Raw genomic sequence first — 144,179 nt, 5'->3', positions numbered from 1 at the left:
AGCCACTCGGGTACCAGGGGAATCCAGTTGCCCCCAGCCCGTAAGGAATGTTGCAGATACAAGTTTTGTCCTTATCCCTTTACTGACATGTGACAGCTGCAGGTGTATGGAGAGGGTTCATGGTCTGAGCCCTCTCTGTACAAGATGTTTGCCGCATATTGCAATTGGTGCTAGCCTGGGATCGGTAAGGCCCACAATTGGCACTCCCGAAGATGTTATTGTGGAGGGATAATCTGTTGCTATGACAGCTTTAGGTCTTTGTAAGACTGTATAGCTTATGATCATGTGTTACAATGTGCGAGTGGCACATTGTAATACATGATCAGTAAAATCCCCATATACAGGCGGTCCCCTACTTAAGGACACCCGACTTACAGACAACCCATAGTTACAGACGGACCCCTCTGCCCACTGTGACCTCTGGTGAAGCTCTCTGGATGCTTTACTATAGTCCCAGACTGCAATGATCAGCTGTAAGATGCCTGTAATGAAGCTTTATTGATAATTCTTGGTCCAATTACACCAAAAATTTTGAAACTCCAATTGTCACTGGGACAAAAGAAAAAAAATGGCCTAGAACTTCCACTATAAAATATACAGTTTCGACTTACATACAAATTCAACTTAAGAACAAACCTCCAGACCCTATCTTGTATGTAACCCGGGGACTGCCTGTACTGCCATACAAGCAGATCAATCAGACCACCTAGGGTTAAAGTACCCACGAGAAAGCCCACAAGAAAATGGCACAAATGTGTTTTTTCACCAACTTCACTGCATTTGGAATTTTTTTCCTGCTTCTCTGTACACGGCATGGAATATTAAATACTGTAACTATGAAGTGCAATTTGTTGTGAAGAAAACAAGCCCTCACACAGTGAAAAATGCACATGCAAAAACGAAAAAGGGCCTGGTCGTTAAGGGGTTAAAGGAAATGTAGCTCTTATTTAGGACAATTTTAACCCCTTAGCGCTCAGGGTCCCATATATCGGACGCAGCTTTAAAGCCGCGTCTGATATAACAGCCCACACCCAAGTCTGAGGGCGCGTTCACACGTTGCGTTTTGACCTGCGTTTTCATTGCGTTTGAAACACATATACAACAGCTGAGGAGAGGTGATTCGCCTAATTGCATCACTGTTAACGTTTCCGTTTACAAAACGCATTGTAAACGCGATGTTAACACATGCGTTAACATTGCATTTACAAACGTACACGGTAATGTAATTAGGCAATTTACCTCACATCAGCTGTTGTATATGCGTTTCAAACGCAATGAAAACGCAACCAAAACGCAACGTGTGAACGCGCCCTAACACTCGCAGTCGGAGTGCACACTGATAGAGGGTGTTCAGTCCGTTAAATGCCGCGGTCAGCACAACTGCAGCATTTAAACTGCTTGAGGGGGTTTCTGACCCACATTCGCCTCACCCTTGCTGTCTTAGGGTGGCGCTGATTGTTCCCAGGGCTGTCCGCAGGCAGTGCCTGTAAGATGGCATCTGTGATGGCATCTTAAAGGCACAGTATCAGCCTATGCATGTGCATAGGCTGACACACCTTATACCCTGAAATACTTCAGTATACAATCATATGATTGCTTGTTCATGTCCTATGATGAAACTAGTAAAAAAAAAATGTTATTCAATAAAATATAAATTTATAAAAATGTCCATAAGCCCTATAACATATAAAGAGACATATAATGCACAAAAAGGTCTAAATCATAACACAAACCCCTCATATATAGTATAACCGCGTTCGTAACAACCCGTAGAATAAAAGTAAATAATTATTGTACCCACCACAATAAACGACATAAAAAAACCTGTTAAAGGGGACCTACCACCACAAATCTACCTATAAAGGTAGATCGGGTGGTAGGTGGATCAATAGGACGTGAGGATAGCCCTTTTAAGGGCTAATTCTCACGTCTCTGCACTGTTTTGTGAACTTATATTAAAGGTTTATGCAAATTTTGTTATGCGGCTACTGGGGAGTGGAGTAGCCGCAGCTGTGGCTACATGGCGCGGCTACTCCACGCCCCAGTAGCCACTTTACCCCTCCTACCCACAATCTTCGGCGTGCAGCTCGTCCGGCGATCCGGCGCGCCTGTTTCGGAGCAGTAACCGCACAGGCGCGGGCCTGCTGTTCTGCGCCTGCGCAGACGGCAGGATTGCCGGAAGAGGGCGAGCAGCTGCAAGGAGCTGCACGCCGAAGATTGTGGGTAGGAGGGGTAAAGTGGCTACTGGGGCGAGGAGTAGCCGCATAACAAAATTAGCATAAACCTTTAATATAAGTTCACAAAACAGTGCGGGGACGTGAGGATTAGCCCTTAAAAGGGCCCTTAAAAGGGCTATCCTCATGTCCTATTGATCCACCTACCACCCGACCACCTTTATAGGTAGATTCGTGGTGGTAGGTCCCCTTTAAAAACAGGCCAAAAATTATGATTTTTACCTATTTAATCCCAATTAAAAGCGATCAAAAAACAAACTCCAGAATGTTACTGGTGCAAAGTACTACATGTCCCGCAAAAAAAACCCCAAACCATCAACTAGCTCCGTAGCCAAAAAAAGAACAGTGTTATGCCACTTGGAAGACCGCAATGCAAAAAAGACAGATTTCTTTTTCCCCATATAAGGTTTTATTTTGATAAATTTTGTAAAATGTAAGAACACATATACAGTATAAGTATGGTCAGGGCCGGCGCTATGGGTAGGCAAAGGGGGCAATTGCCCTGAAAGGGGAGAATCTCTTCTTTCAAATGAATCTTGAATTGTGTTTCTAGGTGCCATGGATCCAGAGATATTCAGGTTTAAAGTGAGAATATCAGGTGCCATTTTTATATATAAAAATCACTCCCAACGGCAGTTTAACAGTTAATATCTCCGTTTTCCTACATTTTAGAAACACAAGGTTCTATGTGTCACAGAGCCAGAGATACAGCCCCCTGAAATTAACCCCCCCCCAATCCAGATTCTTAGCCATCAGTCTACAGGGAGAATTTGCTGCACACAGGAGCTGCTGCACCTCACAGATAATGGAAATATTCACTTTATATGTTACTACATTTTGAGAAGGGATAATATCAACTAATATTCATGTTTTTAACCCTTCTCTATGCAGAACTATCTAAGAACACACTTTGGGCCACATGTATCAATCGTTTTTTTCTGTTGTTTTTGCGCCTTTCCATTCATTCATTCATTTTTGCGACTAAACGCCAAACTAGCTGCGCAGCAAAAATAACCAGCTTTCCCTCATTTATCCTAGCAATCCAGATGTTTTGCTGCGCCTAATGATATTCATCGCTTGCGACTTTTCATTTAGGCGCAAAAACGGGCGCAAAAACACTCCAGCCCGAAGGTGGCGTTAACTGAGAAGAAAGCACTGAGCCCATTTCTAGCAGCAAAGCTCATCCAGACACTGCAGACACTAGAACAGATCTTACAGACATGAGATACTCTGCAGACAGGAGCTGCAGACTCTATTTACAGTTCATCACCTTCTATTTACAAAACATTCTGCAGAATCCTGAGCTCAAAGCAAGAGAGAAGAGAAAGTTACAGAATGTTGCAGATAGTACTGTCAAGTGTCCCCCATTTAATTCTGCACAGTATCTGAGGGGAATACTGTGCAGAATTACAGAGGTGCAGCAGGAGACCAGCACTGGGGGATCCCCTCCAGGAGAAGCCCCTGCTGAGGAGATCACTGGGTGCTGGGTGCTGGGTGAAGTGTTATCTTCATTCTGGGATGTGGGAGAAGCAGAGAGGAGCTTGTAGCAGGATCACATGTAAGTGCCCGAATCTAACATTGCGCCTAAACTGCGCCAAAATTGCGCCTAAACTGTGTTAAAGTAAAGTGATTAATAAGAGGCAGGAAATTAACTTATCACAGATGGTTGTAGCTTGTGATAATTCTGGAAAACAGTGCACCAGAATTTAGGCACAACTACTACACTTAGGCGCACAAAAGTGATAAATGTGGCCCTTTCTCTCTTATTCCCTTTTATTTTGTGATAGTTATTTTTTGTTGGGAAAATTGACTGATACGATGAACATTCAATCCTCTTCGCCTAATGTGACTACACCGTGACCAGAACATGTCCATAAAGTTATATGTAACACCAAAAACACACACATGTCCTGGAATAAAGTTTTTATTTCCCATCATCCGCCATTATTTACACCTATGTTATGACGTTCTCACTCTCATTCTTATAAAGCGCAGAGGGTTCTGTTATTGTGCAGCTAATACAATGGCGCACATCTAAACGTGACTTTTATTATCTCATTAGAGAGGTTTATGGATATATAGTTATTTATTTGGGTTACCATTGTCTAAGGAACAGACAATGATACATTTGTGTGAATTTTCTGCAGTTCCCTTTGCTGCATATTTTGGTGAATATATTGGTGTGGGGTATGTATGCTCTCCTCACATCTTACTGTATTCTGGATTTGTACATATTTTAGAGGAAATTTTGAATGTTAATTGCCAAATGCATCGCCTGGTTGTCTGCTTTCAAAATTATATAGGTTTTATGGCACATTTACTGTTTTATTCTGTTTTATTGATATATTTTGCAGGTTGTGACTGTCTAAAAATGTCTAGCTGAAAAGCAGATATCTAGTTATTACAGTTTTAGTGATATTATGTGGATTTATTTATGTGAACATATCAATAGGGCACATTTGTGAACTCTACAAATGTCCATGTATTACATTTAGGAGATGTGAAGGTAAACATTTTCTGTTTGGATCTAATTTTTTGCCATCAAAGTCAAATTTTAAGTATTTTAATAAAATGTTTCAATTAGAATCAAAATTGCATGAAGGTGCCTATGTCTATAAAATCTTTGATGCAATTTTGAAAATGGGGCAAGTGTCTGCTTTCAGAAAATATCGGTTCCTCTCCCCAATGGGCCTCACAGTCTAATCAACCTACTAGTAATTTTTTGGAGTGTGGGAGGAAACCGGAGGACCCGGAGGAAACCCACGCAGACACAGAGAGAACATACAAAATCTTTGCAGATGTTGACCAGCGCTGCAAGGCTGTAGTGCTACACGGAGCCACCATGCTGCCCATAAATCTCCCTATCATTTATTTATCTCCTATAAAATTCTCCAATATTACAGTTTGTTTTACCATACTAAAGGAGCTTCTTGCTGACTGTGACTGGTCATAAAATAGTTTTATTTTGGGGCCCCACTTTTAGTTTTGCCCAGGGCCCCACTTTGTCTAGAACCGGCCCCGAGTATGGTATCCCCATAATTGTATTGTATTAAGATGTTTATTAGACTTTAAAAAGTAGTGTCAAAAAATCAATTACATAATTCATGATTTTCTACTCCTCCATGCCCCCAAAAATTATTGTTTTCAACAATAGGGGATACCAACCCCAAAATGGTATCATTGGAAAATACATTTCATCCTGTAAAAAAATTGGCCCCACATGGCCCCATTAAAGGAAAAACTAAAATTTTATAGCCTACAAAAGGGCTCAATGTCTATAGTACAAAACTGGCTGTTGCATGGCGCTCCTGCCGACACACCCCAGCACGCCCCTGCCAGCGGTCACATTGTAGGAGAAGCCGGCAGCATCGCCGGCTGCAACCTGGCTTATTCACATTCAGCTGCGGTGGGCTTATTTAGAGCGGCACAGATAGCCGGCAGCGATGCAATGCTGCCGGCTTCTCGTACAATGTGTCCGCTGGCAGGGGCGTGCTGGGGGTGTGTCGCCACTCCCCCTAATGAATAACGCCGACTGCCAGCTCATCAGATACACGATCCGACCTCTTATTTGGTAAGAGGTCGAATCGTTTTAAATCAATTTACTGCACATAAATTAAAAAAAAAAAAAACGGCTAGGGAGAAAGGGGCTGGGGGGGAGAATTATGGGGGGCACATTTGGTCTTTGGGTTTTCCGCGGTGACAGGTCCTCTTTAAAAAAACAATCTTTAATTTTATTTCAATTAAGATCAAGAGTTACAGGGGGCGTCAACTAAGCTTGGAGCTCTGGTGCTCAGGCTGTTACACGCCTCCTTGCTCCCCCCTCCCACTGTCTGAGGCAGCAGTGCTTCTGCAAAGCATGCGGCATATAGCCAGACAGCGGAGATTGAGAACAAGGCAGGGGAGAAGGATCCTTGTGCTTAATTTACATTACATTGAGGGCGCGTTCACACGTTGCGTTTTGGTCGCGTTTTCATTGCGTTTGAAACGCATATACAACAGCTGATGAGAGGTGATTTGCCTAATTACATTACTGTTTACGTTTGTAAATGCAATGTTAACGCATGCGTTGTGCGTTTTGTAAACGGAAATGTTAACAGTGATGTAATTAGGCAAATCACCCCTCCTCAGCTGTTGTATATGCGTTTCAAACGCAATGAAAACGCAGGTCAAAACGCAACGTGTGAACGCGCCCTGAGGATTATTGTTTTTTTTTTAAGTAAAATACAAGTGCAGTGTTCCTAATAAACACAGTGTTATAATCACACTGCTGGGATCTTCCCTGCAGCCTAAAGGGTTAATTTACCACAAAATAAGTGCTAGATTTCCTTTATAGAAGTCAATTGCAAAGTTTACTATTATCACCTGCACAATGTATTTCTTTAATATAAAAAGTAGCTTGCTAGGTTTAGTTTTTGGTGGTGTATGCGTTCTTAATGCTAGTTCATGTTAGCCATGGCAGGGCCATGATCACAGACTTTGCAGTGTCCTGTGTCACGGACGGATCACACCGCAGGGAAAACATGAATTGTGAACAGAAGTGTGACAAATGCCATCAGAGACCAGGTGACATTGTAATGACATGTCTCTAGTATACACCCAGTCCGTGTACGTGCAGGACTATCCTTCCCTACACTGAGCAGGAATGTCTGGTACACTGCAGGTTGTGCGTGCTCACCCCACACAGTGTCATGTCAGCCTCCTAGAGCTGTTCCTGTGCCCTTGGTTGTTGCTGCTGGTGGGCGAGTCTTGGCAGACGTCACTGTGCTTGTTAACCGTGTGTTTGCCTCTCTTCTTCTTGAATGAAAGATGCATATCTATACTGTGAAGGAGAACAGTTGTGAGATTGTGCCAAAATAACTTCAGTGTTATAAGATAGGATTGTAATTCCATAATAACCCTAAGAAACATTTAAAAAATCAGTAGGTAAAAATGCATAACTAGTTTGATGCCAATATTGATTGCTGTTTTTAGGACCAGCTGTGCCTTTTTGCACCTGAGGCCGCGTTCACACAACGCGTTTTGGTTGCGTTTTCATTGCGTTTTGAAACGGCAACTAAAGAGAGGTGATTTGCCTAATTACATTACATTTACAAAAGCATTGTAAATGTGATGTCAGCATGAGTTTTGTTAACACATGTGTTAACATATTGTTAACAAATGTAACAATAGTTTCTTCCATTTTAATGCAAGACATTGGGTTCTGGTTACCGATCACGTTTTCAAAGAAACGCATACGTGATAGGGCTGAGGTTCACCCCGGAACCCTAGAGCTATACTTGTAAATGCAGTGCTAAAAGTACGTGTGACCACACCCTGAGGGCGCGTTCACACGTTGCGTTTTGACCTGCGTTTTCATTGCGTTTGAAACGCATATACAACAGCTGAGGAGAGGTGATTTGCCTAATTTCATCACTGTTAACGCATGTGTTAACAAAACGCATCGTAAACGCGATGTTAACGCATGCGCTAACAAAGCGTTAACGCATGCGTTTTGTTAACGCATGCGTTAACATTGCGTTTACAAACGTAAACGGTAATGTAATTAGGCAAATTACCTCACATCAGCTGTTGTATATGCGTTCCAAACGCAATGAAAACGCAACCAAAACGCAACGTGTGAACGCGCCCTGAGGGCGCGTTCACACGTTGCGTTTTGACCTGCGTTTTTGTTGCGTTTGAAACGCATATACAACAGCTGAGGAGAGGTTATTTGCCTAATTACACCACTGTTAACATTTCCGTTTACAAAACGCATCGTAAACGCGATGTTAACGCATGCGTTAACAACGCATTAACGCATGTGTTTTGTTAACGCATGCGTTAACATTGCGTTTACAAACGTAAACGGTAATGTAATTAGGCAAATCACCTCTCATCAGCTGTTGTATATGCGTTTCAAACGCAATGAAAACGCAACCAAAACGCAACATGTGAACGCGCCCTAAGGGCGCGTTCACACGTTGCGTTTTGGTCGCGTTTTCATTGCGTTTGAAACGCATATACAACAGCTGATGAGAGGTAATTTGCCTAATTACATTACCGTTTACGTTTGTAAACGCAATGTTAACGCATGCGTTAACAAAACGCATGCGTTAACGCTTTGTTAACGCATGCGTTAACATCGCGTTTACGATGCGTTTTGTAAACGGAAGCGTTAACAGTGATGTAATTAGGCAAATCACCTCTCCTCAGCTGTTGTATATGCGTTTCAAACGCAATGAAAACGCGACCAAAACGCAACGTGTGAACGCGCCCTCAGGCTGCGGTCACACGTACCGCTAGGCGTCCATCATAACGCGACGCTAGAGCACAAGGGGAGGTCCTCGGCCCGAACACACATGCATTTCCAGGGAAACGCATGTGATCGATAAGCCGATTGCATGCGTTTCACTGGAAACGCATGTGTGTTCGGGCCGAGGACCGCCCCCCTGTGCTATGGGTCGTGTTATGAACGGACGCCTAGCGGTACGTGTGACCACGGCCTAAGGGCGCATTCATACGATGCATTGCGTTTTTGACGCATTCCACTGGCTTCAGCCTTGATCACATGCTAAGGTTTCCACTGCATCTGCTAAAACGCAATGTAACCTTATTATGTAATCAAGGCTGAAGCCAGTGGAATGCATCAAAAACGCAATGCATCGTGTGAATGCGCCCTAAGGGTGGATTCCCACGTGCCGTTTTTGTTGTGTTTTTAAACCAAACCCCTCGCACTTGCATTTTGTGGGGTTTAAAAAAGCAACAAAAACACCACGTGGGAATTCGCCCTATGACTGTGTTCACACGTGGCGTTTGCATTGCGTTTAAATAAGGCCTGTACCTGCTGGTGGAATGCATTGCGCATGTGCAGTTAAAGGTTTATCGTCTACCACATCCGGCTCTAGCGAACAGCCAATAGAATCTCACAGAAGCTTCACCTGAGGAGGGGGGTAATGACGTAAAGCACCGCCCCGTGACGTCACCCGTCCTTGCCAGTTGTAAGGCTCCTCCCAGTTTGCCAGCTTTTCTCCCCTCAGTTGTCCTCTTCGGGCAGTGCTCCCCGGTATCCGTCACCATGCATCTGTGGAGGACCGCCTGGCAGAAACTGGCCCCCCTGACCCAGCGGGGAACAGCCGCCCTGCTCCGCAATGGTGAGCGCCTCCTGCACGTCCTCTGTGTGTCCCCGGGTTATGCTAGTCGCCATTGTGTGTAATCTCATGTGCTGCGAGGGGATCCGTGTAATCCCGTCACTCTGTGCCTTGTACGAGTCAGCGTGTTTGTGATGCGCTTGCAGTGAGCAGTCCTGTTACCGGCCCGGTGCTGGGTGTGTGGTCACTTAGAGGTCACGCGGTGTGGAGGAGCCCCCCCCCCCCCCCCCCCCCCCCCCCGTACATGGGTGCACATAGCCAGAGCCAGCTGTGTATACTATGTATACTGAGGAGTGCAGGGGAAGAGACCATTACTGGAGGGGGGAGGCTCTGTATACAGTAGTGTAGCCATACACATTGCCGCATACACAATGAGGCAGTTTATGACTCAAGGGGAGAAGTGAAGGTCACATGTAACATGGAGGCTGCAGTGCAGATGATTGTAAAGCTGCACTGTACTGTCCATAAGGAAATGTCTCCTGTGCTGTCTGTGGGCATGCGGGGCTGCGCTCCTGTGCTGTCTGTCTAGTCTGGGTTTTGTCTCCTGGATGATTAGATTTACACCTTGTAGCCCTGTTCTGGCATGGTTGTGGCAGATGTCTGTGTGAGGAGCCTGCTGGGTTGCGTATGCCGTGTTACTACTGGATGTGACCTTTATTCATTTTTACATTATGTGGCTTATTACAGAATCAAGGCACCCAGCTTTCCTGTTATTCGGATTAGACAGTGCTAATGTCATAGATTTACCTTGTGTGCTTATTGCATGTTATAAATGGCTATATCAGAGACTTTGTGACATTTGTCATTTTATATGTGTAATTTGTGTGCTGTTACAACCATCTGTCAGGAAGGAGCGGTCTTTCGTACTCTGTTTACTCTATCACTAAACAGATCGTGACTTCTTCTGGTGTAAATGTTGTGTGAGTGGTTTCATAGATGATATTATTACACAGAGAAAAGACATCTTTTTCTGTATAAATAGTAATTCCAGGATGTGCAGCCTCTGCTTTGTAATATGGTATGGCACTTTCTGCTGAGTTTATTCTTTACACTGGTCAGAAGAGAAATGGTCACTGGTCCAGTTGTTCCCCTACCATACAGGTAGTTCACTGTTGGAATAAAGTCTACTGACAGCAAGCACTTTCTTGTTGTATTAATAGTCAGGTTTAGCCACTAAAGACCACTTATTTATCCTTTCTCCCCTGATCACAAGCCGGTATCAATGGGCCTTTAGGTATATAACCGCTTTTTACAATTGGCTTATTAAGAAATTTTGTAAAAGTAAACTCAATAAATCAGTTGTGAACAGCTCTGCATTTCTTTTGCAGGGTACAATGTATGCTGACATAGGCAATACGTTGCTATGCACTAGTTGCTCGCTATTTTATGTTTTGAGTTGAAAGAAGAATTTGTCTGTTGTAATAATTGTAACATCATCTTTTTTTAGCTCCTGTCCGTCAGATGTCCAGCAGTGTGCCTGGCTCTTCTGGAGAAACTCTTCCCTATTACGTGCTTGTGGTCGTTGCTTTTACTGGTGGTGGATTTTATGTAAGTATTAATGTATATTGATGTTTTGTATGATATTAATGGCTCTTGTTACCCTTGCTGTTCAGTGAGTAATATACACCTTCTTCCAAAGTGTGTTTGCATCAGGATGAAGACCTCTACAGATGGATTTCTCACAAATACATTGTGAAGGAGGGAAATGTAGTAATTTCTTTTCATTTCACATTTTTTAAGAGGGTTTCCAACTCCTAAGTTTGTAACTATATTCATAATAGGTCATCAATATCAGATTGGTTGTCTAACACAGTTCAGCCACTACACAGAGAGAAAATAATTTCGCTATGACCGGAGCTCCCAATATTATTCTTCTCCCTTGTTATTCCATCTTTAACCACCGGTGAACGTCACTAATCCTCAGCTTCTCCTGCTGAAAGTATGTCACCAATCAGACTAGCACCGTCGCACTCTCATTATCCTCCTTTAATTATATTGTAACTGGAAGAAAATATGCAGCAAATGGTGTGGTACGTTCCAACAAAGTTAAAATTTATTTAGGTTCATCATACTCACAAGAGTCAATTAAATCACAATCACAAGTCAAAATATCAGGACGCTAGGTTTTATGTCTGGACATAAAAGCTAGCATCCCCATATTTCGATTAGTACCGTTCATCGGTGGTTAAAGATGGAATAACGAGGGAGAAGAATAATATTGGGAGCTCCGGTCATAGAAAAAGTCCACAGAAATAGAGAAAATAATTTCACGAAGACTGTGTGGACTGGTCTTATTCGTGGTGCACAGTTTGCCCCTTAAGGAGCTACTCACGGTATAACAGTGTTTCCAGTGCTGGATGCAACTACCTGGTGGGAGAATTGATTGGTTGATCAGTAATATCCCAAATCTCTGGGGACCAGCTGAGGAAGGTTTATTTCCATGCATATAATTTTTTAGGGGAGGTGTACCTAGACTTCAACCTCTAAGCAAAGCTTTGCCTAAGGCCTCATACGGATTACTTCTGCCAAAACAGGACGCAAACTGAAGAAAGTTTGCGCCCTATTTCAATGGAGCTGGGCTGCTTTGCCACAATACTGGAAGGAATAGTACCTGTTCACCAAACTCTGCTCATACACTTAAAACCTGTATGGGGGGCCATGAGCTGGTTGTACAGAAGTCATGAACTAGCTGTGCACAATGCAAAGTCAGGTGCGTGAAGCCTAAATAAGCCACCATGCTCAGAAACTTTGAGATGAGATGACCCTTTGGGCTAAAAAATTAGAAGAATATTACCGGTAGATCACATCACTATGAATTATTTTCACTTGTGATGGGAAGCTCTCTGACTTTCCATTTAATCCTTTGACTATTTGTGTCATTACCAGAGGAATAAATAGAGCAGTGACCACCATTAGGGCCTTATGATCAGTGGCCATTCTAGTGATTAAAGGGAACCTGTCACCAGGAACCTCATTTTCACTAAAGACAGGTTACAGAAGCCCATCACACTAATATTGCACATATGTCTTTTTTTTTTTTTTGCATATGCAATTGTGTTATAACTTGCCTTGCATCCTGGCAAAATTCTCTGTGTAGTCCCAGGGGTTGGGCTTTGGTTTGGATGCATTTCAAATAACATGTGACTTGTCTGTGCTGCAGGCTGCTCAGTTAACACACAATTATATTTTAATGCAAATGCTTTGAAAAGGCAGAAAGACATATTTGCCATGCATCTGTAATAGGCTTCCCTTTAAACCCACCATCTTTGCTCACACAGCCACAAAAATTGCAGATTTATAATTCTTTTTAATGTGAGCTTTGTTGCTCAGCCATAGTTCGATAGTGTGAAATGTGGTGAAAATCTGCAACATAAATGTAAATGCTGTGCTTGTCCTATATTTCTATCTTCAATGGATTTGCTCTATTTTGTTACACTACAATATTTATAATATGCAGATTTTCTAAAGAGGTTACTGGCCGTGGAGTAGCTGGAGCTGAGGCTACATGGCGCTGCTACTCCACGCCCCAGTAGCCTCTTTAGAAAATCTGCATATTAGGGAAATAAAAGATATTAAAAGATTGCTGGGACGTGAGGATTAGCCCTTAAATGGGTTATCCTCACGTCCTATAGATGCACCTACCACCCAATCTAACTTTGTAGGTAGATCTGTGGTGGTAGGTTTCCTTTAAATGCTGTTACTAATCTCGGCATTGGGTCAATTTATGGTCAGATTTCGCTGCAGCTCTTTCCACACGCTGTGGATGAGACCACTGTGTCCAAGGAGCATGACCAGGAGCAATATGTGTTTGTGGACATACAGTGTAAATATCCTGCGGTCGGTCGTCCTCATTTCCTGAGAAGACGGGGTCACAAGAGTGTGGTCTCCGGTCTCTAATGCTGCATTATCATCTTCGCTTGCTTATGTGAATTCGGGATAGTATCTGCTTTTCATTCTATTTGTATACTTTCTCGTTATGTTTTTGCAGGCTTACCGAACATTGATTAGAGACAAGGCACGCTTCCACGACCGCCATGATTTCATCAATACACAGCTGAGACCTGCACTAGATGATTATGGTGAGGCCATTCACTATAAAGAGGCACATTCCTCTTGTATAGATTTAAGTGTTCAAGTGCAAAGGGGAGGAGCCCCTCCAGAATGCAGATGCGTTTACACCTATGCACTGTAACAATGCAAAGCACATGTTACTGGTTTCCACACATTAGCATTTGGGTGGGTCTAAGCAAAGTTCCTGATTTTACTTTTTTTTTTTTTTCCCTGATATTTTGGAATGTCCTCTCAATGTTTACTAATGGGATTGTTTTAGTCGCACCTAACTCTTAATATGCACAAATAGGAAGTATGGACATCACATCATGCAAAAGGGGTCCTCTGCTGATCTGACTTCTTACATTTAAAGTATATATTTATCACTTTTAAGCTTTTTAATTGTATTTTTCTTTTCTTTTTCCCATCCAGAGACCAAAAGTAAGTGGATTTTGCCTTCTAAATCCTGACTTTCCTATACATGTGCTTTTCCGGTTTGTTAAATTTGCATTATTTATTGCTTGGCCTGGTTATGTATCCTAATGGATTTGTGACAATACTTTCAAATTTGGTAAAATCTGTAGAGTCTTTATTCAAATGTTATTTACAGTGGGAAACGAGGCCAAGCAGTATATATGGCAAAGAAACATGTCTCTCTTCTGATCAAGGCTGAGCTATATGCTCTTTTTTTCAAGCATCAATGTCTAAAAATTCTTAAACCAGTAGTTTATTTAAAAAAATAAATAAATAAATTCCAAATCCTTCTACATATACCATTGGTCCTCGTTCACAACAGAGCATGTTTTGTGTGTTCCTTTTTCTGTGATGTATGAAAGTTTCTGTGGCGTCTGCTAATTCTGGTTAGCTTGTGAACATAAATTTTTTATTTAAAAAAAAAAAAAAAAGCAAACTAAAGCATAAATGGCATGAGCTGTTTTTTTTCTCTTTTTTTTGGCTCATGTGATTTTATTTTCTAATTGTCACTTTTGCTTCTTACAATTTCCAGAATAAAGTCCATGGGAGATTTCTACCCAAACTTCAAGCTATAGGAGCAAAATAAAGGGACAGTCCATCTTGCCGTGCAGCCTAACTAGTGATGATTATAGTGTCACTCCAGCCCTAATACATCACCTACACTTTAATTTTTAACAAATTTGATGTTGAATACTGTATGTGCAGATCTGCTTTGGTCAATAAGGGTTGGCACCAGTTCTGATTCTCTACAAAACCAGTTTGTCCATTCAATAGGTTCTGGCTGATTGCTCTGATTATTTGTGTGTAAATGACTGTCCAATAAAAAGACCACACTGAATGTTGCGTTTGACTGACTGTCCTTTTATTTTCTATGTCTGGAATTTCTGGGTAATTTTTATTACTTTTTGGGGTGATTATAACATTTCCTAAAATTAAACTAACTTGGATTGTGTGTGTTTTACCTAACTAATGTGTCTGCTTTGCTTGTCTTTCTTAATACACAAGGCTTGGTCTGTCTAGATTTTAGTATAGTTAAAAGCAAAATCATAAGTTGCAATTTTAACAAAGCGTATAAGTAGAACTGCCAGATTCCTACATTATTTAGTCTATATATTCATGGTAATATCTTCTGTCCTACTGTCTACCTACAATAATTATTTCATGCACTGCATAGCCCAAAAGTATAGGTGACATTGCTTCTAAAGAACAGTATTGGCCATTTAAGCCATATTTTCCAAGGAAGTGTGTAACCTTAAAGGAGTTTCCCATGTCAGCAAATTAATGTTATTGTTTGTATTATAAAAAGCTATACAATTTTCAAATATAGTGTCTGTATCAATTCCTCATGTTTTTCAAGATCTCTGCTTGCTGTCTTTTTGTAGAAAACTTCTAGGTTTACTTTCAGTGAACAGAAATCTGACCATGGTCACACAGGTGCACGACTCGTTGTGTCAGAGTAATCGGGGCCGGGATGATCTAATGAGCCGTGCACCTGTGTGACCATGGTCAGATTTCTATCCACTAGAAATAAACCTAGAAGCCTTCTATAGAATGACGGCAAGCAGAGAACTAGAAAAGTATATTGGAAAATTGTATAGCTTTTTAAAATACAAACAATAACATTAATTTGCTGTAATAGGAACACCCCTTTTAATTTATTACATCGGTTGTGCCAAAGCGGTTGCCGAGCTGTAAAGTGATATTGTTGGATCTAACCCCAAGCTAGGGATATATTCATACTCTAGACATGTATACATGTCACATATATACGAGTTGGCACATCTGTATATAACACATTGATGCTATCAGTCTTCCAGGCGTAAAAACAGTTTTTGGGACTGCTTCCCACTTTGGTTAATAAAGATGGGTCCTTTTAGAAGGGGTGTGTGTGTATGTGTGTGTATATATATATATATATATATATATATATATATATATATATATATATATATATATATATAGTTCTAGGGATATGTTGACACTTCTGCATGCCTAATATATTGTCTGAATCACCACTGACCGCATGATATTGATTACCAGGCTGCTAGTCACCTGTGTAGACTGCCCGGGTTTGCTTACCTATATAGTGTGAAAGAGAAACTGTTTACATTATACACTAAATAGATCAAGGGTTAAAACCAGAATGCTGCTTCTTCCTGCTGTTCTTTACCTTGTTTCTCACCTGTCTGCTGTTCACCCTTTACAATTTGTTGCAATGCACTTATGCAAAATGATGTATATAGGCATATTGGTGTTAAATGTGATGATGTAACTAACATGTGTTTCTGCTAGTATAATTTAGTACTGGAAGAAAAACTGCAACATTGTTTCTTGGTGCTCTGTCGTGACCTGCCTTATTCTCATTGTATAGTAATTCTATGATACACTGGTATATGGGATAAAAATTCAGACAAGTAAATTAAAATCCTATTGGGTTTGATGCTCTTTAAAGGAAACCTACCACTTGAAATGGTAGGTGTAAGCTGCAAATACCAAGCTTATTTTCGTTATTGTCATAAACCGCTGTATCGCGGTTTAAACACTTTTTAATGTTTATATCTGAAGGAGCTTCGGCACACCAAGCGCGCGACCGTCGTGCGCTTGGTGTGCCGAAGCTCCTTCAGATATAAATATTAAAAAGTGTTTAAACCGCGATTACAGCGGTTTATGACAATAACGAAAATAAGCTCTGGCACCAGCTTACCCTGAGCTGGTGCTCTGTATTTGCGATCGCCTCAAACTCCGCCCCCTGTTCGCTAGCGTCGCATTATGAACGCGGCGCTAGCAGAACGTGTGAACGCGCCCTGAGGGGAAAAAAAGTCAATACTCTCCTTTCCAGCGCCCCTAGCATGTTCTCTTCTTGGGTCCAGGAGCGGCAGGTCTATGCACACAACATGATGGCAGCAGTGGCTGACGTCAGAGCATGTGCGCTGCAATGCCGCACGGACCTGCCGCTGCCGAACGTAAGAAGGGGACCTGCAGGTGGCGTCTGAAAGGTGAGTATTGGATTTTTTTATTTTTTCAAAATCTGCTAGGCATACCGGTGCATGAGTCAATAGGTTTTCTCAGTATTTTTTGTGTGGTTAAAACTGGGAGCCTCAGCTTATATTTGGGTCGGCTTATACTCGAGTATATACGGTAGTATAACACCTGAAGGAGTCCTGCCTCCCAAATGTTATCATGTTGCCAGATACGTGTATGGGACAGTGAGGGCTACTTTAATGACTTCTACAATTGATATGGACATTATGTGGTAACTATACCCTATCTTTTAGATTATGATGCTAATGTGAAGAGATGTGAATAACAGAAATATAAAGGAACTTTATTAAAGGACATCTACCATGAGTTTTGCGATGGAAGACATGTCCCACTAAGAAGTTCCTGAAGAATTCTGTTCCTTAGGACCTATTTTATTATAACTCTCTACATGCAATGATTGTGGCAATATAGGGTTATAAAAATCATTCTAATTGGCATGTGGCCCTCCGGCTAAGCCACCGGAGCGTCCCCCTTCCACAGTTCATAGAGCAGGTGACAGGCGGCACTGGTAGCGCAATGGAGGGAGTGTATAAATTTAAATACGAGGCACTCCAGCAACATTGCCGGAAAGCCCCAGGATATTTAGAATAGTTTTCAATCTGCAATCGCGTCACATAGAGTCAAAATAAAGTCCTGAGGCTCAGAATGATGTTACAGGGGTTATTCACTTTAAGCACATTCCACACAGGATATTGTTGTATAATGAAAAGTTATAACATTTTTCTAATATTTTTAATTTCTGTATCCATTCTTCACGGTTTTATAGATCTCTGCTTGCTGCCATGCAATAAGTTTTACTGTTGATTTTCTGTGGATAAACACTGGTCCATGGTCATGTGATGTCACACAGGTGCATGGCTCGTTATAACACTGTAATCAGAGCTGTGTGATAAAGCCAGCTGTGCTCCTGTGTGACGTCACCTGATCATGGACGTTTATCCACGGGAAGTAAACAATGAAGCTTCATGTTGCATGACGGCAAGAAGAGATCTAGAAAACCGTAAAGACCTTGTACAGAAAGTATATTGGAAAATTGAATATCTATTCGTTAGACAAACAATATTAGTTATTTGCAGGACTATACTTATACCCCTTTTAATGTCTGTTTTTATCTGTCGAGGGCTGTTTGCATTTGTACAGTGGATCCAGGAGAGTATTTTACTCAGGTAATAAACCAAAGCCAAATGCAGATGTCAACGGGGCTAGACATCTTCTCTCCATACAGTGAATGCGTTTAACAAAGATATTTGTGGTTCTATATATCATTTAGATATATTCACCCTTTATAGTGTAAAACAAAACCTGTAGCTACATTTTACAGATTAGACATCATAATCCCTTTACTTGTCAACTAGTGTCAGTAAGAAACAGGTAAATAATAAGAGTATGATGAGAGTAAACAGTTCAGGGTAATCCTTTTGATAATGAAGAAATAGGGGTTGGGATTAATAAGATGATCCTTCTGTAAACCTGGGGAAGCCTGCAAACTGACCATTAATGAAATAAGTCGCTACGCAGTCCTGATCGAGATAAGTAGACTGTGCGTTACCCATCTTGGGTTAAAAGCATAACTAGTCTGTTGAAGCTCTTTTTTTTATTTTAGAAATAAATAGTGCTGGTGATACTAAACTTTGTAATATACTTCATTAACCCCTTAAGGACCAGGCCCTTTTTCGTTTTTGCGTTTTTATTTTTCACTCCCCACCTTCAAAAATCTATAACTTTTTTATTTTTCCATGTACAGAGCTGTGTGATGGCTTATTTTCTGCGTAACAAATTGCACTTCGTAGTGATGGTATTAAATATTCCATGCCGTGCACTGGGAAGCGGGAAAAAAATTCTAAATGCAGTGAAAATGATGAAAAAACACATTTGCGCCATTTCTTGTGGGCTTGGTTTTTACAGCTTTCACTGTGCACCCCAAATGACATGTTTATTTCATTCATTGGGTCAATACGATCACGGGGATACCAAATTTGTATAGGTTTTATAATGTTTTCATACATTTACAAAAATTAAAACCTCCTGTACAGAAAAAAAATTCTTCATTTTGCCGTGTTCTTGGGCTAATAACTTTTTCATACTTTGGTGTATGGAGCTGTGGGTGGTGTCATTTTTTGCGACTTCTGATGACGTTTTCAATGCTTCTATTTTTAGGACTGTTCGACATTTTGATCACTTTTTATAGAATTTTTTCTATTTTTCAAAATGGCAAAAAAATGCCATTTGCGACTTCGGGCGCTATTTTCCGCTACGGGGTTTAACACAGTGAAGAACGGTTATTATATTTTGATAGATCGGGCATTTTCGGACACGGCGATACCTATTGTGTTTATGATTTTTACTGTTTATTTATATTTATATCAGTTCTAGGGAAAGGGGGGTGATTTGAATTTTTATGTTTTTTTAATATAATTTTTTTTTTTTACTGTTTTTTATTTATTTTTTTTACTATTTTACAGACTCCCTAGGGTACTTTAACCCTAGGTTGTCTGATTGATCCTACCATATACTGCCATACTACAGTATGGCAGTATATGGGGATTTTGCATACTATCTATTATAATGTGCAGATCGCACATTATAATAGATAGCCTCGATCATGACAGCCTGGGATCTTTGTGTGATCCCAGGCTGTCATGGCAACGGATCGCCGCTCCCCGGTGACGTCACGGGGAGTGACGATCGGAGCCAAGATGGCGGCGCCCACGCGCCGCCGGCTCTTTAATGCCGCCGGCAGCTTTGCCGGCGGCAATCAAAGGGTTAACACCCGCGATCGGTGCAAGCACCGATCGCGGGTGTTAGCGACGGGCGTTTGCTTCATTATGAAGCAAATGCCCGGTGAGTATGAAGAGGGCTCAGCCTGTGAGCCCTCTTCATACTCCCCCATGCGCAGTAAGACGTAAGGGTACGTCTTATTGCGCTATGGGGTTAAAAGAAATCTACCTTCAAAATCAATCATGGTAAACCAGGGATAGGCACTGTGATTGTGGTAACCATTTTATATTTATAAAATATAAAAGCAACCTGGTTTATGATGCTTCATTTTGATGGTAGATTTTCTTAAAGGAAAGCTGCATATTTTTTTTTTTTCCGGCATTAAGCAGAGTCTCTGAAAACATCAAGTTCTATGTCCACTTTAGGCAGATAAGAAGGCAAATGATTAACTCTTTCCAGATCTACTGAATATTTTCATATACGGTTCATCTCTTAGGTGATTAGATTATCCATGGTTTGTCTTTAAAGAATTAAGTCATTGGAATTATTATCAGGTTCCTTTATTCCTGAGCTGTCAGTAGATGCAAGTACATAAGTATTTAATAAAGAATATCAAAGTATACTATTTTCATCGGCACTATTTATTTTTAAAATTACGCTAATTTTAGTGACTCTCTGGACTGCTCACCAGGGTCACACATTAAAAAAAATTACAGTTCACATTTGTTTATCAATCAGTGCCACATGGATAATTTGTCTAAGAGAGGATTCACATTGACATTATCTTTTCACATCAGTGGTTTTTTCACTGAAGTCATTTTAGTTTCTGGAAAAATATGCAAAGTTTTTCAGGATGGGATAAGGGAAACCACACTTCTTTTAGCGATCTTGTAAGACAGCTCCCTTGATATCAGGCATGACTTACAAGAAGCCTTCTGACATGATGCGGGATTACAACCAAATCATAATATCTATTCCAGAAGGAAAAGACTCCCTAACTGTTGACAGCACTGTTTCGACCTGATTGGGTCTCCTCAGTACAGTCTAGGAAACTGGTTTGGCTGGATGAGAGGCTTGTGACTAAGGTTGGGAAGTAAGAGTTCTCCTTATGGAGACTGCCGTTTAAGGCCACCATGTAGAAGTGTGGCATCTTATGGCCATGGATGCCTACACTGGGGGGATTGTGGGAAAATATGCAAAGTTTTCCAGGATGGAATAAGGAAAACCACTCCTCTTGTAGGTCATGCTTGAAGTCAAGGGAGCTGCCTTACAAGGTAGCTTAAAGAGAAAACAAATCTGTTTGTGTCCATAAGCCTAATGAAAAATCACTAGAATGTACAAGAATAGTGAGAAAAAAAAATACCAGTGTGAATCTGCGCTAAAAGACTCTCCTGTAACTTCAATCTTTTAGTATTTATTAGTGTAATTTAGGTAAAAGCAACCAAGCCACATGCCTACATACATAAGCAAGTGCCGGTTTATCACCTTTTCATTTTGCATAAGTGCCTGCCACAATGTCAATTGTCTGATCTCGGAGCTGTGTCATCTTTCCTCACCTCCTTTAAAAGGTAATAAAGAGGAAGCAGTGCCTGAGACCATTGAAGAGGCTGTAGAAGCAGCCATTGAGGAAGCTGCTGCAGAAGAGGTCACAGAGCAGGGAGCAGCCCCCATCGCATCTGTGGAGCAGGAGCCAACTGTAACTGAAGAGGAGACTGCATCCGCACCAACACAGCAGGAGCCAGCAGTTGTAGAAGATGAGACTGCAGCCGCACCTACTCAGCAGGAGCCAGCACCAAGCACAGATGCTGCTTCAGAGCAAGGTTAAAGCAAAACATACATGCACTTATTTTACATTCCGATTTAGAAAATTAACTTACAAGTTCATCTACATTTATGTAAATATAATTTTTACCTAAGTGTAGACTGTAAGGACCAAATCTCATTTTCCATTGAGTTACATTTTAAAGAAATTGTACAGGATATAAAGAAAATAAAGGTTTCTGTCAGAGAGCTCCATATTTACTGGAGAAATCTTGTCAAATTCTTATATAAAGCCTGTACATGCAACAGCTAGATGTGAGCACACATTCTAACAGATGTATACCTTTAATAGGTCTCTCTCACACAACTTAAAACATATGTATAAGTAGGTAATCTAATATAGCAAAAAAGGCAGGGTAAGTTGGGATTGATAAATGTATAGTCTACTAAAGTGGTGGCGAACCTTTTAGAGCCTGAGTGCCCAAACTTCAACCAAAAGCCACTTATTTATTGCAAAGTGCCAGCGCAGCAATTTAAGCAGTAATTTATTTCTCTTTGTTCATTGACAACTTTCAATCCTTCAGCCTCCTAAAGACACCAACACAGTTGAAAAGAGGAGGGCAAATTCATCTATCATTGTAGGAAGATTCTTTGAGTCCTGTCTGGTGAACTTCATTCTGGGGTGATGGCCTGAGTGCCCACAGAAAGGGCTTTGAGTGCCACCTCTGGCACCCGTGCCATAGGTTCGCCACCACTGGTCTACTACATCCATAAGACATTACAAAAATTAGCCTTCCTACGAATATTCTCATGCGCGAAAGGGGGCGAGTATAGAACTTATAAAAGAAATTAGGGTAGAGTGTTTACAATTCTCAAACATGGATTATTACACATTGACATATCATAACCAAAATCTCCACAGGCGGTAAGCCTTATTTAGGACATATAACTATCCTATGTTATCTTGACTTATGACTTCCCTCTCAAACTAACTGCTTTAATATTTACTTAGTTGACCCCAGGTTTGTCATACTATATTCTGCTGGAAAAATCATAGTTACCAAACTAAAGATAATAAGGGGGTTTCCAGGAACATGAAAAACCCCTAGAGGGTTGGGGCCAAACGCATACTTACCCCGCTCTGACTTCCAGCACCCGCTTTGTCCTGGTCCTTCAGTTTTGTTTTGGGTCTGTTTGGGATCATGGAACACGATTCATACAAAGAGTGGCATCCTTGAAGACACAATAGAAAGTCCTCTAGAAACCGAAGTGATGTCCCATAGTATGAAAACTGTAAGTGCTGGAGGAATGTGGGGTAAGTATAAGTTCTTTTTTTTCCTCATCTCAACTTCCTGGGGGTTACTGTATTCCTGGAAAAATCTCTTTAAGAGTTCCAAAACCCTCCTTTCACCCAAAAAATAATATTGATATTTAGCCTTCAGTGGAAGGCTGACTATCCCTAAGCGTCACCTAGTCAGCTTTACATAGTGGGGAGAATACAATAATGTTTTAGAAATGCAGAACAATTCAGGTAACTCAGATTGTTTTCTGATTGAAAAACAAAAAGTCTATCAAAGTCCTCCATTCTACGAGATCTAAGGGGAAACCAACTTTCTAAGGATCATTAAAGGGTCTGTCCCAAGTTTTTTTGTTATCCCCCCATCCACAGGACACTGAGTATCAATTATGATACTAGCTCTGCTCTGCTATTTTGCATGAACTAAGGGACTGTTTGATTAATATATCAGTATGATTCTAGTAGTCTCCTCCTAGGCACTGTGCTTGGTCTATGATTCACAGGTCAGCCATGGCCGTGTGTTTTACCTCTTTGGTCTTGAATCTTTGACAAATCCAAAACATACGGGTGAACATGTATCATAAGTTTTTCCCCTTTGTGACACGTGATGAGTTGCCAGTTTAGTCTCACTTTTGCGACTTTTTAGTCCCAAATAGTAGCTCCCAAAAGTAGACATGTATCACTCCTGTTGCTTTTTCTTTCTTTTTTTGTGCAACTTTTTGTGAGACTTTTTGCAGTTTGAGACTTTTTAGGTGCAGAATCAAGCAGCGTAGAAAAGTTAGCTTAGAGAAAAAGGATCCAGATCCAGCTCCTGGAGATCTCTCAAAATTCATCTTTGTGAATACAAACGTCAAGGTGTTTCAAGCAGTTTGGCTGCTCTTAATCATGACAGTGCCTGAGGGGATGTTTCTTGGGAGGCTGGTGAGCTGGAACATTTATTTCTATGCTACCAAAGTTAGCTGCCTTAAGGATGTAATTCAGTGGCCATATTTATCTTTGTAGCCCAGATCTTTGTTCAACTTGTGCGACTTTTGGGCTCTGAAATTGTCCCATTCTTGCACCTAATAAGTCCCACAACAGAGCATGCTAGATCCAGACTTACTTTTGGGAGATACTATTTGGGACTAAAAAGTCGCACACCACAAAATGTAGCAAAAGTGAGACTAAGCAAGCAACTCATCACATGTATCCCAAAAGGGAAAAAACTTAAGATACATCGCAATGATTAAGTAAGTAAACTTCTGGAAACTTGAAAAAGTGGCAGCCCAAAAACTATAATACATGTGTCCCTGGGTCTAGCATACTCTGTTTTGGGACTTTAGGTGCAAGAAAGGGACAATTTCAAAGCCCAAAAGCATAACCCGTTGAATAAACATCCTGGGCTACAAAGATAAATTTGGCTCACTGCATTAAATCCAGGAGGCAGCCAACTCTGGTACGATGTTTGATTCTGCACCTTAAAAGTCTCAAACTGCAAAAAGTCTCACAAAAAGTTGCACAAGAAAAAGAAAGCAATAGGAGGGATACATGTCCCTCATGGAGAAGTTTATCACTGTCCAATGGCATATATTACATATTGAAAAGGAAAGTAGTATTTTGCATTTGTATGAGAAATAATACCTCTCTGATCAGCGCCAACCATTGAAGATGTAAAAGGTGTACAGGGGAGATCAGTGATGGAACAGGGAAGTATTTCAGCTGAAGAACTTTCAATTTTTAAAATTAAGTTGAACGTTTAGTTAAAGTTTGAGATCAGAGTTTAGAGTGTAGTTGGACTTCTGACAAATGCAGTGCAGGAAAATTCCACTGGACTTACTGAACATATTACATTATGTCAGCCTGATTTAGCTTTCCTGTGTCAGCTTTTGGACATGACAACATGCATTAGTCAAAGTTCTCTCACTGGCGGCATGGCAGGTACTAACCCATTGTCTGCAACCATCGGTGTGTGCTAGGATTTGTGGCAGGAATCCTATTTGTGGTGGTTTAGATTGACAACATATTTTTTACTTCTAAAATGTTTTTTTTTTGTAATTACATCATATAGTGCTCTTGTAAAGACTTTTTAATGTTACAAAAGTGTAGATAAAAGTATGTATTTATATAAAAAAGATTTCTATAGATAAAATAGGTAGAGTTTAGAGAGATCCACATTCCAGCCTTTTATACTGGTATAAATTATAAACATTGAAAACCTTTGCAGATAAACATTTCACTATGAAATTAGACTCATTTATGACTTGATGTCCTTTACACAACAAAAAAAAAGTGTGCTTCCTATTTGTCAAAATGTGCTGTTTTCGGCAAACCGCAAGTGGGAGGGGGTTTGGCCAAAATGCATATGTGTTTTGGCCAAACCCCCTCCCACTTGCGCTTTGGAAACATGACAAAAACGGCACGTGTGAAACTGCCTGAGGGAGCAGGAGATAGGGAATATAATACCCTACTACATAAACTAAACATTGATAACACGTAAGGAATCAATTTTCCATTCCAAAACAATATGATACAGTCATTTGTGCATTGCAAAGGTTACACACCTTGAGACAGCATTCACATGTTATAATAGGATTTAGAAATGTGATTTAAACTGGGGGAGCTACTCCCGAACTCCCGAAATCCTTCTTATCCAGCAAAACAAGTTGCTAGTTTCTGAACGCAAGCATTTAGGTCTAAACACATCTAAATCTGGGAACTACCGTATATATTTGAGTATAAGCCGACCCGAGTATAAGCCGAGACCCATAATTTTACCACCAAAAACTGGGAAAACTTATTGATTCGAGTATAAGCCGAGGGTGGGAAATGTATTGGTCACAGTCTTCCAGTAGTATACAGCCAGCCAGTCCCCAGTAGTATACAGACAGCCAGCCCCATGTATTATACAGCCAGCCAGCCCCCAGTAGTATACAGCCAGTCAGCCCCCTGTAGTATACAGCCAGTCATCCCCCTGTAGTATACAGCCAGCCAGCCCCCAGTAGTATACATCCAGCCCCTAGTAGTATACAGCCAGCCCCCAGTAGTATACAGCCAGCCAGCCCCTAGTAGTATACAACCAGCCAGCCCCTAGTAGTATACAACCAGCCAGCCCCTAGTAGTATACAGCCAGCCCCATGTAGTATACATCCAGCCCCCAGTAGTATACAACCAGCCCCCATACAGTATACAGCCTGCCAGTCCCCAGTAGTATACAGCCAGCCAGCCCCAAGTAGTATACAGCCAGCCCCATGCCAAGCACATACAAATAAAACAAACTTACTTACTCACCCTCTGGTGCTCCGACGTGGCTCCTCTTCGGTCTGCAATGATTCACATGCTTTGATTTCTGAACTTTATATTTTTTGGCAGATCATGCATATATCCCTATAAATCCCATATACTATGCTGTGACTAAATTGCTGCAAGCAACCACAGATGCTTATTCTGTGGCTAACATAGACATTACAGAAGTCAAATGAGTCCCATATAGCCTGCAATATTTTACCTGCTACTTATCAGGCACAGAGGGCCAGTAAATAACTAGTAAATCTGGACACGCTATGTTTTCTAGTTGGCTTTGCATTTCTGTACTTCACTTGACTGCCCTATTGGCTTATTTCTACATTTTCACATGTTGTTATCTTTTGCTCCTTCTTTATGATGAGAAGCAACTTTATTACAATAGAATAGTGTCTAGTGCCCCCATGAACAGTGCCAGAGAGAGTCTGCCAAATTCACATATTCTTCAAGAAAAGACTGGTAGAGTACTAAGCCACCACCTCACCCTCATGCTGGCCTTCAGCCACAGTATTCGACAGATACCAAGGGCGTGCACACACCTGTGCTTATAGAGTTCTCTTTCATAATCTGTAAGCGCCATCAGGTAGTTTTTTTCAGTTCTACATTATCTATGTGGTTTTAACAGAACCAAATCATCTTCATGCACCCAAAGGCACTTTTTATGTACATTTTATAGAACAATTTAGGTTGTATAATAAATGAAAGTTGATTAAGCATCCTCTCCTTGCTTTTGGAAAATTAAAGTGTATGACCACAGTTTAATTCAAACTACTCCTTATTCAGCTCTATTGCTGTGCAGTAAGGAGGATCTGATAGGTACATCTCATCTAGTAACATGGAGGTTCCAGGAGTGGGGCTCAATGCAATTTAATGGCGACTGGACCTCAGCATTACCTTCTCCAGTGGGAATGTATAATTCATGTCTCCTCCCTCTTCCCCTGGCCTTAGGGTGCAGTTTTTCAGATGCAGATCCAGGACTGGAGTGAAACAGAGGAGTTGCAGCTTTTCTCAATGATAATCCCCTGATCCACATATGCTTTGGGCTTCAAAAACTGCTCTGAAAAACTGAATATATGTGGATGCACCATTACTTCTTACGATTTTAAGGCCGATTAAATATGTCCCTTATCAGTACACATTACTGGTGAGATAATGTACCTTACCAAATGGGAGGTGTATGACCCTGAGGTTTGATGTGTCCTTTTAAAGACGTGAAATACTGCTGTTATCTGGATTTCCTTGTTGTTCTGAGACTACAGTTCCTACTGTGTCCTATTCTTTTGACTACTCTGGCAGGACCTGACTCTGCTTGTGACTACATAAGGCTTGCATTATGAAGTCTGTCTGACTGCCAATCAGAGGTTGTCCGAGAGTTATGAAAAAAACAAAAGGTGCCCGGATGGGGGCTGCTTAACAAAATAAAGATGTATTTACCTTCCGACGCCCTCCTCGTGTCCTGTTCTGCTGTCGCTCTGGTCCGCGCCATGTTAACAAACTTGGCCGCCAGAGCAGTGCTGGATTCAGCTTTAAAAATTTTTTTAAAAAAAATCCCCACTGATTCCCTATTTATCTATTCCTGGTTCTATATAGCTCTGCACTCTATGGTCCAGCAATTACTTTCTAACAAACTGGAGATTTTAACTAGGCTAAAACGTCTACTATTTATGATACACTGGAAAATAAAAAACAACATTAGGAAAGAAAGTTTTAAACTACCAAAGAAGCATCAGTTTCAAATGTTTGGCGAAAAAACCTTCATAGAAGCCTTCTGAAAGTCTCAGGATGTACTACGTATGTAGCTCACACTCCTAAGATGAACTCCTATGAAACTAACCAAAATCCCTCTGGACACTCATAAATAAATTCATGTATTGCCCATGTGCCTTGGCTACCTTTTAAATAATCCCTAAATGTTCATCCAGTGATTAAGGAATTCTGCTGCTTAGTTTTGTACTGTTTGTACACCCATTCTTCTTTATTTACAACTGTGAGCTCTGCTGAATAGGAGGGGCAGTAGCAGCAGAGTTATGAGTATTCTTGCTCCCTCCCCTTTCCTCGTCTCTGTCAGTGTCTCTGCCATCTGTCTGTATATTGTGGGGAATTGCTCTGGCAGATACTAGGTAGTTGTGCAGGAAGCAGGGACACACAATGCAGGTTAAAGTCCAAAGCAAGTGTTTTATTTGCACACTTTTGCCAAACAACATAAAGTCAGCCTTAACAGAGGCATAAACAAATCAAAACCTTCTTAGCTGAGCACTGATAAATACAATGCAAATCCCTATCTATATGTGCACCTGGCTGCCAGGGAACAGCACTTGACTCACTAGCTGGCACTTAACTTGTTGCTGTATGTTACACACTGCAGCCTTCAGATCCCCAGGTGATGCCTCACCTACTACTTCTGATAAACACAGTTTATGTCATGATCTAATGAGTCATGTGTCCCTGACCTGTGGGCTGCACCAAACCCAGGACCGAAGCCCTGATGGAGTAGGTGCCCCGCTACCAGCCTACCTCTACTCCATGGTAAGGCCCAGTACAGACTACAGACAGGCCTTTTACAGGTCTTTGCTGGCTAAGCCAACATGAACAATCAGACTACTGCTCACCACATGTCTGGGTTAACCCTTAGGCTACTGTAGACAAATACAGCGCTTTTATCAAATACCCTTCCACTGCCTGTACGGCAGATACCTTTCCTCCCGAACTACAATGCAGAGGACAGCAGGGCAGAACAGTGAAAGGCTACAGAAGGCAAAGACACAGGTACATCTACATGCAGAGACATGTCTAATATAAGAGATGTATAGAGAGAAGAGATGTACGCTGTGCTATCAGGCTGCTTCTCTGTCTCTGTGCCATTTAACACCTATTAGGGAATTTATCTTTAGCCCATAATAGAAAAGCGTATAATATTAAAAAAAACTCCTCTACAGTTGCACATATCCTTAAAACGTATTTTTTTTCTTCCCAGTGGAACCACTGAATACCGAACCCGCTGAAGAAACTTTGGAAGAGACATCTCCTGTGCTTGAAGCCAGTTCAGACAATATCATCGAAGAGCTGGCATCAGCAGCAGAAGACTGGTCGGAGCTTACAGCCAGGAAACCAGAAGAGACTGAAGTAGAGAGTGCACCCGAAGCTGAAGGTGTGTACCAGGATTCTAAGGGCGCGGTCCCACGGTGCGTTTGCAAACGCAGACGCAGACCAAACCACGCCCACCGGGGCGGTCCGCGGTCCGTTTCTCATAGAAACATAGAGAAACGCCGATGCGATCGGACCGCGGACCGCCCCGGTGGGCGTGGTTTGGTCTGCGTCTGCGTTTGCAAACGCACCGTGGGACCGCGCCCTTACTCATGTGCAGTACTCGACTTTATCCGCACAAACCACGTACATCAGCACTTTTGTACAAGTTTCTTGCTCTTATCTCAGTTTGTAATTCAGTAAGAATCAGTAAATGGTTATGTGATGCAGATACAGGTGCACAGCGACCTGTCTAGTAACGAGACATGCACCCGTGTGACATCACATGACCACAAAGTAAACAACAAATGACAGCAAGCAGAGATCTAAAAACTGATACACAGAACTGATTGCAGAACAATATTGGAAAATGTCCAAACATTTAATTAGATAAACAGATATTTTTGGAAATTGAGCAGGTTTGGGATATTATGTCATGCTGATGATATTGTGGCCCAAAACCATGTAAAATATTCCTTTTAAAGTTTGCACAGTTTATTTCTATTAGCACAGTTGTGCAATTAAAATTACCTGTCAACAAGCACCTACTTTTTAATGACAGGGCACCATAAATTAACATTGAGTCCTCTAAATACATAGTGGGCGTCTGCTGTATTATAGTGGCCTCTAACGCCCACTATCGGGAACAGCACTGATCATGAGTGTTAACCATTGAAAGTTCTACGGTCCAAACTGATCACAGCACTTAAGTAGCGGCCGAGGGGTTAACTGACTGCACGACCCCCTCCATCATCCAGAATCCAGGAAGTCCGGAGTCCTGCTGCCTAGGGGTCACGGGATCCTGCCGGTGAAAAAGTTTGACCATTGCCCTGAGCAATTTAACAGACAGAAGGATTGCATAAGATATATATTTAAATTTTAGATATTTATATTTATTGATGTTTTTATTTGTTGGCCGGGAGGGGGGGGGGGGCTAAAAACAAAAAAGAGGCACAGCATCAACAGGAGATGGCTCAGGACAACGGGAACATCGGCGAGGATAAGTATAAGTTCTTATTTTTCTTGGCCCCCCTGCCCGGTTATATATTTTTGCTTAAATTAGACAACCTGTTTAAGAAATATTTTATTTTCACATTTATATTTTCTGATTTAAGGCCTCATGCACATCATATATTTTTTCCTGTTCTGTATATACAGCTGTATTTTAGCCGTAAATACAGGACGTTTTTCACCCGTATAAGCACGTATGTCAGTGTATCCATACTGTATCCGTATAAAATACAGTGGGCTGGCAAGTAATGGATGGCTGACTATTGGCTTGTTTACAGAATGCACTTTACACTGGTTCTGGTCTCCCTGGATACTGTAAGGGTGGGTACATTCACACAGCGGTATGCCCGCCGGGAGAGGAGGAGGAGGCGACACAGCCACACACACAGAGAAAGATAGAGCATGCATGCGGAATGGTACCGCTGCTATTGCTGTCTATGGGGACGTATATGCGGGTGCAAATTTGAACAGTATGGAGGACAATACAGCCATGTAAATGGATAGCATATTGCTCATTGTAATGAATGGGGCCGGTATATGGCGATTTCATACATTTGTGTGGATCAGGCCTAAACAGTGTAAATTAATACATATTGTTAGGATAGCCCCTCATATTTATACACTGAAATAATAATGTAAGTTTTTGTATTTTAGAGAGTGCAGAGGCTGTGGAATCTGAATAAGCATCTGCCAGCTCCTAAAGGTATCAGTGAAAAAAAGTAACTATACACACAGCAAAATGGCTGTTTTATTGTTGTATGTCGTGTTTTTGCTGTTGTATTAAAAGGTAAAATAATAAATTGACATTTTATACAGTTTGTGGCTGGTGTAACAACAAAATGCATGAAGTGGATGTAGATTTTTATAAATCTGGTTTTGCTTTAATTGTATTTTTAATATATACTCGAGTATAAGCCTAGTTTTTCTGCACAAAAAAATGTGCTCAAAATCCAAACTCGGCTTACACTCGAGTAAAAAATATATACCGTAGATATACAGTATATACTCGAGTATAAGCCGACCCGAGTATAAGCCGAGGCCCCTAATTTTACCACCAAAAACTGGGAAAACCTATTGACTTGAGTATAAGCCGAGGGTGGGAAATGCATTGGTCACAGACCCCCCAGTATATAGCCAGCCAGCCCCCAGTAGTATACAGCCTGCCCCCAGTAGTATACAGCCTGCCCCAGTAGTATACAGCTTGCCCCCAGTAGTATGCAGCCTGCCCCCAGTAGTATACAGCACTGCCCCCAGTAGTATACAGCACTGCCCTCAGTAGTATACAGCCTGCCCCCAATAGTATACAGCCTGCCCCCAGTAGTATACAGCTTACCCCCAGTAGTATACAGCTTACCCCCAGTAGTATACAGCACTGCCCCCAGTAGTATACAGCACTGCCCACAGTAGTATACAGCCTGCCCACAGTAGTATACAGCGAGCCCAGCATTAAAAAAAAAAAACTTATATACTCTGCTCCCCCGATGTCCGCGCGGCTCGTCTTAAGGCATCCACGCCCGTCTTCTTTCTTCTGCAGGGCGCCCGCCATTGTTCTTTCCCCGGGCGGCGCCTAGCATGACGCGCCGCTGCTGATGTCATGCTAGGCGCCGCCCGGGAGAAAAACAATGGCGGCGCCCTGCAGAAGACAGAAGACGGACGCGGATGCCTGAAGACGAGCCGCGCGGAAATCAGGGGAGCAGCGCTACGCATCGGGGCCACCGGAGGGTGAATATATAAGTTTTTTTTTTTTAAGTATACATTGACTCGTGTATAAGCCGTATAAGCACATTTTTTGTGCTGAAAAACTCGGCTTATACACGAGTATATACGGTAGGTTTTACCAGGTTTTTATGGTAAAATTAGGGGCCTCGGCTTATACTTGGGTCGGCTTATACTCGAGTATATACGGTATATTATTTATAATTTAGATTTTTTAAGGCGCAAGGTAAGTAGTAGTTTGAATTTCTGTTTTTTATATTACTTAAAATCACTAATCACTATGACTTGTACCTCAAAAAACAAGCCCACATTCATTGATATTGAAGGAAAAAGTAGGAACTGTCATTCTGGTTTATGTTTGATATTGTGTGCGGGGAGTGTTTACATTTTTCTAATGTATCATATTTTACGGCGTATAAGAAGACCCCAAATTTTTCCAGTTAAGCTATAGAGTTTAGGATATATGTGCTGTATAAGACTACCCCTCTTCCAACACACATATAAGTAAAAATAAAATAAAAACATCAGATTTGATTTCAATATAGTAATTTTAATTAATTAAAACCTTCTGCACAAGAAAAAGAATCTTCATTTCGCCATCTACTGGCACTAATAACTTTTTCATACTTTGGTCTGTGACGTAATTTTTTATGAGATGTCGTTTTCATTGCTATCATTTTTAGGACTACATACTTTTGATCACTTTTTAATTAAAATTGTTGCAAAGTGATGTTTCCGATATTTTTGTGCTATTTTCTGTTCTGCTGTTTTGATAGATTGATATTTTTTTGTATTCTTTTTTTACTATTTTTCAGACCCCCCCTAGGGTACTTTAACCCTAGGTTGACTGATTGATTCTACCATATACTGCCATAATACAGTATGGCAGTATATAGGAATTTTACTGAATATTTATTACATTGTGCCACTGGCACATTGTAACAAATGAGCAGAAAGCATACAACCTCAGGTCTTATTCATACCTGAAGCGGTCATGGTGACACATCGTCGATACCCGATGACGTCACCGTGAGCGAAGATCTAAGTGGACTTTTTATCGCCACCAGAAAGCTGGGTGATCAAAGAGTTAGAACCCGTGATCTGTGTTACGGGTGGGTGTTTGCAGCAGGGGATGCATTATTGAATCTTGCATCAATAAGGTGTCCCCCTCACCCGGTATATAAGACAACCCCGACATTTGAAGAGATTTCCAGGGGCTAAAAATTCTTGTTTTCTATTCAAATAAAGTATTTTTGTCCCTCATACACATCCTCTTTTTGATGTATAAGGTTGAATTTTTATGTGTGGACATACTGTATTACACTATCTAGTCATCTTATATGGTGGAAATACAGTACTTTATTAATAAATTCTGCTTAGTTTGTAAAGAAACAGACTGCAAAGTGTCCCTTAGTTATAGTGTTAATTCTTTGTTGTCAAGATATGTCTCTCTCCTCTGTGAGCAGTGAATGTTAACCCTTTCTGCTCTCTCCCTGGCTGTAGAATTTTAAACTGAATGTAAAGGGGTTAAACCTCACTGCTCACAGCTGTGTAAACATTTATCATAGTTTTTTTTTTCGTTTGGTGCTTATTTGCATCTGTTTATGTGTTTTTTTTTCCCCCAGCTATTTTTATCAGTTGTTTGGGTTTTTTGGCATTAGATACCATTCCCTTTTATTTTTTTGTGACTTTTTGTCAAATGTCACATAAATGTTGCAAGCTACTGCAGAAATGTCACACAGCAGTCTCCAGAATGCAAGGGCAACAAAAATTAAAATGTGAGAAACAAATCGACACGTCAGCTGCCGGTGTTCAGAAAGGGCTCACGGGCTGAGCCATCTCCATACACGGTGAGTGTTTGCTGCATATTGCAGCGAACACCCACTGGTAACACTCGCAATCGGTGCTGGCAGCTTTGCCAGCGGCTGTAAATCTTGGGACCATCTTGACTTGACCATCATCGCTCTTCGTGACATCATCGAGGAGCGACGGTCTGTTGCTATGAAAGCCCCCAGTCTTTGTAAGACCTGAGGGTGTATAGCATGTGATCATTTGTTACAATGTGCCTGTGCCACATTGTAATGCATGATCATTAAAACCCCCATATACTGCCATACTGTACTGTGGTATGGCAGTGTGTGGTAGGGTCAATCAGACAACCTAGGGTTAAATTACCCTTGGGGGATGAAAAAATACTAAATAAATTAAAAACCCCAAAAAATTAAATCACCCCCTTTCCCTAGAACTGATAGAAATATAAATAACCAGCCGAATCTGGAGAGCGCGGGATACCGGAGGGCGCCGGAGGGTAAGTAGATCTTTGTTTTTTTTCACAACTCTCGGACAACTCCTTTAATTTCTGTAAGTGTATGAAAACATTATAAAATCTGTATAAAAATGGTATCTCCACGATCGTACCGACCCAAGGATTAAAAGACATATGTCATTTGAGGCGCACAGTGAAAGCTGTAAAATCCAAGCCCACAAAAAAATGGTCCAAAGCATTTTTTCACCAATTTCACTGCATTTTTCCTGCTTCCCATTCCCAGTACAGGGAATGGAATATTAAATACCGTCATTATGAAGCGCAATTTGTTATGCAGAAAACAATCCCTCACACAGAAATTAAAACTCAAAAAACGAAAAAGGGCCTGGTCGTTAAAGGGTTAAAAAAACCTTTTAGTTACAACCTAGAAACAGCACCGGAAGTTATGCTTGATGAAAGACCCGAGTAGTGAGATGGATAGTTTTTGCGACCTTTTAACGGATTTTCTACATTTTAATCCGTCAAACATCTGGAAACTAATGACAAATCAGGCACAACACTGAGAAAAAATGAAGAAAAGACAGAAATACTGCAACATTTTTTGATAAATGTCCCCCAGGAAATTTAGATGTAAATTCATAGGCTGGGATACAGCTGTCTATGGGAGGGAGTATTGCAGCCTGTTTTTTTTTTTTACAAACTAAGCAGAATTTCTTAAAATATTATATTAGAAAAACATTCACAACACTCTGTCCCCCAATATTATTATTGTTTATTTATTATTTATTTTAAAATCTTTTTCTTCTTCCTAGATATGTCTCACATCTCCCTACCCAAGAATTAGAAATCCTTCATTCAACAATCCCCGGTTCCTGGATAGTTCTGCTCCTGTCTAAAGAAAGCACCATACAGTGTTCACCTGGTTTTCTGCAGTGTCTCTTATGCTGTGTACTGTGTGAATGATCGCTCCTTATACCTGGAAGGGGCAAAGATGTACATTCTCATCTACATGTGTTCATTGGAAAGGCAATAATATCAGACTGGGACATAATGGAACATGACATAGATATTTATATTGATGATTTATAAATCCCACCTACCATCATTCATATACATTACTGAGACCTCCACACTAAAACCTTATTCCCATGTCAGTGTCTTATGTTTTGGATCTGCTCCTGGTTTTGGGTACAAGTACTAATGCCATTAACAGAGCTAAATACTGATAATTGAATAAGGTCTGTAAACTAAATGTGGAATATATTATTATATATTATAGGGAGTTCTGCTAGACTTTATTACAAATCACTCTTCTCAGTGCAATGTGTAACCAGTACGGGGATTCTGCTAAAGAATCAATTTTATGAGTGCTAAACTCATATGGGGAAATGTGCATAATAGTTCTACAATCTGCTGCTATTGCTTGACAATCTGTAGAAGTGAAAAGCCTCATTCATACCTCACTTTGTTCAGTGTTATTCTATGCATTTATAGAAAGTAGTACACAAGACAACCATGTCAGTACCCATCATAACAAAATATGATGATCATAGTAAACACAACTAAAGGTTCTTTATAATAATGTAATCATTTCCACTTGCAGGGATCTGTTTAGACTTTTCCTAGTTCTCTTCTGGCACATTCTATGCTATTTAATTACATGGAGGGTTCTCAGAAAGCCTCAGTTTTGAAAGCCATACATAAAAATAATATTGCTAGACCTCCTTAATCACCATCACTATGTGCTCATGGACCTAAGCCATCAGAATAAGCTTAAATGTGAACTTGCAACACTTGAGGTTTTATACATATATATAAATATACAGATATGTGTACTTACAAAGTAATATATTAAGACATTCTTTAAAAAGCAAGAAGTTTACAAGTATTGCTGAAATTGTATCCAGAGAAAGCACAGATATAGATGCATGGTTGTGTGGGAATTTTGGCATATCTAGCCAGTACTTATAAGTGCTGATTGATTCTGACCCCAGTGTTCTTGAATGGGAAAGGAAAGAACTAGGTTTGATAATAAATAATGGAAGGTAGAAAGCACCACTCCTTAATATGCTTGTTAGATGCTCCTGTACGCTGCCACTTATCAGATCTATTCTTTCAAGCACAATTCTTATTGTAGGAAGAATCCATCTATACCCAACATTGCTATGTTGCAGCATGTAGAATTTTTCTTATTGTATTTGACTTTCCTACCCAAAGTACTGGTGATATATACCTAGCCAGCATTTTACTTGTATGCCTGTTCATTGACATATAAGGATGTATGTGGATGAGTCTGTTTACTGGAATTGGTGCTTTATTATTCTGGTGTTTAGCTGCAAACCTCTTATTCTGCCAGATTGTGTCACCATGTGAACCAAGCAATGGCGTTACTGACCTTACCCACTGTGAATGGCGTTGTACAATCACTTTCCTACCTCACCAGGCTACACTATTATTCCCTATGAAGCTTACATCTAAGCACTACAAAGGTGCAAGCGCTGCTGTCTCATTGGATACAAGCTGTAGGAAGGGTCCAGTGTCTATGCTGTATGTTACACTAGTTGTCTTTATATTTGAAAGTATTTCTTCTAAAAAACCACTATGGAACTCAACTGGAAATAAATACCTCTTTATCCATGCATCCCTGTGGCCTGTTTTTTTGTGTTTTCTATTAGTTTTTTTTCTTCCTATTTCTCTATTGCAGTGTATTCTAGAACATTGAGCAAGTTATACATCACCATACGTGGTAGCTTCTATTTCTGTCATTCATTACAAACAAAGGTAGGTCCAGGATTTACTTAATACCTAAAATTTCAGATATGAATAGTGCAGCTGATAATAGGGAAAGAACATCTTAGCATTCACATTTAATTCCTCTGCAATATATAAATACATTTCTTCCACCAGATTATTAAAAAATGTACCTTTGTGAAAATAATTTCTCATAGATGTAGACATATAGGGGCTTATTTACTAAGGCTCTGCGGATCGCATTTCTGTCAGACTGTTCGTTGTATTCGGGATTTGCACAGCTGGGACAGTTACGCGATCGGAGTGTGGCGCCACGGCGCCGGCTTTAATGCGACAGAAATCGGGCGATCCAAATGATTCGTACTAAGCGCGGAATGTAAGATTGAAATTGTGTTGCAACCAATGCACTTTCATATACCGGGAAGAAGTTGGTGACCTCCGGTGGACCTGAGCAGGGAAGCGAAGCATGCAGGATATTGGGCGCACGATCTTAGTGAATCACGACACATTGCATTGTCATCGGACAATGCACTTTCGGTAAATAATTGTGCCCCATAGTCCTTTGTAGTCCCTTACAAATATAGGACAGCTTTCATTAGATACGACCACCACTGCTGGAGGGATTGTACAAAGAAACAAATTGTTTTTGCATATGAAATGTCCAATAGTTGTTGCATGTCTCACAGCCGCCCTGTGGTGAATGTTGAATCCAGATGGTTGGACAGGATTCATGCCTGGCCACTGCTGGAAAAGAGGAGCGGTGGTCGTAACCAAGGACAATTATCTAGTTTCTAAGGGACAACATATGTCAGATCCACTGGAAGGGACACCGCGTCTGCTGGTCCTTCTACCCTTCATGCTGACAATGCTAGCGGTCCTTCCCGAGTTTCTGCGCGTCTCCGCGCTGGCTCCGCCCCCGGTCCGCAGCGGGTTAATCCTGCTGCACGCGCGGGGCAGCGGGCATCCAGGACGCGTGTGCTTTAGGGAAATTAAAGCTGTCTGTCTTCTGAGTCAGCCTGGATTCCTGCACCTATGGGATTCTGGGCGCGGATATCAGGCTGCATAAATTGGATCTGGACCTTCCATCTGTGTCAGAGTTTGTCCTTCTGGAATTCACAGCCTAGCTGGATTCCTGGTCTCCTGTAGCATTGTTTGCTTCACCCTGGTATTGTGTTCACCAGTTAGGTTACGCTCCCTTGTCTGGTGGTTTGACCTTGACGTACCCTCTGGTGTGACTTGGCGGTTTTGCTTACCCTTTTATGTTCAGTGTCTGTACATCTTTTCTCTTTCCTTGTGTCTGCTTTGGTTTCTTATGCTGTCTTGAACCCCGCTTGTTACATCCTTGTTCGTCCTGTTTTTTCCCTCTGTCTGAATACTGACCTAATGCCCACACTGCAGCTTTTCTGTCCATATCACCTCACTGCGGCTGACAGACCTATTTGGGTTTCTTGCATGGGTAGTTAGGAGGTTCCTGTGGCAGAGGCTCCCTACCTTCAAGGGTGTTTCTGCCTTGGTAGGGTCTAGTTGGTAGATCAGCGCAGGATTAGTTTGCCCTCTTGCTCTGTTCTGTCAGCCTGCACTCTGACTGTGTGGTAGCTTGGTGTACAGTATTCCAGACGTAAGTTTTCCTAACAACATAGCTATATTTATGGGAAATTATATTGACACGGGTAAATTTTTTAACAACATGCAACTGAAGAAATGTATATACAACCTGTATAGAAGATAAATGAAGTTAATGGGCAATGCCCAGATGACAATAGAAAAATGAAAAGACAGCAAAACAGTAAAAAATCTTGATGCTTTATTAATCAGAACATGTTAAAAACAAAAAGAAGTGATCACTCTACAGTCATGGCTAAGAGTTTTGAGAATGACACAAATATTATATTTTCACATGATCTGTTGCCCTCCGGTTTTTATGTGTGTTTGTCAGATGTTTTTATCACATACCGAAATACAAGTGCAATCATATTATGTGTAACAAAAGCTTTTGTTGACAGAATGAGTTAATGCAGCAAGTCAATATTTGCAGTGTTGACCCTTCTTCTTCAGGACCTCTGCAATTCTCCCTGGCAGCTCTCAATCAACTTCTGGACCAAATCCTGACTGATAGCCGTCCATTCTTGCACAATCAATGCTTGCATTTTGTCAAAATTTGTTGGGTTTTGTTTGTCCCCCCGTTTCTTGATGATTAACCACAAGTTCTCAATGGGATTAAGAGCCATTTAGTTATCACCTTTGCTTTATGGCAAGGTGCTCCATCATGCTGGAAAAGGCATTGTTGATCACCAAACTCCTCTTGGACGGTTGGAAGAAGTTGCTCTTGGAGGACATTCTGGTACCATTCTTTATTCATGGATGTGTTTTTAGGCAAGACTGTGAGAGAGGTGATTTCCTTGGCTGAGAAGCAACCCCACACATGAATGGTTGCAGGATGCTTTACAGGTGGCATGAGACAAGACTGGTGGTATCACTCACCTTGTCTTCTCCGAACAAGCTGTGTTCCAGATGTTCCAAACAATTGGAAAGGGGATTCATCAGAGAAAATGACTTTACCCCAGTCCTCAGCAGTCCACTCCCTGTACATTTTGCAGAATATCAGTCTCTGCACTGCTGGTAGCCCAATCCTGAAGTTGAAACACTTTTAAGAGACAGTCCTGGCGCTTGCTGGTCCTTCTTGGGCGCCTTGGGGCCTTTTTTGGCAACAATGGAATCTCTCTTCTTGAATTCCTTCATGATGTGATAGATCGTTGACTGAGGTGCAATCTTTCTAGCTGCAATACTCTTCCCTGTTAGTCCAGTTTTGTTCAGTGCAATGATGACTGCACGTGTTTCTTTAGAGATAACCATGGTTAACAGAAGAGAAACAATGATGCCAAGCACCAGCCTCCTTTTAAAGTGTCCAGTGCTGTGATTCTTACTTAATCATGAAAGATTGATCTCCAGCTCTGTCCTCATCAACACCCACACCTGTGTTACTGGAGCAATCACTGAAACAATGTTAGCTGCTCCTTTTAAGGCAGGCCTGCAATGAAGTTGAAATATGTTTTGGGGGAAAAGTTGATTTTCTAGGCAAATATTAACTTTGCAATTAATTGCTGTTAAGCTGGTCACTCTTTATAACATTCTGGAGTATATGCAAATTGCCATTATAAAACCTGATGCAGTAGACTTTGTAAAAATTAACATTTGTATAATTCTCAAAACTTTTGGCCAAGACTGTAGCATAAAGGTGACACATTTTGGACCTATTCAAAACAGTCCTTACTCATACCTTCAATGGAAATGGCAACTACACTGAAATAAATATAAGGAAAAGTCCCAGATAAGAATGCCCCTCTTAGTAAAGCAGCTTTTTTGTGTCTTGTTTCTGCTCTTTCTCCGGCACCAAGCATTTTGTAAGCATACACTTAGAGCTCAGTTCACCTCAAGCTGATAAGAAGACAAATAATTAACTCTCTCTATACCTCTTTCACCCTTGATGATTCAGCTCTCTGGGGTGATTAGACTATCCAGAAACTGTCTGTAAAAAGTTTAGTCATTAGGAACATTAATAGGTTTTTACCTAGAGAGTGTTGGTTAACCTTTCTCTTTACTCATAATTTAAAACATCTACAATTACATGTAAGGAACATGTGAACCTCAACCCCATTCAGGCACAACAATATATTCGGCAACAATTTAAAGTATCATAAGTATTCCCCCCACCCTTTTTTTCTTGTTCAATAAATTAGCAAAAATATCTACATTTCTGTTTTCTATTTATATTACCAGTTGGCTGCAATGAAACAAGAGCGATACTTTCTATACTCACTGTATACACTTTAAATTATATGCTTTCTAAAACACAGAAGCTGAATGATTTAGGGCACCTCCAATACATGTGTCAGGATCCATGGTAGTGGATCCTCGCGTACCATCGCGGACGAGGATATAAACCGACACCTGGGACTGGAGTATAAGTTTTACTCGGTGTTCACAAGAGCCCGCCAAAGCATATAGGACTTGTGGCGTGGTACCAACAGGCGCGACTTTGTCCATGGTGGTGGCCAAGACGAAGTACAGAATTGTAAAGCAAGGTTGTGGACAGGCAGGAGGTTGAGATAGGCAACACAGGATCAGAGTCAGGATTGTAGAGAAAGGTCAGGACAGGCAGCACAGCAGCAGTCAGGAACGGAATCGAGGTCACAACGGGCAATCAGGATAATTGCACAGGGCATCAGACAAGCTTTCTCTACCGCTATGATGCACAAAGATCCAGCAGTGGACACAAGAAGGGGCTGGAATTTATCAGGGCAGGCGGCTGGCCATCACCAATTATCAGCCCTTCAAATTTTATGGAGACAGCAGCTGGAGCTGGGAAGGGTAAGTTGACGTGCAGGCTGGCTCTGGGGGCACACAGGGGTACACGGGGGCGCCTGCGACCCGGGACATGGGTCTCAGGGGCACCCGTGACAGTCCCCCCCCCCCTCGTTCGGCCTCTCCCTCTTCTTAGACTGGAGGAATCTGTGTAGAAGAGCATGATCCAGGATCCTCAGGTTCCCAAGACCTTTTACCTCGTAGAAATCGTTGGAATCCGCCTCAGGAGCTAGAGGTGTTACTTGCCAGGCAAAGTGGTTCAGGATGACAGGTTTCAGAAGGTAAACGTGGAAGGAATTCAGGATGCGTATGGTGGGAGGAAGGTGAAGCTTATAGGCCATGGGATTGAGGCGCTTCAGGACCCAGATAGGGAGGGCCAAGCTTGTAGCTTGGAACCTTCAGCCAGACATATCTAGAAGACAGCCACACCTTTGCACCTGGAGAGAAGACTGGAGGAGGAGGGTTTTGCAACTGCTATCCTGAAGTGCTGAAGGCTCTCAAGAACTCCCTACTAATGATGCCCAGTGATTCTTGGAAGGTAATTCAAGAGACCATGCACGTCCTGGGGGCGGAACAGAAGTTTGCTGGCCCCAACAGAGAAATTTGCAGAGTCCGGATCAAAGATATTCAACCTGTCCGCCCCTCAACCTGGGACTGAGACGTTAGTATGGTGGAACCTCTACCAGCTGATGAAGACCTGACAATTCTTGCAGCCAGGAACCTAATGACAGTATCTCGAGGACAAGTATTCATCCCCAGTGGATCTAAGACACCAAGCAGTAGCCACTCTTTTCAGCGTCCACCATGAAGATCTAGTGGAAACCTCCCTGTCTGCCTCCCAACAGTTGGAGGTGAATCAAAGTGCTGAAAGTGAGCCTGCCAAGCAATCCTGGTGGCTTGAGCTGAATATTGTAGATGACTATATCACTCCTGCAGACCAAGTACAAGGTGTCCTGGAAGTCGTCATGAAGCACCACCAGGCCTTCAGTAAACACCCGCTGGACTTCGCACAGACTGCCCTGTTCCAGCACCTACTGGCTCTCATCCTCCTATCAAGGAGAGGTATCGGCCAATTCCTCCATCCCGTTACCAAGAGGTGAAAAAGCTGGTGCGAGAGATGAAGACTGCCAATGTTATCTGGGAGAGTCACAGCCCATGGGCTGCCCTGCTAGTCCTTGTGAAGAAGAAGGATGGAACCCTTCGCTTCTGTGTTGACTATAGGAAAATCAACAATATCACCCACAAGGACACCTATCCGCTGCCTCGAATCGAGGAATCCCTCGCAGCCTTAGGGTCGGCTGCCTACTTCTCCACCTTGGATGGAGACCAGGGGCTACTGGCAAACGGCCATGGCATCTGAAGATAGGTAGAAGACGGATTTCACCACCCCAACATGCCTGTTCAAGTTCAAAAACATGGCTTTCGTATTATGCAATGCCCCAGCGGCTAATGTTTGGGTCATCAAAACTTTGTGACCGTCCTACTATACTTGGACGACATCATCATCTACTCCAAAACCTATGAAGATCACCTCCAACATCTGGCTGAAGTCTTCCAAATCCTGACACAGCATGGGTTGAAGGTTAAGCTGTCCAAGTGCCATCTGTTACAGCCTAGCGTAAAGTACCAAGAACATGTGGTGACGGAATTAAGCCAGACCCCGGGAAGGTCGCAGCTGTCCATGACTGGCCTACCCCGTCTACCATCCAGGACATCAAAAGCTTCCTTGGCTTTGCCAATTAATACAGGCAGTTTATCCCGAAGTTTGCAAGAACTCCATGCCTAGTTAGGGACAGTCTCTCCCCTGAAGTCTACGAGATTTCAAGAGGAGAGCGTCCACCACTCCCCTGTGTCGAGTCCTCTGACCCCAACTCCCAGTCCAAAAAACCCTCTGCGTTTGTCCACCCCCAGTTTTTATGAACTTGTGACTGTACCTCAGTTTTTTGTCATTGTCTACACCCCAGTGAGTGCTACTCCGGAGCAGTCACCATCCCCGTCGCAGTCCCCGATACTGCTGCCCTTGGAGGATGACCCAGTTCTAGAATCTATTGCCCCATTGCATCTGAGGCTGATTCAGGAGATGATGACGAGGAAACTGATTTTTTTCTCAACAGGGCGGGAGACAAGAGGGAAGGTTCCTGCATACCTGCAGGAGTACCAGCTGCCCCAGCACAAAGGTCAGAAGCAAAAAAGGGTATGCTTCTCAGACCCTGAGGGGTCACCCCTGTTGCTGACAGTGATAGTGAGTAATTCCCTGATGGGCTGTAGCCCCTAACAGGTACTTTACATTGTATATATGTTGCTGGCACTTTACTCCCAGTTGGGCTTTGGGCATTAGTATGGTCTCTGTAAACCGTGGGTCTTTAGGTGACCGGGGGTGTTCACATAGTAGCACCTAGACGCCATACACCGGGGTAAGACCCTCAGATGGCAGGTACAAGGTATAATGTATGTATTATGTATACCATTCATGCATATTTTATTGTCAACTAGGTGAAGAGTTTTCAAACAAATTTTCAGGCCTTGGTGCAAGGAGCGGACTACAGGACATGACACCACACCTTTCCATCACAAACGGTTGGTTTAGGGGCGTTAGCTACCAACTGTACTACATTAGTTTCATTTTGTGTACCCAGTCCGACACCAACCTGGTGCCTGTAGCCAGGACAGTGGGCGGTTTGTCTCCCCTACACTGCACATAGCCAGCACTTCTCAGTTAGTGCACCCTTATCATCCACCCTGTAGTGTGCATGGACCATCTGGATATGCTGCTGGCCAGATTTTGTTTTCTTTTCCCCATCTGGCCCATAGCCGAGCCGTGGGCGGCTCTTTCAACAACCTAGGGCAGTGGTGGCGAACCTATGGCATGGGTGCCAGAGGTGGCACTCGGAGCCATTTCTGTGGGCACTCAGGCCATCACCTCAGGACAGAGCTCACTAAATAGGACCAAATCCACCAAGTCCCAGGCAACTTAAGAGATGCTGCTCTCAGCGCTATTTTAAAGCAACACTTCATTGGCTGTTAGAAACTGCGGGAAAAGGGAGAAGTGGTGACAGAGCTGCAATATCTCTGGAGGTCCTCCTGCTGGACCAACCATTTTTCCTCTACAGAGAGACCCTGGAGAAAAGCTACAGCGAGAGTCTGAATTTGCCCACCTTCTTTCAACTGTATTGGTGGCTTCAGGGGGCCAATACAATTGAAAGATTGGAAGGACAGGTAGCAATAAGTTACTGCTTAAAATGCCATGTTGGCACTTCACGGGAAAATAAGTGGATTTTGGTTGTAGTTTGAGCACTCTGTCTCCAAAAGGTTCGCCATCACTGACCTAGGGCGTATGCAACACCCCTGCCAATGCAATAGGCAAGGGACAGATGCGAACAGTGACCTCTCCTTTTTAGGAGCTATCTGAGGGAGTCATGAACCCTCTAGAACCGTTATGGCGAAACTTTTAGAGGCCGAGTGCCCAAACAACAACCAAAATCCACTTATTTACCATGAATAGCCAACATGGCATTTTAAGCAGTAACTCATTGTAACCTGTTCGACCACATCTTTTAATTGTATCAGCTGCCTGAGGCCACCAATACAGTTGAAAGAAGTAAGGCAAATTCAGACCATAATTGTAGCTTCTCTCCAGGGTCTCTCTGTACAGGAAGAATGGTTGGTCCAATAGGATGACCTCCAAAGATCTTCTGTCAAAACCTTTTCAATTTACCACAGTTCCAAACAGTCAATGAAGTGTCGCTTTAAAAAAGCGCTGAGAGCAGTTGCCTGGAAATGCAGAACAAGAGCTGCAGCATCCACAACTGGACATAGCTCCATCCCAGCCTGCATTTATTACCAGGCTGGAGAACCATTCCTGAGGATATTTGCTGCGGGGCTGCATAATTGATGGTATTCATTTTCATCCACACGTTTATCATTTTTGCTGGACAGGCTTAGGGTGTGGGGCTGGGGAGGGAGGTGTTCTTTTCAGGGGCCTTATCATGTGCCCAAACCTCCCTTGGGTTTAGTATATAGGATTTTTCTCCTTTTTAATTGCTTTTATCGGTTTTTGGTCTGGTGTATATGTCTTTTGTTGTCTATATTTAATAAAGATTGTTATTTTGGCATAGCACATGGCTATTTTGTATTTCTGCTTAGTTTGCCCTCTTCATGTGCCCAATTTCTTATAACATGTGTAGTTCCTCCTTGTGATTTCCATTCCTGAGGATACTCTCCATGACCACTCCAGTAATCCAGAATCTCCAGTAATCCAGAATCTGTTCCAAGATCGTTTTGGTTGTTTGCCTGAAGTTGTTCCAATAAAGAACTGTGAGTTATTTTGCACAACATTGCCTCCATCTGGTCCATGGATACGGCTATATCACCACCACGGGCTCCCCATCCATCACCCAGGGACATATTACAGACACTCAGGGAGATCCAGTACATCAGACTCTCCCTCCATATTTCTTGCACAAACCACCTGCTGGAGACCTGCCAGACTGTGGGTCCGCCCGCCGGTCCCCATACCAAGCACTGTGACAACAGCGTGCCCTGGGCCGCAATCGCCAGCCACTCCGGTATTTTGGGCCTCGGCTGCCTCCAGGCCCCAAGAAAAGGCTAGGCCCCGGTGGGGGATGTTGCACTTGCTGGGCATAGATAGACGCAGCCTGGGTTCAGCAGTAGACCACGCAGCCTTAGTAACGGGAGGTAACGCAGGTACTGGACGCTGATGCTATTAATTATTACTATGATGGGATTATTAAGTCATTTTATAGTAGTGACAGCCTTTGTTAAATTAACATTTCTAACAATGCATGTAACTTAGGTGATATTGGCCTTTGTGTAATGTATTGTGTTCAGTATTAGTATGGTGGTAATATTTAATCACTGTACAGAAATATTGCAACATTTCTGGGGTGCGCTAGAGCAGTCCTTTTTGATTGGTCATTCCCTGTTACTCAACCCTGAAATGCCAATCACTATGCTTTATCTGTCAGCAAAATCTTGAATCTCAACCCTGCGGGAAAAGCGAGCGCTGTGGGTGAAGTACAATTCTGACATCTAGTGTCCAGGAAGCATTGTTACAATTAAACCAATTACACATAAAGAGAGAGATACAAATCCACACCTTAGTGGTGATAAGAAGGAGGAAGAGATAGATTTGGGCTGTGTGTTTCGTTTATGTGCAAATATCACTCTCCTTTTACAATATTCAGAAAATCTCAGCATAAATGCAATGGTCAGGGCAGGATTATAGGGTGGGCGCGGCCCTCAACACTTCGCGCTTAAATGGGCCCTCACTAAGTGTGGGCCATTCGGGTGGTTGCATGACCGGCTGAATCGCCCCACTATGTTTTCTGGTCAGAATCCGGCCATGCAGTAGCAGGTAGACTTGTGTCAAGACGCCGACATCCCAAAAGAAGAGGAGGAGGTGGCCGTGCATCTGGGGAACAGGGTTACAGCTTTATTATTTCACTGGGGGCTGTCATATTGTACACTGGGGTCTGTAATTAGTTGTAATCCTTGCTCCCCCCCCCATATCAGATCCCTTATCAGATCACTCTATTGACCTAAGGTTTTTTAAGTATCCAAACTGGACACACCAATAAAGGATAAAGTAGTTGAGGTAGCAGAATCATTTTGTGCAGCCCGACTCCATCAGATCTCGAAATTGGCCTCTGAAGCCATCTTGAGATCTTTTGTCACATTTTACAGATCACTAGAGTGATATTCAAAACTAGAAACATCCGAGGATCAGCTGTTACCATGACCCCAGATAAAAGAAAATTCTCAAATATCAAACCCCTAGTGATGTTTACACAATAAAGATAATTTATTAACCCCTTACTTTCCAATTTTACTGAGTTTTATTGCTGTTTTAGTTGGAGTCCATGATCGTCGGACAACGCACAGCGGGGATCACGCAAAGGGACGGGTAAGTAAATGTGTCCCACAGTGTCAACTCTGCTGTGACCCCCTCCCCTGAATAAAGACCTTATCTGCCTGTAGCTCCACCTCACGGTGTTGCTTGCTGGTAGGAAGTCTCTGTGTGAGCTCGTCTTGGAATGCAGGGAGGAGGGGCCGATGCAGAGAGGAGCTGTGAATAAATCTGTGAAATGCTGTATTTTTGTTAATAGCAGTGAATTAGTGAATGTGTTATTTTGTTATCCTGAGTATATTTATGAATTACGTTTTCTTGGGAATACCCCTTTAAATTAACATTCCCTATGCAAAACGTTCAACTGTACCCCAAAATGTTGTCTGCATACAGGGATTTCTTATCCCCCCCCCAGCCCACAATCCACTCTGCCTCCTTAACCATTATAGCCAGAGGTTCTATAAATAGATTGAAGAGAAGGGGGTAGAGGGGGCATCCCTGCTGCGTCCCCTTAGTTAAGGGGAAAGAATCCAACAAAAGTTTGATTTTACATTATAAGAACTTCTATAGCCTTATGTTTCTTCAATTCTACCACCTTCTTCAAATGGTATTCCTCCTGCCTCCCGCAGTGTCCAGAACTAGAAGCCAAAGTGGATTAAGATGAAAGGGCCTAAGCCCAGCTGTAGATACCCACTTATCCATATTAACTAACAAAGTTATTGGTGCGGGGTCCAAGATTATAATGGGCTCATATTTCATCTTTACAATATAGCTTAGAAAACTATTGTTAGCTAAGCAGAAATCCATTCTAGACAGTGTGGAATGTGTACAACTAAGGCAGCAGATAGACTGCTTGTCTATATATTTAATACAACAAACATCCAGATTCCAATCCTCACCAAATTCCTTTAAACATGTGGTCCAACCTATCGAAAGAATTCTCCATACTTGCATTAACATCCCCAAGAACTAATATTGGGCATACTGGTTTATCCTTAGTAAACTGAACCAGCTGGTTCAACACTTCATATGAAAATGACGGCGGTATATAAATAAAGGGTAAAAAACACTGTACTTTATATAAAAGGCAAAAAATGAAAATAAACCTGACCTGTTTATCTACCAAGGAAGAAAATATTATGGATGAAATCCAAAATCCCTCCAGTTGTCTCTTCAGTTAGCCTGTGCAAAAATCCCAGTGCAGACACTAGTTAAATACCTGTGCAAGCCGTGTAATCCCCGAAAAAGGTGAATAGTCAGACGAAAATGAGCAGCGCAACCCTTAGTAACTGAGCCCCGTAGACTACAGAAGTAGCTGTCCCAAGCTGTTCTAGCTAGTTCAAACTGACAATCCAAATTAGATCCAGACGCACCTGTGTGCATTACTGTGCCCCCGGAGCCTGTCTGCACCTTGACTCACCTCTCCAGGCTCCAGCAGCGGACTGCTTGCTCCTCGCGTTCTGGCGTGCACGTTCCCGTCTTCTAGGGTGCACGCACCCACTCTGTAAGATTTAAAGGGCCAGCGTGTTGCGAATTGGCGCTGGCTGGACGCCTGCCAAGATAAATTCCTGCCCCTTCCTGTGTGCCATGCTGGATCTTCGTGCCTTGTGCCTTAGAGCTTTGTTTCTATGCCCTGCGCTGCTATTGTTTTTTCCTGTTGTGACGTCGGTTCCGTTATTGACTCCAATCCCGTGCCTGTCCTAACCTTCTGCTACGTCACTGACTCTGATCCTGTGTTGTCTGTCTCAACCTCCTGCTGTCCCCGACCACAAGTTTGCTTTACGATTCTGTACTTCACCTTGGCTGCCACCGCGGACAAACTTGCACCTGTGGAACGACCTGGTGGTACAACGCCGCAGCAGGTCCAACCACTTAGCGGCAAGCTCTTGTGAAAACTTTGACTCAGGTGCCTGACAGGTTTATCAGAGTGTCTATAATAGTCACATATCAAACAGCTACTTCAAGATGGAACAATGGCAGGCTAACAATCCAAGTTAAAGTAAATTAGTCACAAGATTTATCACAGTAACACATAGCACATAGCTACTTCAGACTAATAATATAAGAGGCTGGCAATCTAGGTTAAAGTAAGTTAAACACTAAATTTTAACACAGCAACTGCTTTGTACACTCAGTACGCAGCTACTTCAAGGTAGTAAATTGATAGTCTGACAATCCAGGTTACAGTAAAGTAAAGTAAGTCACAAAGATTTAACACAGCACACTCATATAATATACAGTATATTATTGCTGGGGGGCTGATATATTGTACACGTTTGGCTGGATACTAGTTAATTACTTTAATTAATTACTGGGGGCTATATATTAATCACTGGGCGCTGTATATTTATTAAATACTGGTGAGTTTGTATATTCATCACTGGGGCCCCCTAGACATCTATCGGGACCATGATCGGGCCACAACTTGTTTGGCCAGATCACGGTCCCTTTTACGTTTTTGTGCATGAGGCCTAAGGGGGGGGGGGACCTGCTTATTACATGGATAACTGACCAAGGGGAGATTCTACCTATTACATAAATGCTAAATGTCTGCATGGGGGTCTCCATCAGATTTTGTGACAAGGGGCCTCCACCAACCTTAATCCACCCCTGGCAGTGGTCCAAGTAAATGAGAAAAGATTCTGCAAAACAGCACCAAAACCATGCTTTCCAGCAAACCCCTGGATCTATGGCACATATCTCTATTTGGTGTTTGACTATACAGGATGCCTTCAGAGATTATTCATTTTCATTATAGAGTCCCAGCTTGGTGAACCACTGAGGTACTACTATACTGCTCCTATATAATACCACCATACTGCTCCTATATACCGTATATACTTGAGTATAAGCTGACCCGTGTATAAGCCGAGGCACCTCATTTTACCATGAAAAACTGGGAAAACATATTGACTCGAGTATAAGCCTAGGGAGGAAAATGCAGCCGCTACTCTCTAATAAAATGTCCAGTAGTCTCCCATCATGAATGAAATGTCCAGAGATGCCCCTCCAATTAATCAAATGTCCAGCAGAGCGCCCCCATAGATATAACATTCAACAGAGTGCCCCGGTTAATATAATGTCCAGCAGAGTGCACCCATAGATATAATGTCCAGCAGAGTGCACCCATAGGTACAATGTCCAGCAGAGTGCCCCCATTGATATAACGTCCAGCAGAGTGCCCCCTTAAAAAAAATAAAGCTAGTACTCACCCTCCGCCGCTGACCTCAGGCGTCCTCTTCTCCCCGCAGCACCTCTTCAAGTTCCAGGCCGGGCTGGCAGATGCACGTCTATGCAATCTGCCATGGCATAGTTTCTGTGCCGGCAGATTGCATAGATGTGCATCTGCATGCACTTCGAGGTGCTGCAGGGAGAAGAGGATGCCAGGGGTCAGGACCGGAATACTAACTAATTTGTTTGGTATATACTCAAGTATAAGCCGAGTGGGGCTTTTTCAGAACAAAAATTGTGCTGAAAAACTTGTCTTATACTCAAGAATCATACTGCTCTTATATAATACTACCATACTGCTTCTGTGTAATACCACCATACTGCTCCTATATATTACCACCATACTGTCTCTATAGGCAACACCCCTGCCAATGCAAGGCAGAGGAGTTGTTGCAAATAAGGCCCTTATATGTGTGTCTCCCTGGTAGTGAGTCTGATCAGCTCCCCTGCAGGACACTACACATATACTCAGGTAATTGTGCAGCGGTAGATTCTGCCTGGATAGGCAAGGGTTAAAGCAATGTTATGTTATCATCTACTGATTTTCCACTATTGTAACTGGAGTGTGATTGGAGAAGGAGATCAACTGACTAGGGAGGATCTAAACCCTTAGTCAGGGGAGGAGTTAGTCTCATCAGACCCATCTCTCCACAGGAGGAGAGTTCTAGAAAATTGAGAGAGAGCAGATCTCTCAGGCCCAGCTCTCACCACATGAGAAGCTCTTAGGCCTCAGCAACTTCACATAGAGTGACACAGGACAAAGCTGCAGCTTCAAGCATTGCACAGAGCTACATCCCAGCCTGCCCCTGCTTCCAGGCTAGTGACCCAACTCCTGAGGTTCCTCTCCACAATCACTCCAGTACTGCATTTGTACAGAATCGTTTGGCGTGTTGTTACCGTTGGTTGAATAAAGAACTGTAAGTTACTTTTATGCTCAACATTGCCTCCGTCTGGTCCCTGCTACGGCTGTATCACCACCAAGGGCGCCCCATCTATCTACCAGAGACACATACTACAGACTCCAAGGGCTGTAGGACAGCCCTCCGGTCCCCAAGCACCGTGACACTAGTGTGCCTAGGCCGCAACCGCCAGCCACTCCGTTATTATGGGCCCCGGCTGCCTCCAGACCCCAAGAAAAGGCTAGGCCCCGGTGGGGGATATTGCATATATATTACCACTATACTGCTTCATAAACAAGTATTTAGAAACAGTTATTTCTGGCACTGAACCCTGTAACTGACAATAGCACCCAGATGCACAAAACACTACCTTTTCTCAATTTTGCAACACAAAATGTTTTTTAATAAAAAGTGATCAAAAGGTCATACCATCCCCAAAATGTCGACTCAGCTCACAAAATTACACCATCCGCAGCTCCGTATCCCGTAGTATGAGAAAGTTGGCAAAATGAATTTTTTTCCGTATAGTAGGATTAAAAAAAATATATATATACAGGCAGTCCCCGGGTTACATACAAGATAGGGTCTGTAGGTTTGTTCCGCTTAATCACCGCCCTATCGGGAATCTACGTCGGTCATTAAGGGTACTTCTTCTGACGCGACGCCTTTCTACGGCGCCGCGTCAGAAGAAGATTTCGGGACATCGGGTCAGTATAGTGCCGGTGTCGTGCTGTGATATCACAGCCCAGACGCGGCACTAACACCCGGGATCGGAAAAACTCAGATCCCGGGGGATCCGATCCCTCCTGCCGCTGCCCCCGGGTCCGGCAAGTGACCCAAGGCTTCCAGCTCCTCTTCATGCCGGGTTCTGCCTTCCTGGCAGGACCCGGCTGTATGTAACTGAGCATGCGCAGCATGCTCAGTTACTTACACTATACACTGCAATACAAGTGTATTGCAGTGTAGAGGCTTGAATAAGCGATCGGATGATCGCTTGTTCAAGCCAAAAGGTGGAAAATGTATGAAAGTAAAAAAAAAAGATTAAATCATTTTATAATAATAATTAAATAAAGAAATAAAATAAAGTCCCTAATCTCCCCAGTTACACATATAATGCAAATACAGTATATAAAACACACAAAATGTACATATTATCACCCCGTACGTATTAATCTGTACAATAAATCTAAATCAATATTGAACCCGCTCGGTGAACGACGAAAAAAAAAACTACGAAAAACTTCCCGTAATATACAATTTTTCATCAAACACCATCACAAAAAATGTTCTAAAAAGTGATCAAAAAAAGTTGTCAATAGTAAAAACAATGCGATTTTCTCCAATATTGGTTTTGCTCAGTAAAATAGAGCAAAGATAAGAAAAACGATATAAATGAGGTATCACCGCAATCGTAGTGAACCATAGAATAAAGATAAAATATTATTTTTACGTTACGGTGAGCGGGGAAAAAAAGTGCTAAAAATCAAAAATAAAGATTGATGATTTTGTTTGTGTCACCCTTGAAATAGTTAATAAAATCTCATGAATAAGCTATAGACCCCCAAAATGAATTATCTATACATTGTATCTCACCACGCAAATAATAAGCCCTCATATGTTTGCATTACCAAAAAAAATTAAAATTTATAGCTTGTACAATGTGACAATACAAATCTGCTGTGAATAGCGCTGCTTTGATCCTATGCTCGGCTGTGCGCCCATACAGCAGTTTACCACCACATATGGGGTATCAGTACACTCGGGAGAAATTGGGCATTAGACATTGCAGGGCGTTTCATCATTTTATTTATTATGAAACTGTCAGTTTTGGCCTAAATTAATGTATTTTCCCAAAAAATTCAAAAGTTTCTAAATCGCAGGTCCATATTGTTTTAACCCATGTGAAACACTTAAAGGGTTAATAGACTCAATAGAAGTTGTTTTACATACATTGAGGGGTGAAGTTTCTATAGTGGGGTAATTTATGGGGTTTTACTATTATTTAGGCCTTTCAAAGTCACTTGAAAGCTGAGTTGTCCCTCAAAATGTGAGTTTTAGCAATTTTCATGAAAATGAGAAAAATCGAACCTAAAGTTCCGCGCCTCATAACATCCTAGAAAAATGAGAGGATGCATAAAATATCATCTCAACATAAAGCAGACATTCCAAAAATGTTAATTATCAAACTTTTTGGGTAGTTTTATTTCCTGTCTGGAAAGCAGAACATTTCAAACTTGGAAAATGAAGAATTTTGACAAACTTTTGCCAAATTTTAATTTTTTTTCAGAACGAAACGCAAAACTTATCACTTAAATTTAGAACTAACATGAAGTACAGTGTGTCACGAGAAAACATTCTCAAAATCACCTCGATATGTTAAAGCGTTCCGAAGTTATAACCAATTATCATGATACATGTCAGATTTGAAAAATCGAGTCTGGTCATTGAGCTGAAAACTAGTGTTGGTGATAAGGGGTTAAAGAGAACCTGTCATGCAAAATAACCCCCCTAATCTAAATAGATTTTCATAAACTGCCATTAGAAAGCATTGCCTCTATCCCTTCATTGTCCCTCTACATGCCTGTAAACCTAAGCAATGAGGTCCTAAAGCTGTATGCAAATGACCTGTGAAATATCCAATGAGTCATTAGCATATTCAAGCTGTCCAGCTTATTCATGAGTGGTAGGCACAGCCACACCCCCAGTGCATGACTGACAGCCTGTATAATGATGTGAGGCTGTATAATGATGTGCTTCCTGGTGCTGGCGCCCCCTGCAGCCTGTGTGTGTATAGGAGAGATACAACAGCTCCAGGCAGCCATCTTATAGCAGAACATGTCAGGTACTTGTGTAGCTGATGTCTGTGTCTCTGTGTATTAGGAGGATGCAGCATGTCAGCAGATACACTAACTATGCTTTACTATACATTACACACAGACATGAGCAGGGGGAGGAGAGGGGAGGGGTAACAGGGGTGACATCACATCATCCTTGTGAGCTGCTCCAAAAGGTAGAGGTGACAGAAATAGTGACAAGGACCTGTTGACAGGTGTGCTTTAAGTTGAATTTGTATGTAAGTCGGAACTGTATATTTTATCATTGTAATCCCAGCCAGAACTTTTTTGGTCTCTGTGACAATTGGATTTTAAAAATGTTGGGTTCATGATCATCAATGTTGGCACCATGATCATACCGACCCAAAGAATAAAGGGGAGGTGTCATTCAGAGCCCACAAGAAAATAGGATTGTTATATTACAGATTAGGGCAGAGGCAGGCAAGAGGAATCTATTATCAGATCTACTTCTGATAGTAGAATCCTCATGGCAGGTATCCTTTAAGGTTGTCACTATTTATACAAAAATAATGATTGGGGAGGTCAGTTCTGGTTAGAAGCACAGTGGAAGCACAGTGTGTCACATAGTAACAGGTAACATTGTACTATAAGTGACTGTGATATCTTTAGGGGCACAGTGTGGGGGATGATCAGCAAGGAGCTAAAAACATCTGGGGGTGGATACAACAGCGAAGAGTCACATCGGGTAAATTTGCCATGAAGTTCAGTACTTGAAGAAACCTGTCTTAGATGCCACTTCTAGCAGTGCCTGATCAGTCCTTTAGTCACTGACTAAACCTTGTAATGTGTGTGACAAGCATGTGTCATACGGTTCATGGTTTGGAACTGTAAATTGTGCGCAGAGTTTGGGTGGGGGGATTTGCCTGTACAGGGCCCTCTTTTTATTGTTGGCAGCCCTGGGTTATGTGACCCCCATGTTACAATGTGTAACAGTTCTGTCCGTGGTGTACATGAGGTGCCCCTGTGGAGGTGTACATGATGTGCCCCCTGTGGAGGTGTACACGATGTGCCCCCTGTGGAGGTGTACATGAGGTGCCCCCTGTGGAGGTGTACATGATGTGCCCCCGTGGAGGTGTATGTGATGTGCCCCCGTGGAGGTGTACGTGATGTGCCCCCGTGGAGGTGTACATGAGGTGCCCCCGTGGAGGTGTACGTGATGTGCCCCCGTGGAGGTGTACGTGATGTGCCCCCGTGGAGGTGTACGTGATGTGCCCCCGTGGAGGTGTACGTGATGTGCCCCCTGTGGAGGTGTACGTGAGGTGCCCCCGTGGAGGTGTACGTGAGGTGCCCCCGTGGAGGTGTACGTGAGGTGCCCCCGTGGAGGTGTACGTGAGGTGCTCCTGTGGAGGTGTACATGAGGTGCCCCCTGTGGAGATGTACATGAGGTGCCCCCTGTGGAGGTGTACATGAGGTGCCCCCGTGGAGGTGTACATGAGGTGCCCCCGTGGAGGTGTACATGAGGTGCCCCCGTGGAGGTGTACATGAGGAACCCCTGTGGAGATGTACATGAGGTGCCCCCTGTGGAGATGTACATGAGGTGCCCCCCGTGGAGGTGTACATGAGGTGCCCCTGTGGAGGTGTGCTGGGGTACAGCCGGCAGTCAGTGAGTGCGCGGCTGCCATAGTCCCTCCTCCTGGCTGTGACACGGTCGGTGTGTATCTCCATTCTGTGTCATCCCCTCCTCCTGCTCTCACACTGTGTGTGTTGTCACCGCTGCCACCCCCACTCCTCACTCTCCAGCGGCAGCTCCGTTCCCCGGGACTCAGCCCGTGTAAGGTAAGGGCGCCCTGGGCCGGCCCCGGGTGCAGTGCTCCGCGCGGGGCTGCCGGCCTCACTCATGCTCGGGACCCCGGGGGTCTGCAGGCTGCGGACATGATGGCAGCTCCCGTCAGTGCAGAGCCCGGGGTGTGAGGCTTGTGCCCGGGTGCGGGTCACCTCTGCCCTGCTCGTGCCATGTGTTATACTGCCCTTGCCCTTTAACCCCAGCAGTGCCTGGCAACTCCCAGCCGCACGCTAAGGGTTAACAGGCCGGGGGTCCCTTTCCCTCCATCGCAGCCCCCCGCAGCCTGGCATCCTGTGCCTGGTGGGGGTGGGTAGCGCCACTCGGTGTCATCGGGGCCTACATGTTTGTTGTGAAACCCAGTCCAGTGTGTATGGGAGGAGAGGGCTGGGAGAGTTGTGGCGGTCCCTCCCCGTGTTACCAGCTCCCTGGCGGTAGGTTGCCTGGCACTGGGTGCCCCTGGTGTGGCTGGCAGGATGTGGGCACTAGAGGGTTGTGTGATAAGGCCCCGCGCTGCACCCATCATGTCACCATAACATGGGCCCTGAAGTTTGCTGTCACTTCTGCTCCTCACTTGTTTTTAGTCTTTCTTGTACTTTCGCTTTTTCCCTGCACACGTCCTGTCATGTCTGATGCCTGCAGCGGCGGTGTACCAGCATAGATGCCACCCCAACATGGCACTGCCATGACATCAAGGGACACTTTACATTTTTATAAAATTAGAGCTCCCCCACCCCAGGTACTTACATTATATGCATTATAGCACTTGCTGTATACATTCTGTATATATGATATGCATTATAGCACTTGCTTTATACACTCTGAATACATGATATGCATTATAGCACTTGCTCTATACACTCTGTATACATGATATGCATTATAGCACTTGCCTTGGACACTCTGTATACATTATATGTATTATAGCACTTGCTTTATACACTCTGTATACATGATATGCATTATAGCACTTTCTGTGTACACTCTGTATACATGATATGCATTATAGCACTTTCTGTGTACACTCTGTATACATGATATGCATTATAGCACTTGCTTTATACACTCTGTATACATGATATGCATTATAGCACTTGCTGTATACACTCTGAATACATGATATGCATTATAGCACTTGCTGTATACACTCTGTATACATGATATGCATTATAGCACTTGCTGTATACATTCTGTATATATGATATGCATTATAGCACTTGCTCTATACACTCTGTATACATGATATGCATTATAGCACTTGCTGTATACACTCTGAATACATGATATGCATTATAGCACTTGCTGTATACACTCTGTATACATGATATGCATTATAGCACTTGCTGTATACACTCTGAATACATGATATGCATTATAGCACTTGCTCTATACACTCTGTATACATGATATGCATTATAGCACTTGCCTTGGACACTCTGTATACATTATATGTATTATAGCACTTGCTTTATACACTCTGTATACATGATATGCATTATAGCACTTTCTGTGTACACTCTGTATACATGATATGCATTATAGCACTTTCTGTGTACACTCTGTATACATGATATGCATTCTAGCACTTGCTTTATACACTCTGTATACATGATAGCTTGTTGTGGGGGAAAGATCATCCAGGGAATGTTACTGCAGTTACTGGTGGGATATTCGGGTCCTGCTTATGTGCTGGGGGGCACTGATGGGATTATGTGATTAGATGGGGAATGAGACCCTGGTGTGACTGAAGAAGACGTGTGGGAAAGGTTCTGCTCTGGTTATTGGAGGGTGAGGGAGGACACACTCCAGCAGCCGCTACTATGGAGACCTGTCTCTAGTGGTGCCTTACAACAGATGTGCACCTTCCCATAGTACATCATTACTGAGTAGCATAGTCATGAGTTTTGGGTTGCTCGAGGAGGGTGATAGTAAGTTTGTAGGCGATGCCAGTGGTGTGTATTATACAAAGCTGAATGTTTAGTATGTACCTGCATGTATATCACTAAGCTGTGGGCATGTACCTGCATGTATATCACTAAGCTGTGGGCATGTACCTCTGTGTATATCACTAAACTGTGGGCACGTACCTGCATGTATATCACTAAGCTGTGGGCATGTACCTCTGTGTATATCACTAAACTGTGGGCACGTACCTGCATGTATATCACTAAGCTGTGGGCATGTACCTGCGTGTATATCACTAAGCTGTGGGCATGTACCAGCGTGTATATCACTAAGCTGTGGGCACGTACCTGCGTGTATATCACTAAGCTGTGGGCATGTACCAGCGTGTATATCACTAAGCTGTGGGCACGTACCTGCGTGTATATCACTAAGCTGTGGGCATGTACCTGCGTGTATATCACTAAGCTGTGGGCATGTACCAGCATGTATATCACTAAGCTGTGGGCATGTACCTGCGTGTATATCACTAAGCTGTGGGCATGTACCTGCGTGTATATCACTAAGCTGTGGGCACGTACCTGCGTGTATATCACTAAGCTGTGGGCACGTACCTGCGTGTATATCACTAAGCTGTGGGCATGTACCTGCGTGTATATCACTAAGCTGTGGGCACGTACCTGCGTGTATATCACTAAGCTGTGGGCACGTACCTGCATGTATATCACTAAGCTGTGGGCATGTACCTCTGTGTATATCACTAAACTGTGGGCACGTACCTGCATGTATATCACTAAGCTGTGGGCATGTACCTGCGTGTATATCACTAAGCTGTGGGCATGTACCAGCGTGTATATCACTAAGCTGTGGGCACGTACCTGCGTGTATATCACTAAGCTGTGGGCATGTACCAGCGTGTATATCACTAAGCTGTGGGCATGTACCTGCGTGTATATCACTAAGCTGTGGGCACGTACCTGCGTGTATATCACTAAGCTGTGGGCATGTACCTGCGTGTATATCACTAAGCTGTGGGCACGTACCTGCGTGTATATCACTAAGCTGTGGGCATGTACCTGCGTGTATATCACTAAGCTGTGGGCATGTACCAGCATGTATATCACTAAGCTGTGGGCATGTACCTGCGTGTATATCACTAAGCTGTGGGCACGTACCTGCGTGTATATCACTAAGCTGTGGGCACGTACCTGCGTGTATATCACTAAGCTGTGGGCATGTACCTGCGTGTATATCACTAAGCTGTGGGCACGTACCTGCATGTATATCACTAAGCTGTGGGCACGTACCTGCATGTATATCACTAAGCTGTGGGCATGTACCTCTGTGTATATCACTAAACTGTGGGCACGTACCTGCATGTATATCACTAAGCTGTGGGCATGTACCTGCGTGTATATCACTAAGCTGTGGGCATGTACCAGCGTGTATATCACTAAGCTGTGGGCACGTACCTGCGTGTATATCACTAAGCTGTGGGCATGTACCAGCGTGTATATCACTAAGCTGTGGGCATGTACCTGCGTGTATATCACTAAGCTGTGGGCACGTACCTGCGTGTATATCACTAAGCTGTGGGCATGTACCTGCGTGTATATCACTAAGCTGTGGGCATGTACCAGCGTGTATATCACTAAGCTGTGGGCATGTACCTGCGTGTATATCACTAAGCTGTGGGCATGTACCTGCGTGTATATCACTAAGCTGTGGGCACGTACCTGCGTGTATATCCCTAAGCTGAGGGCACGTACCTGCGTGTATATCCCTAAGCTGTGGGCACGTACCTGCGTGTATATCACTAAGCTGTGGGCACCTACCTGCGTGTATATCACTAAGCTGTGGGCACGTACCTGCGTGTATATCACTAATCTGTGGGCACCTACCTGCGTGTATATCACTAAGCTGTGGGCATACTATAAGTCAATGCCACATCCTGGTCTGATGACACAAGTGTTTTGTCATCCTACCTTAGGGCACGTTCAGATGTTACTTTTTCTGTATGGGTTCTGCACTGGAGTTCTGTTGCAGCTTGCAATAAAATGATGTGTTAAATACAATGAGACACATTTACTTACCTGGTCCAGTCGTGATCACTGTGGTGCCTTGTCCAACTAAGATTGTGCGCCCGATATCCTGCACGTGTCACTTCCCCGCTGAGGTCCGCCGGAGTTCACCTTCTTCTTCCCGGGGTATGTGAGTGCATGTTTTGGTACACAATTTGAATTTTAAATCCCGTGCTTAGTCCAATTCAGTCGGGTTGTCCGAAGTTGGTGCCAAAATCCGTTCGTGTGCGCCAAAAACCCCTGTTAAATGTGGCGCAAACCAGAAATAGTCTGAAAACCTGACAAAAATGAGTGTGCGGACCCTTAGTAAATGTACCCCAATGTGTGTGAATAGTCCAGACACTAGATCCATTCAGCAATGCAGTGAACCTGGCGACTACAGGGCCGCAGCATTGAGGTGGCAGGGGATGGGTATGGTACCTGGGTAAACTGTGTATATGCAGACGGTTTATTTGTTGTGGGCATCTTGCCACAATGTGAATGTGTCTATCTAGATTTTATGAAGTCGGCTCAGTCCTGTGTGATACATGGACCATGCAGAATTTAGTATTTTGAAGTGACTGCCTACCTTTGAGTACGTGAAGCAGCTTATCGGGGATGATGCCGCCTGCTGAGGTTCCTGGAATTTCCAATTATGTCCTGCCTTAAAGCTGTTCTCTGAACATGTATTATTCACCGCAGAAGAAGAAATGGATTCAGATCAGTTTTAGTTTGCATTATGCTCTACCATATTCCATATCCTGCATTCAAAAATCATATATATATATTTTTTCCGGGGAGGGGGATTTTGTAACTTCTTTAGTGCCCATAGGAGTAAGGGTGCTATTGTATCAAGGGCTTATATCATACCTTGGCATTGAACTTGAAGCAGTGACTTCTCACGTCGTAGCTTGGCAATCATTGGTATGGCATGAATCTAAGGTTCGTGGCACGTGACCAATGAGCCTGCCAGAGTTTGCGGACCAATCGCAGTACAGAAGAGAGGACTCCTTGCATCATAGTGATATATGATACCAGGAGATCCTGATTCCACACAAAAAAGCAGCAATAAAATGTAATCAGCAACTGCTTACGTTATACAGTATACAGTACAGATGCTCGGGATCCCGTACTTTGCACTATCCATTTTTCGCCTGTGTTAGGCCGCGTTCACACGCTGCATTGCAACACATCCAAAGTCTGGTATCATGATCACATGCTGAGGTTACATTGTATTTCAGCAAATGCAATGAAAATCAAGGTTTCCCAAGGAAGCGATCAAGGCTGAAGCCTTTGGAATGCGTCAGAAACGCAGCAGAAAATGTGATGCAACTTATCGTATTAACGCAGCCTGAGGGTGATGAGGGCGGCGTTTTGAATGCGTTTTTGTCCCGCTTTTAAGCAGTCAGTCAAAAATCACATGCGGTTTTTGAAAATGCATGCATTTTTTCACAACGCCTTCATTTTTGACCACTTTCAATTAAGATAATTGGTGAGACCTGTCAAAAACGGATGCGTTTTTTTAATGGACTGCTTAAAAAACGCCATGTGTGGCATCACCCTCATGCATTTTTAAAGTGTGCAGGATACAATTGCTTTCATCTGATTAGGATTACAAAACTCATTTGCAAACTGGTCTTTTGCTGTGTCAAAAACGCAACAGATCATGTGAACACGCCCTCAGGATGTGGTCCAACTTATCACTAGCATTTGGGAGCGGGCCTTGGCTTAATCGCACGTGCGTTTTTATGGCAACGCATGCGATCGGTAACAGAACCCAGTGTCTTGCATTAACCCCTATCCGACACTGAGCTGATGCTGGCTCAGCTCTGGTAACACCCGTGGTCGGAGTGGGCTCCGATTGCAGGTGTTTAACCCATTAAATGCTGCGGTTAGCGCGACCACTGCATTTACACTGCCTTCTGGGGGTCTCTGCCCCATGATTGCCCACCCCATCCCCCTCTGGAGAAATTGCATAACAAATTGTAGTTTTTGGAAATGTGCACAATTTGGGCTAAGTAAACGTATATCCAACAAAATTTGACCATTCTAAATTTCACCTCCATTTTGATTTAATTACTATAAAGATCTTAAGGGGTTAACAATCTTCCTAAAAGCTGTTTCTGATAGTTTGAGGGGTGCAGATTTGAAAATGGGTTGATTATATAGGGTTTTTTTTTAAAACCCCTTAGGGCGCGTTCACACGTTGCGTTTTGACCTGCGTTTTCATTGCGTTTGAAACGCATATACAACAGCTGAGGAGAGGTGATTTGCCTAATTTCATCACTGTTAACGCATGCGTTAACAAAACGCATCGTAAACGCGATGTTAACGCATGCGTTAACAAAGCGTTAACGCATGCGTTTTGTTTACGCATGCGTTAACATTGCGTTTACAAACGTAAACGGTAATGTAATTAGGCAAATTACCTCACATCAGCTGTTGTATATGCGTTCCAAACGCAATGAAAACGCAACCAAAACGCAACGTGTGAACGCGCCCTTAGGGTGATGCCACACGTGGCGTTTTGAACCCGTTTTTGGTCAATACATTCCTGAGCTTTTAATACAAGGGATATAGTGAAAAACTAGATTAGTAGCCTTTTTACCCAAGAATACCCGGCTTTAACACAAAACTTTCCTGCTTTAGATCTTTCCATATGTAGCATTGAATTTTTTACTTTTGTTAGTTATCAGTTTATGGATGTTGTGGAATATATAATTGATGTCAGCTTAAAGACTTACCCAGAACACACCCTCGCAGCCCCGATAAGCTGGAGAGGAAGAGCTTATTCAGTCCCTTATTTCATCTCTTGTCTGTAACATCTGTGCATGGACTGTGGCTTCCAGCAAATGAATGAAGGACAGCAGTGTCAAGGAGACGCCACACACCAGCGCAGTGTACGTGTCCCTGTGTGCGTTCTGCTGCTGACACTGGCTGTAGTCATGCCCTTACCATGAAACTGCATTATATCCTTCTATCGGTTTCACCTTGGGTTGCAGGGATGCTTTACACCTTAGTGTCTTGATGAAAACAGCAAGTTTATTGGTTTATTATATGTTCTAGTATATTAATTGGCCACCATTAGCCAGGATACAAGATGAGATATGACTGGGAATGGAGGATTACTGGGTCTGTAGATGTGGCCTATCCAGCAGGTCTCATAAATGCTGCATTGCCAGTAAAGCTGGTGATAATGTGGAAATGTACTTATGCCAAGTGCCTGAAAATGGTGGATGATATGTGGGAGCTGCTTGTGCTCGTCATTGGATCATATGATTCTCTGTACTGCCCTGGGACGCCCAGAGCCAGTTTAGGTTCAGCATTCAGCACATTCATACACAGAAGTTGGATGGTGGCCAGCGATGTGTCCCCTCTCAATATCTGTAAAAAAAAATGTGCCATAGAAGCAGATCAAAAGATTGGGGATGCTGACTTGTAGCCCATTTATGACAGTGGGACTGTGGGAGATGGCACACTATTATTTTTGGACTCTGTGGTGCCTCATTCCACAAGAAATGTTTGAATTTTTTTTTTTTAAATCACATAATTTTTGTTAAAATTTTTTTGTGTTTTACAAACATATAAATATCCCTACCTCCGAACACAACGAGTTGCTACTCTGTGTCGGACCCAATGCACACATGCTTGATCTGTGGATACGGACCGATGTGCTGACAGATTCCATGGACTGAGCACATTTCAGTGGACCTGGAGTCCTGGCATGTGATGCATAGTGATTTGTGAGGCAAGGAGGTCCAGGTACTAGTGATATGTGATGCAGGGGGTCTGCGTCTGCCGGCTGGAGCACTGTGAGCTATGGTGGTGTTGAGCTAGGAATCTCTCTATTATGTTAATGCAGTACCTGGGGTCACAGGTGTGTTTTATCTTGTATGCTGGAGTCACATTTGTAAGAACACCCCTCTCACTGTGGTTGGTACTCATTTACTGTACATTAGTAATGGCAGCTGTTTACATGTTGCCTACGATCACACTTCTTCCATTCTACATAGAAGGTTCTGTCTGTCATTGAACAAACAACTGCTGATTTATTCCGTTTAGAAAGAGGGGAAGAATCCAGCTGTTTGGACCATACAGAACTGCTGACAAGTATTAGCCCTGCAGTTATTGTCTAGGCCTGCAGCTCTTGGAAGGACCCTGGGTGGAAAGTTCAGCATGAAGAGCTTTCTGCTCTCTATGCTGTTCCCATACACTGTAGTTTTACAACATTCCTCCTTTGCTAACATTAGAAGCTCTATCATGATTTTTGTTTGATACTACGAGCTATGGAACAGTTAATTGCAAAGAGCAGAAGGCTCTTCAGGCTAAAAGACCTCCCCAGAGCAATCACAGGAGCTGCAAACCTGGATTATAACTTCACTTTTCACAGTCCTGCTGCTACTTACTACACACAACATTATGGCTACAACAAACATATCTCCAGGGCCTATACCTAGCATTGTCTGCAGTTTATTATGGTCAAAACTGATTCCTTCTAAAAGAGTTTTATCTTATTAAAAATGTGTCCATTATCCAGAATGGGAGATAAATGAATTCAGGGACTCTGACTAACGAAACCAACCAAAAATCTTTTTGCCCTGCCTTCCACAGCCTGTGGATTGTGACAAGTCCACCAGAACTTCCCTGTACCACCTAGGGTGCTTTAACACGTGGGGTTAACACAAGCGTTCCAAACGCATCACAACAACTGAGAAGAGGAGATTTGCCTAATTACAGTGCTGTCAACTTTTTGTTTACAAAATTCAGACATTTGGTAAATGCAATGTTGACAGAAATATAATTTAGCAAATCTCTTCTTGGCTGTTGCTATGTTTTTGAAAATGAATGCATTAACACCACATCAAAGCACCCCAAGGATAAAATGTGCAGTTCTCCATAATAATAATTCCTTTATTTATATAGTGCACACAGGTTACGCAGCGCTGTACAGTGCTTGCCAAATCGGCCCTGTCCCAATGGGGCTCACAATTGAATCAACCTACCAGTATGTTTTTTGGAGTTGATTTCTGTGGTGATCAAAGGCGCCTTACAGGAGGAGCCATTCCCAGAACGCCTTAGTAGTGTAGGGCAGCTCGGAGGGCGCTTGTTGTAAATGCAATGTTCTGTTTTGAAACACAGCGGCTGTGGGGAGGAGCCGGGCCTGATGGCATTGGGTAAACGGAGCATTAAATTCGGGTTTACTTAAACGTCATGTAAAAGCAATTTAACAATACAAACCGGCCAAGCTTCTCCCCACAGATGAGATTCATACGCTACGTGTGCCCTACAAATGTGTTTACATTCATTTTGCAGTTTTTTTGTATAATGGTTCTTGGTTTGTGCTTCAAAAACTGCACCAAAAATACCAGAACACCACCATATACCACATAAACTACTTTGCTATGTGACGGTAATGGTGTAGAAATTGCACCTGTAAAAAGAATAATTGTAGTGTCATTCGCCTTAGTAACGTTATTAGCGGCCTTTAGGTTCACAGGTCATGTCCGTTGTCTGCTGTGTCAGTGAGTGAGGCTATGTGCCTTGTTTTTGCATTGTGTTTTATTGTGTTTCATGCTTATGTAATGTGTTTAGTGGAGTGAGCCATTGCTTGGTAACTTTTCTCAGATTAACATGGATTAGACTACAATGGGCAGTAACATGTCTGCTGTACATTCTGTGAAGTGTAATTCTAGAACAGCCGCCCATGGCTGTAGATACTACAAGTTACAGCTGTGGTTCTGGGAGCCCTCTGTATTTCCTCTTGGCTTGTTGTCAGATGCTGTTCCAGATACGTGGTTATATTTTCCAGATACAGGAACCTTCTGCAGCTTCTACACTGTGCTTGCTGCTGGAGACCCTGGCATTTGTCACAAGGGCTGCTGGTGTATTTAGTAAGAAGGGGTTTAGAGTGGCAGTAATCCTTTTAGGAGGAGTATGAAATGCTATGATATAATGTGCAGCAGTCACAGCTCTGCTAGAAATTAATAGAACCAAAAAGAGAAAGAGGAGGATGTCGTCACCCAGTGTGTACAATGAGCCTTGGGTGTACTATTTCGGCTTCATTGAAGCATCATGCAGGAGCCTGGAACGGCAGAGGTGAGTCTGGCAGCCACAGACTGAAGTCTCTGGAACTAAGGGTGAAGACACACATGGCGTTTTTAGGCCGTTTTTGGGCCGCATGCGTTTTTTAACGATCTGAAAACGCACTAACCAAAAACAGCCTAAAAACGCCATGTGTGTCTTCACCCTTAGGCTCCTTTCAGACAAACGTTTTAATACAGCCGTGTGCTACCTGTACAGTACCATTTCAGTACAGGTATCACATGGCCACATTCACTTTAATTGGCAATACAACCCAGAAACAATATAGAGTGTAGTCTATATTTTTCTGTACATACAGCTGGCTGCACGGCTGCCTATGGAGAGGGGAGCAGTGAGGAGCACTCCCCCCTCCCCACACACTCAAACCTTTTCTCCAGTCGGTGGTATTGTACGCTCTGGCACCGGGTAGCATATGTTTATCTAAAAGGAGCCTAAATCACAGTCTATAAGGACCTGTAGTTGATTAAGTTGAACTTCACCCCCCTTAGCTATATTTAAAACTCATGTTGGGAAAACTGGTTTTATATAATTCTCAAGAAGAATCTTATTACATTAGCAAATCCTATGAATCCTGTACAGTGGAAAGTGTAGCATCTAACTTGTCGCATTGTTGTGTAGCATTGTCACCCAACAGTAAGGAGAGCATAAATGTCCCAGGTAAGATGACTTGAATTTAACCCATAGAGGAGGCAGCTGGCCTTCAGGAACTTTTTCATTTTTTTATGTGAAGTTCTTAAAGCCAGTACAAGTTGTAAATCTGTTTAAATTTCACGAAGTTTGCCAGATCCCTTAAATAACACGTTAAAGAAAGTCTACCATCAAAATTAAACATGATAAACCAGGGACACTTACTCATAGATCCAGGTACTGTGACTGAGCTAATCTTCTTATTTTTGTTATCCATTGGCCTTCTTCCTTCTAAAATCAACTTTTAAGATTATGTTAATGACCCTAAAGGGCTTTGGGGTTACCTGTGCTGCATCTTCACAGGCTGTTACACAGTCCCCCTCCCCCTGCTCTCTCAGCACTTCCCCCTTTCTTTGTCTGCTGTTATCTCCCTGCAGAAGAGAAAATTTTCACACACGGTGAGAGGGGGGGAAGTGCTCCATGTATACTGTAACCGCTTGTGAAGCTGCTGCATAGAGGAGCTCTGGAAACACCCCAGGATCCCTTGTGGCTCAATAGAATAAATTAAAAAGTTGATTTTTAGAAAGGCAACCATGGATAACAGATATAAAAACATTACAATAGTCACGGTGCCTGGATCTATGAGTAAGTGTCCCTGGTTTATCATTGCTTGATTTTGATGGTAGATTTCCTTTAACTTTATTCTGCGGGTCAGCATAATTCTCTTGAGGTGGTGCTCCAACCAGCTGAAGAGAATTATACTGACTGTTTAAAGGTTATAGGGTACATCAACCTCCAGGATATGTTCAGCGTAAACGCCAGGTAAGCTCCCAGCGTATACGCTGCAAATATATATATACACATATACTGGCAGATGGGGGGATCCGGCAGGAAACACGGGATGGAAAAACTTATCAAACTCAGTCTTTGTATCCTGCTTTCTTCTGCAGAGTGTCTTACATGCTAAGTACAGGCCATAATGTCCTAAGGGGGAAGGATACAACTCTATGGCATCCATCTCCGGCCTCTACAAAGTGCACACTCTGGGAGGTCCCTAGTTATATAACTGTCCATATAAGGAATCTGCCCAACGTATCCTTACAACTCAGGATAAAAATGCGGTATGTATATAGTCTAAGCCCTTGCGACCAGTCTGTTTTGAGCCAAGATGTCCAAGAACAGGAATAACCATAATTCATATTCAATTGGGAAATTAATCTATAAGCTTAATGACATTGAGTTTTGTTGTAGTCGATTGTTGCACGAAAAAAACATGCAAAAATGTTAAGGTAGTGCATCAAAAAAAGTAAAACCTTTTAACGACCTGTGACGTAATAGATGAGCCCTCTCCATAGCCGGTAAGTCTTTGCTGCAAATTGCAACAAAGACTTACCGGTAAGCGGTGCTAACACCGATCGTGGGTGTTATCCCGTATATCGCACATGGGCGCCGCTAACTTTGTGAAGATCGGTGCTCCCGTGACGTCATTGGGAGCGGCAATCAGTTGCTATGACAGCCATGGGTCTTCCGAAGACCCGCTCTTGTCTCGTTTTATCCCATTGATTACAATGTGCAATTTGTAATGGAAAATAGCGCCCAAACTCGAAAATGGCCCTTCTTTTGCCATTTTGAAAAATATAAAAAATTCAACAACATAAAGTCGTACAGTCCGAAAAATAGAAGCATTGAAAACGTCATTTAAAAAAAAAAAATTGTACCGGAGGTTTTAATTTTTGAAAATGAAAACATTATAAAACCTATACAAATTAAATATCCCAGTGATCACACCACCCCCAAAGTATAAACTAGACATGTCATTTGGGGCGCACAGTGAAAGCCATAAAATCCAAGCCCACAAGAAAACGGTGCAAATTTGTTTTTTCAGCAATTTCAGAATTTTTAGCATTTGAAATTTTTTCCTGCTACCCAGTACATGGCATGGAATATTAAATACCATCCCTAAGAATTGCAATTTGTTATGCATAAAACAAGCCGTTACAGAGCTCTTTATATTGAAAAATAAAAAAGTTATAAATTTGTTCAGAATTCCCAGTCATTAAGGGTTAATAACCAGAGAAGCCTCTGCTTATTTGGGGCAGAGCCTGTGTGTGGCATCGTTAGTCTTAATTGTACAGACACTGGCATGGTATTCCTTTTTATGGACGCATGTACATGGCATTTTGTTGCATATGACCTTTATATAATTGTAGTCTTTCTTGTAGTAATAATAAATCAGCATTGTGGCAATCACAGAAGGCAGTGCGTTTACTTGTGTGTCCGGATTTATTAGGTTCCCTTTCCCGGCTTATACTTGCTGTTACTCTGTGATGGCTGGATGTAGGAAGTGTTGAGCCAAACAGGAAGATTACAGGTTGCCAGGCAACATCATAGGTAGGTCGGGTGTGGAGGGATATGGAGTGTAAATCCACATAAGGCCTGCTCCCTCCGTGCCGCCTTTCCATTACTCATCCCTCGCTCCCTAGCTGAACGCATTCATTGTGCACATCTGTCTGCCTGAGCGCTGGATCTAGACCAGACACTAACAATGGCCCATATTGTCACTGCAGAGAATCCCAACATTGTTTAGTATTGCAGATGTATTCTTTCTATTAATCTGATATTAGATTGGAGTATATAGTAACTCCGTGCTAAAGAGAAATCAAAGTGACGCGTGGCTTCTATTTATGACCAGCTATTACAAAATCCTCCTTGTAAAGACTAATATGGTTGTAAAAGTTGGACATTTATGATTGGTACGCTGGAGGTGCACAACAAAAGCTGTGAAAAATGATAAAGGTTTTCTAAGAATCTGCTGTAACTGGGGCTGATAAGACCTTGGTACTGGAACTTGGAACAGATGCAGCGAAAAGATGCTTACAGTTTTTTTCATGATGCTGATCCTACAGTGTTTGATGAGATTCATGTATAACTCCTTAAAGGGGACCTGTCACCACACTATTCCCTCCCCCCCCCCCCCATTACAGACAGTACCTTCTGTATATGTCTGGGTCAGGCTTGCTGAATGTTAAAGAGAACCTACCACCACGATTCTACCTATAAAGGTAGATCGGGTGGTAGGTGGATGTAAGGCACGTGAGGAGAGCTCTTTTTAGAGCTAATCCTCACGTCCCCTCTAACTTTTGGGAAACTTTATTAACCTAATATGTAAATTTAGTTATGCGGCTACTGGGGCATGGAGTAGCCGGCACGAGGCTACACAGCGCGGCTACTCCACGCCCCAGTAGCCACATTACTCCTCCTACCCTGTTGTGTCCGGCGCGCAGCTCCTCGTAGCTGCGCGCCCTCGTCCGATATGATGGCGTTCTGCGCATGCACAGTAGCCGGCTTGTCAGACAAGGGCGCGCAGCTACGAGGAGCTGCGCGCCGGACACAACAGGGTAGGAGGAGTAATGTGGCTACTGGGGCGTGGAGTAGCCACGCTGTGTAGCCTTGTGCCGGCTACTCCACGCCCCAGTAGCCGCATAACTAAATTTACATATTAGGTTAATAAATTTTCCCAAAAGTTAGCGGGGACGTGAGGATTAGCTCTAAAAAGAGCTATCCTCACGTCCCTTACATCCACCTACCACCCGATCTACCTTTATAGGTAGATTCGTGGTGGTAGGTTCCCTTTAAGTTGAACTTTGGGTCCGTTCATCAGTAGTAATGTATAGTTTATATGCTTTACAGTTTTTACCCCCTCCTTCTCCAGTTGCTATTTTCAAAATGCCAAAAAGAACCAGAGTGGCAAAGAACACTAATTTATTTAAAGTAATACTCTTTATTGAAGGTAAATACACAAATTTGACACATATATCCCACAAATGGGAAGGTATAAATGCAGTATATGGGGGACACAAGTAGCCCCCGATGAAAAATAGGGCAGCACATGAGACCAGTGAGCCCAGGGTCCTAATAGTTTTGTTGACAGTATTAGCAATGCAGTCAAATGTTAGACCAAAATAAGAAGGGGATAAAGTGCCAATAGTGCAGTAAGGATAAACCATACACAAAACTGGAGGTACCATTCAGTATTCAAAAATTCATGTTACTATTGCACACTTGCCCGCAAACATGATGAACTGACACTGGGCAGATCAAGGGAAAGCCAAAGGGTACACCCCGACGCGCATTTCGCACTGATGCTTCTTCAGGAGTGATAGCATAGTGTTGTGTCTAAAATTTTATAGTTACCCGTCTCTGTATGTAGACGCACCCACCACGTGTAGCTCCAGTTTTGTGTATGGTTTATCCTTACTGCACTACTGCCACTTAATCCCCTTCTTATTTTGGTCTAACATTTGACTGCATTGCTAATACTGTCAACAAAACTATTAGGACCCTGGGCTAACAGGGGTAGCCACTGGTCTCCTGTGCTGCCCTATTTTTCATCTGGGGCTACTTGTGTCCCCCATATACTGCATTTATACCTTTCATTTGTGGGATATATATGTCAAATTTGTGTATTTACCTTCAATAAAGAGTATTACTTTAAATAAATTAGTGTTCTTTGCCACTCTGGTCCTTTTTGGTATTTCTGAGTATACAGTTGGAGAGGCATATATGATCTGTGAATGAGTGTAGGGGTTGTTTTGGTCTTGTTGCTGCTATTTTCAAAATGTTCTGTTTTTTTTTTTAAACTGATAGTCTGTAACTAATTTGGGTCGTAAAACTAACATTTACTATATCTCGGCTTTCTGTTGGCATAAATTTATAAGTGTCCTTTTGTTTTATTACAATACTAGAAAGGCTGGCAGGCTGTATACTACAGGGGGATGGCAGGCTGTATACCACAGGGGGCTGGCAGGCTATATATACTACAGGGGGCTGACGGGCTATATATACTACAGGGGGCTGACGGGCTATATATACTACAGGGGGCTGGCGGGCTATATGTACTACAGGGGGCTGGCGGGCTATATGTACTACAGGGGGCTGGCGGGCTATATGCACTACAGGGGGCTGGTGGGCTATATGCACTACAGGGGGCTGACGGGCTATATATACTACAGGGGGCTGGCGGGCTATATATACTACAGGGGGCTGGCGGGCTATATGCGCTACAGGGGGCTGGCGGGCTATATACGCTACAGGGGGCTGGCGGGCTATATACGTTACAGGGGGCTGGCGGGCTATATACGCTACAGGGGGCTGGCGGGCTATATACGCTACAGGGGGCTGGCGGGCTATATACGCTACAGGGGGCTGGCGGGCTATATACGCTACAGGGGGCTGGCGGGCCATATACGCTACAGGGGGCTGGCGGGCCATATACGCTACAGGGGGCTGGCGGGCCATATACGCTACAGGGGGCTGGCGGGCCATATACGCTACAGGGGGCTGGCGGGCTATATACGCTACAGGGGGCTTGCGGGCTATATACGCTACAGGGGGCTTGCGGGCTATATGCGTTACAGGGGGCTGGCGGGCTATATGCGCTACAGGGGGCTGGCGGGCTATATACGCTACAGGGGGCTGGCGGGCTATATACGCTACTGGGGGCTGGCGGGCTATATACGCTACAGGGGGCTGGCGGGCTATATACGCTACAGGGGGCTGGCGGGCTATATACGCTACAGGGGGCTGGCGGGCTATATACGCTACAGGGGGCTGGCGGGCTATATACGCTACAGGGGGCTGGCGGGCTATATACGCTACAGGGGGCTGGCGGGCTATATACGCTACAGGGGGCTGGCGGGCTATATACGCTACAGGGGGCTGGCGGGCTATATATGCTACAGGGGGCTGGCGGGCTATATACGCTACAGGGGGCTGGCGGCTATATACGCTACAGGGGGCTGGCGGGCTATATACGCTACAGGGGGCTGGCGGGCTATATACGCTACAGGGGGCTGGCGGGCTATATACGCTACAGGGGGCTGGCGGGCTATACGCTACAGGGGGCTGGCTGGCTATACACTACAGGGAGCTGGCTGGCTATACACTACAGGGAGCTGGCTGGCTATACACTACAGGGGGCTGGCTGTCTACATACTGGGGAGCTGCAGGCTTTATAGTACAGGTGGCTGGCAGGATGTATACTACAGGGGCTGGCTATATAATACAGGTGGCTGGCAGGATATATACTACACGGGCTGGCTATAGAATACAGGTGGCTGGCAGGATATATACTACAGGGGCTGGCTGGCTATGTAATACAGGTGGCTGGCTATATTCTACATGGGGGCCGGCTGGCTATATTCTACATGGGGGCCGGCTGGCTATATTCTACATGGGGGCCGGCTGGCTATATTCTACATGGGGGTCTGCTGGCTATATTCTACATGGGGGCCGGCTGGCTATATTCTACATGGGGGCCGGCTGGCTATATTCTACATGGGGGTCTGCTGGCTATATTCTACATGGGGGCCGGCTGGCTATATTCTACATGGGGGCCGGCTGGCTATATACTAGGGAGGCTGCGACCAAAGCATTTTCCACCCTCGGCTTATACTCGAGTCAAATAGGTTTTCCAGGTTTTTTGTGTTAAAATTAGGGGTCTCGGCTTATACTCCGGTCGGATTATACTCTAATATATACGGTACTTAGATTCCATGGTCACAGCATTGAACTCATTCTGATCTGGACTTTTAGGGTCAGCAGGTTCTATGCTCTTTCCTACACAGGGGTTCCTTACAGAACTTGGGCTAGGCTGATGGAGAAACACTTCAGACTAGACTAAGGACCCTTAGTGACCGACGTAAAAACCTGTAAGTGTGGTCACTAAGTTGTTGAAATACACATAAGGCTGCATTCACATCACACCTTTTGCACAAGTTTAGCGTGTACATTAGGAAAGTTCCTGACATACAGTTAAACGTGTCTATAGACTTATACTGCCAGAAAACACTTGATAAAATAGTACAGCAGACTATCTACAGTCCTGGCCAAAAGTTTTGAGAATGACACAAATATTATATTTTCACATGATCTGTTGCCCTCTGGTTTTTATGTGTGTTTGTCAGATGTGTTTATCACATACAGAAATACAAGTGCAATCATATTATGAGGAACAAAAGCTTTTATTGACGGTTAGGCTACATTCACACTGCCGTTGCCCGCCCGTACTGTACCGTAGCGGGCAACGGCAGTGCACGGGGAGAGAAGGAGGAGGTAAGGAAGTAATGGCGCACGGCGCCGTACTACGGACAAAGATCGGACATGTCCTATCTTTTTCCGGGGTACGGAGCGGTACGGTGCCGCACGTGTGCCTTTGCGCCCATTGCCGTCTCTGGGGGGCGTATATCGGTCGTATATACGCCCCCCCCACACACACACGTCAGTGTGAATGTAGCCTTAGAATGAGTTAATGTAGCAAGTCGATATTTGCAGTGTTGTCACTTCTTCTTCAGGACCTCTGCAATTCTCCCTGGCAGCTCTCAATCAACTTCTGGACCAAATCCTGACTGATAGCCGTCCATTCTTGGACAATCAATGCTTGCATTGTGTCACAATTTGTTGGTTTTGTTTGTCAACCAGTCTCTTGATGATTGACCACAAGTTCTCAGTGGGATTAAGGGGAGAGCCATTTATTTAGTTATCTCCTTTGCTTTATGGCAAGGTGCTCCATCATGCTGGAAAAGTCATTGTTCATCACCAAACTGCTCTTGGACAGTTAGGAGTAGTTCCTCTTGGAGGACATTCTGGTCCTATTCTGTATTCATGGATGTGTTTTTAGGCAAGACTGTGAGAGAGCCGATTCCCTTGGCTGAGAAGCAACCCCACACATGAAGGATGCTGTACAGTTGGCATGAGACAAGACTGGTGGTATCACTCACCTTGTCTTCTCCGAACAAGCTGTGTTTCAGATGTTCCAAACAATCGGAAAGGGGATTCATCAGAGAAAATGACTTTACCCCAGTCCTCAGCAGTCCACTCAATGGGCCACATTTATCACTTGTTTTTTCTGTTGTTTTTGCGCCTTTTCGTTTAGGCGCACCGTTTTTGCGCCATTTTTGCGATTAAACGTCAAATTAGCCGCGCAGCAAAAATAACCACCTTTCCCTCATCTATCATTCAATTCCAGATGTTTTGCTGCGCCTAATGATATTCATCATGTGCGACTTTTGCATTTAGGCGCAAAAACGGGCGCAAAAACACTCCAGCTCGAAGGTGGCGTTATCTGAGAAGAAAGCACTGAGCCCCTTTGCAGAACAGCTCATTTCTAGCAGCAAAGCTCAGCCAGACACTGGGACATATAATAGATACAATTAGATACATTGCAGACACTGGTACATATAATAGATACATTAGATACTCTGCAGACAGGAGCTGCAGACTCTATTTACAGTTCATCACTTCTATTTACAAAATATTCTGCAAAACCTGAGCTCAAAGCAAGAGCAAGAGAAGTTTGCAGATACGACATACAAGTGTCCCCCATGTAATTCTGCACAGTGTCTGAGGGGGATATTGTGCAGAATTACAGGGGTGCAGCAGGAGACCAGCACTGGGGGATCCCCTCCAGGAGAAGCCCCTGCTGTGGAGGTCACTGGGTGCAGGGTGTCACACACCTGGGTGCTGCTGTGAGTGTTATCTTCATGTTGGGCTGTGGGAGAAGCAGAGAGGAGCATGTAGCAGGATCACATGTAAGTGCCCGAATCTAACATTGCGCCTAAACTGTGTTAAAGGAAAGTGATTAATAAGAGGCAGAAAATATACTTATCATAGATGGTTGTAGCTTGTGATAATTCTGGCAAAAGAGTGCGCCAGAATTTAGGCGCAACTACTACACTTAGGCGCACAAAAGTGATAAATGTGGCCCAATGTACCTTTTGCAGAATATCAGTCTGTCCCTGATGTCTTTTTCTGGAGAGAAGTGGCTTCTTTGCTGCCCTCCTTGACACCAGGCCATGCTCCAAGAGTCTCCGCCTCACAGTGCGTGCAGAGGCACTCACACCTGCATGCTGCCATTCCTGAGCAAGCTCTGCACTGCTGGTAGCCCGATCCCGAAGCTGAAACACTTTGAAGAGACGGTCCTGGCCTTTGCTGGTCCTTTTTGTGGGTCCTGGAGCCTTTTTGGCAACAATGGAACCTCTCTCCCTGAATTCCTTGCTGATGCGATAGATTGGTGACTGAGATGCCATCTTTCTAGCTGCGATACTCTTCCCTGTTAGGCCAGTTTTGTGCAGTGCAATGATGACTGCACGTGTTTCTCAAAACTTATGGCCATGACTGTACTGTAGAGTGCAGTATACCCTCAGTTGAGGCTATAGGGGATGGATGCAACTATATGGCATCAGTCCCTAACCTCCACTGAGTGTATACTGTGAATGTTTCCCCACTGATATAACTGTCCATATGGATAGTTACATCATTTGTAAGATGCCCAGAACAGTCATTGGCTGTTGCCGATGTTCGCTTCTCCTTTTCTTTTCAAGGGGGGGGGGGGCTGAACCAGAGAACTTATCCCATTGTATGAGCATATAGTTGTTTATGGTGTGTCGCCACTTGCTACATTTTATTGGGCTGTGCAAGGTTCTTGTTGTGATTGCTAAATATTACCTAAAAGGGAACCAATTGTTTGAATCAAGTAATAGATGTTGTTGCTTCATTTAATGTTGACTATTGCACCAAAACAACTGCAGAAAATTAGATTTGTTTAGGTTTGTGCTAAAAAATTCAACTTTGAAAGCAATGGTGACTTAAAAAGTCGCAAAATCAATGCAGCCCTTGAAAAGTTAAAAAGATAGATTAACCTAACTAGCAACTGACAAAGCCCACCCCCTGGCCCCAGAACTCTCACTTATCTACTGAGCATGTGTGACCACTAGCTGGAAATACCTAAATTGGTATATGAGGAGGCTGATAACTGCAGATAGGGACACAAGAAGAAAATAGAGATGTTTTGCATGATCTGAAAAATATAAGCTTTATTCCTGGGGAAGCCCCTTTAAATATAGACTTGATCTGTTTTTTGATCTTTCTGTTTTTTTTTTTATTTGTTAATGTTAAACAGAGCTGTGTACTTTGCTCATATTTGCTTGAACGGTTTACAAAAAAGCTACACTATAATACCTGGAAATTGAGCAATGAAAGGTGACTTTGCAGGAACTCTATGATAACTGTCTGATAATTTTGTAACTTTTTTGTTAATAGATGTATAATTATTATCATTTAGTACTTGGAATAAAATATATGCAGCATAAGATAAATTTGAATTTAGAAAGCGTGTTTCCATGTAGGATGCATGTAAATGTGCACTCACTAAATAGTGGAGCAGAATGCTGGCATACATGCATGACAGGTCATAGAGCTAAAAGAACAAACCCTAGTCATATAACTTTTGCATAATTGTTTTTTTTTATATTTTCAATTATTTTATATTTAATTCTCATTCCTAGTCATAAAATATTACCGTATATACTCGAGTATAAGCCGAGACCCCTAATTTTACCACCAAAAACTGGGAAGACCTATTGACTCGAGTATAAGCCGAGACCCCTAATTTTACCACCAAAAACTGGGAAGACCTATTGACTCGAGTATAAGCCGAGGGTGTAGTATACAGCCGGCTAGCCCCCTGTAGTATACAACCAGCCAGCCCCTGTAGTATACAGCCTGCCCCCATGTATTATACAGCCTGCCCCAAGAAGTATACAGCCTGCCCCCATGTATTATACAGCCTGCCCCAAGAAGTATACAGCCTGCCCCAAAAAGTTTACAGCCTGCCCTCAGTATGCCTAGAGAATAATAAAAAAATAAACTTAATACTCACCCTCCGACGATACTCGCCTTTGATGCTTAGTGGCGGCTCCCGGTCCTCGGCGGCGGCGGCTTCTCTCTTCTATCCTCACTTGCCGGCAGTCACGTCTATGCGACCTGCCGACGGGCGCACAGTGCGATGCGGCGGTGTCGCAGCTGATGACGTCATCAGCGGCGACACCGCTACATCATATTGTGCGCCCGCCGGCAGATCGCATAGACGTGACTGCCGGCAAGTGAAGTTAGAAGAGAGAAGCCGCCACAGAGGATTAGGAGCCGCCGAGGACCGGGAGCCGGAGGGTGAGTATTAATTTTTTTTTTTAATTATTATTGACTCGTGTATAAGCCGAGATGAGGTTTTTCAGCACATTTTTTTGTGCTGAAAAACTCGGCTTATACACGAGTATATACGGTACTACATAAAAGTAAACAGCAGATGTACAGTTTATTTATATGTGGTCCATTTCTCATGTTACCCTGTTAACACATATTTTAAGGCCCCCTATAAAATGAAATATTCGAAACATTAATAACTACTTCTCCTTTTAACAGGATCAGAGTGGAGATCTGTGAAGTTCTTGAGGTGACTGTTTGACCAACCTGTTTGCAGCTCGAGTCAGGGGATGCAACATGACCTCCGCTGTGGTGGATGGTGGCGGATCAGTGGGGAGCTATGTCAGCAATGGAGTGGAAAACCAAGAACAGGTAAGGAAAGGCGTTAACTAAAAGTATTCTGCTACACCACATCATGTCTTCCGTTAGTGTGTAAATATCTAGATTGGTATAAGAAATATGTGAGGTTTAAAGGGAACCTGTCAGCAGAAATTGACTTAATAAACCACTACCAGTATGTTGTCAAGCAGCTGAACACCTACTGGATCGTGTTTCTTTCATAGCCCAACGTTGTGGCATCTTCCAGAAAATCAGCTTTAAAGGGAGATGTACATTGATTGTACAAGGAGGCGACAAGTGTCATACTGAAGTCATGTTCTCCTCGCCTCACAACGACACCTTCATTGTAATTGATGGCCCTGCACACATAGACATTATCAACCAGATCTCCTGAAGTCCAGGGCATAATGTCAATAACAGGGGAAGGGGTGTTTAGAAGTGGGGAGAACTTGACTTCATTGTTAAATTCTATGGCCCCTTGTCTTTATACAACCAATTTATATCTCGCTTCAGGCTGCATTAACATGTGGTCGCTTACATTGCTTTTTTAGGTGAGGAGATTTGCCTAATTACATTGCTGTTAGCATTTGTGCTTACAAAACAGACGGTCAAAGTGATCTTTACGCAGGCGTTAACATCACATGAAAATTTAACGCAATGTAAACTTATTGCATTGTCATTGCGTTTTGTAATTAGGCAAACTCCTTACCTCAGCTGTTGTATTGCATATGTAAAACACAATGGTGCATGTTTATTAAAGTGTTTGTGCCAGTTTTCTGTCTGACAAACTGCTTGCACATGTATCTATAAAGTATTTGCGCCAGTATTGTGTCGCGGCTGTACTATGTCCGCCGTGCCACAAATTTCTGCACCTAAGGGAGTGTTTGGGTGCAGATTTGGACTATTCACATTTATATATAGTGACTCCACAAATTTCTGCACCTAAAGGAGTGTTTGGGTGCAGATTTGGACTATTCACATTTATATATAGTGACTCTCCAAAAGGTTCGCGATCACTGTCTTAGAGGAATCACCATAATACACTGCTCCCCTGCTGGTGCTGCTTCCTGGACTCAACTTTTCTTTGCATGCTGACCTCCAGCAATGAATTTCTGACACAACAGGTTACTGCAATGGTTACGTGTCAGTGTTGATATGCCATTGCTTAAGGTCAGGGTCATTTCCCACCTCAGTTGCATCAGTTGTTGTCAGCCAAAATCAGATAGATGGGCTATAATGGAAAGATTTTACATGTTCTGTGGTTATGCGAGCACTATTTGTTTTGACTCACAACTGATGCAAAAAAACTACTGGTCCTATCCAGGTTGTTTTATTGTTTTAGGTAGAAATTCTACATGTCACTTGTCCGAAACCCTCTCCCTTGTGTCATATCATTGAACAGGTCTGTTTGGGCCTACCTGTGCACAGTACTAAGCAAGCCCCATTCTATCTATGTTAGGGGTCCCCAAACCACGGCCCGCAGACCACCCGATGCTTGGCACGTCAGCGCTGGGCCCCAGCAGCCTTCGACAGTCGGGCAGGAGCCTCCGTCCGTCCACACAGGAAGCTCCTGCCCGTCACTGTGTAGTGCTTGATGTGGCCGGAAACAGATCAAGCACTATTACTGGAGCGATGAACTCCATGAACTAGAATGCACAGCCGCGCAATGACGTCCTCACACGGCCACGCACCCCTTCCTGCCCAGACACAGCAAGAAGATAGAAGACGCGTGGCGGGAGATTTAGGTGAGTACACCTAAAAAGGGCAGTAAAAAGACTGTAGCGGCTGGGGGCCCAATATGTGATTAATTATGAGGGGAAGCATAGGAAATAATTTATTATGAAGGGAAGCATAGGAAATAATTAATTATGAGGGGAAGCATATGAAATAATGGTGAGGGGGCAGCATAGGAAAATAATTAATTATGAGGGACAGTATAGGATATAATTAATGGTGGGGGGGGAAGCATAGGAAATATTTAATGGTGGAGAGGGCAGCATAGGAAATAATTAATGGTGGAGGGGCAGTATAGGAAATAATAATGAGGGGCAGCATAGGAAATAATTAATGGTGGGGGGCAGCATAGGAAATAATTAATGGTGGAGGGCAGCATAGGAAATAATTAATGGTGGGGGTATAAGAAATAATTAATTATGAGGGGCAGTCTAGAAATTAATGGGGGGGGGGCATATTCATACTCTATAATTAATAGAGAGGGGCCCCAATATATTTAATAATTAATTGGGCCAATATATAAAATAGTTCACAAGGGGGTGCAGTATATTAAATAATTAACTGAGGGGGGGGGGGGCAGTGTATTACGGATGCGGTCACATGTACCGCTATTTATTTTTAAACTTTAGTCCGGCCCTCCAACGGTCTGAGAGGGACAGTGAACTGCCACCTATGTAAAACAGTGAAGTGGAGCAGCTTAGTTGTTGTACATAGGCGGCCCGCCAGCCATCTGCTATGACTCCATAGAGAAAGCGTGCATACAGATCACATTTTTCAGCTCTGCCTTTTCTCTGTATTAATAAAACAAATACAAAAACTGTGGTTTAATACAAATATCTTTTTAATTTGTAAAACGGTTTTGGTTGTGACAGGAAGAAGTTCAGGAAACTGAGTACCCTGCTGTCATTGTGGAGCCAGTTCCCAGTGCAAGATTAGAAGAAGGCTACGCGGCTCAGGTCCTGGTGTATGACGATGAGACCTTCATGATGCAGGATGTAGCAGAAGAACAGGAAGTAGAGACCGAAACTGTAGAAATAGGTTGGTATCACTTATTTTACAGGATAATTCTAGTTATTGCACCACATATAGTGGGTTATAGTAAAATTCTATGTCAGGCATATTTTTAGGAAAAGGGGATGAATGTATTCAATCTTGAAGCACAACCGTTAAAGGGGTGTTCCCATTACAGCAAATTAATGTTATTGTTTATATTACCGTATTTTTCGGACTATAAGGCTCACTAAAAATCCTTTGATTTTTCTTAGAAATCAAAGGAGCGCCTTATAGTCCAGTGCGCCTTATATATGAACCGTACTTACAGACAACAGCTGCCTTGAACTGTGCACAGGTCTGCCACCTGCTGGTCATTCATCCTTATACTCCAGAGCGCCTTATATATGAACCTAGACGTTTTAGCAGGCATTTATTGATGGTGCGCCTTATACTCCGGTGCGCCTTATAGTCCGAAAAAAAAAAAATAAAAAAAAAAATTAAAAGTTATACTGCTTTCCTAATATACTTTCTGTATCAATTCCTCACCGGTTTTCTAGATCTCTGCTTGCTGTCTATCTATAGGAAGCTTTGTTATTTACTTCCATGGTCACACAGGTGCACGCTCGTTATATCAAAGGTAGAGTAATCAGAGCCATGTGTTATAACAAGCCGACCACCTGTGTGACCATGGTCAGATTTCTGCCCAGTGGCAGTAAACAACGAAGCTTCCTATAGATAGATAGCAAGTAGAGATCTAGATAACCGTGAGGAATTGATGCAGAAAGTATATTGGAAAATTATATTACTTTTTAACATAAAAACAATAACATTAATTTTCTGAAATGGGAATACCCCTTTAACCCCTTCACGCTCCGCGGCGGATATATCCGCCACGGAGCGCAGTGACTTAGCGCTCAGTGGCGGATATATCCGCCACGGCGCTTATGCCGGCTCGGCTCTGGATCAGAGCCGAACCGGCATCGGGAAACACGGGGTGCCGGCTGTAACTAATAGCCGGCACCCCAGTGTAACACCCGCGATCGGAGTTGTCTCCGATCGCGGGTGCTTAACCCGTTAGATGCCGCGGTCAGCGCGACCGTGGCATCTAACAAGTATCTGGGGGGTCTTTCCCCCACGATCGGCCCCCCCGAACCGTTTTCGGGGGGCGCCGATCGTTGCTATAGTAACTCTGGGGTCCGATCTGGACCCCAGAGTTACTAGCAAGAATTGCCAGTAAGATGGCGTCTGTGAGGTCATCTTACTGGCAAAGTGCCAGCCTATGCAAGTGCATAGGCTGACACTGATAATACTCTGCAATACATCAGTATTGCAGAATATTATCATGAACAAGCAATCAGATGATTGCTTGTTCATATCCCATGGTATAAAAGTGAAAAAGTAAAAAAAAAAAGTTATTCAATAAAAAAATAAAGTCATAAATCACTAAAAATGCCCCAAACCCCCAAAACATATAAAGAGACATATAACTCAAAAAAAAAGTCTAAATCATAACACAAACCCCACATATATAGTATCACCGCGTCCGTAACAACCCGTAGAATAAAAGTAAATCATTATTGAACCCCCACGATAAACGCCGTAAAAAAAAAAAACTGTTATAAACCCTCCAAAAATTATGATTTTTACCTTTTCAATCCCACAAAAAATGCTATAAAATGCGACCAAAAAACCATATGTACTCAGACATGATACTGGTGCAAAGTACAACATGTCCCGCAAAAAACAAGCCATCAACCAGCTCCGTAGCCAAAAACGTAACAAAGTTATGCCACTTGGAAGATGGCAATACAAAAATTATAGATTTTTCCCCACATTAGGGTTTTGTTTGACAAATTTAGTAAAACGTAAGAAAATATATTCATGTCTGGTATCCCCGTAATCGTATCAACCCATAGAATAAAGCTAACATGATTATTAGTCTATACGGTGAACACCAAAAAAAAAAAAGTCAAAAATCCAGTACAGAATTGATGCTTTTCTACTCCTGCCCTCAAAAAAAGTTCCTAAATTTTCAACAATAGGTGATACCAACCCCAAAATGGTAACAGTGGAAAAAGCATCTCATCCCGCAAAAAAAATGCCGTCACATGGCCCTAATAGCGCAAAAGCGAAAATTTTATAGCCTTCAAAAGAGGCCAATGAGGAAACTAAAATCCTGGCAGCTGCAGCGCCCTCCTTCCCTTCTGCACCTCGCTGTGCGCCCATAAAACAAGTCACAGCCACATGTGGGGGGTCTTTGTACTCAGGAGAAATTGCAGAACAAATTGTATGGTGGGTTTTCTCTTTTTATATTTTGGAAATGTGTAAATTTTAGGGCTAAATGAACGTATAAGGGAACAATTTGACCATTCTAAATTTCACCTCCATTTTGATTCAATTACTATGAAGATCTCAAGGGGTTAACAATCTTCGTAAAAGCTGTTTCTGATAGTTTGAGGGGTGCAGATTTGAAAATGGGTAGATTATATAGGGGGTTTTGATGCTAAATATGTAAAATTTCATTCAAAACTGTATTTATCCCCAAAATAGTGAATTCTGAAAATCCGGAAAAGCGCTATTCTATTTGTAAGCCGCGTGACGTCAAAATAAATTATCCAGACATTTCAGAAATTATGAAAATGTAAAGTAGACAAATGGGAAATGTTATTCAGCAACTTATTTAGCTGGTAAATCGATCTGCCTGAAAACGCAATGATTTAGAATTTCGAAAATGGCAAATTTTTCAAAAAATTTATCATATTTTCTTTTTTTTGTAAATAAACGCAAAACTTATCAGCCAAAATTTACCACTAAAATGAAGTACAACATGTGGGGAAAAAAACAATCTCAGAATCGTCTTGATAAGTAACAGTGTTCAAAAGTTATAACCATATAAAGCGAAGCAAGTCAGAATCCAAAAAATCGGGCTGAGCCTTAAGCTGTAAAATGGCTGCGTCCTTAAGGGGTTAAGAAGACCTGTCAGGTTGAGTTGGGACTCTAAATCAACTACAGGTCCTTATGGAACTGTGGTTTAGGGTCCGGCTGTACATGAGCAAAATGTAAAAAATAAACTTTTATACTTGCCTAGACGTGTGTCTGATGAGGCACATTGAGGCACATTGGGCACATTGGACTGCGCTGGCACCTCCTCTTGCGTTGGACAGTTTCTTGGCTTCACTGCGTATGTGCCGTACCTACGCCGCATGCACAGTGAAGCTGGGGTGTGCTACACTGGCTTCACTTGCCACAAAGCTCAATCGCTGAGGGACAAGGTGAGGATTAAGTTTATTTTTCTTTAAGACGGTCTCTGAAACAACATACAGGAAGGTTTTGAAGACTTGACAGGTTCCCTTTAAGGCACATTTTAAAGGACATCTTCCATCAGATTCCCTGATGGTATATGATTGCTTTTCACCTCCCAGTCACGTTCCCCTTTGCTGCAATCTTCGTTCAGTATACTGGCCGCAAAGTAATTTATTCACAGCACCGTAATTCTCAAGCATTCTCACCAGGCAGCGCCTGCAGAACACCTCAGTCTCATTTAAATATTTTAAAAAGCTATTTTTCTACTACATGCGGGCGTTCTAAGATATAAAGAAGATTAAAGTAAAGGGGAATAGGATGGGGAGGTTAGTAGTAATCATCTACAATCGGGGAATCTGATGGTGGATATCCTTTAAGGGGTTTTTAGAGCTAAATAAAATAATAGCCCACCAAGATGTATCCACAGTATCAGATTGGCGGGGTCTAACACCCAGCCTTCCCACAGATCAGCAGTTCTTATACACAGAGAATGAAACGGGCAGGAGAGAGCTCCATTCTCTTTGTAGTGACTGAGCCAAGACACTACAGTATTACTCCCATTCAGATAAATGGGAGCCCTGCAGTAACCTGGTCAGGCCACCACACAGCGAGCTTACCATATATACTCGAGTATAAGCTGAGTTTTTCAGTACAAAGAAATGTGCTGAAAAACACAAACTCGGCCTACACTCGAGTAAAAAAAAAACCCGGTATAAAAAATAATAAAAACTCACCTTTCCGGCGGCCCCCTCAGGTCTTCTGTGCGATCCGTCGCGGCAGGTCCGTGCACATCACAGGCACTGAAGTCAGCCGCTGCAATAGTATTGTGTGTGCTGGCAGCCGGCACACACTGTGATGTCAGGGGCTGCTGCTGACCAACGGATCGCACAGAAGACCCGAAGGGGCCGCCTGAAAGGTGAGTTTTGACTTTTTTTTTTTTCTTTTAAATCAACGGGGCGGGGGTCTGGCTCCATAACGGGGCACAGGGGCTGGCAGGCTATATTCTGGGGCACGGGCTGGAAGGCTAAATACCAGGGGCACAGGGGCTGGCAAGCTATATACACTAGGTCAGGGGCTGGCAGGCTATATACACTGGGGCAGGGGCTGGCAGGGTATGTGCTGGGGCAGGGGCTGGCAGGGTATGTGCTGGGGCAGGGGCTGGCAGGGTATATACTGGGGGCAGCGTCTGGCAGGGTATATACTGGGGGGCAGGGGCTGGCAGGGTATATACTGGGGGGCAGGGGCTGGCAGGGTATATACTGGGGGGCAGGGGCTGGCAGGGTATATACTGGGGGGCAGGGGCTGGCAGGGTATATACTGGGGGGCAGGGGCTGGCAGGGTATATACTGGGGGGGGCAGGGGCTGGCTGGCTATATACTGCTGGGGGCTGGCTGGCTATATACTGGGGGGGGGGCTGCTGGCTATATACTACAGGGGGCTTGCTGGCTATATACTACAGGGGGCTTGCTGGCTATATACTGGGGGGGGGGGGCTGTGACCAATTCATTTCCCACCCTCGGCTTATACTTGTGTCAATAGGTTTTCCCAGGTTTTTTTGGTAAAATTAGGGGTCTCGGCTTATACTCGAGTATATAGGTAGTTGTTTGCTCCCTCTTCCATTACAGTACTAAGCACTTATTCCATGGCTATGTTATCAATAATTTTAGCCCAGAAAACCCCTTTAGAATAAAAGTTCATTTATTCTGTCAAATCATGTTGTTTCAAGTAACCATGACTATATAAAGAATTGTAGAAACCCTAAATTGATCTCAGGTAAGTGAAATTCCTTAATGTCACAATTCTATAATTCAGATATGATGACCAAAGTACTTTATAGAAAATAAATATTTTTGTTTTCTAGAATGCATTTCAATGGTAACCAGACTCCGAAACTGGTTGCTACAATGCTTGTACCCATGCCCTTACCTTCCCTGAGCCCTTGCAATTTGAATCTATTTCTAACCCCGGCCACTCTATGTTCACATAGTGTTTCTTCCATGTTCAGCTATTGTTCACATTAACAATTGACATTTGGGTGACTTGATTTTTTGTGGGATGATCTGCCATATTGATATCTAGATGTACCAGGACAAGCTACTCCACTTTATCATTACCTTATACAATATCATATACTATACTATATACCCTAAAGCCGCTTCAGGTGGAAGGTGGAAATTTAGGAAGTTACTACAATCCTTTCTATTATGTGTAAACTTGTAATCCCAGAAATGATTAATACTGTGACTTGTGGAAACCCTTTATTCCACATAAAATGTTTAGTGATCTTCTTAGCCTCCTCTAATCTGTCATGTGACCTTGGATAGAGATAATAAGATACATAAAACAGTGAATAGCTTTCATTTTCCTCTAGCTGTTTGAGGGCTTGTTTTTTGTTAATGTACCTATTTGAATAAGCTTTATTAATTTGGGAATGAAAAAACCCTACCAATGTTTTATTTTTTTTGTTTTGCCTTTTAACCATGGTTAACATTTTTTGTAGAGTTATAGTTATACCTTTATATATGGTTTTTTTTTTTTTTTTTTTTTTTGCTTCACCATGTTCTAGAATTTTTTTCATTAACTGAGCAAGTAAACTCTTGTTTTTGGCTGGAATACCGGTATTTACTTTTTATTGGTACTATTGCAGAATACATGTGCCATTTCCCTTTGCTGTAATCTCAGTTCAGTATATCTTAGGACAGCTGCAAAGTAGCAACATAAATGTCAGCTTGTTCCGCAAAAAATTACACAGGTCACCTTGATCTAGTATGAAATAGTTATTGGCCTCAGAATATGACAAAATAATATTATTTTCTATGCAACGCAAAAAACTTTTACAGACGGTCCCCTACTTAAGGACATCCAACTTACAGACAACCTCTAGTTAAAAACGGACCCCTCTGCCCACTGTGACCTCTGGTGAAGCTCTCTGGATGCTTTACGATAGTCCCGGGCTGCAATGATCAGCTTTAAGGTGTCTGTAATAAAGCTTTATTGATAATCCTTGGTCCCATTACAGGAAAAAAAAATTATGTCTGGATCTACAATTATAAAATATATAGTTTCGCCTCACATAGAAATTCAGCCTAAGAACAAACCTATGGAACCCGGGGGCTGCCTGTATTAATTTATATAAAATCTATATAATTGTCTTAACCCAAAGAATAGAGAGGAGGTTTTCTTTGGAGTGCAGAGTAAAAGCCATAAAAATTGAGCACACAAGAAAGTTTTTTTTCTTCATTTTTACTCCATTTAGAATTTCTCTTCCAGTTACCCAGTATATTGCAGGCAGTATTGACTCGATCCAGACTGCCCACTGACTTAAGCGGGCACGGGTCTCAAGACTGTGTGAGGAAGAGCGCCCGCCGAGTGAGGAGGAGTCCTCGCCGTGTTGGCAGGATAGGGGAGCGCCCGCCGTGTTGGCAGGATAGGGGAGCGCCCGCCGTGTTGGCAGGATAGGGGAGCGCCCGCCGTGTTGGCAGGATAGGGGAGCGCCCGCCGTGTTGACAGGATAGGGGAGCGCTCGCCGTGTTGGCAGGATAGGGGAGCGCTCGCCGTGTTGGCAGGATAGGGGAGCGCCCGCTGTGTAGGCAGGATAGGGGAGCGCCCGCTGTGTAGGCAGGATAGGGGAGCGCCCGCCGTGTTGGCAGGATAGGGGAGCGCCCGCCGTGTTGGCAGGATAGGGGAGCGCCCGCCGTGTAGGCAGGATAGGGGAGCGCCCGCTGTGTTGACAGGATAGGGGAGCGCCCGCCGTGTAGGCAGGATAGGGGAGCGCCCGCCGTGTAGGCAGGATAGGGGAGCGCTCGCCGTGTTGGCAGGATAGGGGAGCGCCCGCTGTGTAGGCAGGATAGGGGAGCGCCCGCTGTGTAGGCAGGATAGGGGAGCGCCCGCCGTGTTGGCAGGATAGGGGAGCGCCCGCCGTGTTGGCAGGATAGGGGAGCGCCCGCCGTGTAGGCAGGATAGGGGAGCGCCCGCCGTGTAGGCAGGATAGGGGAGCGCCCGCCGTGTAGGCAGGATAGGGGAGCGCCCGCCGTGTAGGCAGGATAGGGGAGCGCCCGCCGTGTAGGCAGGATAGGGGAGCGCCCGCCGTGTTGACAGGATAGGGGAGCGCCCGCCGTGTAGGCAGGATAGGGGAGCGCCCGCCGTGTAGGCAGGATAGGGGAGCGCCCGCAGTGTAGGCAGGATAGGGGAGCGCTCGCCGTGTTGGCAGGATAGGGGAGCGCCCGCTGTGTAGGCAGGATAGGGGAGCGCCCGCTGTGTAGGCAGGATAGGGGAGCGCCCGCCGTGTTGGCAGGATAGGGGAGCGCCCGCCGTGTTAGGAGTGTGTGTCGCGTTGGCAGGAGGGAAGAGTGTGCCTTGATAAACCTGGACTATGCATAAAGGACTATTTTAGACTCTGTCACTCCTCCCCGGATGTTTAATTTTCATTTTACTGGATGATTTACCTTGATGTACTTTACACAGCTTATACATAAAGCCAGAGGCCACACCTTTCCTTTTGAGCCCTGCCATATGCCCTGGCAGTAGATTGTTGCCACAAATTCAATATTGCTGTATTGCTTCAGTGCTTCAGCTGAGCACAATATATGTGGACTAAAATGGCATATTTGAGGAAAAAAATGCATATTTTACTGCACCATACATTCTGCATTATCTTTGGGTTACCACCTGTGGGTTGAAAATGCTCACTGCACCCCTAGATAAATTCTTTGAGGGGTATAGTTTGCAAAATGGGGTAATTTTTTATTTTTTATATTATTGTACTGTATGTACAAATGCTGCCAAAAATGTGAAATGTCTGTGCCCCGAATACCAGTCCATACCTTCTGAACCCCGTCGTGTTCCCAGACCATAGATAATTGTCACATATGGGGTGCTGCCATACCTGGGAGAATCTGCATAATGATTTTGGGTTGTTTTGTCTTTAGTAGGTTTTGTACCAAATCAGAGGTCGCAATAATGCCTCTGCACGCGTCATAGACGCATTTAGAAGCTGATTTACTCCCCCAAAAAATCACCAAGCGTATAAATACCAAGCAGTGACGGCGCCGGCTGCGATCCTGCAAAATATTCTCTGCAGGATCGCAGCGCTGGAGGCAGGACAGGGAGGGACTTCCTGCTCACCGTCCGAGCCTCTCCTGCGGGGCGCCGAGCGAGGGGTGGGGGAGGAGCCGTGCCAGGGGTGGGGGAGGAGCCGAGCCTGGAGCGGGGGAGGAGCTGAGCCAGGGGTTGAATCGGAGCTTAGCGCGGGGTTGGGGAGGCATATCTATTACCGGGGCTGTGCTCCTGATCTGCTCATTCCAAACTGTGTGCAACCAGTAGCAGGATCATGCTGTCTCTGTGACAGCCCGATCGTGTACTGTGACTGATAATAATCGGCCCCCTGTATACAGTGAGAGGCTGCAGGGAAGGTGCTGTATGCATCCTCTCTGCATGTCTCTGTATACAGATCACTGATGACAGTCATCCAATGTGCTCTTACCATTAGATCACTGTTATCTGTGATCTATATTTAAGTATATTATGTGTTCCATTTCTAAATGTGCCCCTGTAAAAAAAAAAAAAAGAGAGATGTTCCCAAACCTGGACTGGTCTGGGGGCCGCCGTCAGCCATAGTCCGCTCTGTAGACAATGATGGCGTGTTCACACGTTCCGTTTTGGTTGAGTTTTCATTGCGTTTGAAACGCATTGCAACAGCTGATGAGAGGTAATTTGCTTGATAACATTAGCGTTTACGTTTAATGCTATAGCGTTTACGTTTAATGCTATGTTAACATTTCCGTTTACAAAACGCAGTTAACAGTGATGTAATTAGGCAAATCGCATCTCCTCAGCTGTTGTAACGCGTTTCAAATGCAATGAAAATGCAGGTCAAAACGCAACTTTTACATGCGCCCTAAGGCTGCATTCACACAAATGTATGCCCGCCAGGCCGTAGCCGTGCAGGCATGCATTCCGTGCCATGGAGAAGAGGAGGGGGTGACCCCTCTCCATTGAAATGCATTTGGTACAAGCCGTAACACAAGGAAAGACATGTCTTTTTCCTGTGTATGGAGCGGTACTGCTCCGTGCGACCATTGCCGTCTATTAGGGACATATGGTAGTGTGAATGTAGCCAAAGGCTACATGCACATTGCCGTGTGCCCACTGCACCGTAGCGCGGCGGGCACACGGCAGCGCGGGGAGAGGAGGAGGAGGAGGTATGGAGCGGTACGGTGCCGCACGTGTGCTGCAACATACCGCTCCCGTACAGGGCCGTGAGTCAATAGAAGTGTATGGGGGACGTATATCGGCCCCCATACATGTTTGTGAATGCAGCCTAAGGGTGAAAACACACGTGGCGTTTTTAGGCCGTTTTTGGGCCGTTTTTAGATTGTAAAAAACGCATGTGTTTTTGATAAACGCATGCGTTTTTTACGATATGAAAACGCACTAACTAAAAATGGCCTAAAAACGCCACATGTGTCTTCACCCCAAGGGTGAGGTTACTACATGCGTTTTCAAACACATCACAACAGCTTAGAAGAGATTTGCCTAATTACATTGCTGTCAACATTTCATTTACAAAACGCAATACAATTGCCTGGATGCATGCATTTTGTTAACACTATGTTGACTGCAATGTAATTATGCAAATCTCTTCTTAGCTGTTCTGAAAACGCCATGTGTGAAGACACCACAAAAATGTTGTGCAGCACTTTAATACATACTTGCTATTTGAGGGTGCATTCACACGATGCATATTCAACATGTGAAGCCTTTGGAATGCGTCAAAAACACATAAAAAACGTGACGCACCGCATCGTGTGAATGCGCCCTGGATAGGGCCTAACTTGAATTTGTCGGAAAACCCTTTTAAGCACAGAAAACAGGAGCTGTAACTTTTTCCTTGTATTAATAGACGTCTCTTAACACTCAAAAATTGTGAGAGGAGTATTATTACCCTTCTGCAAAAATGTTAGTGCGACCTCTGTACCAAATATATTTATCCCAAATGGCATATTTGAGAATAGAATGCAATTTTTACTCTCCATCATTCACTTTGTATTACATTTGGGCCAGCACCTCAGGGGTTAAAATGCTCACTGCACCCCTAAATTTTAGGGGTGCAGTTTCAAACATGTGGTCACTTCTCAGTGGTTTCTATTGTATTGTTATCTTAGAGGCTCTGCTAACATAGCATCCCAAAAGCAATCATGTGAAAACAGCGCTCCAAAAGCTAAATTCGCCTCTGAGCCCTGCCATGTTCCCAGGCTGTAGATTTATTGCCATATATGGGGCATTGTCATACCCAGGAGAACCCGCATAATGATTTCTGCAGTGTTTGTCTCCAGTAGTATGAGCTGGGTAAAATATATTTGCCAATAAAAAGGCATATTTGAGAAAAAATTTAAATTTTACTCTGGAACTTTCATTTTGTATTAAATTTGGGACAGTACCTCAGGGTTAAAATGCTCACCACAACCCTAAATAAATTCTCTGAGGTGTGTAGTTTCCAAAATGGTGTAGTCTTTGGGGGTTTTCTATTGTGCTGGTACTGTAGGGGCTCTGCAAGTACGTGTCACCTGTAAACATTTGTAGCCAAAGTGGCCATCCAAAAACCCAATAGCACCAATTCCTTTCTCCACATCTCTGTGTGCCTAAACAGCAGTAGACATCCACATGTCTCGCATGGAAGCCAGCGAAGCTGCGACAGAAACCGCGTGCGACGCAATCCCAGCACAGACCACTGTTAAATACCTGTCAAAGCCGTGCAAATCCTGAAATGGTGCAACGTAGAGACATTGGTCAGATTTAGAAAAAAAAGGACTGTGCCTTAACATACAAAATGGCTGCGTTCTTAAAGAACATATACCACCAGGATGAAGGATTGTAAACCTAGCACACTGACATACTGGTATGTGCCCCCTATGGCAGGATACATTTATAATTTTTAAAAACCTTTCTTTCTAAAAAAAAACAAGGGCATAAAACCTTAAAGAACAGGGGTGGGGGGGGGGGCACACCAGTATGTCAGTGTCAGTGGCGTAACTTGAAGCTTCTGGGCCCCAGTGCAAGATGTGTGTCAGGCCCCCAATTATAATGTATTCTTTATAGTACTAATCTTATCATATAGTAAAAATAGACTGTAAGATAAAATCAAAAAAGTTCTTTTTATTGCTAATTAACGTACGCTCTGCACCCCATCTTGACAGAAAAAGCTGAAATGTAGATATTTTTATTAAACAAGATAAACTGAAATATCACATCATAACTGTTCAGACCCTTTGCTGTGACACTCATATTTAACTCACATGCTGTCTATTTTTTCTGATCCTCCTTGAGATGGTTCAACTCCTTTATTGAAGTCCAGTTGTGTTTAATTAAACTGATTAGGAAAGGCAGACACCTGTCTATATAAGACCTCACTCCTCACAGTGCATATCAGAGCACATGAGAATCATAAGGTCTAATGAACTGCCCAAGGAGTTCTGAGACAGAAATGTGGCAAGGCACGGATCAAGGTCTCAAGGTTCCTAAGAGCACAATGGGCTCCATAATCCTTAAATGAAAAGGGAGTTTGGGATGACCTCAATTCTTTCTTCAACCTGGCCTTCCAGCCAAACTAAGCAATTGTGGGAGAACAACCTTGATGAGTGAGGTAAAGAAAAAATGCCAAGATCTCTCTGCAGAGATGCAGTAGGAAGATGGGAGAAAGTTTGAAAAAGTAACTGGACTCCAAGGCTATGAGAAATTATCTGTTCTGATGAGAAAAAGATAGAACTTTTTGGTTTTAATTCTAACCGGTATGTGTTGAGAAAACCAGGCACTGCTAATCACCTGCCAAATACAATCCTAGTAGTGACACATGGTGGAGTCGGCATCATGCTATGGAAGTGTTTTTCAGCTGCAGAAACAGGACGACTGGTTGTAATTGAAGGAAAGATTAATGTGGCCGAGTACAGACATTTCCCAGATGATAACCTCTTCCAGAGTGCTCTGTACCCAAACTGTGTCACCTTCCAACAAGCTTACAGCTAAAATAACAAAGCAATGGCTTCAGCCACAGTGGCTACAACTCTGTAACCGTTCTTGACTGGCCCAGCCAGAGCCCTGTCCGAAACCCAAACGGATGCGTTTTTTAACAGACTGCTTAAACTGGTTCAAAATGCTAACGTGTGCCATCACACTTAGGCCGGTCACACACGTGCTACCAGCATTGTTTTTCATAACACACCGCTAGAGCACGGGGCGAGGGGACGGGATTTGGCCCGATTGCTTACGCGCAGTCTAGTTACCCATCGCATGTATTTTAGCTGGAAAAGCATATGCAATCGGCCTTTCAGAGTAGGATCAGTATAATCCCTTCACCCCCGCTTCCAGACCCCTCTGAGGGTGATGTCATATATGCCATTTTTTGGATGCAGTTTTAACACGTAATAACACGTGACCCGAAATACATGCGTTTTACATGTTACCATGTGTTTGGCTGGTGTGAATGTGTTTTTCTTTATTGCATTAAGTGTAAGCAGCTATCTCACAATGTTAAAACAGCTGCTCAAACTTCTAACAATAATGAAAAAAAATGCATACCAGCGTGCGTTTCTGGGAGGCGGTTAAAAACACTTCCCAAAAACGAAACAATTGAATGTACCTGCAAGTCTGGGGCTGAACAGGTTAAAGTTGTTGGGGAACAGGCAGCCTGGACTAAGGCCTCTTGCACACTAGCGTTGCGTTTCACGTCAGGGTGCAATGCGTGAAAAACTGACGTTTTTGGCTGCGTTTTTGTTCCATTTTTCCTTGGAGTAATTAGCGTTTTTGCGTTTTTCACGCGCGTGTTGTTAGCGTTTTTTTTGCGTTTTCGTCGCATTTTTCACGCGCGAGTCAATGGGAGAATCGAGCATTTTTCAAAGGGACCATGGATTGGGATTAAAATGGGTTATTTAATTAAAAAATAATGTCTTCTGATAAGTTGCAAACATCTGCGATCTATTCTTCACTGTTCCGCGCGTATATTATCTCCCGACAAGTTAGCAGATGTGAAGAACAGTGAAGAATAGAATAAAACCAGTGAACACAGTGAAAACAGTGACCACAGGATCATTTAAGATAAAAACACAGTGCAGAACACAGTGCAGAATAGATTACAGATGTTCGGCACATCTGCTTACTTGTCGGGAGATACGCGCGGAACGGCGCGAACAAAATAGCATGTGAAGAACAATATATATGTGTGTAGAACACATTGCAGATGTATTTAAACATCTGCAATTTGTTCTTCACACACATATATATTGTTCTTCACATGCTATTTTGTTCGCACCGTTCCGCGCGTATCTCCCGACAAGTAAGCAGATGTGCCGAACATCTGTAATCTATTCTGCACTGTGTTCTGCACTGTGTTTTTATCTTAAATGATCCTGTGGTCACTGTTTTCACTGTGTTCACTGGTTTTATTCTATTCTTCACTGTTCTTCATTGTGTTTTTTTAATTAAATGATCGTTCGCGAGCAGGGGAAATAATGTTATTCTGGTCACCTAGCAACCCTTACGTACAAAACGCATTGCACTCGCATTGCACTTGCAATGATTGCGAGTGCAATGCGTTCTTGATGCATCTCCATAGACTTGAATGGGGCGTGAAAATTGCGCGTGACTCGCAAAAATAGAGCATGCTGCGATTTTGACGCGCGTGCAAACGAACGCAAGCACGCGCGTTGAAAACCACGCAAATGGAGAAAGACCCATTGAATACAATGGGACAGAGTGCAATGCGAGTTCTGAGCGTCAAATGCACGCGCAGAACTCGCGCGTGAAAAACGCCAGTGGAGAAGGGGCCTAAGGAATGCTAAGTACTACTGATATGACTGGACACATGGCTGCAGAGTCTTCACTGAGGGAGAAGTTTAACCTTTTTAGCTCCGGTCACAGACCTTTCTGGCACAAGCAATACAGAAGCCAAGTGCCCTACAGGTCCTGGACCAGCACTGAGCGGCTCAATCTTCTCGGGAAGTGATCGTGGCATCGGCAGACTACAAATTAGCACTGATGGACACATGGCCAAAGCGAGCGGGTCATGTTTCTTCAGAGGTCCAGGACTGGGGTTAAAGAGATTGCACTGATAAGGGTCAGCGAAGTCAAGAGAACTGGAGGCAGTTACCTCAAGCACAGCAAAGTATCTCCCTGCTTCTGTCTCCTTGCCCACGCTCACAGGCCGCATGCGTTTTGGCTAAACCCCTTCCCTCTTGCGCTTTTGATGCATTTAAAAACGCAACAAAACGGCACTTGGGAGACCGGCCACACATGGCATGTGCTGCCTTCTCTCTGATTGGTGGAGCAGTGGTCACGTGTTCAGCATCGCACCACAAGAAATCCTGGTATTGAACCGTTTTGCCTCTTTTAAAACCGAAAAGGTACTAACATTTTGCTGCATCGTGCAACCCCGTCTCCATTCCAGGTGTGAAAAATTTGTTGCATCCTTCCAAAGAAAACTTGTGGCTGTACTAGGTCAAAAGGTGCATGTGATCTTTCAGTTCTTCTTGTTTAATAAATTGGCAAAACTATCTACATCTCTTTTTTTTTCTGTCAAGATGGGGTGCAGAGTGTACAATAATGAGCAGAAAAACTGCTTTTTGATCTTGCCAATTGGCTGCAATGAAACAAAGATTGAAAAATTTAAAAAGGGTCTGAATACTATCCGTACCTTCTGTATATTCCTATAAATGCTGGACTTGGGGAGAAATGTGTAAGACCATATAATACTTGATCATTCACCACAGTTGGAGCATTTCTATGCAATAAAACGAAGAGTGAAAAATTTAAAGGGGTCTGAATACTTTTCATACCAACTGCAATTTACTCTGGAATGGCCTAGTGCTTTTTTTAGACCCTTGGGAACATCCGAATCGATACATTGGGGCACTGGTCGTCTTGGCTTTGTGATTAACTGGCCAACTGGGATTCCATGGCCAATCTTCCCCTTTTCTTTCTGTAAAAGAGAACCATATGCTGGAAATATAGGGAGTTTTATTTTAATATATTATTAGAATATATTATACCCTATTTACAGCATGGGGTAAAAACTTTTGACAGGGGTCAGGAGTTCTGACAGTTAGGGCCCCATACTATCAGAAGTTCAATAATAAAAGCCTGTCAGAAACATAGGTAGTACATAAAAAAAAAAGAAAAAAGTTGAACCCCCAAAGGCCGGCGGCATACGTGGCTTTTTTGATCCTGTTTTTGGGCCGGTTTTAAGCAGTTCGTTAATAAACGCATGCATTTTTTGAAAGGCATCCGTTTTTTGACCTGTTTTACCAATTATCTTTATTAAAACGAGTCACAAACAGATGCGCTTTCAAAAAATGCATGCAGTTTTTAACGGACTGCTTAAAAATGGCCCAAAAACAGGTTAAAAACGCCACGTGTGCAGCCAGCCTTACCGACGGCTGCGGGTGTATGAAGAGGGCTCTACACACAAGGTGGGCGTTTGCTGCATAGCTTAGTAGTAGCACGGTAAGTAACACCAGTAGCACCCACAATCGGCGGCGGCATTTCACCCTGTAAATGCCTCTGGCAAAGCTGGGCGTGGCCATTTTGGATTTGATTGATTCCCCCTGTGAAGGCATTGGGGGCGGCGATTGGTTACCATGAAAGCCTCTGTCATACAAAGACCTGAGGCTGTCTGATTTTAACTCATTCATTACAATTTTACACAAAAATAATGTGTAAAATAAACCCATAAAAAACAGAAGTAGATACTAATCAAAATTGTATATGGGCCACTCAAACTGTTAACTTACGAAAAAAAAAAAAAACATCTTTACATATGAATACAGGTGGTCCCCTACTTAAGAACACTCGACCCCTAGTTACAAACGGACCACTAGATATTGGTAATTTGTTGTACTTTAGCCCTAGGCTACAATATACAGCTATAACAGTTATCACAGGTGTTTGTAACTAAGCTTTATTGTTAATCCTGATTCTTATGACAACCCAACATTTTTAAAATCCAATTGTCACAGAGACCAAAAAAAGTTCTGGCTGGGATTACAATGATAAAATATACAGCTCCGACTTACATACAAATTCAACTTAAGAACAAACCTACAGACCCTATCTTGTATGTAACCCGGGGACTGCCTGTAAAGAGCTAGTGCATATTGATCAAGTATTTGAGCAAAGTGCTAAGTGCAATGAAACTCTGAAAATAAATAGCAAAATGAAAATGACACAGTTTTTAGTCTGTGGCAATATCAATACAATACCGGATCAGACTATATTTCAGTGTTGGCGAACCTATGGCACGGGTGCCGGAGGTGGCACTCGGAGCCCTGTCTGTGGGCACCCAGGCCATCACCAAAGAGAACACAAGGGATCTTCATGGATTCCCAGAAGGCCCAGTGCGCTCAGTGCTATCTTGAAGCGACAGCGGTGCCTGACACTACAGGAGGAATGGGAAGGGGTGAATAGATCTGGAATATTATTGTAGCTTCAGCTCCAGGCCCGAAAATTCTTCCTATTCAGGGGAACCTGAATTTATCACCCTTTCTTTCTACTGTGTTGCTGTTCTTAGGATACTGATACGATTGAAAGCCATAACAGCAAGAAGTTACTGCTTAAATTGTACTTAAATGTTGTCACTTTGGGATAAATAAGTGGGTTTTGGTTGTAGTCTGGGCACTCCGTGTCTAAAAGGTTCGCCATCACTGCTATATATCAAGTACATGTATACAAACACAATAAAAGTGCTTAGTGCATATCAGAAAGTGTTTAAATATACCAACCCGGCTGCATAGTGAGATGGACACAATTGTTGTACCACAGAAACCCATCATCATCATCATCAGCATCATCATCATTAAAACTATGATAGTACCGTATTTTTTGTACTATAAGACGCACTTTTTAGCAAGAAAGAATCTTGCTAAAAAGTGCCTGCGTCTGACAGACCCTCCTGACTGCTGAAATGGAGATTGGATGATTCCCTGACATGGCGCTTCATCCGATCTCCCAGAGGGGAGAGCCTTCCCCCAAAAGGATCTCGTTATGCAAATTAAGGTCATTTTAAAATGAAAACCCCTTTAAATTTGTTATTGCTGTATGCATATTGACCCAGAGAAACAATGTCAAATTAGCAGTTTTAAATATACTGCACAAAGAGATGATAGAAGTTCAACAGTATGACATATGAAACCCAAAATTGTTCTATTATAGACTACATTTCTTCCCGAGATCCCCCTACAGCTAAGGTGACCAGGAAATGAAAAAGTTATTAAACTTGTAGAAGGTAATTAAAAATCCGAAAAATAGCATGGGCATTAACATGCAAAATAGGTATAGGTGATAGTAACTATTGCTGTGTTTGTTAAATGTAATGGTTGCCCTGCACCCATTTCCTTATCTAGTGGCGTAATTTGGAATGAGTGGGCCCCAGCAGTGGCCTCCCCTCACTAATAACATGTCCCAGCAGGGACCTCCCCTCGCTAATAACATGTCCCAGCAGGGGCCTCCCCTCACTAATAACGTGTCCCAGCAGGGGCCTCCCCTCACTAGTAACGTGTCCCAGCAGGGGCCTCCCCTCACTAGTAACGTGTCCCAGCAGGGGCCTCCCCTCACTAATAACGTGTCCCAGCAGGGGCCTCCCCTCACTAATAACGTGTCCCAGCAGGGGCCTCCCCTCACTAATAACGTGTCCCAGCAGGGGCCTCCCCTCACTAATAACGTGTCCCAGCAGGGGCCTCCCCTCACTAATAACGTGTCTCAGCAGGGGCCTCCCCTCACTAATAACATGTCCAGCAGCAGCCTCCCTTTACAAATAATAAACTTATATACTTACCCAGTGATGTTTTCTTTCCTGTAGCTTTACTCCAGGTGCGACCAAAATGGCGGCTTGCCTCTTCCAGGTTGCACCGCGCCCCTTTGGTCACAGTTAGGAACACAGGGGCTGCAGAAACAGAGAGGGGGACGGGCGAGGGACGATCCTTATCCCTGGCAGTGTACAGTTGTAGACACATTCATGATTATTGTTGTATTAGGCACGGTCATATAAAAAATGTTAGACTAAAATAACATGACTGTGGACTGTAGTCCACTGATGGGTTTAGTCCACTGCTGGCAATGGATTTCACAATCAAAGTGTGAAGCAAGACTTACTTTGAAAGTTTCTAAAAAAAAAAAAAAATATCACAATTTAAACAGCAGATTCTCATTCCGCATTTTTGTTGGCTTCTTTTAACATGCTCTACGACTGCAATGCTTTTGTCCAAAAATAGAAAATGAAACCTGTTGCCAAAAAAGTTTTATTGACTGTCTGAATAGAAAAACCTGCCTATTCATAGACTATCATTGCCCAGTTTTCCTAATCCTATATCGGCAAATCATACGGCACATGCCAAAAGAAACAATCACTCTATAAATCCTCACAGGAGGCAGATAGTTTTGGCCCTCGGGACACAGGGTTTTCTTTAAGCTTTTTTTAAATTGGTTTTGTTGAGTTCTAAGCACCATTAATATTTTTGCTATGACCGTTTGTTATAACACAACATTCTGACATTTGTTTTTCCTGCTACGGCAATTTCATACTTCCTTGAGAACTGCACTGTCTTAGGCTACATTCACACTGCTGCATGGGGGACGTATATACGTATAAACTCCTCCCATAGACGGCAATGGGCGTTTTGTAAACGAAAATGTTAACAATAATGTAATTAGGCAAATCGCCTCATCTCAGCTGTTGCTATGCGTTTTAAAACGCAATGAAAACGCGTGTGAACGTGCCCTCAAGGGTCTGATCGCTCATGCAAAATGCTGCAATACTAGTTTGATATATAAAGTGGTTCCTGGCTGTACCATTGGTGGGGAAACTGTGGCACTTAGGGTGGTGACACATATGCCGTTTTTAGACGTTTTTGGTTAGTGCGCTTTCAGATTTAAAAAAACGCATGCATTTTTGAAAAACGCATGCGCAAACTAAAAACGGCCTAAAAACGCCACGTGCGTCTTCACCCTAAGGCTGGTGCCACACGTAGCGCTTTGTCTGTGCTTGCAAACGCAAACAAAGTCGCGCCCACCGGGAACGAGCCGCCGGTGTTTTGCGTTAAATAAATGCAAAACACCGTGTTAATAATTAATTAAATAAAGTAAAAGTCTCCTAAAAGCCAACATTCCCTATACACATCAAGTAAAGTACAAAAAAAACAACCAAATCCCCAAAAAATCTGTACAATAAATCACAAACATTATTGGACCCGCATGGTGAACATTGTGAAAACAAAAACCGAAAAACGTAATTTTTTTTAATAAAAACCCTATACAAAATGTTCCAAAAAAGTGATCGGGAAAAGTTTGCGCCAAAATGATACCACGGTTAGAGACAATTCAACACGTAAAAAATAACCCCTAAACCAGCTCTGTCAACCAAAAATATTAATGTTCCGTCACTTTCTTTCTGTAAAAATGTAAAAAAATATATATTTAAGGTATCACCATAGTCCTAGTGCTAGAAGATAATATATTTACAGTACGGTGTATGGCCCCCAAAGAATACAAAAAGTAAGGAAACCAGAGTTCACTATTTTATTTTCCTCCATAGATTCAAGAGTTACTAAGATCTCTTATTCACCTGGTGTATAAGACGACCCCCCTACTTTCCTGTTATATATAAGATATATTCGCCGTATAAGACTACCCCTTTTCCAACGCATACAAAACACAGGTAAAAAATTTTTTTAATTTAAATTCTTATGACATGCAGGTATATAGCAGGAAAACTGTCGCTCATAAACATAAGGCATACAACAACAACATTACCATCGTCCATTTTACTGTAAATGTTACCATACTGTACCTTAAATTTTTATTTTATTAAATATTCCATGCCATGTACTCAGAAGCGGGAAAAAAATTCCAAATGCAATGAAAATAGTGAAAAAAAGCATTTGCGCCATTTTCTTGTGGGTTTGGATATTACGTCTTTCACTGAGCGCCCCAAATGACGTGTCTACTTTATTCTTTGGGTTGGTACGATTAAGGGGATACCAAATTTGTATAGGTTTTATAATGTTTTCATACATTTACAAAAATGAAAACCTCCTGTACAAAAATTATTTTTTTGATTTTGCCAACTTCTGGTGCTAATAACTTTTTTATACTTTGGTGTACGGAGCTGTGGGTGGTGTCATTTTTGGCGAAATTTGATATTATTTTCAATGATCTCATTTTTAGGACTGTACGACCTTTTGATCACTTTTTATAGATTTTTTTATATTTTTCAAAATGGCAAAAAAGTGCCATTTTCGACTTTGGGTGCTATTTTCCGTTACGGGGTTAAACGCATTGAAAAACCGTTATCATATTTTGATAGATCGGGCATTTTCAGACGCGGCGATACCTGATGTGTTTATGATTTTTACTGTTTATTTATATTTATAGTTCTAGGGAAAGGGGGGTGATTTGAAATTTTAGTTTTTTTTGTTATAATTTTTTTTTAAACTTTTTTTTATTTATACTATTTTTCAGACTCCCTAGGGTACTTTAACCCTAGGTTGTCTGAGCGATCCTATCATATACTGCCATACTACAGTATGGCAGTATATGGGGATTTTCCTCCTCATTCATTACAATGTGCTATCAGCACATTGTAATGAAGGGGTTAAAACGAAATAGCATCGGGTCTTCGGAAGACCCAAGGCTACCATGGAGATGGATCGCCGCCCCTGATGACGTCACGGCGAGCGGCGATCCCAGGTAAGATGGCGGCGCCCATGCGCCGCTATCTTTTTGAGGTAGCCGGCAGCTTTGCCGCCAGGCCACGCTGTGAAAACACCGCTAGCACCGATCGCGGGTGTTACCGGTAAGCCTTTGCTGCAATATGCAGCAAAGACTTACCGGCTATGGAGAGGGCTCAGCGTGTGAGCGTATAAGACGACCCCAGACCAGACAGAAGATTTTTCTGTCTTCAAAAGTCGTTTTATATGCCGGAATATATGGTATTTATGAAAATGTGAAAAATCGCACCTAAAGTTCAAAGCCTCATAACCTCCTACAAAAATGTCAGTATGCATAAAGCAGACATTTGGTAAATGTTTTTTTTTTTTTTACTGTTATGTCTGTCGAAAAAGTAGAACATTTTGAATTGAGAAAATTGAGAATTTTCCAAATTTTCTGCAAATATCTGGGGGGTTTTTTTCATAAAAATTTTTCTAACTAACATGATGCACAAAATGTCACGAGAAAACAGTTTCAAAATCTCTTGGATAAAAGTGTTAAAGAGGGTTCTAGACAGTTTTCTGGCTCTCCTACATCTAGCTCGACAAAAGAGGTGTGGCCTCTTGCCAAAAATACTGCGACACAGGACATATTTGAAAAAATGGGGCATGTCAGAAAGGTGAAAAGTGGCTTTGGTGGCAAGAGGTTAGAGTGACAAATCCTGGGCTGTAGGAGGAGTGGAGAGCTGTGGAAAAATTAAAGCAGTAGGTATGGCCTGCATGTGCTACATGTTTAGCCTCTTTTTGTGTTCTTCAGTAGATATATATGCTGAAAGGGGAGTGGCTGACCAGAAAAGGGGAGTGGCCTTTTCAGGGCATAAAACTGAGCTAAGGGTATCGGCACATATAACATGTGGATTTGATGTGTGGCAATACACAGTGTAATAAAGTAGCATAGTAGTGTATGGTACACACAGCGCAGAAACACTTTTGCGCTTCAGATTTCTGATCCACAGCAAATAAGTGACATGTCATTGCTGCGCATCATGGTGCAGAAAGGAAACTTAGCAATGCAGCACATTCTGATAATGGAGAAATTAGTGAGGGGGGAAATTGTGCGTCTGCTCTGTAATAGGCGCAGATACTCCTAGGCCTCTTTCACACTTGCGTTGCACATTTTTCATCAGAGTTCAATCAGTTTTCAGAGTTTGTTCAGTGTCTCAGTTTTTCACGCACGTTTTCAAAGCAATTTCAATGCGTTTTTCACACGTGTGAAAAGGACTCAGGAGTGAACTATCTTTTCTATGGCAATTGATGCATGAAAAACGCACTGCACTCTGAGACACATGCAAGTCCAATGCGTTTTTGATGCATCTCCATAGACTTGTATGGTGCGTTTTTTGTAAGTCTGAAAAAACCCTGATTAGTGGGTCAGAGTGAAATGCAGGTTCTGCACATCATAAGCACGCGCAGAACACGCACATGAAAATGCAAGTGTGAAAGTCTGATTCACACAGACATGTCCCCAAAAAATGAAGATGTGTGACGTCTGTGTTCAGTCCATATTGTATCTGAGTACGTTAAGATAGGTTTCTAATCTATTTTCTTCCCTGTTGGCTGCAACATTTGAGAAAAAAACAGATCACATACAGATGTCATCTGTATTCCCTCCGATTTTTTTTTTTGCAGATCCATTGACTTCTTTAGAGGTCCATGATGCGCATGTAATAAAAAAATAGTGCATGCTGCAATTCTTTTCTCACTGTCTGCACATCTGTTTAAAAATACGGATGTGTGAACAGACCATTGTAATGAATGGGCCAGTATATGCACCTCTAAAACGCCTGTCTGAATAAGCCCATAGAGAGCTGCAAAGGAGACCAAATTTTCTGTGTAGCATTAGACACTGAAAATCAGGTGAATAATAACTGTCATTCCTTTATATATCTCTCCCTGTAAGAAAGCAGACAGATATGATTGAGTCGGGGAATAACTGGAGGAGCAGACTTCTGACATGGTCTGTTTGTAGTCTGTAACCATGGTGACGCCTAGCTGTGCATGTGCCGTGTAGGACGTTGTGTCTCGTGTGTGAGAGACGCATGTAATCGCAGGGGGAGGAGGAGGAGACGTGAGAGCGCGGGCAGCACTTCCTGTGTGCGGAGAGGCGGAAGGATCGTGCACTGTAGTGTAGTGAGCGCTGAAGTCTTCCTGTAGGCTGCTGCGGAAGGATCTGGCGTGTCTCCTCCCCCCGTACACACGCACTGTGTGTCTGTATCCCCGCTTCCTCCTCTGTGCTGCCGCTGCTGCTGTGACTCAATGTGAAGCACAAGCTCCGGGATAAACATGGCGACGTCGCTGCATGAAGGACCGACCAACCAGCTGGATCTGCTGATCAGAGCCGGTAAGGCCAGTGCTGGGAGCATGCACCGCCAGGCCGGGGGGGTGGGCTGCAGCTGCGCACGTTGCAGGCGGTGATGGAGGACGCGGTAGGAAGTGATCACCTTGGCTGTGCACGGCGGAGGCCGGGGTGTTGTGCTGAGCGCTGGCAGCCGCCAACCAGGAAGTGTGCGCTTGTTGTGTGCTGCCACGCTGTCTCCGCTAGCGCTGCCTGCTTGTCACTGTGCACACGAGCCGCCGGCGTGCGCTTGTCATGTACACTGCTGCCTGCCAGGTGATGGGCACCGCGCATACACACAGCTTATATACAAAGTCACACATGGGCCCTGCGTGTAGGACGTAGATCCGTGCGGCACAGGTGCGCGGATTTTAATGCTCATTTCAGGAGTGATTGGTTTAAAAAAAAAATTGCAATCTTTTTATTTTTTATATATTATTTTAACATTTTTTTTTATGTAACCTTAAAAAAAACCCGTTCATAGCGGAAGCGCAGAGATCAAACGGGCAGGAGGGACTCATGATAGACAGCTGCGTGCAGCCAATCCGCTCCCGGGGATGGTTCGAAATGTGAGCGCTAACCAATAGAAATGCGTTATAGCGGACGGGCCGCGGGCCAATGGGAGCACAGGATGGCTTTGATTGGCAGCGGAGTGTGAGCTCACAATGCGGATGGAATTGGAGGGAAGAGAAGAGATGTAAACACGGAAGTAATGGGCGGCCGCTCAGCACCTGGGACACTTCAGCCCTGTGCACACGTGAGGAGCACAGGAGCCCGGCAGTCATGTGTTGGTGGATGGCTGCTTATTCCTCCGGGTACAGCCATGGGATACACAATAATTTGGGGATTCTGAAATAAAACTGGACTCATTGCCCAGCGAAATCAATCAGATCTCAGCTTTTATTTTAATAACAGCTGCGGGAGAATGAAAGCTGAGCTCTGATTGTCTTGAGCAACTAGAGCAGTTCTGCTCTGATCATTCTGATCTCCTCCTATGTCTGTATGGAGAATGACTGCTGCTTTCTCTACCCATAGCAGCCCTGATATGCAGAGGCTTTAACCCTTGTAGCTCACATCACTTTGTGCATGGACTGGTCATCATCAAGCCTGACACAGGTGTGTGCTGTATGAAGAAATAGAGTCCATGTGTTGGCCATGTTCTTATGAGAGCATCGTGTTGATACTGTACAGTATACTGACACTAGTACATCTTGAGTTCTGGTCGTAAAAGACAGCGGATACATGGACTGAATTTCTCTCGCCAATCACGGCTTGTGAACAGTTCCTAAATGTGATGTGTGGCAAGATAGAAACGGAATCATTAAAATTGAGGCTTGTTCAGGCTAAAACGAAGGTCTGGAATGTGAGATGACATACTAGCTAATAACCGGTACTCGCTTTGCAGTTTTGGACAGATATTTGTTTAGTCGCTCGAACCACAAAATACATACACTTCATAAATAAAAGCTTATTTAAATGTGTACATGACAATTATTTTTGGGATAATACAACATCAGCGGAAGAAGAATGGGAATTTGCATAAGTTGATGCCCCCTTAGCAGATTTGGACTGTTCAAGCATTCTTAATAGGTACATAGTTTGAGTAAAAGGTGCTGCTTTAATACAGTGTTTCATTTTTGAGAGGGTGCAAAAACAGTTCTGTGTGTTTTTGAACACCACTGAAATCCTGTAAATCCTCAAGAAGCTACAGTTCTGTTCAAGTTCTGACTACATCTTTATGGACTGATCTCTCTAATATTTGGTGCAAACAGTTAATATTTCCTACAGCACATTAGTTGTTCTAAGAGTTATAACTTGTGGTCTCCTGTTTTTTTCAACTTTTCCCAGTTCTTTCCAGCTTTTATCATGACACAGCCATCAAGATAAGTGTCAGTTTAAAGAGTCCTTTCAGTGTTGTAACCTAGTTGTAGCCTAAGGCTATTAGGAATCGCTGTAGTAGATCAGGTTGTCTTCCATAGCCCCGGGTTATACTGTTAAATTGTTTCCTTTTTACATCTAGGAGATGTGATTGATATTAGAGTGTAGTTAGTCTTGTGTACTGTAATCCATAAATTCACTTGTGGGAATTGTATTGGCTTTACAGTAACTATAGGATTTCCTATATGAAGGTTGGAAGTAATGTTTAATAACGCACTTCTCTATGGCCTAAAACTCTGTGGATAAGGAATACTTGAGGAAGTTGGGTGGTGGTTTGGATTTTGTAGAGGACGTGTCACCCTGTATAAGCCCGCTAGGACCTGCTTACTAAAGTAAGCGACTCCTAGTGCTACCTAAGATGTAGCAGTGATAAACTGGTAGTTTTATGGGAACCTTCCGGTAAAATTAGCAAACACTGCAGTACATAGCGCTGTGAACACTGCACCAAGCTTACAGCGGTCTGACGTATTCATGAGGGGGCAGTTCGGGGCGCACCCCTCTCCTCTGCTTCTTCCCCACATCATAGGCCGGCGGTGACTGCTGGGCTTCAAGTGGCCGTCATCGTCTCCTCGCCCCCTTATTAATACGCTGGACCGCTGTAAGTCTGATGCATGCAGATTCTTTATGTGGATCTTCCACACAGATGTTTCTTTGCCATGTAAAAGTTGTACATACATAGCTACAAATTCTATATGTATGAGGTTCAGTGATGTTGGTGTCAATTAATATGAGCAATGTCTATTAGGAAATCCCTGTATTAAGTATGTCTATGATCTGTTCCTAACTTGGTATATACCCTAAGAACAGCTATTTACTAGCTTAAGGACAGTCTATAGGCCACTGGCACACACTGTCTGCTTATGGAATCCCTATAAACGAAGATCTGGATTGCACCCAGAACAAGGTTTTGACACAATGGCTTTTCCTCTAGGGTCTTACTAAGTGCGGCGGATCTAGTGGCACTACACTAGCGCTGTCACTAATCGTGTTGGGGGATTATCACCTCACATTGCCTGTTTCCAGAAATAAACCCACAGTTCCTGCATCTCCCTCTAGCTCTAGACTTGTGGTTGTCCTAAAGGCTTACAGTAGGCACAAGTGCCATGTCAGGGCCCCATTCCCCAGCCGTGTGTGAAGTTTTTACTCAATGAAGCTCGTCCTGTCGCTTCCTATAGACCTGGGCACAGTGACATTTGTCCTTTCTGGCAGTTCAGATTGTTACATAGAGAGTGGATACCTCTAACCTGATCGGTGCATCAGTGCTGTAACTTTTCTCACTTGTTGATAGATGCAGGTTGTTATTGATATATGTGGCAGTGTATGTGGCACAAAGTAACATTTCGGCTTGTGGTTCTCTTGCATTAGTGCAGTGCAGGTAGTTCAGTATTGTTTCCCTTCTGTGTAAAGCTGCAGCTTAGACATACGGGTCACGTTTACTCCATAAATGAGCGCAGTGTGAGTGTCTGGATTGGCACATTCCTGGCTCCTCCTCCCTCTCGCCTGGCATTGTCATATCCATAGAAACACCCACTAGTGACTGATTACCCGCAGCAGGCTTGACTATTCTTGGCCGCCTGCCAAATGTGACCGCTTTTTCTTTTTAACTCTTTGTTATCGTGTTGGTGGTGTGAGATCTTCTCCGGGCAGAATTCAGCCGTTTTCACAGCTTTTGCTGCTCAGATTGGGACATTACATTTTGTTGTAGGTTTTGCTTGCAGCATTATTTATTTTATTTTTTCCCTCAGTAGACCCCATGTATTGTGTGACTTTATAAATTAATGTACGAACACGGAGCAGAGCACAGCCTAACATTTGGGGTGCCTCCACACGTTCAGTTTTTCAGATGCAGTTTTTAATGCCCAAACCAGCAATGGACCAAAAATAGGAAGAGGAGGAGCAGCACCTGTCAATTATTTGTCTCAACCCATTATGATCCACATCTGCTTTTGGCTTCAAAAACTGCATCAAAAAAACTGAACGCGTGGACACACCCTTGTTTATATAATTTGTAAACACTAATAAAGGAATTTTTTTCATTGTTTGATGTCTTAGAGGCACAACTTCTTATCTTTTGGTGTTTGGTGACATGCAAATGTTCTTCTCTGGTCAGACTGTAAATCAGATGGGATCCAGCCATAGAGAGGAGAGTTCCCTCAGCCCCTAGTCATTGGGTCTGGTCTGCTTTTAGATAGTTGTGCAGGAGGCATATGAAAGGGTCACCTAAAGATAGGCTCAGGCAGCGCTCACTGCAGACTTGGAAGGGATCAGCTGTGAGCACATAGCCATACATGGCCAGAGGAATTGGAGATGGCACCTTGTATAGTGAGTGGATGGGGGGTAGCAGGTGCTGGGCCGGCGGCATTACTTTTATACACATTTTAGAGACTTTGTCACAAAATACACATATTTCCTGCCTCTGTACAGCCAATTACACAGTATTCAGCCTGCTCCCAATGCTGATGTATTTCTCTCTCTGACAGGAATGTTGATTGCTTATCGGTTACCTGTGAATGGGGTAGATTTGTTGTATCATTTCCGGTTTCTTTCTTGTCCTCAGCTGCTCCCATAGTATGCAGTGTAGGAGGTTTAACCTCTTACACTCAGCTCGGGTTACAGGTCAATAAACAATGAAGCACAACTAGAAGTGGTGTTCTGCTCGTGACGTGTGTACATGCAATATATGTTACACAAACCGCTAAAGGCTTCAGATGACAAATACAGATTTCTCGTTCAGCGGGAGCTCTTGTGATGCTTTATTATAGTGTCTAAGACCGCTTGATGAGTGTGATGCATGAAATGAGTAGGGCTTTAGTGAATTTTGACTTTTTTAACTAATAAAAAAGTCACAATGTGGTGAAACCAGTTCCTGTGTTGTTCCTGAAAAGTTGTACTTCATCAATCTGTTTGCTGCATATCTGGATTCACATAAAATCTATCTTGATGACACAAAATTGATGTAACTGCAATGATACATTCTCACCCCAGTGTCTTAACTTCTAAAGAACTGGAAGCAGTTGTTGTTTGTGGTCAGAAGTAATTGCAGCCTCAACTCCCTTTGACTTCACTAGAAGCTCATTTGCAGTTCCCAGCGCTGCCCACTATACAGGGAACGGAGCTGGACTTCCTATGGATAGGTTATCAGTACATAGTACATAGGTTATCAGTGACATTTCCAGTTCTGAATCTGGATAAGATTTTAAGATGGTTATCAGATTTTATCCCATTTAATTATCAGCCCCCTTATTTAGGGTATGCAATGTCCTTTGTAGAATTCCCTATTTTATATGATACTATACAACTTTACCGATTTTAAAAATAATCTGAAGTCATGTGAAAATGAGCAGAGTTGAGTCATATTTGCCTGAGAATAGTCAAGTTTAGAGAACACATTGGGAGTGTTTCTATCTTGGGGTATGTAGTACCTAGAAACAAAGCTTTGGGGCTCATGTTAAAGAACCTCATCTTTCAGATACATCAGGTTTGTCTTTGTGAGCTACAGAACCAGAGATGTAAGTAGCTAAAGACATAGTTTGAAATGCGAGATGCAAATAAAGATCTAGTGTCCGCTTAGTTTTTAACAGCCAGTTATGTGACTTGTCTGTGCTGCAGACTGCTCAGCTCTTGGCCCCCACTTTTGTGCTCCTGTATAGCTCCTCCCTCCACTACTTATGTCAGTCTGCTGTACAGGAGCACAAAGGTGGGGGACAAGAGCTGAGCATAGACAAGTTACATGTTGTTTTTTGAAATGCATTCAAACCAAAGCCCAACCCCTGGGACAACAGAGGTTTATGTCAGGGTGCAAGGTAAGTTATAACACAAAATTATATTGTTATGCAAATGCTGGGAGAAAGTAGAAAGGTATCTTTGTAATACAGAAGTAATGGGCTTCTGTCACCTGTCATTAGTGAAAAAGAGGTCCTTGGTGACAGGTTCCCTTTAAACTTCCACATGCACAAGATGCTCTGGATTGCCAAAAACTTTGTAGCCTGGGGCTATTTCATCACTCCATACTGCAGTCCTGAAGGCTGATGTAGAAGTGAAGTGCATTATTCATCAGCACAAGTGAAAGATTCCTCTGTGATTAATACATCTCATTACCCTCATTGTGGGTGTTGGGATTGGGCGTTGTGGGTCACCACTTATACAATGACACTGCCTGTGGTTTATAGTTTATGGATGTTCTGAAAGTAGCTTTACAGGGCTGCAGGCCGAGGTCCTCCATAGTGAAGGCTGAATTCATGTTGGATGTTGTATTTCAGAAGATGAACATGTTTCTGGCTGTAAAGATGATATCTTTTAATGCACCTGCTGTATATGTAGATGCCGTCTGTAATGAGAGTATTTCTTGTATTCCCAGTTGAAGCGTCTGTACACAGCAGCAATGTTCACTGCACAGACAAGACCATTGAGGCAGCGGAGGCTCTTCTACATATGGAGTCTCCCACCATCCTGCGAGATTCCAGGAGTCCAGGTAAATACGTAAAGATTCATTTCTTCAATGAATGGGCATCAGCTAGGATGGCAATGAGAATACATGGAGTTTGCTCATTTCCATATGGCTGGGTGTCTCCAAAGGATGACCTGCAGTCTTAGCTTTTCATAGTTTCATACTGTTTTTTAAAGTTTTAAGGTAAAAAAAAAGTACCGGATAAGTTGCATAGATTCCAAAGTGCCTCCAACTTCTTACAGAGAGAGGTGTTTTTTTTCTACTATCTGATTCAAGGAAAACTCTACAGTGTGGCAGCAGCAGCCTCTCTCGCATTATCTATAGAAAAGTGCTAAAGTCTTAGCTCCACTTATTGGTTTTACATGAATAGCAGTATTCAGCAGCCTAGAGCCCTTTGTAGATTTCAGTAGCTGTGGTGACATAAATTGTATATGAATATCATATTTGTGCCTTGTATTACAGTAGAGGTGTACATACCACCATGTGTGTCCACACCAGAGTTTATCCATGCTGCCATGAGGCCAGACGTCATCACGGAGACGGTAGTGGAAGTGTCCACGGAGGACTCTGAGCCGATGGATTCCTCCCCTATCCCAATATCTCTAGAGCTGGGAGAGCCCATGAAAAAGAAAAAAGGTAAATGTATACACCACTGCTGTGACCTATACAATCCGGTCTGGAAGATGGAGTGATAACGCTCTTCTATCTATATCTTTATAAGCAGCTGGCCGTAAACCAAAGATGCAGCAGCCTACGTTTCCCAATGGTTCTCCAGATTTGGGCATAAAGAAGAAACCCCGGGAAGGAAAAGGTAATACATTTTGTTGCTACAGTATTTTGTCTTAATACCTCTTAGCAGAGCGATGATCAGTATGGATATGCTTGAGATAATTAAAGGGATCTTGTCAGTATCGCAGATTACGTTAGATTGTGCTTGCATATGCCTAATGGCTGAACAATAAAGCAGGTCTCTTTATTGGGCACCAGCTTAGAATCCCTCCATTGAAAAATAGAATCTGTGCCATGTGAACTGTAACACTGATTACTACTGACGACAATAGAAGGCAGAATCAAGGCCTTTTTAGGATCATCCTCACAAACACAGGAGTTACAATCGTGTCCAGTTATGGTGCTTCCCATATATTCCCTATCAAAACACTTAACACTTATTTTAAGAAATATGCATATGGAAAAGTCTGATTCACAAGTCCTCGGTTTTCTTGTCTCTAGGAAATACGACTTACCTATGGGAGTTCCTCTTAGACTTGCTTCAGGACAAGAACACTTGCCCCAGATACATCAAGTGGACGCAAAGGGAGCAAGGCATCTTCAAGCTGGTGGATTCTAAAGCCGTTTCTAAACTCTGGGGCAAACACAAGAACAAGCCAGACATGAACTATGAGACTATGGGAAGAGCTTTAAGGTAACCAGGAAGCAGCCCTACAGACCAGTACATAACTCTGATTACTCTTGTAGTATCTTTTAGTCTTTTGTTATCTATCACTCCATGTTTGGTAGTAAGTTGTATTATGGATAATTACAGGTTATTTGGTGCAGCAACTATCTACATACATTTAGTCCTGCTAAGTACATATATAAAAGTATGATAACACAGATCTCCAGGGCTTCTTCCCAACAGATAAAACAGCTAACAGATCCCCTTCTGTGTACTGCAGCACGTTTTACATTTATTCTTGTAGAGCCATGTTATTTTCCTATTTTTTTTTTTTACTTCAGATACTACTATCAAAGAGGAATTCTAGCAAAAGTGGAGGGTCAAAGGCTTGTTTATCAGTTCAAAGAGATGCCCAAGAACATTGTGGTCATAGAAGATGACAAATCAGAACCCTGCACAGAAGAGATCGGTTCCCCAATTGATGACAAGTCTTTGGAACGTGTCTCAATCCCTGCAGAGGGAATACTGAAAATGTCCATGCCAGCTCGAATAGAGAAAAGCCCTACGCAGCAAACCTCTCCCAGAAAGCCCAGACTAGTAAGCTTGGCTTCTCCTATCAGTGAGGCGCCTCCTCTCTCGCCCACCACACCAAACCCTGCACAGAGGTAAGCACCTGGTTATGGATCTACTTTATATCAGTGTTATAAAACATAATATCACTTTCATAAAAGATTCTAAGTATGTACTAAAACCAGACAGGTTTGCATTTAGCCTTGTATACAGAACTGTCACCAGGAATGTCATTTTTAGCTGGTGACTGCTTCCAATAGCGCTTGCTATGCTGATTAAAAAAAGGCCTTTGTCCACATTCTGAATCATTTCAGTACTTTATAGTTTGATTGTCATTACCTGGCTCCCTGTCAGCACCGTGTGGTGAGTCCAGGGGGAGGTAGCTTTAGCCTGTGTGTGCCTGAATCTCCTCATTCACTCTTCTCCTTCTCCACACCATCCCCCTCCCTCCCCTTCCTGCTCAATGCACATGACAGGTAGTGGGGAAGGGGAAGGGCACTGCATGAAATCAGCATAGCATAGGCTATTGGAGCCTGTCACCAGCTAAAAATGACATTCCTGGTGACAGGTTCACTTTAATAACAAAAATGCTGGAGTGAAATGTTGTTCATTTATTAAGAGGCATGTCTATCAAGAAATTTGGTACATCGCATCAGAGAATGGCAAATCAATTCTAGTTTTTTTTGTCTGGTGGCCTGTGATGTATAGGGGTGCAGAACAGCAAAATGTTTTTTTGTGTATTTTCATCCCCTTAAAAATAATAATCGATGTGTAACTCGTGTCTAATTGAGCAGTCTGACGTACTTTAGGACCTACAGGAAAAAATTTACCTTCCCACATCCCGTGTCCTCACGTAATGTGTATAAGGCCTTGCAGTAATTTACATAGAGCTCCCCCTGCTGGACGTCTCCTTCAGTTATTTAAAGGCTGTGATGTAATGCAGTTGCATAGTAACCCAATGCTTGGATCCCACGTCATGTGGCTTTACATGCACTTTGTCACTCCACACAACATTCACTTCTGTATTTGGAGCAACTGGAGCCCAACATTGTTTTGAAACGTTCTGGAAATAATTCAATATTGGCGTATGATTTATAGCACTTGATGGTATGTGGTTCTTGTGTTTAGCCGATAATCCTAACTTGACATTTTAACCTCTCCCTGCAGGACTGTTCGTGTTGCAATGCAAGTGCCTGTTGTGATGACTTCCCTGGGCCAAAAAATTTCCACTTTGGCCGTCCAGTCTGTGAACCCAGGGTCCCCATTGTTGGCCAATACCAGCCCTACAACTGCATCAGCTCCAAAGGTTTTAATCCAAACAATACCCACTATGATGCCAGCTTCTTCAGAAAGTGACAAATTCACAGTGCAACCTGCCAAAATAATAACCATCCCAACCTCTCAGCTCACCCAGTGTCAGCTGCAGACAAAACACAACCTAAGTGGTGCTGGGGGCTTGAATCTTGTGGGCACACCACTGACTGTGAGAGCACTTACTCCTGTATCCATCGCCCATGGGACCCCAGTTATGAGACTAGCCATGCCTGCACAACAGGCCCGGTGCCAGACGCCACCACGGGTCATTAGCACCCTCATTAAAGGACCTGACATGAAATCGGACATAGTGGTGAGCAGGCAGGACGGGGAAATGAAAACATTTCAGCTGGTGAAAGAGGAGAAACCGGCAGACGGGGGCAAAACAGTAACTCATGTTGTGGTTGTTAGCGCCCCCGCAGGTATTACCCTGCCAGTGACTGTCAAACAGGAAGGGACGGTGGTCTGTGACAAGTGAGGAGCCGTGCACCACTGTCTCGTGAGGTCAAACTGACAATAAATGAAATCCAGACAATAAACAATTTCTGTGGAAGAAAGGGAGGAGGTTCCAGTCCTACGAGACTATAAAGCAAGTGACGATGTGTGGATGGACATTTTACTGGAAAGGGGAATATTGCCTCGAAGATCACTAATGAACGTGACCGCAAAGAAAGGGACCAACGTGTTCATTCATACATACACATCTATTTTTTAGGTTACACTAAATGAGGTGCGACACTAAAATTACTTTTCCGAGTGGCTGTTTGTTCTCCCCAAATCAAAGATTAGGTCAAAGTGGAATTGTAAATGATCATGTTTTTTTATTTCTTTATATATACCGTATATATGAGTTCTTTATTATTATTTTTTAATACCAGCAATTTATTACCACTGTGTACAAATAGCCCTCATGTAACCGGTGCTATCACGTGACGCTCATCCCCTTGGGAGTTTCTTTCTTCGGAAGTACGACGTGCAGAGGACATCGCTGGGGGGGAATCGGATTTCATACGGAAGCCTTAGACGGATTTTATTTTTCCTTGGAATAAGCTACTGGCTTGTTTTTGTGTAAAGCAATCTTTTATATATAAATATATTATAGAAAATATGGAGAGAAAAGAAACCTTGTACCTAGCACAGTATTGGCATAGAGTTACTTGTAACATATTTTATATGGTAGATAAGTCTGACTTTTTTTTTTTTCTAATACCTTTAAATTGCTGGAAATGTCTGAAAAGCATACGGAGCAGCCGACCTATTCATCAAAGGGTTAAACTGTGGGCACGACTGGCAAATAGGCCGACTACAGCAAGTTGCTTCTGTCACCCGCAATCCATACATACATTTCAGTTCAGTATCTATCCATTGGAAAGGTCACCGCACGCATGAGCCCTTTTTTTTTTTTTTTGGAGTGCAAGCATTTTGAAGCCTGCTATTTTTTTAGTTGAAGTTATGAGGGGCGGGGGGGGGTCAAGGGATAAAGTACCAGTGTTCAGAATGGACTACAATAGTTTGTATATTCAACATTTGAAGTATATTCTATTTTGTTGTACTCTTGTTTCAAAGTGTATTCAAGTAGATTTTACTGCAATATAGAAAATGAATTTCATGCCGTGTGTCTGGTCTTTATTTTCCACAACCTTTGGGAGATTTGTACAGTGATATTCCAGTAATCCTACTTTAAAGGCACACTGAAAGCTCCAAAATTATTAAAATTCATTTAAAAAAAAAAAAAACAGTATAAAATACTTGATCATTTCTTAAAATATTTTTGTCCAGTTATGTCTAAACGTGTGGCCAGAGCACAACTGCAAACATAGTAATTACCGTAGATACTCGAGTATAAGCCGATTGTTTCAGCACAAAAAATGTGCTGAAAACCCAAATTCGGCTTTTACTCGAGTTAAGAAAAAAACCCAATCGTACTCCCCTTCAGACGCCCCCTCGGCAGGTCCTCTTCTATCCACTGATGTTCCGGCATCGGCTAGGTGGCCCTGCGCGGTCTGTCGCAGGCACCATGAGTATAGCCTCTCGCTGACATAGTGTGTGACAATGCTGGCGCACACAGAATGCCAGCGTGCAACGTCATGGTGCCTGCAACTGACCGCACAGGGACACCGAGCCGAAGGCGATGGATAGAAGGACCTGCCGAGTGGACGTCGGAAGGGGAGTACATTTTGTTTGTTTTTTTTTACAGGCATTAGATTGGGGGGCAGGAGCTGCAGGCTATATACTTGGGGGAGAGAGGGGGAGTTGGCAGGCTATTTACTGGGGGGCTGTGATATAGGTCAATAGGATTTACCCGTTTTGTGTTAATTAGGGGTCTTTGCTTATACTCGAGTAAGAATGTTACAGATAGAGAACTTCTTTACCTGGGTCATGCAGGTGACTATGTATTGCCATGCTACCCATACTGGACTGCTGCAAAGCCTTTATTAATGAATATTACCAAACGGTAGCATTTCACCTGCCAACTAAGCAAAACATCGCTGTGGACTCGCTAAGCATCAATTACTCTGACTCCATCTCCACCAAAATGGTTACCGACTCCAAGACTGTTTTCCTGGTCCCTCTAGTAGTGCTTGAGACAAATGCCGGCATTTCTTCCCAGTGCCTTATTCCTCTTAACTATAGCAGCTTCACCCCTGAGCATGTACATAAAGTGCAGCCACAGCCATCTCATCTGAAAAATTAGAAGAGGATGCACAGCTCTCACTGAAAGGTCACATGCATGAGTTGTAGTCCACACCCTGCTGACACAGTAACATGAGAACTTGCATTACTAATGTAACATAACTGATGGAAGTGTTCATTAGTGCAGGGCGGATGAGTGCAGCTGAAAAGTTCTCACCTGGCACTTTGTTGGTTTTGTGTCCTGACACTGGTTGTATGTGTTATGGAGAGTGGCAAGTACTTGTCAGCTGCACTGTACTGCTCCCAGGTCCTTTTCTCTCCCACTGCATAAAAGCATCACTGGACGCAGCACCGCATGGAGAAGAGTAGAAGCTGCAGTGTGGTGCAGGGAGCAGAAAAGGGTCTTATATATATATATATATATATGCTCTGTAATATCTGCTTTGGGGTCTGCACTATTATTGTTTGCTCTGAATGCAGTACTTGGTTGCTGGGGTGGAATTTATCATTCCAGGGGTTGTGCTATTCTGTGGTTGTACAGCTAGGGTGCTACAGCCGCTTAATGGAAACGTGTCACCAGTTTTTTTTACAAATCCAGCTAGTGGAAGGTTCCCATAAAACCCTAGTAACTGACTGACACCCTTCTTTTAGCTAAAAATTGTGCATCTCAGATCCCCACATAATCAAGTTTATAATTTTACCTGGTATCCAGGGATATCTATAACTAGGTGAGGTGTGCATCAGTCTGCATCCAGTAACTCCTCTCCATGCTTTCTTAGCATGCAGCAGTAATGTCATGTGACCAGGGTGACATTTAAGGTCCTTTAGTCTGATCACATGAAATCACAGCAGCCTGCACGGAGAAGAGTAAAACACCATGTAGGCTGCTGTGATTTCATGTGATCAGATATATGCATAGTGTACAGGCTAATAATAGGAGGCATCAAGTGACAAAAATGCTGCATGCTGATAGTATGGGGACAAGTTGCTGGTTCAGCCCGGGGAGGCCACACCTCCTTGAATTGCTATAGATATAAGATAAGATAATCCTTTATTAGTCCCACAGTGGGGAAATATCCCTGGATACCATGTGAAATTATAAACTTTATTATATAGGGATGTGAGGGAAATGGTTTTTAGCTTAAGGGTGTCCATTAATAGGGCTCTATGGGAACCTGCCTCTAGCTGTACAGGTATTTGTGAAAAATGTGGTGACAGGTTCCCTTTAAAAGTTGAGCAGTATGACAAAACGGTCCTTGGACTCATAAGTGTAGCTTACCCCTTGGCCTCAACTCTTAGATCATAAATAGAATAGACATTTAAAAGAAATGATAATTTTTTTGCAAATGGCAACCAGCGCATAGAGAAAAACAATGACTAGTTCATGTGCATGGGTCCATTGAAATGAACAGGTTTTTCACAGGTCTGTGTGGAAGCTGTAGAAATCCCGGTTGAATTCGCTCCTGTGATTAGAGCTCAGACCTTTCCATACATGTGTAAAAATATGGATTAGGCTACATTCACATTGTCGCCGGGGAGAGTAGGAGGTGAGCGCTGCGTACCCCCGCCCCTCTCCATAGAGGAACATGGCACTGTATGCCGAGAAAAGATAGGACATGTCCCATCTTTTCGCAGCACCGTACTGATCCCGTAGGGCACCGTGCGCCCATTGCCATCTATGGGGACAAATATAGGTCATATATACGTCCCCCATAAGGCTAAGGCAGTGTGAACATAGCCTTAGGCTGTATTCAGTGACCGTATGAAAACGGGCCTTGATATTAGGCAGAATACGCTACCATTCATTCCTATGGGCAATATACTCATACCCTGAATGGCCGTATTTGTCACAGAAACGTATGTGAGCCGTATAAAAATATAGTTTTTTACAGATTTGCCATTGGCAAACTAGAAGACCCATATCCAGACACAAAAATTGTGGTTAAAACGTAACTTTTACTTGATAACTAATTTTCTAGCGATTCACATTACTGGAAACTCAAACTGGTATTTGATTTAAAAATACAGTGCGCTACCCTGGTCTCATATGGCCAGACTTAATTTGCTAGTTTAGTGTCTGTTAGAGTACAGGCGCAAATATGTATATAGAAAATGACCTGGCTATACTAATGACAATGCTGAGTGTATGGTAGCAGAGTGTCTCTGGCGATTTCTGTCAAGAGGCCGCAAGTCTGTGACCTCAAGTGGCCACTTTGTTGTCTCAAAAATGTGTTTTAGATAATATAAACCGTGCATTTATTCTACATTCCTGGTGTGGTTGGTATGAGACTATAGATTAGCCACATGGATGGCAATGTTCACGCTGTGGTCCTAGAGTAGATAGGTCAAGATGGCTATACCTAATCCCTATTGTGAAGTGTGGCTCATTCAGCAGACCTTATTGCGGCTCACACTATATGACACACACACACACTGATATAGATAGCTTGAATTGTCAGAGGCACTGGCTAGCCAGAGAGCGATGCACTGCTAATTAAAATACGCACAACTTTACATTTGCTAGGTAACACAATTGTGACATCTGCCAGCTCTCTTTATGGTTAAAGCAACCAATCTGTTATTTGCAGCCCGAGAACCTGGATTCATGTGTAAGCAAGCGAAAACTGCTGATGTCATGTAAGAAAGCCTTGTATATCAGCTACAGCCAGCTGTCCCCAACCACAGGGACAGGGAACACCCCAGGCCAAAGAACTTGGGGAGGGGAAGAAAAAAATAATAAAATATTGGTACTTGCCTCTGATTCTCCCTGTTGTTTTGGCTGAGCTCTATGCCATTACTTCCATCATTGATGTAGAAAGGCCACCAGGATATGTAGTCCTGTTTGTGCTGCGAGGCTGTGATAGAGCCATGCCTTCCAAGAAGCACCTAAGCAGACCTAGGACCTGATCCGAGTGAGTTGTAGTACAACGTTGCCCTACTCCTGACCAACCTCTCCTTACTGTCCCTACAGAGGTCCAGGGGCATCCTCCAGGTTGGGTAGTCGTGGAAATCCATAATTATAAACCAGGGACAACCAACTCATAGATCCATGCACTGTGACTGGTAATCTTTGTTATCTATGGCATCCTATCTCCTAAAAATCAACCTTTAAAATTATGCTAATGATCTGGGGGTGGTGGTGTTAACGGAGCCTATCCATGCTACAGTCACAGTAGCTCGATCTATGAGTATGCGTCCCTGGTTTATCATGATAGATTTTAATGTTATATTTCCTTCAAGTAACATTTGATGGGGAGAGTAAAAAGAAAGAAAAAAGGAAAGATGATCGCCACAGACACCTTTATCCAATAAATAAATCTTTATCGACTAAATGGTAACATGTTTGCAAGTAATCAAGAGTAAGTCAGTAGAAGATGGATGACAGTAATAGGAATTATAAGACCAAAAACAAGATTTCATATTACACTGAAACATGTCCAATTAATGTCAAAAGCCACAAGATTGGGTATTCATCGTGCCCCATTCTATTCAGAGGCCATGGGGCAGGCAAATATTACATTTAAAAATATTGTAGAGAGTAAAATATTATTAAACATACAAGTTTGTTAGTACAGAAAAAGAAGAATTACATTCATCATAAACCATTTCTAGGGTTAGAACATAGTGCATTATGGCTGGAAATTGATTTTGGTTGCTCCACAAAAACATTAACAGGAACATACAGGATTCCTCTCTTTGAAAATTAAAAATGTTTAGTCCTCGGACTGGCAAATCCCTTTATATTGCACTTAAAAATAAATAGCATTGATCAAAAAGTTTGCCAGTCGTCGGCCCTCATCAAAATGAAATAAATAGATTTCAGCTGCTTCAAGTAGAAAAATAAATACTTTTGGAAAAAAAAAAAAAGTGACATTTACACAAATTAAATACATGTGCACATCTCATTACAAAAAGGCATTGATATGGTTAACATCACAAGTGTAAAAACCATACAAAACAAACACGTACATGTCCATAACAACTGAATGGTCAGATGAGTCCAGTAAAATAAATAGGATCATTATCCAATGTCCTGCATCACAGAGAGCGGCCTGGAGAATATTATAACAACCTATCGGGGTCTACACTAAAGCCCAAGTCACAGACCAGAGACAGATGATCTGAAGGGTAATTGAAAGACGGAAGCCTGTTGGGCCCAATCTGCTCTTCAGTCAGCAGACTCAGAGCAGAGTTTACCTTGAGAGCATGCTGCGAATACCAGATATAATCCAGAGTGTTGCAGGATTCCCCGGTAGGACGGATCTTCCAGGTTGTGTAGGGAGGTTCTGTCTCTCCATCATGGCTCAGCACCTTATAGGCACTGTTGAGGTTCAGACTAGAGGAGGCAAATCTCTTATATACTTCCTCACTAGGCTCTGCATTGAAGTCCCCACATACGACCAGCGGGATGGTGGCCCCTTGGGTGACAGACTCCAGATTGCGCAGAAGATCTGTGCCCTGGGCCAGTCTGAATCTCTCCCACCCACTGCGAGCCTTCAGATGGGTGACAGCAAAGCACACCAGCCTGCCCGTCTCCTTACACTGCAGAACCTCCGCAATGGCCACTTGGTTGGTTTTTAAAGTCCGGGCAGAAAGCCTGATTTTGGCACTGCTGACAAGCTGAAAGCGGTCCTGCAGGAAGAAGAAGGCACAGCCATCCGGCCCGTTATTGTGTTCCACATCTAGGCACGGAGACCACGGCTTTGCCAGAAAGGTGCATTGATAACCTAACCTACTAAGGATTGGTTGGAAAGTATCAAAATAGTGATCTACTTCTTGTAGGCACAAGACATCAGGACGATAGAGGAGGATCTCTTCCAGGATCAGGTACTTCCTCTCTTCCCACTTCAGAGCCTCCATTGGACATTTGATGAAGTTGTCCTTTCCTTCTCCGAGAGCTGCGAACAAAGACATACCATGTGAGACACACTGCATGCATCCGCATTGCTGCACTATAGATTATGGGAATCATGGAGATAAGTGCTCAGGCATCAGTCAGTACCATCATCCGTGAATGGAGGAGGAGCTGCACACATCTGTTACCTCTGTTCTATTCAAGGGGGCGACAGATTTTAGGCCACCGTCTATAAACTAGGGCTATGGCTAATACTATTCTATATCTACAGACGAGGAGGTGAGGTAGTAGTAATAGTAGTAGTTGTACCTTGAGCCAAGATATTCCACTGCATCACTCGAAAGGTGTGTGGGCTGCCAAAATCATCTGCCCGGCTAACAAATTCCCTATGGAGCCGAGCGGGGCGGTTCTGCAGAGCCACCTGGCATTCTTCCAGAAGATCTTTGGGGTCCAGTGGGTCCAGCTGTTCATGGTCAGATTCTTCAAGGTAATTCTGGTGTTGGGAAATGGCAGCTGTACTGCTGAGCGTCTTGGCAAGGGCACTGTACAGGCGACTGGTGCTGTTTCCCATGGAACACACTTGGGGGAAAAGAAACAAGAAAAAGACGTTATAATTTTTTATCAAAGCAAAGGAATAACCTGCATAACATTGAGATTAGAGAACCCTCTGCAAATAAATGGGGAAAGAATTGCAAGCAGAATTGCAAGCTTCCCATGATTTTAGGGTAGGCCCAGGACAGCACCAAAGCATTCCCGTACATTATATACAGTAATAGCATTTCCGCAGTCATACCTTGCAGAGACAGAGCATGGTATCCCTGTGTAGTGGGCATGGTCACTGAGAACTGCACATCCATCCTGCTGGGAAGAGCCATCCTTCAACACTGGACCGGAGCTTTGTCTGATCCATGTGAAGCTGGGCTTTTATCACCTTGTGACTAAGTCTGTCTAAGCCCATCAGTAGATAAGTCACGTCACAGACATTCAAGGGCAGCCACAGTACAAACACAGCGTCCAGACTTCATGCCTACTGGAGGGGGGGGCACAGGCTTAGGGAAGACTACGTCACCTTATACTGTGCGCAAACCAACTATATACCTACATCCAGTGCCCCCTAACATAGAGGCATCAGGGTTCTCCCCCACCACCTTACATCCAGTACAGAGACTTCTTTTCTCCATGAAAGCTTCCAGCTCACACATTATATGGCTCCATAGGCCCCCACCGTAATATCACGTTGCCAAAACATTTTTTTACACTTGTTTTTAAAAATCCCCCCCCCCCTTCTTCCCCAACACAAAGTGCAACAAATTTAAACAGAAATAAACAATTCCCTGTCATTCCACCCCATGGGCAACAAAAATCAGCATTATAGCTCAGCCCAAATGTCTAGATGAAGATTTGGGCCCCTTGCACACAAATGTAAGAGGGAACCAATAACCAGGACCAACCGATATTGGTCCCCATAGACACCTATGGCGCCCAGGCACGGTTCAGTGTGCACACATTATTTCTGTGTTTGGTCATGGATCATATAGGACATATCCTATTTTTTCCCAAATAAGAGCACTGGCCACTTGCATCTCTATGGAGAGGGGAGGGGTGAGCGGCGTCTATTAATAGCAAGTATTAAGGGGGGACCCATCCACAATGGTCTACATCTATTCAAGAAAACATTTAAGAATCTGTAATACAGTGGAGAATTTGAGGCAATAACTATTGAAAGCAATAACATTAGATACTTGGGATGGGGACAATATTTTTTCACTTGAAGCAAATCTACCATCAGATTCACACATGGATAATCCAGAGACACAAACATAGATCCCGGCACTGTGACTGTGGTAATCATATCTTTTATTCATGGTCTCCTACCTTCTAAAATAAACTTTTAAATTATGCTAATGAGCCTGAAGGCCTCATGGCGGTGTTACCAGAGCCCCTCCATGCTGTAGCTTCACAGGCCGTTGCACTGCCTCCCTCCTGCCTGATGTAATCACACTGCAGCACAGGAAGTTTCAGCACATAGTGGGAGGAAGGGGAGTGCTTACACACTAACAGCCTGTTTAGCTTTAGCGCGGAGGGGCTCTTGAAAGCACCCCAGGAATCCTTCAGGCTCATAAGCATAATTTTAAAAGTTGAAGCCACAGACAACAAGATTACCAGTGTCACAGTGTCTGGATCTATGAGTAAGTGTCCCCGTTTTATTTGTAGAGATGCATCTGTAAGTAAACACTTGAATGAAACATTTTGTCCCTGTATAAGTATTGAGTCCATCTTAAGCTCGGAGGACCTCCAGAAGCATTTACCTACGTGACAGCTGCATCAGGACACATCAGGGTTAATAGTAATATTTTGTATGAAGATTGTATGAAGACGTCAGTCTCAGGGATGTTGTGGTACATTACAGAACAGACTGTACAAGGTTCTCCAGGCTAATACATAATAAAATCCACAGACATGCAGAATATATCTGCAGAGGCCCCTGTGTGATAGGAGAACATCCGCTTCACAGTGAATTTCTAAGGATACCAGAGCTCTAGGGAAAAATGCTCCAGCCCCAGGATAGTGTATATATCAAGTACAAGTATGTGTGTGACCCAAAGTAACTACTCTTATAGACAACTTTACGTCCTCTCTAGAGGACAGTTTTATAGTTGCTTTGACAATACAAAAAAAAAAAAAAAACTCAAAAAGTAAAAAAAAAAATTTAATAATTCATGTAACTTATTCTGACCGTTTTAAAAGATATCCCTGGCGATCAATGTCTGACTGGTGCGGTGTTCTAGTGAGTGATCTGCAATACCAAGCACGGCCACTATAAGGCTACATTCACACTGCCGTATGGGGGACGTATATATACAGCTGACATATTTACGGCCTATATACGCCCCCCCCCCCATAGACAGTAATGGGCGCATGGCGCCCTACAGGAGCGGGACGGTGCCGCACATGTGCACCACGGTACCTGGTGAAAAGATAAGACATGTCCTATCTTTTCTCTCACCCTCCTCTCCCCGCTATTTATAGCCAGAATTTACCCAAACCAAAAAGGTGTTGTCCTGGCACCTTAAATAGTTAAAATATGATAAAAGTAGTTTTGCACACATAACCAATCCCCTGCTGTTCCCGCTTTCAGGTTAGGTTGACACCAGTGTGTGACATGAGGCAAAGAGACCTCTGGGGCGCAGGAACATTTTGGCTACAAAAAGTGAACAGTAGAAGGTTTCTAAAGTTTTGGATGGCTGGACAACCCCTTTAATGCTGGTGCTTGCCTCTTATAAACATCTCTAAACATGAATGTAAAGCAATCCTCTGTTATGACGGCTGTGGGTACATTCATTATGCAGAATTATTATGGCGTCATTGTAGGATTTCCTATCCTCCTTATCCAGGAAACATTTCCAGGGTAGGGACAGGCTGATTTTTCTGGTTACCCCTTTGCGCCTGCAGCAAGTAAGCACGAAGGGAGCCAAGTATGGAAATTCTGTCAGCAAGATACAGTAGACATCTAGTATTACACAAGACCTTGCTTATGTCACCAAGATATGGCCAGAGCCCCTCCTAGATCTAGCTCCGTGGCCTCTCTGACCTTGGGACCCCGGATAAAGGGAAAGAGTTCCATGAGCCAGAGACAAGGCAGATATACTGTCTCTCACACCGTCATTTCCTTGTACTACTAAGACAGACAAGACGTCCAGCACTCACTGTTGCGTCAGGCAGCTGTCGTCATCCGTGCTGCCGCTGTGCCAGGGGAGGCTAGTCATGACAGGAAGGAAGAGGCCGCAATACGCACCTAAGAAAAGCCACACAGCGCTGCCAGCTCCCACCAGGGACACCCATGACATCTAAACTTCAGTCACATGGGCAGCACAGAGAAGGGGAAGAGCACAGTGACATCTACTGGTGGTAACTCATCACTGCTGCAACGTCACACGTCAGAGCAAGTACTAGAGGTTTCACATGTAAAAAAGGACTTACAGCAGGGAGCCGGGTATTAACCACTGACAACCCGCACAAAGGGGGTCCCAAGATGTGCCCATGTAAACGGATCTTATGAACTGGCACAGAGACTATCCATGTGAAAGGCTTCAGAAAGGACTGATACATCACCAGTGGGCTGTGCCGAGGTCTCCAGCTCATCATACATGGGGTTCTCATCTCTGGAGGATGTTACACAGACAACCTAATGGTATCATTGGGACAAGTGCAATTCTTAGTTTCCCCATGCGGAGGCGCTGCAGTAACAATGAGCACTTATTGTTGCTTTGTGGTTATCTTATTGGGATTCTATCATTGTCCACAAAAGGGAACCCCCATAGTGGGGATCATTGTGCACTTATGTCATACAATACACTCTAATGTAAGTTTGTAACCTGGAGGTGCTACAGAGAAAAGGATAGGGGGATTAACAACCAGACCACCATGTCCGAGGCTACACAACCTATTTAAGAGGCTCTCTAGGACAACATTTCTTCCTGCACACATTCAGACTGGTTGAGTACGTTTTGTAGTCGGCCTGATGTCTGACAGACAAGTGCCAACAACTAGTTACACTCCGGGGCACATTCCAAAGAAAACCAGCGGCAGCAGCGCTCATCCCAATCTGCTCAGGTCTGATCCTGCTACTACATGTTCTGGAGAGCTCACTAATACCAGGCATAGCCAAATCTCTTCCAGGAAGTAACCTGGTCATGTGATGGACACACAGGTACATGGCTCTACAGACTGTTCTGATAACTGTGCCCGTCACATACCTGGGACAGAACCATAGCCACAGAGTAATCTATGGAGCTTCCTATGGAACAACAGCAATCAAAGATCTAAAAAACTGTGGGGATTGAATTCAAAAAGTAAACAGGCGACCCCTAGTTCCAAACGGATCTTGCTAATTTACTGATTTTTTTAGTAAATAAACAGCTATAAAAGTTATCAAAGGTGTCTAAGTAATCGTGGGTTACTTAGACTCTGGCTACAGTCCGGGGCTTTGGGCCCCCCGCTATGTGGCAGGACACCGTACAGTCCGGGGCTTTGGGCCCCCCGCTATGTGGCAGGACACCGTACAGTCCGGGGCTATGGCCCCCCCGCTATGTGGCAGGACACCGTACAGTCCGGGGCTATGGCCCCCCCGCTATGTGGCAGGACACCGTACAGTCCGGGGCTATGGGCCCCCCGCTATGTGGCAGGACACCGTACAGTCCGGGGCTATGGGCCCCCCCCACCCCCGCTATGTGGCAGGACATCGTACAGTCCGGGGCTATGGGCCCCCCCCACCCCCGCTATGTGGCAGGACATCGTACAGTCCGGGGCTATGGGCCCCCCCCACCCCCGCTATGTGGCAGGACATCGTACAGTCCGGGGCTATGGGCCCCCCCCACCCCCGCTATGTGGCAGGACATCGTACAGTCCGGGGCTATGGGCCCCCCCCACCCCCGCTATGTGGCAGGACACCGTACAGTCCGGGGCTATGGGCCCCCCGCTATGTGGCAGGACACCGTACAGTCCGGGGCTATGGGCCCCCCGCTATGTGGCAGGACACCGTACAGTCCGGGGCTATGGGCCCCCCGCTATGTGGCAGGACACCGTACAGTCCGGGGCTATGGGCCCCCCGCTATGTGGCAGGACACCGTACAGTCCGGGGCTATGGGCCCCCCGCTATGTGGCAGGACACCGTACAGTCCGGGGCTATGGGCCCCCCGCTATGTGGCAGGACACCGTACAGTCCGGGGCTATGGGCCCCCCGCTATGTGGCAGGACACCGTACAGTCCGGGGCTATGGGCCCCCCGCTATGTGGCAGGACACCGTACAGTCCGGGGCTATGGGCCCCCCGCTATGTGGCAGGACACCGTACAGTCCGGGGCTATGGGCCCCCCGCTATGTGGCAGGACACCGTACAGTCCGGGGCTATGGGCCCCCCGCTATGTGGCAGGACACCGTACAGTCCGGGGCTATGGGCCCCCCGCTATGTGGCAGGACACCGTACAGTCCGGGGCTATGGGCCCCCCGCTATGTGGCAGGACACCGTACAGTCCGGGGCTATGGGCCCCCCGCTATGTGGCAGGACACCGTACAGTCTAGAGTCATAAATAACACAGGTACAGGTGGCCACACATCACTAGGGTGCCAGGGAAAGGGGTGGCTATGACTGGTCACCCTGCAAGCACCCACCATGTGTGTGATATGTTCCACAGCACTGGGTGCCCTCGGCATATGCGCCCGCTGCGGTTTCTTCTTGGCACCGGTGTGAATAGAGAGGAGCACAGGCTGTACCCGGCTCACTGCCCCTCCCCCGCACGTTACATAACGGCAGCCATGACACTCACCTGAACGAGCAGCCGCCCGGGCCGTGCTCCCGGGGGCTCCGCCTGCAGGAGGGGGTGATGACGAGGATGTTCCCGGGGTAGATGCTGCTTTGGTCGGGGCGTCCCCGATCCAGCCGGCCAGACTATGACAGCAAGCAAAGGCCGCCAGGGAGCCCCGGACCGGCGGGGACAGCGCTCTCTTGGCCGGGGAGTGGTGGGGCTGCTGCCGCAGAGAGGAGGCGCACAGTGCGGGCACGTCTCTGAGCGCCGAGCACAGTCTGCCTGCCGCTCCCTGATACATCCCGCGCTGCTCGGCTGAGAGGACGGCGGAGGACACTAGGACCGGAGCACACTGCTTCCCTGCGCTCCCTGCACTGCTGGATACCGGCTCCTCCGCACTGCCGACGTCACCGGCGCGTCACGTGCTGGGATGTTCCACCCTGCGGTGGGGGGAGTCAGGATATCACTGCCCTCTAAATATGGCTATTATTCCAGCTAACCTTATCAAATTATTTATTTTCATCAATATTTCTATACTATATGACTTTGTGTAAGCACACTAAATCTTTGCGTAACAAATGCGGCACAGTTGCTTTTTGTCAGGTCGGAACTCCCCTCTGCAGGAGTGGTAGCGTCTGTAGCCGGGTTTCCCTGAAGTGAGGGAGGATCATAAGGGACTATGACTGGTGGGAAGTGGGTGAAAGGTTACACAAGCAAATACATGGCAGTGCAATAGATGTAATGCTGAGCTGTGCACATTGTTTAAATAGCAGAACATGGCGACATCCCCTCAACGTGAGGTGGAAAGGTGCAGGTCATGGCTGGCAGGTCACCCTCATAGGACTACATGGGAATATGCTGTATAGTGGTGACGGTCTGGTACACAGATATTGAGGGGAGATTTCTCACAAGTGTCTGAGAGCAGAACTGTTCTAGTTGTCCATGCCAACCAATCAGACCTCAGCTTTCATTTTCCCGCAGATGTTTATAAAGTGAAAGCTGAGCTCTGATTGGTTTCCATCAGCAACTAGGACAATTTTACCTCAGAAACTTCTGACGAACCTTAGCATCTACATAGACCTGGGGGGAGGGGGACATGCAGGGTGAAGCTGCTTGTAGTTCTCCCATCCTGAAATGGATGGTGCATAGTCAACATTGTAATATTCTTCAAGTGCAGCACATCTTTGGTGCCTTTTCTTTGCTCCTTCTTTCTCCTAAAGTGAGCAATGTGTCTGTACACATCACAAACATGAGGAAAGAAGACTGTGAGCTGTGAAAAATTTGCTGGTCAGATTTCATGGATCAGTGTCATAATACATGATGCAAAAAGTACCTGCTTCTCCAGAGAACAGCGACAGTAATGATTACAGAGTCGGCTCTGCCGTTTTGCGCAAAGTGGGAGCTTTGATCCAACTAATTGTTTCCTCAGCAATTCCTCGAGCGTGTGAAGTTGGCGTCCCGCTTTTATATTGTTTTCTGCGCATTTTAATATGCTCTTGTGAGTATAACTTTTATTAATAAAACCAAGATTGTGAGAACATACTACGCTATCTTGTGCACATATTTTCTTCTAGTGCTCTACTATGCTATATGGTGGATCTAAGGAAGGATAAATAAAGATGTTCTGAATAGTGACCTACTGGTTGTTGGAAATTACTTTTTCATTGGTGGAATGCAACTAAAGACCATAGTATTGAATCTTTATAAGAAGGTGATGTATAACCCCCTTAATGTTTCCTGGTCGTTTTGGGAATTTTGGGGAGATCTCTCCTTACAGAGACTTTGCCAATAAAGGCCACCTCTGCAGGTGTGTTCAGACTTTCAGCCATTGATATTGTTAGGGATTTTTATGCAGGGCCCCAACAGCCCTCTTGACTTTTGTAAGGTGAGTCCTAATTAACCCTTTGAGGGAGGATGAGATAGCTGCCGGCAGCGAGCTGACAGAGTCAATGAAAGACACAGTCGGTCTTCCGATGCACTCAAATCAAACTGTTTATTTCAAACAGATACAGCTATATTTTAACACATAGAGATCAGCATTTGGGGTGTTGTATGAATGGAGATAAGGGAATTAGATTCTATTGGCCATTATGCTTTTGTACCAGCACATTCTGGGAAAAATGACTAGGCCTTGTTTACAGCCATGCTTATCTACACAATGGCTCCTAGAAGCTTCTTCATAACCAAAATAAATAAGAATACAGAGGCCTGAAGGACAGTAAGAAATGCCAAGGATATTGTGAAAAGGCAAACAACAGTTTAAATGAGAAAAATAGCTGAATTAAAACATTTAACTCTATATCTTCTAAGAGGGAAGCATACCCCCCCCCCCCCCCAAGGTGGCCGCTGTATCTAAGATGGCGGACAGTAGTCAAGATGGCGTCCGAAACCAGTGCGACCTCCTTAACATGGACAAACCACAGATGTGGGAACTGAACATCATAACATCATAGTGAGTTATGACACAGTGATTTCTGTTATGATCGGAGAAGTACTGTACTGATCTTACAGCTTTATGTGAGATGGGGACAATAGTGATCCAGCTGTTCTGCAGTTCACTGCATCATTACTTACTATTAATGAGTTTGGTTCACAGGGCTGTGGACTAGGGGGGTATTTATTATTGGCTTTGCTGAGCACAGTTTTTTATGTTCCTGTGCCTTGTGCGCTACATTTATTATATGTCAGCGGCACAATTTAGCTTCTTCTAAGACACTCACATCTTTTTTTCTATTGATCAATTTCGGTGCAGCTCTTTAATCCTGACACTTTTCCTGAACATCTAGACTAATATGAATAGTTTTTGTTGCATTTATTGGTGCAAAATGTGACCAATAAAAAGCAAGTTTACCAACTTTTCATTTGTTCTTCATAGGGGGTACCAAATACATTAACTGTCTGCACCACAATATAACATCATAGTGCAAATCACTGCTTAACTCTGTTGCCAAAAAACATCTATCACTAAAAATGATAAATGTCCCCTAAAGTTTCTCAAATGGAACATGGGCATCTAAGCCTAAATGGGAACATGTGATCACACTCTCCATCATACAGAAACATTGAGAGGACACTGACATAGGACCATATGACATTTCTCTCACATTATTCCTGCAGAATCCAATATTACATTCTGCAATATGACCCATCCTCAAGCAGCTTGGATTGGAGAGACACAATCCAAGCTGCTTGAGGTCCAGTGTGAAGTTTCCACAATCAGTGATGGTTTTGGGGAGTAATATCATCTACTGATGTAGATGCACTGCATTTTATCAAGACAGCACATCCCTCTACCAGTAAAATTTTTGCGAACTTCATGCTTCCCTCTGCCGGTAAGCTTTATGGAGATATAAATTATATTTTTCAGCAGAACTTTGAAGGTGCACACATTGCTAAAAGTACCAATACCTGGTTTAATAACCACAGTATTACTGTGCTTGATTGGCCAGCAAACACACCTGATCTTAACCCCATAGAGAATCTATGGGGTAATTTCAAGAGGAAGATGAGTGACATTAAGATTGCTCTCTTTAGCCCTGCACAATATCAGGATTCAGTGGGAAGTGAACCAACTAAACCACCGCAAATGATGACGTAAGCCGACACCTGGGAGCAGAGTCTAAGTTGTACCCGGTTTTCACCAGAGCCTGCTGCATAGCGGGTTGTACTTGCTACGGCGTGGTTCACAGGCACCACCTTGTCCACTATGGTGGCCAAGGCGAGGGGCAGAATCATGAGGCAGAGATAGAGTTGGGGACAGGCAGGAGGTCAAGACAGGCAGCACAGGAGCGAAGTCAGGAACGGAATCAAGGTCCCAATGGGAAATCAGGATGTACGCACATGGCAAGGAACATAGCTTTGGCAATGGTATGGAAGCACAAAGATCCAGCAGGGGACACAGGAAGGGGCCAGGAATCTAACAGGGAAGGCGGCCGGCCAGCACCAATAATCGGTGCACGCGGGAGCGAGGAGACTGCTGGTGGAATGTGGAAAAATAAAAAAACTGCTGCTGAGATTAAAGGGAACAGAGGGGCACCCAGGTGTGCCTGCCACCCCGGACATGGGTTGCAAGGGCAACCGTGACAGTACCACCGCCTCAATCTTCCTCCCCCTCTTCTTGGTCTGAAGGAATCTCTGCAGGAGAGTACTGTCCAAGATGTTATCCTCAGGCTCCCATGATCTCTCCTCAGGCGCGAACCCCTTACAGTCAACAAGGAAGAAACGCTTCTCTCTAACCATCTTCGTATCCAGGACCTCCTTAAACTCAAAGACATGGGTGGAGTCAGTCACAGGAGTAGGAGGTTCAGGATGACTGGCTTCAGAAGAGAGATGTGGAAGGAGTTTGGGATGCGCATAGTGGGAGGAAGGCGGAGCTTATAGGCCACTGGGTTGATGCGCTTGAAGAAAAAACTGTGGGAGGTCTGCGTTTCTTATCGATCTGAGTTTTGGTGCGGAAGGGTGCCCAAAGTAGAGATTGACAAGACTGTTCCCAAATGGATTTAAGGTTTTCTACCAACTCATCCACAGCAGGAAGGTCAGCAGAAATGTAAAGAGGAAAAGGTGGCTGTAAACAGCAAAGAAAGAAGTGGCACCGGCAGACTCAGAGTCCAGAGAGTTGTAGAAGAATTCTGCCCACAGCAACTGAGTGGACCAGTTGTCCTGACAGGCAGAGACAAAATGACGAAGATAACAGCCCAGAGTCTGGTTAACTCTCTCTACTTGTCCATTGGACTGGGGATGGTACGCAGAGAAGAAATCCAGCTTCACTTAAAGTTGACTGCATAGGGATCGCCAGAACTTGGAAACAAACTGAACAAACTGAGAGCAGACCTGGTAGAGAAACAAAGTGGGACATCTTGGAGAATCTATCCGTTACCACCCAGATGATTGTATTACCAGAAAATGATGGGAGATCCATAATAAAGTCCATGGCTATGTGAGTCCACGGGCAACTGGGTATCGGAAATCTGCTGGCTTGAGACGTGAGAACTTGTTACGGGCACAGGAAGCGCAGAAACTCACAAAATCTCGAACGTCCTTGACCAGATCTGGCCACCAGTAGTAACGAGATATAACAGTGATACATCGCTGCATCCCAGGGTGCCCAAGTTAGTATCCTCTTCCAAAGAGCTGGTTGGACATAGGTGTTGCCAGGAAGAAGCTGCCGTAAGTCCACAGGAGCAGCAACTACCAGTGAATGAAGAAGTTGAACCGAGAAAAGAAGAGGGACCATCGAGCCTGTCGAGGATTGAGACACTGAGCAGTCTGGAGATACAGGAGATTCTTGTGGTCAGTGTAGATATAGACCAGATGACGAGCTCCTTCCAGAAGATAACGGCATTCCTCCAAAGCTATCTTTATGGCCAGAAGTTCCCGATCACCTATAGAATAATTCCTCTCTGGGTCTGAGAAGGTCTTAGAAAAGAAGTTCGACCATTGGGCCCTTTCTGGGTGAGAACAGCTCCATCACCAACGGATGAGGCGTCAACCTTATCAGGCTGGGTGAGAACAGAAGTGAGGCAAAAGCAGACTTCAGCTTAGAAAAAGCTTATACAGCCGCCAGAGGCCACAGTTTAGGACTGACAGTTAAGGGGTAGTGGACACACTGAACCATCGCAGATGATTATGTAAGTGGTACCCGGGTTTTCACCAGAACCCGCCGCAAAGCAGGTTGTACTTGCTGCTGTGTGGTACCACCAGGTCGCTCCACAGGCACCACTTTGCCAGCGGTGGTGGCCAAGGCATGGTGCAGAATCGTGAGGCAGAGACGGAGTTGGGGACAGGCAGGAGGTTAGGAAAGGCAGCACAACATCAGATTTGGGGGCGTAGCGGACACAGCACAGGAGCGAAGTCAGGAACGGAATCAAGGTCTCAACGGTAAATCAGGATAAAGGCACAGAGCATGAAACACAGCTTTCTCAATGGCATGGAAGCACAAAGATCCGGCAGGGAACACAGGAAGGGGCCCGGGAATTTAACAGGGAAGACAGCCGGCCAGCGACAACTATCGCCGCGCTAGTCCTTTAAATCTTAGAACGCAGGCTGGAAGGTGGAGACGAGCATGCCAGAGCAAGAACACCACTGGTGGAATTTCAGACAGGTAAGAAAAACTGCTGCTGAGAGGAGAGGGCACAGAGGGGTACCAAGGGTGCATCTGCGACACGGAACAGGGGTGACAGGGGTAGCTGTGACACACAATAATGGCACTTTGCAGTTTACAAACAGTAATATGGTAAGGTAATCTGTAATATGGAAGAATTTTATTTTAATCTGTAATAGTAGGAGAATTTTATAGGAGATAGACAGATGATAAGTAGATTGATGATAAAAGATAAATATGAAAGATTATGTAGATCGATAGATAGATGAGAAATTTATAAATGCATATATATAAAGTAGATGATATATAGCTAGATAGATAATAGAAGATATATATGACAGATATATGACACCGGAGCTTTTCTACCCTATTCAACTGGTAAGGGCTAGCTTGACATTATAAATCCACACTATCGGTTATAACACTTGTCTCTATTTGGCACGAGCGTTTTCTGCTGTGCTGTTAACTGTTATGGATGCCTATTGTGTATATAATATTTGTATACCATCTAGTCCCGTTTTATAACACAAGTCAGAGAGTTTGCCGGGGTTGCCGGTGTTTAGTCTGCATTGCTACTGTAACCTCATATGAATTTAATGTTTTTTAATCTTGTACTTATGTCATGTATATATGTCAATAAAATTTGTACATCATCTCATTATACTTTTGTGTCCGAGTTATGCCCCGTTTTCCAGGTTTTCTTGGGATAAAATAGGTTGTCTAGGTTAGTCTGGGGCTTTGGACGGTTTACTTATGCGTAAATATACACAGGGACACACATTAGGATACAAATAGGCCTTTACCTTCCATGTCTCCCTGATTTCTTGGTCTCTATCTTTTTGTATCAGAAGAGAGATACATAGATTGATAGATGGGAGTTAGATAAATAGATAAAAGATAGATATATAAATAAATAGACAAAAAGCTAGATAGATAAATGTTAGGTAGACAGAAATAAGAAATAGACAAATTATAGTACATAGATAACTAGACAGAAAGATAATAGATATATAGACAGAAGATAGAGAAGCATCTTCTCCTGGAGCATTCAACCAACGCATCAGAATAAGTACCCTTAATGGCCGCCTAAACAAATGAATGGGCATGGTCCCAGTATGAGGGTGTCAACTCCATAGAACTAAAATGGTTAGGTAACACAAGAACATTTGAGGCAGCAGGACTGTGAAATAAGTTGTACAGTATTGTAGTCATCTTATTAGAAAAACAAAACACAACAATGCTCCTACGTCACATCACCGCTACAGCGTCCACCACTACAAGAAGGACTACAGATTCAGAAACTAGAGATCCTAAATACAGGTATATAATTATGGTGTGAAGGAACGACAGTAAACGGTGACTCAAGCCACCTGTCCGATACGACATAACAATTCTTTTTTAAACATTGACAAGGAGAGAGTTGCTTTTTCACTTTGCACTTTGCAGCTTGTATGTTTTTCAAACAGAATTGTTCTACTGCTAGTCTTGGCTGATGTTTTATCCTTTAATTACGTAGATAGGTAAAACACGGTAAAGTCGAAGTGACATAAAACTACCTACTGCAGTACAAAACATCTTGTACATGTACTAGTAATTGATGCATGCAGTATCAGTAATAGGCCACCAAGGACAGGACTTTGAGTTTATTCTGAATGTTACTTGTTTGGAAGTTAATGTTTGGGCAAGCAGCTCGGACCTTTAGTCTAACAACTATATTAGTGGTTTCAGCAAGACAATAACACCATATAAATAGAGTGGACTTTGTACTTTCTATTACATAAGAGCTGGTGTGTAGCACACAGGAATTACCGTAGTATCACTGCTGTAGGAAAGCATGGCTGGATTCTAGAAGTTGTTTCATTATATTTCTAGTCTTTGTGAAGTTTCATGGATAATGCAAACTGGAAATAGATAACCTTGGGTTTATTCGTCATAAAAGATTTTAATACATCATCAAATTAGGGTTATATTTTAAGTAATGCCACATATCTGAAATATGGCAAAGGTAGCCAGAAGTAGACAGTTCTTGTAGAGAGAAGTCCTCTGTTGTGTAGAATTGGTAGAACACATGTCAGAACACCAGTCTTTGGGCATAAAATAAAAATTATCATCCATTTGCTCATGGTAAATATTGAATTGTTTTCTTATTAGTATCACAGACATGGTATAAATTTAAACTTATCTTGTATAAATATAATATATAAAGCTGAGTGTATGTGTATCTACCGTATGTATGTATGTATGTCCCCTAAAGGAATCTGTACCATCGCATTTACAATCACTAAATTTTACACAGCCGCACTCTGACCCAGGGAACGTCATAGGTTTTGAGTCAAAATACACTTATTAACCACCATATACAGGAGCCATTGTCTGCTGCTACTGTGGCAGTGGGAAGCTGAGCTATGACTGGCTGCTATTCTGCCACAGGTCATTAATATGAGCTCTAAGCTGTGATTGGTTACTATAGGCAATGATTATAAGACGCTTATGTATGAGGTAAGATGGATAAGGATACAGAGATAGGGGGAGATTTATCATAAATGTCTGAGGTAAAAATGTTCCAGATGCCCATGGAAATCAATCAGAGATCAGCTGCAATTTTATAAACAGCTGTTGAAAATGAAAAGTAAACTCTGATTGTGTTGCCGATGACACGGTAAGGGACAGTCGGGGTCAGACACGGTCAGAGACAGTCGGGGTCAGACACGGTCAGAGACAGTCAGGGTGAAACCTATCTTTCAACCCTCAAAAAAAGGGTTGAGAAAAACCAACATAAACAGCAAAAAACGTAATAAATGGTAAAAAATTGTAAATTTTCATTAAATTCAAAGATAACATACTGGTTAAAGGTGAACCCCACTCCAAAAGGGATCGTTGCCCGAGATAGCAGCAACCCCGACGCGCATTTCGGCTGAGGGACAGCCTTCGTCTATTTGTGTATGTTCAATTTCGGTTTATATAGAGACAGTCGGGGTCAGACACGATGAGAGACAGTCGAGGTCAGACACAGTCAGAGACACAGTCACAGTCAGGGTCGGAGACGGACGGAGACAGTCGGAGACGGACAGAGATGCTCGAAGACGAACAGAGACACTCGGAGACAGAAACATTCATAGACAGTCAGAGAGAGAGATAGATATAAATAAAATATTTTTTGTTAACCCATTCTATTTTGTTATGGCAAAGAGCAGTTATTTATAATCCCGGGCAACTAGCTACTAGCTGTGTATAGAAGTGTATATGCTGTGTATATGTGTTTGTGCAACACCCTCCCCGATGCAAGGCGGAGGAGTGGTTGCGAATACGTCCCACAGCATGTCACTACATCACACTACATAGTCCTTATAGGACACAGGGGAACACTGCAGTAGTAGATCCTGCCTGGCAAGGCAGGAGTTAAGTGTTTTGTCTGATGTAAGATGTGTCAGCCAATCACCTTTGTTATACTTTATCTCTGTGAGCTAAGATGTAAGCTGAGATGTAATTGGAGGAGCAGCCACCACCTGACCAGGGGGGTTACAAAACCCCTGGCCAGGAATGTTCTAGAGCTCAGTTCCAGTCAGACCAGAGGGTCTGCAGGACACTAGAGAAGAGACCAGTTCTAGCCAGACCTAGGAGTCTGCAGAAGCAGACTGGAGTAACCCCAGTCTAAACTCTAGACAGCTAGCATACCAGACCAGAGCAGGAAGAGCCTAGCCCCTGCCTGAAGAGTGGAGCTAATAGCTAAGAGCTAGTATAGAGAGGAAAGGGGTATCATCCTACCTTTAAGGGTGATACCTGAAGCACTCCAGGACAAGCTGAAGCTTCCTATTAGGACACAGCTACCTCCCAGCCTGCCCTCTGCATCCAGGCTGGCGATCTACCTCCTGTGGCTCCTTCCAACTGCATCTCAGCACTCCACCATTCTGTTAAAGGCACGTTGCTGCGGTTCCTGTCGGTTCCAATAAAGAACTGTAAGTTGTTTTTGTTCAACCTCTGCCTCCGTCTGGTCCCTGCTACTACAGCTGCCCTCATCACGGGCACCCTGTCCACTACCCAGAGACTCAAACTCTAGACACCAAAGGGTTGCCCCAGGGAGATCCGCTATAGCAGCCTCTCCCTCATCATTTCTTGCCAACACCACCCTGCTGGAGACCTGCCAGGCTGTAGGACAGCCCTCCGGTTCCCCATACCAAGCACCGTGACACTAGCGTGCCTAGGCCGTAACCGCCAGCCACTCAGGTACTGCGGGCCCCGGCTGACTCCAGGCCCCGAGAAAAGGCTAGGTCCCGGTGGGGGATGTTGCATTTGTATAGGTGATGTGTATATACTGTTTATCTATGTGATGTATATGGTTTATATCTGTGTTTATATATGTGATGTGTATATGGTGTGTGGTGTATATACTGTATGTGTGTGTATATATGCTGTATGTCTGTCTGTATACGGTACTGTATGTGTGAGTATATGATGTCTGTGTATATGCTGCATGAGTGTTTGGTGTGTTTATATACTGTATGCCTATATATGTTATAGTATTTATGTATTTGCTGTATATGTGATGAGTATATGTGTGTGCATGTGTGATGTGTATATACTATATGCAGGGCCGCATCTGCCATGAGGCGAGATGAAAATCTCGCCTCAGGCGGCAGAATGCGGGTCCCTGTAAAGGGCGGCGAAATTTGCAGCTCTAAAGTGGGCGATTCGGGCGTCCATTAACCAGCTAAATAAATCGCGCCTGTCTCTTTAAGACACAGGCGCGATTTATATGCGGAGCGACGCAGCGCCTTTCCGGCAGCTGCCTCGCTCCGTCCTAAGCAGTGACACAGGTGTCATGACGTCATGCGCCTGTGTCACTGTGCGGAGCCGCGGCTCACAGGAGAGCCGCGTGAAGACCGGAGCCGCGCCGAGGGAGCAGCTGTCTGCAGGTGAGTATGATTTTATTATTTTTCATGTACTTTAATTAAATGTGGGGAGGTTTCATGTTATACTGGGAGGGGGGGTACTATATAGGGCTAGAAAACGTTTAATACTGGGGGAGGGGGGGACGCTATAGATATCATACGGGGCCATAATTATTTTATACTGGGGGGGGGTGCTATATGTATTATTTGGGGCCATAATTATTTTATACTAGGGGGGGGATGCTATATGTATTATTTGGGGCCATAATTATTTTATACTAGGGGGGGGATGCTATATGTATTATTTGGGGCCATAATTATTTTATACTAGGGGGGGGGATGCTATATATATTATTTGGGGCCATAATTATTTTATACTAGGGGGAGGGGATGCTATATTTTATTTGGGGATTTGGGGCTATAATTATTTTATACTGGGGGGATGCTATATATATTATATGGGGCCATAATTATTTTATACTAGGGGGAGGGGATGCTATATTTTATTTGGGGATTTGGGGCTATAATTATTTTATACTAGGGGGAGGGGATGCTATATATATTATATGGGGCCATAATTATTTTATACTAGGGGGGGGGGTGCTATATATATTATTTGGGGCCATAATTATTTTATACTAGGGGGGGGGGATGCTATATATATTATTTGGGGCCATAATTATTTTATACTAGGGGGGGATGCTATATATATTATTTGGGGCCATAATTATTTTATACTAGGGGGGGGGGGATGCTATATGTATTATTTGGGGCCATAATTATTTTATACTAGGGGGGATGCTATATGTATTATTTGGGGCCATAATTATTTTATACTAGAGGGGAGGATGCTATATATATTATTTGGGGCCATAATTATTTTATACTAGGGGGAGGGGATGCTATATTTTATTTGGGGATTTGGGGCTATAATTATTTTATACTAGGGGGAGGGGATGCTATATTTTATTTGGGGATTTGGGGCTATAATTATTTTATACTGGGGGGATGCTATATATATTATATGGGGCCATAATTATTTTATACTGAGGGGGGATGCTATATATTATATATCACTAAGCTGGGGGCTGTATATGGGATATATGGGTATATGGGATACAGTATATTACTAAGCTGGAGGGCTGTATATGGGATACAGTATATTACTAAGCTGGGGGGATGTATATGGGATACAGTATATTACTAAGCTGGGGGGGCTGTATGTGGGATACAGTATATTACTAAGCTGGGGGATGTATATGGGATACAGTATATTACTAAGCTGGGGGCTGTATATGTGGGGCAAGATTTTATTTAAGCTGTAGGGGATCTGTATATGGGAGCTGTATATAATTTAATTGGGTGGTGAATAACGAGGCCTTTAAATATTTGAGAGCAGGGATAATGAAGGAATGTTTTATATGTGTGGAGCGTGCGGACAGTTGTGTTGTGAGGGGTATATATTATTTAGGAGCGCAGTGTTGTTATCCAGGAGACTTCATACTGTAAGTGACTGTGGTATTTTTAGGGACGCCGGGTGGAGATGCTGCACAGAGCTGAAGATATCCGGCCGTGAACTCAGCAGTGATATGTCATGGATTGGAGAACCCGGAATAAAGTCCACCTGATGGAAGAGATTGTCATCTATAAGGTACTAGATGTCACTAATGCCTCTCAGATCCTGTAGTCAGTCACACAGTGTCAGGGAGCTGCCTGTAGGGTTGTTAATTGTTAGTAAAGTTTAAGGATTTACTTAACAGGGAGCGGGGGGGGGGGGGGGGTTGGGCAGCATTTTAATATTCACCTCAGGCAGCAAATATGCTAGAATCGGCCAGTGGCGTAACTACCGCCGTAGCAGCAGTAGCAGCTGCTACGGGGCCCATGAGGTTCAGGGGCCCGGGGATGCACGGACTCTGTGGTCAGTGCTTTGCCAAGTGGTCCGGCAGTGCACTGCCAGGTGCCTGGCACATCGTGTCCCCGGGCCCCTCCCTCTGCGTTCCGGCTATCGCCCACCTCTCTCCTGGCCCACCCTCCACTCCTGGATCGCCCAGTCCCTTCCCCGTCCGCCGGCACAGGTAACCGCGGCCCGCCTACCCCCTGCATAGCGAGGCACAGTTGATGACCACGCCCCCCGCCCCAGCGAACACCCCCCCCCTCTCCCTCCTGCTCCAGCGAACGCATCCCCCTCTCCCTCCCGCCCCAGCGAACGCATCCCCCTCTCCCTCCCGCCCCAGCGAACGCATCCCCCTCTCCCTCCCGCCCCAGCGAACGCATCCCCCTCTCCCTCCCGCCCCAGCGAACGCATCCCCCTCTCCCTCCCGCCCCAGCGAACGCATCCCCCTCTCCTTCCCGCCCGGCGAACGCACCCCCTCCCCCGCCCGAGCGCACAACCATAACCCCCCCCCCTCCTGCCCGAACACCCGCCGGAACAACCGCCTGACGCCACGGCCGGGTGGTCACCTACACATCCTAAAAGGTAAGTAAATACATATGTATTTATCGGTCTGTATATGTATATTCTGTGTATATTGTGTGTATATGTATATACTGTGTATATTGTGTGTGTATATGTATATACTGTGTATATTGTATATATATGTATATACTGTGTATATTGTGTATATATATGTATATACTGTGTATATTGTATATATATGTATATACTGTGTATATTGTATATATATGTATATACTGTGTATATTGTGTATATATATGTATATACTGTGTATATTGTGTATATATATGTATATACTGTGTATATTGTATATATATATGTATATACTGTGTATATTGTGTATATATATATGTATATACTGTGTATATTGTGTATATATATATGTATATACTGTGTATATTGTATATATATATATGTATATACTGTGTATATTGTATATATATATGTATATACTGTGTATATTGTATATATATATATGTATATACTGTGTATATTGTATATATATATGTATATACTGTGTATATTGTATATATATATGTATATACTGTGTATATTGTGTATATACTTTGTATATTGTGTATATATATGTATATTCTGTGTATGTGTATATTGCGTATATATGTATATACTGTGTATATTGTGTGTGTATATGTATATACTGTGTATATTGTATATATATGTATATACTGTGTATATTGTGTATATATATGTATATACTGTGTATATTGTGTATATATATGTATATACTGTGTATATTGTGTATATATATGTATATACTGTGTATATTGTATATATATATGTATATACTGTGTATATTGTGTATATATATGTATATACTGTGTATATTGTGTGTGTATATATATGTATATACTGTGTATATTGTATATATATGTATATACTGTGTATATTGTGTATATATATGTATATACTGTGTATATTGTGTATATATATGTATATACTGTGTATATTGTGTATATATATGTATATACTGTGTATATTGTATATATATATGTATATACTGTGTATATTGTATATATATGTATATACTGTGTATATTGTATATATATGTATATACTGTGTATATTGTGTATATATATGTATATACTGTGTATATTGTGTATATATGTATATACTGTGTATATTGTATATATATATGTATATACTGTGTATATTGTGTATATATATATGTATATACTGTGTATATTGTGTATATATATATGTATATACTGTGTATATTGTATATATATATATGTATATACTGTGTATATTGTATATATATATGTATATACTGTGTATATTGTATATATATATATGTATATACTGTGTATATTGTATATATATATGTATATACTGTGTATATTGTATATATATATGTATATACTGTGTATATTGTGTATATACTTTGTATATTGTGTATATATATGTATATTCTGTGTATGTGTATATTGCGTATATATGTATATACTGTGTATATTGTGTGTGTATATGTATATACTGTGTATATTGTATATATATGTATATACTGTGTATATTGTGTATATATATGTATATACTGTGTATATTGTGTATATATATGTATATACTGTGTATATTGTGTATATATATGTATATACTGTGTATATTGTATATATATATGTATATACTGTGTATATTGTGTATATATATGTATATACTGTGTATATTGTGTGTGTATATATATGTATATACTGTGTATATTGTATATATATGTATATACTGTGTATATTGTGTATATATATGTATATACTGTGTATATTGTGTATATATATGTATATACTGTGTATATTGTATATATATATGTATATACTGTGTATATTGTATATATATGTATATACTGTGTATATTGTATATATATGTATATACTGTGTATATTGTGTATATATATGTATATACTGTGTATATTGTGTATATATGTATATACTGTGTATATTGTGTATATATATGTATATACTGTGTATATTGTGTATATTGTGTATATATATGTATATACTGTGTATATTGTGTATATATATATGTATATACTGTGTATATTGTGTATATATATATGTATATACTGTGTATATTGTGTATATATATATGTATATACTGTGTATATTGTATATATATATGTATATACTGTGTATATTGTATATATATATGTATATACTGTGTATATTGTATATATATATGTATATACTGTGTATATTGTATATATATATGTATATACTGTGTATATTGTATATATATATGTATATACTGTGTATATTGTATATATATGTATATACTGTGTATATTGTATATATATGTATATTGTGTATATATATGTATATACTGTGTATATTGTGTATATATGTATATACTGTGTATATTGTGTATATACTGTGTATATATATATATGTATATACTGTGTATATTGTGTATATATGTATATACTGTGTATATTGTGTATATACTGTGTATATATATATGTATATACTGTCTATATTGTGTATATACTTTGTATATTGTGTATATATATGTATATTCTGTGTATGTGTATATTGCGTATATATGTATATACTGTGTATATTGTGTATATATATGTATATTGTGTATATATATGTATATACTGTGTATATTGTGTGTATATATGTATATACTGTGTATATTGTGTATATACTTTGTATATTGTGTATATATATGTATATTCTGTGTATGTGTATATTGCGTATATGTGTATATACTGTGTTTATTAATATACTGTGTATATGTGTATATATGCATATAGCGTGTATATATGCATAGATGCAAATGCTGTATTTATTGTGTGTATATATATAAATATATGTATGTGTGTTTTTGTATATGCTGTGCATATAGTATGTATGTATATGCTGTATATACTGAATGTGTGTGTATTTGTTGTATGTGTGTATATTCAATATGTATATGCAGTATGTGTGTATTTGGTCTTTTTATACTGCATGTGTATATATGGTCAGTGTATATACTGTGAGTTTGTATACACTCTGTATTAGTGCATAAATGTGTGTGTATACTTGTATGTATATGGGTGCAACTATACACGTGTAGAACTTTATGTGTGTGTATATAAGTATATAAAGGTGTGTATATATCAGTGTATAAATTTGTGTAATTGT

General features: G+C 43.2%; 3 protein-coding genes across 13 annotated transcripts; 2 read left to right on the top strand and 1 right to left on the bottom strand.

Annotated features, from left to right (window-relative positions):
* Nucleotides 1–9,159: 9,159 nt before the first annotated feature.
* MGARP (mitochondria localized glutamic acid rich protein) lies at nt 9,160–36,857 on the top strand. Its single transcript, XM_072119425.1, has 8 exons — nt 9,160–9,364; nt 10,809–10,909; nt 13,350–13,440; nt 13,844–13,852; nt 21,214–21,465; nt 28,957–29,130; nt 30,891–30,939; nt 35,031–36,857. Exons 1-7 carry the CDS (start codon nt 9,289–9,291, stop codon nt 30,917–30,919), a joined length of 732 nt encoding a protein of 243 aa, XP_071975526.1. The 5' UTR covers nt 9,160–9,288; the 3' UTR covers nt 30,920–30,939; nt 35,031–36,857.
* Nucleotides 36,858–55,814: 18,957 nt separating this feature from the next.
* Nucleotides 55,815–115,415, top strand: ELF2 (E74 like ETS transcription factor 2). 9 transcript variants are annotated; one of them, XM_072119416.1, is made up of 9 exons: nt 55,815–55,833; nt 77,910–78,062; nt 80,636–80,801; nt 110,437–110,550; nt 110,989–111,162; nt 111,248–111,337; nt 111,757–111,949; nt 112,264–112,587; nt 113,660–115,415. In XM_072119416.1, exons 2-9 carry the CDS (start codon nt 77,988–77,990, stop codon nt 114,282–114,284), a joined length of 1,761 nt encoding a protein of 586 aa, XP_071975517.1. In that variant the 5' UTR covers nt 55,815–55,833; nt 77,910–77,987; the 3' UTR covers nt 114,285–115,415. The 9 variants fall into 9 exon arrangements, with proteins under 9 accessions (XP_071975517.1, XP_071975519.1, XP_071975518.1 ...); XM_072119418.1 differs by having other exon boundaries at nt 55,822–55,958; nt 110,992–111,162; XM_072119417.1 differs by having other exon boundaries at nt 55,822–55,958; nt 111,251–111,337.
* A 4,968-nt stretch (nt 115,416–120,383) lies between these two features.
* On the bottom strand, nt 120,384–128,014 carry NOCT (nocturnin). Of its 3 annotated transcripts, none has more exons than XM_072119411.1 (3): nt 127,620–128,014; nt 121,605–121,874; nt 120,384–121,338 (listed from the first exon to the last, which is right to left on the bottom strand). In XM_072119411.1, exons 1-3 carry the CDS (start codon nt 127,897–127,899, stop codon nt 120,503–120,505), a joined length of 1,386 nt encoding a protein of 461 aa, XP_071975512.1. In that variant the 5' UTR covers nt 127,900–128,014; the 3' UTR covers nt 120,384–120,502. The 3 variants fall into 3 exon arrangements, with proteins under 3 accessions (XP_071975512.1, XP_071975514.1, XP_071975513.1); XM_072119413.1 differs by lacking the exon at nt 127,620–128,014 and adding an exon at nt 125,092–125,158; XM_072119412.1 differs by lacking the exon at nt 127,620–128,014 and adding an exon at nt 122,089–122,216.
* Nucleotides 128,015–144,179: the final 16,165 nt, after the last annotated feature.

The sequence above is a fragment of the Engystomops pustulosus genome, chromosome 1, assembly GCF_040894005.1.
Source record: "Engystomops pustulosus chromosome 1, aEngPut4.maternal, whole genome shotgun sequence".
NCBI lineage: Eukaryota > Metazoa > Chordata > Amphibia > Anura > Leptodactylidae > Engystomops > Engystomops pustulosus.
This window is presented reverse-complemented; position numbering and strand designations above follow the sequence as displayed.

Bases quoted from the DNA above. Each gene is read 5' to 3' on its own strand.
- MGARP (XM_072119425.1), top strand. From the start codon at position 9,289: ATGCATCTGTGGAGGACCGCCTGGCAGAAACTGGCCCCCCTGACCCAG. The intron at 9,365-10,808 runs GTGAGCGCCTCC...ATCTTTTTTTAG, and splicing joins AGCCGCCCTGCTCCGCAATG to CTCCTGTCCGTCAGATGTCC. The intron at 29,131-30,890 runs GTGTGTACCAGG...TTTGTATTTTAG, and splicing joins GAGTGCACCCGAAGCTGAAG to AGAGTGCAGAGGCTGTGGAA.
- ELF2 (XM_072119416.1), top strand. From the start codon at position 77,988: ATGACCTCCGCTGTGGTGGATGGTGGCGGATCAGTGGGGAGCTATGTC. The intron at 111,163-111,247 runs GTAAATGTATAC...TATCTTTATAAG, and splicing joins GCCCATGAAAAAGAAAAAAG to CAGCTGGCCGTAAACCAAAG. The intron at 111,338-111,756 runs GTAATACATTTT...TCTTGTCTCTAG, and splicing joins GAAACCCCGGGAAGGAAAAG to GAAATACGACTTACCTATGG.
- NOCT (XM_072119411.1), bottom strand. From the start codon at position 127,899: ATGTATCAGGGAGCGGCAGGCAGACTGTGCTCGGCGCTCAGAGACGTG. The intron at 121,875-127,619 runs GTGAGTGTCATG...TTTTCCCCCAAG, and splicing joins CCGGGCGGCTGCTCGTTCAG to TGTGTTCCATGGGAAACAGC. The intron at 121,339-121,604 runs GTACAACTACTA...CTTTGTTCGCAG, and splicing joins GTGGAATATCTTGGCTCAAG to CTCTCGGAGAAGGAAAGGAC.